The sequence below is a fragment of the Enoplosus armatus genome, chromosome 1 (assembly GCF_043641665.1).
Source record: "Enoplosus armatus isolate fEnoArm2 chromosome 1, fEnoArm2.hap1, whole genome shotgun sequence".
Classification (NCBI taxonomy): Eukaryota; Metazoa; Chordata; class Actinopteri; order Centrarchiformes; family Enoplosidae; genus Enoplosus; species Enoplosus armatus.
The window spans coordinates 1,954,750-2,076,645 of NC_092180.1; the positions used below are offsets into that span (position 1 = coordinate 1,954,750).

At 43.1% G+C, this 121,896-nt stretch overlaps 5 protein-coding genes across 7 annotated transcripts in view; 1 reads left to right on the plus strand and 4 right to left on the minus strand.

The window, feature by feature from the left end:
* LOC139297107 (SH3 and multiple ankyrin repeat domains protein 2-like) overlaps positions 1–36,748 on the plus strand; it is a 110,009-nt gene extending 73,261 nt beyond the window's left edge. The window contains exons 15-24 of the mRNA XM_070919718.1: positions 28–152; positions 18,216–18,351; positions 19,174–19,254; positions 19,360–19,368; positions 21,425–21,448; positions 22,439–22,477; positions 23,089–23,201; positions 23,460–23,565; positions 24,559–27,061; positions 36,223–36,748. Coding sequence (XP_070775819.1) covers positions 28–152; positions 18,216–18,351; positions 19,174–19,254; positions 19,360–19,368; positions 21,425–21,448; positions 22,439–22,477; positions 23,089–23,201; positions 23,460–23,565; positions 24,559–27,061; positions 36,223–36,748 — 3,662 coding nt within the window. The remainder of the gene's footprint in view (positions 1–27; positions 153–18,215; positions 18,352–19,173; positions 19,255–19,359; positions 19,369–21,424; positions 21,449–22,438; positions 22,478–23,088; positions 23,202–23,459; positions 23,566–24,558; positions 27,062–36,222) is intronic.
* Positions 36,749–43,328: 6,580 nt separating this feature from the next.
* On the minus strand, positions 43,329–60,067 carry cttn (cortactin). 3 transcript variants are annotated; one of them, XM_070903037.1, is made up of 16 exons: positions 59,927–60,067; positions 57,818–57,918; positions 57,529–57,602; positions 57,316–57,445; positions 56,084–56,194; positions 55,540–55,594; positions 54,322–54,432; positions 53,327–53,437; positions 50,496–50,606; positions 48,518–48,628; positions 47,019–47,074; positions 46,875–46,944; positions 46,529–46,776; positions 46,033–46,168; positions 45,420–45,488; positions 43,329–44,942 (listed from the first exon to the last, which is right to left on the minus strand). In XM_070903037.1, the coding sequence occupies exons 2-16, from the start codon at positions 57,899–57,901 to the stop codon at positions 44,806–44,808; spliced, it is 1,614 nt and encodes a 537-aa protein (XP_070759138.1). In that variant the 5' UTR covers positions 57,902–57,918; positions 59,927–60,067; the 3' UTR covers positions 43,329–44,805. The 3 variants fall into 3 exon arrangements, with proteins under 3 accessions (XP_070759138.1, XP_070759154.1, XP_070759147.1); XM_070903053.1 differs by lacking the exon at positions 54,322–54,432; XM_070903046.1 differs by lacking the exon at positions 48,518–48,628.
* Positions 60,068–63,031: 2,964 nt separating this feature from the next.
* Positions 63,032–98,296, minus strand: ppfia1 (PTPRF interacting protein alpha 1). Its single transcript, XM_070903024.1, has 30 exons — positions 98,088–98,296; positions 95,565–95,834; positions 84,961–85,062; positions 84,162–84,326; positions 83,917–83,991; positions 82,394–82,495; positions 81,327–81,560; positions 79,767–79,913; positions 78,972–79,106; positions 76,463–76,546; positions 76,214–76,345; positions 75,943–76,005; positions 75,688–75,767; positions 75,453–75,603; positions 74,652–74,875; positions 74,267–74,498; positions 71,349–71,378; positions 69,986–70,134; positions 69,726–69,898; positions 69,496–69,589; positions 67,749–67,830; positions 67,446–67,646; positions 67,029–67,091; positions 66,155–66,181; positions 64,576–64,751; positions 64,298–64,395; positions 64,011–64,186; positions 63,599–63,667; positions 63,317–63,485; positions 63,032–63,096 (listed from the first exon to the last, which is right to left on the minus strand). Exons 2-30 carry the CDS (start codon positions 95,832–95,834, stop codon positions 63,041–63,043), a joined length of 3,759 nt encoding a protein of 1,252 aa, XP_070759125.1. The 5' UTR covers positions 98,088–98,296; the 3' UTR covers positions 63,032–63,040.
* Positions 98,297–100,716: 2,420 nt separating this feature from the next.
* Positions 100,717–107,928, minus strand: LOC139286529 (uncharacterized). The gene is made up of 14 exons (XM_070907356.1): positions 107,784–107,928; positions 106,574–106,779; positions 106,248–106,385; positions 105,920–106,058; positions 105,144–105,831; positions 104,490–104,631; positions 104,244–104,387; positions 104,103–104,165; positions 103,650–103,708; positions 102,799–102,989; positions 102,289–102,689; positions 101,857–101,956; positions 101,352–101,550; positions 100,717–101,247 (listed from the first exon to the last, which is right to left on the minus strand). Exons 1-14 carry the CDS (start codon positions 107,904–107,906, stop codon positions 101,111–101,113), a joined length of 2,730 nt encoding a protein of 909 aa, XP_070763457.1. The 5' UTR covers positions 107,907–107,928; the 3' UTR covers positions 100,717–101,110.
* Positions 107,929–113,625: 5,697 nt separating this feature from the next.
* LOC139284474 (uncharacterized) lies at positions 113,626–121,533 on the minus strand. Its single transcript, XM_070904764.1, has 13 exons — positions 121,391–121,533; positions 120,855–121,045; positions 120,428–120,592; positions 119,665–119,809; positions 118,198–119,362; positions 117,952–118,096; positions 117,543–117,686; positions 117,274–117,332; positions 116,769–116,956; positions 115,724–116,118; positions 115,535–115,631; positions 114,404–114,584; positions 113,626–114,103 (listed from the first exon to the last, which is right to left on the minus strand). The coding sequence occupies exons 3-13, from the start codon at positions 120,559–120,561 to the stop codon at positions 113,973–113,975; spliced, it is 2,784 nt and encodes a 927-aa protein (XP_070760865.1). The 5' UTR covers positions 120,562–120,592; positions 120,855–121,045; positions 121,391–121,533; the 3' UTR covers positions 113,626–113,972.
* Between the last annotated feature and the right edge of the window lie 363 nt (positions 121,534–121,896).

A 121,896-nucleotide genomic window follows, 5' to 3' on the forward strand; every position in this document is an offset into this window, starting at 1 on the left:
CCACCTCCGTCCTTCCTTGCTGTGCAGCGGATACGCCCATTGAGGAGTTTACTCCCACACCTGCCTTCCCCGCGCTGCAGTACCTGGAGTCGGTGGATGAGGGCGGAGTGGCATGGCAGGCGGGGCTCAGGACAGGGGACTTCCTCATCGAGGTAAGAGCTGCTCCGTTTACTTTGTACCTGCATATGCATTATATTGCAGAACCTGGTCCAGCATGGTCAGGCTAATGATGAATCCTGGTTTTAAGAGTCTTGTGCTTATTAACACTTGTAAAACATCTTGGCTTTGGTTTCTACCTTTGCGCTCCTGGTTGCTTGCATGTTGGTAATCTAGGATGCTTTAAGTTTATTCTGAAGTTGCATTGATGTCATTCTGGTGTCAGCTGTGACATAAAATGTACAGTCGCTACTTTGGCATATTAATTCTTCTACAAACATTTGGACCTGTGTTTGAATCCAGATGTGTGCATCAATAAGCGAAGTGTGTGTTGTGTGTGTTATGACTTCCTGCCACTTCTGATTGGGACGCTCACTCGTGGATGGAAGAAAACATTTTGAAGTAAAGCCTGCAGACTGTGGACATTGTCATGGGATGAATAGGGTCCAGTGCCGTTGAGGCTGGTCTGCATGTACTAGCCTAACATGAACAACTGACTCCATAAATCAGCTTTATACATTGCGTGTCAGGTTAGTGCAAGTTTGTCCTTAATGTGGTTGATTAAGCAGTGTGGCATGTTTCAAATTCAGCAGACCATCAAGTGAAGAGGATGTTAACTGTATATAGAAGTGCAGAGCAGGGCTTAGCAGTGAGATTCACCAACGCACTTTTTCATCACTTGCTGTTCATTGAGTGGGCCAATGACTGTTTCACTTGCTTGTTTTGGGTCTTTTACTTGTTAAAATTTACTTAAAATAGTAAAATAGCTGTTTTATCAAACTGTTTACGTTCTTCTTGCCATAGCTCCAGTGCAAGTCCTTGCCCGTGCAGTGCATTGTAACATACCTACACCTAAAGGTATAACAGAAGGAATCTGATATCGTAGTGTAAGTTTGACTTGCTAATTTGGTCTCCCATTAGGTTACAGTCAAAGCCAACACCTCTAATCCCAGTGATTATCATATATCATCATATCAGCCTCTGAAGCTGTGGATAATGAGAACCGGAGTTTTAAAGGAGAAATCTGGCTTCATCTTGCCAGTATTTGCCGACATCAGACTGCTGTATGTGTCGTCATGTGTGTGAGATCATCATAAATTGGATTCATTTTGCATGTTGATTCACCTGTTTAGTGTGTTGGAGCTCATTGCAGCACCAGGAGCTGTCAACAGGAACAGGAGGGCACTGATTATTAGGTTGTAATTCATGACATTTCCACTTGGATTTATAGCAACAAGCGTAAAAAGTTTGATTTTCCAGTAAGGGTCATTTGTCTGGGGCCAAATGGGCCACTATTTACCGTTTCTGTCTGAAGCTGTGGAGGCTATAGGGAGACGTTCTGCCTCAGAGGGGCTTGTTCATAATAGTAAAGCTCATGAGGACTTCGTGGAGGCATAGAAAGTGTCCCAGCTACTTGCCATTGTCATTGTGTTTGCTTGTTGTCCATCTATAAATGGTTACATCTGATTGTTGTCGCGCACAGAAAAGGACCATCTTCTCAATGATAAAGACGGGGGAAGATAAATACAGGTACACCACTGTACACCACATCCTGGCCTGACACCTGCCCACATGAGGACTTTGTGTCCTGGTGCAGTCAGACTGGACTTCATCATCCATTCACTTCTATTGGCAACAAGTATTCGATATAACGCAATATCATTTACAATTCTGTGGCAGCTGCTGTTAGCCCACTAGCCACACTAGCTCTCGCACCATTGTTTTTTTAGGTCAATTGTTTTGTTAGTTATGTTCATTCTCTCTCAATTTGATATTTTTTTGTTTGACACTTGAGATACTTATAAATCTAATCCCCATGCACTCAAAGAGAGATTTTCTGTTTGTCAAAATGTCTACGTAGCCAGCACAAATGAAAATGACACTGTGTTGGGTAAGCAGTTGCAGTATTTGATCTCTTGGGGTTATCTTCCAAATGCCTCCATAGTAAGGATTTGTTTTCATCTAAATGCCTTGAAATAGTCTTCGGTGCTGGTGTGTATTTTGCTAATGTGAGCCGGGCGTCTCACTGAAGTGCTTCAGAATCATTATGCATTTCTCAACTACTGGGAGAAATGTCATGTGCCGAGTACAATTGTAGGGATTTCAGTCGCTGTTGTACCCTCGCATATTACAAATCATATCACAGCTGCTGAGGAAAAAAAGCAGAGTCAGAGGAAAAGCACATTGTCTATTTTGAGCTTGCTCTTTTTTTCCTCTTCTTATGTGACTCCATAACGACTGTGTGTCTGTGAGCAGCTCTGCACTGGGGATGGGTTTATTTTGTGTTTCTGCTAAATGGAGCATCAAATGAGGAGAGCAAACTGTATCTGTGTCTGCAGCTCTCCCTCAGTATGCTCTCAGCTCGCTCGCTCCTTATCTTCTCATTTGTTTTATCTCAAATTTCTGTTGACCCCTTTAATCATCTCATCAGTCTGCTTCCGTCTGAAGCCCAAACTGCAGACGTATCGCAGAAGGAACATGTTTACAAAATGCATCGAAGAGCTTGAAAATGTTTGACACTTTCACAGCTGCACAGCCTCGAGCTACTGCAGTTAGCCATCCACGGCTCATATTCTCTAATGAGCAGAATATCACCGCGCTGACTGATTCCGATCACTGTCGGTTTTATTTTGACCTTATACTGCAGTTTCAGTCAAAATATTTATTCAGAGATCCATTTGGAGTGGTACTGTAACCTTAGGGCATCACTGCTGTGGCTTTGTTTAAGTTGGATTGATCAGTGGCGTCCTAGAGGTACAACAGAGCCTTTCAAAGTATAGTTGAAGCTCTGCGTGGGTACCTCATCACCTTCCTGCTCCTGAGCTCCTCCTATTACAATGCCAGGAAGAGATGCTTGGGTGTTATTTAGGACAGAGGAATTGACACAACACACATTTGCCAAATAGCACATCCTGTCTCAGTCCAGCCTCATTTTGAAGTGGCGCCAATTGCTTACAGCACATTGCACAGCTGTCTCTGTCACCGGGCTCCTAATGGATTGTTCTGTCATCGTTTAGTTTTGGGCTTTGCTGAGGTAATGTCATGTACTGTTGCACTGGGTGCTTTTGTCTGTAAATCTGTTTTAATTTACATATACAAGACATTTTAAAAAGAAGACGTATTTAATAAAGTGCTGGAGAAGTGTTGAAAGTTGCAGGATTGTACACAGAACCTAAAGCTAAAAGCCAGAGTACGGTAAACTATAATGATATTAAATGATAAGGGACGGAAAAGCTATTTTCGAACAAAATGATAAAAGAAAGATGAAAAAATGTTTCTCATTCAAGTTGTCCAACAGTTACCATTGAAACTGAGACCAGAGTCTGTTTAAAATGTGTAGTAAAAGTAGACAGAAATGATGACTTTACTCAGTATCCAAGTTTCAGTATCTAAATGTAAATGTGGCCGCATCACTGTTCCGTTATACAGCGTTATGGGGCGCCAGTTATGCGTGAATAACTGAATTAGGTTGAGCTTTGTTGATGCTGAAGACAATTGAAGGATTGATTTATTGGAAGAATAAGTGAAATATTATTCTTTTAGTTCCCTTTGTTTGATGTTGATCCATAAGAAACCTCTATTTGACTTGTTTTATGTTACGACAGCTTCAAAATGAAAACTTTAAATTTGAGCACGTTGCAGATCTCCATGACAGACTTCGACAAACACAGCAGCTAGAAGTATCATGGATCTGTGTCACAGCAGAGTCCTGGAGGTCTCTGGCCCTCTGATGCATGTGTCAAAGTAGTGTTTGGTATGATCAGTAAAACTCGTCACAGTGAACAAAAGGAAATTATCTCAGGTTGCAAATTGGGTGAAACAGGCGCCAGAAATGAAAACATATAGACGATTCAGATCTGTTACATGTGTCTTCATGAAGCAAACAGCAGCTATAAGTGCTCTAAATGAAGTATATTACTATACAGTACATCTGGTTCATGATACTCAAGTACTCTGCTGCTGTAATAGACAGATATCCTCCGTGAGCCAAGATGATTCCAGAAGAAAAGGGAAGATCACAAACTACTGACTACATGTGTGTTGGTTGGTGCAGTTTTCTATCCTGTCCTGGTAGTAATAATGTAGTGGTGATGCGGTTACCATGGCAGCCTGGTGTCTCTAGTTTGTAATCCCTTTACAGTCCCACCAGATGACCTGCAGTGTTCAGCTGCTGAGCAGATTTCCAATGAGGAGATGTCTCTGACAGGTGAACTCTCCATCTCCTCCAGCACATGTTTGGATCATGGGTTTCCTTTCTTGTTTCCTTCAAAACACACTTTGTTAAGTGGAACATCCTCAAAGATGGTGGATGTTGATTGATTTTCAGATCATGGGTTGAAGGACTAAGAGGCATACAGGACTGGAAAGAAGCCAACAAGTGCATTGTTGTGTATTAACAGTGCAGGCTGATATCTTTTTTCATCATCCTGCCATTTATTGCAAAGTACCTGGCCATCGTTTTGACTTCTGTGTGTGTGTGTGTGTGTGTGTGTGTGCCCTGCTTCCCCTCTACTGTACATTAGCAGAACATATCCATTTGCATGCATGATTTAGGGCTTGGCTAAGCATCAATCTTTCATCGCCTCTTACAGCTTGGCATGAGGATGCACGCATGCATTTTGTGCACTCGTACACAAGCACTCAAATCATTTGCCTAAATGTGTTTAAGTGGGTGCTTGTCGTAGTCCCCATCAATAACCGCTATGCTTCAGCAGTCTGTGCTTCATATCAATACAGCTTGTTGACTTTGAGTAAGTGAGACGAGTCAACGAGGGGAGCCTTCTGCTGCGGCGCGCGTCGACGGAGGAAAAGGACTCGTTGTTGAGATCATAATCACCTGTTTGCTGCGCTTGAAAGGCCAAAAGTCAGGAAGCCACAAGGTCAGGGATGATTTAGATGATACCGACTCATTCCTCTCCTCTCGTAGACGCAGTATAGTCAGTCTCTTTGTCCTCTTGGCCAGTAAAGCTGCAGCAGAGCGCGCGCAGCTCTGCCTCGTGGCCACGGGAGGTGGTCGGCCATCATAATTGCGTGGTGTCCTTTGGAATCGTCTCATCGCTGCTGATTAAGCCGAAGGCTGAGTTCATCATAGGACGCGGTGGCTCGTTTTCTCCCCCTTCCCTGTTCACATTACCCATTGCACAGCCTTCCTGTTGCTCTCGGTGTTCAGGACATTATTGAGGATTTCTGCTCTTAAAATAAGTCCGAAGTCTTGATCCACTGGGCTGTCCTCCGGTATCATTTAAACTGACAGTTTATTTACTACTTAAACTACTCAAACTGCCAAAACCTATTTATTTTGTTTCAGCTCTATATCTGTTAAAAACCAAAATCGTATGATAACGTCCGTTGGGTTGGGGTGGCGATAACGTTTTCCCTTATTGAATCCATGTGGATTAAATTAGCAGCATTTGTAACAAACGTTAACAATACTAACAATTCAAAACCTCAACTGAGATCGGTGCTCTCTGTCGGCTGTGAAGGTATAAACAGATTTGAGTGGTGACCTGTGAACCATGTTGCGTTCCAAAGCGTCGACGCTGAGCAGGAGGAAATTTGGGCGCTTAGTGGAGCTATTAAATACAGTAACAAAGTGAAGTGTATCTCGTCAAGAAGCTGCTCTTATTGTGCACGTCGGAGAGCGAGAGGCATGTTTATGTAGTAATACAGTCGTGCTCACAGGACACAACTTGCATTAAAAGTTAACATCCTGTATGTGTGTTCGTGTGTGTGTGTGTGTGTGTGTGTGTGTGTGTGTGTGTGTGCGTTTGAATGAGTGCAATGTAGGTAGTTGGAGTAAAGCACTTACGCTCTTATATAACACACAACTTTGGCCAAGAGAAGGATGTGTGACCAGTGTAACATGCAAATGCATCTGCCTCCCTGTGCCCCCAGGTGTGTGTGTGTGTGTGTGTGTGTGTGTGTGTGTGTGTGTGTGTGTGTGTGTCCTTCTGTCAGATCCCTGCATCTCTCTGAGGGCTGCAACACAGCACACAACTGTCAGTTGTGCAGTGAACTAGCACAGGCAGTCCTCACCATTTCTTTCTCCAAATGCTCTTAGAGGGGGAGGGGTGGGGGGGGGGGGGGGGGCAGTTGCGTCCTCGCCATGCAGCAGGCAGCTCACTGACTCTGTCTCTAAAAGCTAAAAGAAGAACATCTCATATAAGTCTCATATCCCAACCACTGTGTGCAAGCTTTGATTTCTGGAATAAAAGGCTTTTGTGTTTATGTTGAGGCCCGGCTGTGATGTTGCCCGAGATAACATTATAAGCTATATGATGTAAAACCTGATTTCCAGCAGAAGAGATTATAGTCAGTGTTAAAGCTCAGGGAAATATGAGTCTTAAGGATGCTTTTACATTGTTTTCATAACCCTTGGTGTTTAGAATAATACTCAAGTTTCTTGTGTAATAATTGATTCCTGAAATGTTATGAAAAGCAAAATGTATGTTATGAGCAGACATGTAAAATATTTTTGCAGCTCCTTCTATGCACTCATGTGCATTCAGAGCATTCAAAGCTGAAGCTGGAGTAGAGCGTCTAACTTCTGTATTTTGATTTATTGTCATACAAATCTAACTAACAATGTTTAATTCTGGTGCCTGAAGTGATCCGTATAACGTGAAAGCTACCCGAGCTCGATTCAAAAGCTTTTTCTAGCAGAATTGGGCAAATTTGCCAAAATATATCTTTTTTGTGTGTCATTTTGTCTCTTTCCACTCACTGCCTGTCATCCTGAAGGCAGAGAGCCTTAAAATGCAGTTAAATATAGAAGAGAAAAGCTGCTGTTTGAGACCAGGGACACAAGCAGACTGTCAAACGTCTGGTTTGCCGCTCGCGGTTTGTCGCCGTCTGACCTCATTTTCAGATTTGCATTTCAGGTTGCATCCTATGTTTCTGTGTGGACAGACTCATCTTACTTGAAATTAGAAACTGAATATCTGCTGGTTCAGTGCGAGCGTTCGGTCACGTCTCTGTGCTCCTGATAGGATTACAGCCATTATTGCCCTTGACCCAGTTAAGCTCGACTGGGCAGCCAGTTTGGCGGGTGGCAGCGTGGCTGACCAGAGGGTTAGAAGGCCAACTCCTGCAGGTTGTTGGCTTAGTAAAGAATTAGAGTTTCCCTGACTCTTAGTTCCCCTTTTCACTCCTGCCACATGAAAACATTTAAAGTGTCTCATCCTGTAATCGTTGCAAATACAACTTTCATGATTATCATCACTTTGCGTCCTTTGACCCAACAACTGCTCATGAGCATACTGCATGTTTCCATTATCGGCCATAGATGTCAGTGTTCATTTTTATATAATAAGATGATGTTACACCCATGTCTAAGGGGGAAACAGGTGCGACATGAAAGGACGTTGCTGAAACCTACAGTGTCCTGCTGTTTAGGAACTTATTTAGCCTCTGGGTCCAATTGGCAGAAACTCCTCCAGCATTCAGATAGCAGAACACAGAGCAATTAATACAACTACGACAAGGGTTAATAATAAAACATAATAAGGTTTTCACAATAAGAGCTGTAGTTCTTAGGTTGTAGAAACTTATAAAATAAAGACTTTTGTTTGTGGTGATAAATATTTTAGGTTGTTGGACGCATGTTTAGGTAGAATGTCGGTCAGATGTTTGCTGAACCATCAAAGTCTCATGAAACATTTTGAGAGCGTCCTCACTTCATTCATTTTATTGATTTCCTGTTGGAGAGGATTGTGGGATGTGATGCAGGGAGTGTGAATCAATGGAACAGGCTGCTTCATTTGATCTGTGATGACTTTATTGATTAGAATTTTTTTGTCACCTGTTGGTACAGAATGAAGTCGCCACCGAGGCTCGTCACAGTGCAGATGTTTGACTCGAGGTCACTTGAGGTCAGGCCGCTGATGGTGACCTACCTTCTCATTCGGAAAGATAAAGTAGCTCCATTGTGAGCCACCCAAAGTTTTCTAGTCATCCGGAGAGCTTGCATTGTATCGGCCTGCAGCTATTGCATTTCCTGTTTTCAGAGTTTCGATGAAAACCCACAGGAGGCGGTGTGTAAGTAAACATAATATAATGCTGTGGGAGTGATAAAGCAGACTTCACATAGAGGAAAGATAATAGAGAAGAAAGTGTGCAGAGCTTCCCTCGGCCCAGTGCAGCTTAGACAGGTGTGTAGTTACATGTTACTGTGTGTGTTTCCACAGCATTTGTACATTTGCACGTTTGTGTGTAGTGTGATCCTCCTCACTGTACAGTTTAATGTCCAGGTTTCACAAAAAGACTAAAACAAGTCCATCTGAGAGCTGCTTCTGAAGGGACTGAAGTGGTGGGACATGTTTGAGCTGCCTGATCTGTTTCTGTTACATTTATTCTGACTTTAGCCCCCAGGGATTGTCTCATTTACCTTCTCTGAATAATCTTTAAAGATGATTTAATCACACACTAATTCTACACTTGTGGGCTTTAAGCTGATTGAGCCAGTCCTCCAGCTACAGCTGATGCCTTTTCAACCAATTTAATAGTTACTGCATGTTTCCATTATATTGCTGAGCAAGTTTTAAATCTGCACTAATCAATATTTTATGTATGAACAATCGGTGAAATTACTCTGTATAATTGCCTGCAGTGACAAACCCACAGAGAATTATCCCCAGACTCTGTTGTGCTTTAGTCTAATTGTTCTCATCCACCTCCTTTCCAGCAGCAGGCAGCTGTTTACATCAGAAAAGCCCTGATAAACCCGCTGCACACTACCCAGCACCAAACAGCAGACAAGGTTAGCAGCTAGCTGGTGAAGAACGTTGCTCTTATAGAAACAGAGGTGCTTATGTCTGCTGTTTGTGTGTTCACCATATCAACTTCATAACGTGATAATATGTCAGTGATGTGTTTACACCTTGTTCCTCAAATAGGAATCAGTGTCTGTTTCCATCAGCTGCCTCCATGTGAATATTTCGTCTCATCTTCCACAAGCGATGCTGATAGTGAATTTATCCGTGAGTGCCCTGCTGGGGTTTTGTCAGACTGACTTAAGTCTGACATGACATGTTACATGCCTAAGCCTGGTCAGGTATTGATTTCTGTGGTGGGAACCCCAGGAAGGGAAGTTGCACTGCTGCTTCGGGCCTGGGCTTAAAGTGTGGAAAGAGTGAAGAAAGCCCTCATCATCGTCGTCAGTTCCCCTCAGCTATTTACTCACTACACGTTAACGCTGATCAATACCTCTCAGTGAAAACCAGGAGACTCACACATGCAGCTGTGTGCACACACGCACAGACAGACACGCGCTGAAGTCACATGACATCCAGTCTTAAAATAACGGAGTTTCCTATAAATCATTTATTTATAGGAGCAGCGCACAAAGAGCAGCTCGCGGTGCTCAGGGAGCTGCTCTTTAGTTTTAAAACAACCACGAATTCAAAATACGGCATGAGACGAAAACCTTTTAAGATGGCTGCACAGGGAGAAGGAGGAGGAAATGGGGGGGGGGGGGGGGGGGGGGGGCTTGGCGAAGCAGTCCATTCATTGACAAAAAAGAGAGCTTAGCATCAAATTAAACCCCCATTTAATGATGAATGGTACAGACCCCCCCGCCCCCCAACACTGATAACATTCTCAGCACCACTCCCACCTCCAGCGGTATCACACAGCAACTGTCGCTTAGCAACCAGGAACATGTTGTGCCTTACTGTGTACACAGTGATAATGCAGCTTTTAAGAGTGAAGCTTAGCAGAGACTCAGGAAACAGAGAGTCTGAAGTGTAGTTTGTTGTGTGGGGGGGGGGGGGGGGCTGCAGCCCGATGAATGAGCAGTCTGAAGTCTTGGTTCTGTATTCTGTCTTCGAGTTGTAAGCTGTGTTTTTCTGAAATTTGTTTTGGGGGGCTGTTCGTGCCGTACAACAGTCGAAGGTGGCGATTTAACACGAGTCAAAGAGCACAACACCCAAACTATCTGAACTGCTATCAAGTCGGAGATGTGAGCGGTGATTCAGAGGTCTGGAACCAGGTTAGAGCTGGACCTGTATGGGAAAGTAGACCAGCAGAATCTGTTTTCTATGGGATGTAGTTGATTCCAGATACAAGCTCATTCTAGCTGCAGAGGTGAGACTACAGGAGCTACTAAAGATGCTTCTGTGCTAATTCAACAATATATTGTCAAAAAAAACCAAATTTTTTCCCTTACATCTAGACAGTTTTACTGTACACTGACCCTGCTAAAATAAACGATAAAATAAATAAAGCTGCCGTGCGAAGTGCCAGCTGACCCAGTGTGGGGTTCTGTGTCTGGCTCAAGCACACATGTGGACTGGAGGAACCGGGGATGGAACCCGCTCTGCTTGCTAAGTTACAGCAGGTCATATTTATATAACAAAGGTCCATTCACATCCAGTCTACTGAGGTGGAGGCAGAAGTCTCAAGAGACATAAATGTCCAAACTTTGGCAAAAAAAAAAAAAAAAACAATCTCAGCAGCACTCGGCGTAAGTGAGAAAATACGTCTTTGCAATTTGAGTGAACTGACCGTTTGATTGAACAAGGGGAGCCCAAACAAATCCAGCACAGAGATTTAAGAGCGCAGATGTGCCTGTGGCCCGAAGGCCGGTGTGTCAGGGTGAGGGGGTGTGAGCTCCGGGCGCGAGGCAGACGTGGGTTTGAGCCTGTCGCCGCTTCGTCGACTGTTTGGATCTGTGCCAGTAGGGCAGAGCGGTAGTTAGCGCTGTGAACTATCCATTAGTGTCCTCCTCTGTGCTGCGGGGGGGGCTGATCTCCCTCTGTTTGGCCATTGGCTGACGGCTCTGTCTCGTGACTTCTCCGTGGTGTGTGTGTGTGTGTGTGTGTGTGTGTGTGTGTTCCTGGGACAGTCATACAGTATGGGTGGAGCTGATGTGCTGGTCTGAAGCAGGCCACCACTGAAGGAATTGACTGTGTGTGTGTGTGTGTGTGTGTGTGTGTGTGTGTGTGTGTGTGTGTGCGTGCACTAACATGTGCTCTCATCGTCAGTTTGGTATTCAGCCACATGATTCATCAGAGTCAAGACTCTTCTAAGTAGGACTCTGAGTCATCAGAATAAAACTCTTGCCCCCCCCCCACCTCATCCTTTTTCAATCCTTCACTTGATTCTTCTTTATGTTTTCCTGTGTGTCTCTCACACACACACAGTTTCTGTCTGTATATTTCTGTATTTAATGAGCCTGCTTTGATGTACTCCAGCTTCCTACAAGGAGAAAACACACACACACAGAATTCAGAGAGCCCCCCCCCCCGCCGCCCCCCACCCCAGTCTCAGATGCAGATCAGCTCCATGTTTCAGATGCTGATGAATGCTGCTCCTTTTATGTGTGGGTGAAGGTGTGCAGGCATATACAGGTACATGTATATACACATGCCTCTGTGTGTGTGTGTTTCATCACTTTTGTTTTACTGCACAAAGGAAGGACATTTGTATGTTACTGTAATTTGTTGTTGAATGTCTTTTGTTTTGTCTCTCATTGTTCATTTTGCTTCTTTAGTGAGGCACATCCCTGAAAGCACGGTGTTGGAGATCGGCAGGTCAGAACACGTCACATGTTACGGTTAGAACGAGAGACTTGTTCCATCGGAAGAAAATAAGTTGCCAACTGTTTTGATTGTTCATAAATCGTTTCGGCCCTTTTTCAAGCAAAGATGTAAAACGTTTTCTGGTTCTTAAATGTGAGGATTTGCTGCTTTTCTTTGTTGTTTAAGATGGTAAGAGTCTTTGAAGGCGTCGCTTTGGTCTCTGGGAAACTTTGATGAGCATTTTATACACTAAAAGATGAATCTATTAATCGTGACGATAATTAGCAGATGAATCGATAATGAACATAATCGTTAGTTACGGCTAGCTTTCAGATGATCCCATCCGCTGATACTGACCTTTTTTAAGTGGATTGGGTATCCGTGATGTGACCGATCTACATTCCTTCATCAATGTCATTATAAAATTCAGTGTTTCATCAATCAGCTGTATTCATTAAGTCACAGAGGGCCTCCAACTCACTTCTTAGTGCCACGGCAATCCCCGGCCTCATGTGACCTCACATACAAATCACCCCTCTAAGTTCGAGAGAGAGCATCGGTGCTTTGTTTGTAAAGTTGTTGTATAAATTAAGTTTTAGGCTTTTGAGACAGTTTGGACACATCGATTAAAAATCAATCATCTCAGTTCCCGGAGCTGTGTGACCTGTTTTCATCTGTTTTCTAGAGACTCACATAAATAACGACTATCCAACTATAAGTGTAACAAACTATTTTTACTCTGAGCTGACGAGAACGAGGTAGGTGACGGATCAGAACACACTCATATTGGTCATGTAGTTCAGGGGACCTGTTGGTTTCCTGGATGGAGTGAGGATACGAGCTGCCGTCTGCTGCAGCCTCCTCTCCGTGTGCTTTTATAGCAGGTCTGTGGTAAAGGATGCGGGTCTCTGGTAAAGGATTGGGGTCTGTGGTAAAGGATGCGGGTCTCTGGTAAAGGATACCAGTCTGTGGTAAAGGATGCGGGTCTCTGGTAAAGGATTGGGGTCTCTGGTAAAGGATACGGGTCTCTGGTAAAGGATGCGGGTCTCTGGTAAAGGATACGGGTCTGTGCTAAAGGATGCGGGTCTGTGGTAAAGGATTGGGGTCTCTGGTAAAGGATACGGGTCTGTGGTAAAGGATGCGGGTCTCTGGTAAAGGATACGGGTCTCTGGTAAAGGATGCGGGTCTCTGGTAAAGGATACGGGTCTGTGGTAAAGGATGCGGGTCTGTGGTAAAGGATGCGGGTCTCTGGTAAAGGATACGGGTCTCTGGTAAAGGATGCGGGTCTGTGGTAAAGGATGCGGGTCTGTGGTAAAGGATGCGGGTGTCTGGTAAAGGATGCGGGTCTCTGGTAAAGGATGCGGGTCTCTGGTAAAGGATGCAGCTCTCTGGTAAAGGATTGGGGTCTCTGGTAAAGGATGCGGGTCTGTGGTAAAGGATGCGGGTCTGTGGTAATCCAGCGGGCCATTGCAGGTGGACATAGATTCAGTGTTATACATTTTCTTGCAGCTAAAACTGAAAGATCAATATTCATATATTTTGGAACGCGACCCAAAGGGGTCGGACTCGCTTGTGCCAAGAAGCCATTAAAAGGTCGTTCCCTCCCCAGTCCCCAAACCAGTCTGATAGAAGCTTAGTCAGCTCTGTGAATAATGTAGTTGGAGTTGTGTGTGAGTACTGGAGTCTGTATTAATACTACTGGAGAGAGATCAGCTGACCCTGTTAACCCCTCCCTGCTCTGACAGGCTGGATTAGCAGCGTGTCATTTCAGCGCACGCCTGCATAGGTCAGACTATAATTGATTAATCAGATTAGCGACCGTCAGTGAAGGAATGAGGAGTATTTGCATAAAATGGGATTGGATGGCGTGTTCAGATTCAGATTCAGGGCTGCCTGTGTTCAGCTAAATGGGCCGTATGATGCTTAATGCTGTGGAACTATTGTAATGGTTATGATAATGATAATGGCTTTTGAATAGGCCCTTCTGCTTGATCTGACAGAAGGCCGGCTTTTACATGCATATTGTATGGGAGACTGATTTCCTTACGTGTATTTATGTGTGTGTGTGTGCGTTTGTTTGTGTACTATTGATTAAACTGTTAATGTTCAGCTATAAAGCTGCTGGTTCAAGGCTGTTTTTCTTTTTTGTAGTTGTTGGTTCAGGACCGTTATGGCAGTTTATGGCCTTCAGGCTTCATTTCTCCTCTTACATTATTTTCCTGTCAGACAAACAATCCACTTCTCCCTCACTCATTCATTCAATAAGTCACACACACGTGTAACCCATGTGTGTGTGTGTGTGTGTCAGTGTTCGGCGGCTACGTTCACACCGGCGTCAATGACTGTGGAAACTAATCAATATGACTGATCGTCTGCGTTTAACTGATAGCCGACGCATTGATTTGCCCCTTGGCGCCATTGTAGTGGGAAAATCCAACACATTCCTTTCTCACCCCGAAGAGTTCATTCATGGTCACAGGGATTTGCTGTGGTGCCCTTTGACCCCAGTAGAAGGACCACAGCCTTCTCTACGTGTTCTCAGCTGCGTGTTATCAGATGTCTGTAATTACCTTTTATTGTGGCTTCGTTTCCTACGAGGCGACGACTGTCAAAGAGAGTGACGTACGTCTCACTAGTGTTCACATCCTTTGCTGTACGTGCTGTATGAAAGCAGACCACTCTGAGATGCAGGACGGTCAGCCGGGCAGGAGCCACTGACTTACTGTCGGGGCCGTCCGTCTGCAGGCGGCAATAAAACCACAAGAACTGCTCCCTTGTTGCCAGTCTTCTGTTGTCCTGAGATCCCCACGACAGCCATCGTCTACAGTAGAAGTCCATGAGGGTGAAATCTTTTCTGTCCTTTTTTATTTTAATTTTTGATGGCTGAAATAGACAAATAAAGAAAAAATGTAAAGCCGCTGCAATAAGTTTTAATTAATCAGATAATGAAAAATAAAATACAGACATACAAACTTTCCTGTTGCTTACAGTTTTCAATATATGAATAATCTGAAAGTTTTTATACTTGAATTTAAAGTGGCTCCAACAACCAATGATATCCAAGCAGATGTTGATTAAACCAATCAGATCTGTATCGCTCCCTCGAGGACGGAGCTCTGTTACCTCCACCGGTGTCTACGAGCGCACTTTGCAAGTACGTGGTCCACATAAACCGTGTTTGGGGCTTTAGTTTGGAACAAGTGATAACAGGTGGTCATATATGAGGGGGGGTGTCGTAACCCCTGTCTGCCCAAAGATGGTCTTTGGCACCCGTCGTCACTGAATTCAGATCAGCTGAAGTGAAGTGAAGTGTTGGTGGAGTGACAGCGTGGAGAGGCTCAGCAGCGTCATTATTACAGCTCATACACTGATTTACATTCTCTAACTGCATTTGTTAAATAAAGAAGGTTAAAGGAAAGAAAACAGGCTCACCACAAGGTCCATTTAGTAGCCGATTCTGGTGCTTTTGATCATATCACATGGTCTTCATCAGTACATGGAGTTTGCTCAGTTGTAATCAAATTGTTGATGTTTAAATTTCACCTTTCTGGGCCACTTTTAGGACTTCTCAGCTGGGATTCAGCATTTTCTGTTGGTTTGTTCTAAACACTCACTACAGTCTTTCTGGTGAACGTCCGCTTTCTCCTCGCAGATGAGACAGGAAGCAGTCGCATTAACCTGCCTGCACTCTGCGCAGTCTTTATACTTCAGTATTGCAGCCATGAAAATGATTTCTCTAAAAATAAAATCTAAATGAATAAATTCAGTTTCCTATTGTGATAGCTGTTAAGTGAGTACAGATAGAAAAACACTGAGATGTGAACTCAACCCCTAAAGATGAATACGCTCTCAGGTTTTTGTGATCATGTCCTGATCCTTGTAAAACACATCTCTCGTCCTGGTAAGGCCTCTCCGAAATCAGTCTTACAACAAATCCAGACCGGCTTTTTACCATGATTTTGGCAGAAGAAAATATTCATAAATGTGTGTCTGTGTGTGTGTGTGTGTGTGTGTGTATCCATCCTTCAAGCGTAGTTACATAATAGGGTGGAAAGACAGAGCAGATTACATAAGGCTACCCCTATATGTGAACCAGTGTACTCAGTGTATCAGCAAACCTCAGTGTGTGTGACGGAGCACGACGGAGGGAACGCGAGGTCACGCTGAAACAGCTGTCGGAGCGTTTCTCTCTAATTACCAAAATGTCCGCCCTCATGACGCCGGAGCAGCGTTTGTTAGATTAAAACCCAAAGAGAGAAAATAAAGTCTCTCTCTGTGTCTCTCTCTCTGTCTTCATCACTTCTCATCGTCGTCCTCTACATTTTCTCTCCCTCTTCCCATCCATCATTCCTCTCTGTCGCTCCACCCTTTCATCTGACCCCTCCTCCGCTATGTGTCTGGAAGAAGAGAGGAGGGGCGGAGTAGACCGGAGAGGAGATGAGAGGAGCAGGTCCAGCAGGGCCCGTATTAAATTAGACGACCAGTAATGAGATTAAGAACCATGCGTGTATGTGTGTTTATTTATATAAAAAGAATCTGATATGAGCGTGGGGGTGTGCAGCGTTTTGGGTGGCAGCTACATTCAGATGTAAATATATGATGGTGTTGGTGAACTCCACGCAGAGAAACACACACACACACACACACACACACACACACATCGCCTTTCATTGTAAGCGGATTGTTGCTGCATTTTCAGCAGCAGGATTTTTTTCCGGCCACAAACCAACTTGTTTGATTGTCTTTGAAGACCGACTGTGAGGGCAGCGGCCGCCGCTCCCTCTCCCCCCCCCCCGCCAACATGAATACTGCAATTATGAAGATTGGCAGCAGGACAGGACGAAAGCGCTAACACCCCACCACCACCACCACCTTATTTGCATATCCATGGTCAGGTTTAAAATTGAATTTTTCAGCCTTTTCCTTGAAGTCTGCTTTAGTGCTGCGAGCCATTATCTGCAGGAGGAATCAAAGGAGAAATCAAACTATTAAGACTTTTAAAGTCACAACTTTTCACCTTGAGAGGAAACCTGTGTCCCAGTATGCTGTACCTGGCTTTCCAACCAACGGCCCTAAACACAAACATACGCACTTTATTGACATATAAGACAAAGAAAGCTGGAACTAGATGATGTTTGGCATTTTGAAAAGTGACAATTAATAAACGAATCATTTCACCTCAATACTATACTCCAAAGTTCATAGTGTGAACTCGTGTTGAAGGTGCACCATTATGTCCTAACAGGAAATTGTAGTAAACAAGCACTTTTGGACATCAATCAAACTGCGACTTCAGAAAATCCAGTTTCAATTTGTACCTGATTAAATAAAACTTGAATAAGAAGTTAAAGCCCGGCACATCCCCACAGGTGTTTTCACTTATTTGGGCAGATGAGCCTTGTGTCTCAGGTTAAGGAGGACGGAGCTATGCTGGGTCTCCTTACATGATGTGGCAGAAAGCAGGTGGGACAGGAAGCCACTGTGTCTCCGTTTCACATCGAAATGAAAGGGAAGTCTGTCCTGAATGCACTGTTTGAATGATGATGATAACATGTAACAAAGCTAACAGGAGAGTGAGGAACACACCCACACAGACCTGAAGAGGTCCAACCAGCCAGAGTAAGTGAAGTCACCTGTGTAGGTGTGCAGGGCCTTTAATGTTTTCTTTCCCCCTTCAGTCCCTTGTTCATCACATTAAGGGGCAACAGTGTCCTTTAACACTCTCAAAGATTCTGCGATTTCCATATATATGCTCAAAACATGGTTAGTCTTAGTACATTGTGCATAATTGGGACGCGTCTGGTCAAGTTCTTGCCACATCATTTGTCAGTCACTTTGATGAGCTGTCGACTTGGAAATAGCATCAGTCCCAGCATGAAGCCACCACAGGCTTAAAGTGACAGAGCAACTGCTGCAAAGTCTTGTCTGCTGCACGTTATGTGCAGCTGTTGTTTCGTTTCTTGCTGCTTTCCACCATCGTTGTTTTTATAATGCTGTAAAAGTTACTGTTGCTATATATTTGGTTTAGTTGCCACTGTCTTGCGTAAATGAGACCTCTCAAACACAAACCTGAATATTCTAACAAAGACTTGAAAAGTCTTTTATAATACCTGACATTCTCCAGAGGTTTCAGGATCATTGGGGTGATCACCTACAGCATGGTGGGCTGTCAGACAGTTTGCAACGGTTCTGCTTTGAGTCAGTTTTCAAGTCAATCACCTCCTTAGACCCTCGATTCAGGAGAAGAAACACTCAAAGGATGGACTGACGTGCAATAGATGCTGTGTGTACAGAATAGACCAATATAACAACAAAATTATAGCTCCATTGTAAACATATATGAAGAAATTGAGTCTGGACTTGAAGGACGTACAGTATAAAATGATGAAAAGTTCTCAGATACTTGCCAGTTTTTGCCTCTCGTCCTGCTGACACCAGTTATACAGGCTGAGAAAATAGTTCCCAACTTTCTATACATTTTCTGGAAGTCCTTAAGGTTTGTCAGCCATTAATGACTCTACTGTTGTGTGTTTGCGGCAGGTGAACCAGGAGAATGTGGTGAAGGTGGGCCACAGACAGGTGGTCAACATGATCCGCCAGGGAGGCAACCGGCTCCTGATCAAGGTGGTGACAGTGAGCCGGAATCTGGACCCGGACGACACGGCGCGCAAAAAAGGTACAACAACGCGTAGATTCTACTTTTCAGTGTGCTACACCGAACAACTTAAAGAGAGCGAGATATAATGTCCAGAACTGGAAGATGACATGATGATATTCGGTGTTCAGCATACATGGATTAGAAAATAAAACAGTAATGAGGAGCTTCAGGGGTGGAGCGGCAGGACAGAAATCCCTCTGCTGTATGGATGTAACAGTTGTGCCTCCCGCATTTAAAGACTGCAGTAAAGCAGCATGCTGAACGATGACGTGTTATGTCATAATATCCCTCAGAGGCAGCAAGAAACCCGACTTCCATGTCCACAATGCAAACAACAAAAGTCAGAAGTCAGCTGTGGCTAACAATGTTTGGGGGGGGGGGGGGGGGGGGGGGGGGTTAAGGCAGCAAAGCCGTCACTGCCCATCAACACTAAGAATTAAAGGGAGCCTATGTAACCGGCCACATGTGACGTTTACGCGGCTCCGCTAAATGCCAAAACGTAGTAAGAGAATCATCAAGTCAGCAAAAGTGAGAAACTTCAGTGACCTGAAGTTTGCCAACATCAGCTACGTAACATTAGCCTCCAGTACTGGTCACACCGGACCAAGCAGGGCTGTAGCAGCAAACCTTCTTAGTGTATTCAGATAAGCCAGGGTGGGTCTATCGCTTATCAATCAGCATTTCATTTGTAAAAGGAAAGATTCATAGATTACATCTCACTTTAAAGCTTCCCTCTGCCACACCGGCACTCTCACTCACTGTGTGAACATAAGAGAACATGTAATTCCACTTCATCCCCGAATAAAACTCAATGACGTGTGTGCATTTTGTCTCCATCAGCTCCTCCACCACCAAAGAGAGCCCCCACCACAGCCCTGTCTATGCGCTCCAAGTCGATGACCTCTGAACTGGAGGAACTCGGTAAGAGCTTCCCGGTTTGACTTTTACTCACAATGTCATCAGGAAGTCTGTGTCTAACAGGACCTCTCTCTTTCTTCTCTCATTGATTGGTTAATCTCTCAATAGTGGACAAAGGTAAGCAGTCGACGCTGCACAACCTTCTGCATCCATTTCACTTAACTGCAACATCCATCGGCTGAATGAAGCTTTTGTTCAGGCCAATGCAATTTGAGTTTCCATCATTTGATCATTTTGCTTTAATTTGATTCTTATAAAAAGAAGAAAGCAGCTTTTCCTGCCTCCTCCGTCTCCCGTCCCCCGTCCCCCTTTGCCATTATGCATGAAGGGCTCTTGCTTCTAAAGACCCCGCAGCCATGAGCTGTTGCTGTGGCTACAAGGAGCCAACAAGTCAAAAAGATGGCACTAGTATGATCGTATCATCCCCGCTTCTTTTCTTTTGTTAGTTTTTATATCTGTGTGTGTGTGTGTGTGTGTGGTAAATGCCACTTCTGAGGACCTTTTGCATTAAAAGCGCTGTGACATCCTAATACCTTCTGACAGACAGGACAGTCAGCGATTCTGAGACACATGAGCACACCACCCACATCCTGACGCAGCTGACGTCTCATGATCGATTCAGTTAGCAGCTGACGGCCTTAACAGGAAAACTCTCATTTCCTGCATATAAATGGCTCCTCTTGTCCCCCCCCAAGGTTAAATGTTTGACTTCATAAAAGTGCAATGATTTATTATGATATTATTTATTATGTTGAGGCTGTAATGCGACAACACGTGGTTACCGTGGTAACAGCAGGTGTGGTTTAATAGCACAGCCGACACTCTTCGAGCAGCTGTTTTGTCAAAAATACGACAGAAGTGAAACTGCTGTTATCTGTTTCCAGTGCAGCCGAACGGAGTTGTTTTGATGAAAGATAATAACTACAACCTCCATCTGACTTCATGCTGCTCGTCAGTATCAGTGGTTCTCCACCCGACAGCAGGACACAGTGAAAAGAGCTGGTTAAAAAAATGTTTAAAAAATGGCCGCTGTCTCGTTTTTGTAGACGCATTTTTAATAACCAATCGCAGTCAGCGCTGATCACCATGACAAACAATCACATAGCATTTCCTGTGGCTGCTTCACAATAAAAGCCACCATGTGTTTCAACATTTAAACGTTTTTAATGTGAAGCGGCGGCAGAGATGATGAACAGTAAACAGAGAGGCTGTTATCAGTGAGGTGAAGTTGGATTATGTGCATGTCTTGTCTTCCTGTGGATCCCTCATGCTGACAGCACAGACACAGTCTGAATCCAGTATATTCACTGAATGCTATTTGATTTCATGAAAATCTGAAGGATTATTATTTGTAGCGCAGGTTGTCATTGTCTCAGGTGAGGTGGACCATCTCTTTTATTCATCTGAATTTCCCCTCTGGGCTTTTCTTATCTTATCTTATCTTATAAAACACAGCAACAAACCATGTGTATTAATTGATTTGTCAATTATCGAAAAATAAGAGAGCAATTCTGATAATGGATTAAATGTCTAAGTCACGTATTAAACAAATATTCACTGGTTCCGACTGCTTTTTTAATCTGTTTTGGTTTGTTTCATTATAAATTGCATACATTTGAGTTTTGATCTGCTTATTATATGGATTGAATGATTAATCAAAGAGTAAAATACAGATTAATCAATCATGAAAACATCATTAGTTGCATTGTTTTTAATAGCAGCTTGTGATGTTCTGTACACACTTATCATTAGTAATTGCAGCTCTGTGGCCTGTGTCAGGTGTGGAGCGAGCAGGCAGAGGGATGAGAGTGAATGAATAAATAAATGACAGGAGAGGGAATCTACTTATATTGCAGAAAATTGCTGACAGAATAATACGTCTGGTCAGCATGTTTTATCCAGAGCTGCTTATTTGACACATTTGCATTGAATTCTTTACTTTATACATTTATAGTAGTAATCATGTTGTTTAGTCTGAAGTGTTTTCATATCTGAATGTAAATGATGGGATGCACATAACACATGCAGTAGGATAAATTTTATATACAATTTTATATACTTTTTGCAAGTATTAAATTACAATGCGAGTACTTTTTTGTTGGGAGAATCGTGGGAGAAGGACCGAGTCTCCTGCTTTAAAGACTCAGAAATCTTTTTGTGTCACCCCTTTAAGCCACTCTAAGGAAAAAGAAAGGTGGTAAGTTACTGTGGGCATGTTTAAGTCTGATCCAGTGTTTCCAATAATTGATTCCCCACTCCACCTCTCTGTGATTAACTAACACTGTTGTATTTGATGACTATTTATTTGATTCCCTTGATTTGTTTGACATTTGACTTTCAGTGAAACCAAATGGTGTTGCCCCCGTAGTGTATTTGCATGATTTACAATGTGTTTTTGACTACAACTGTTTTGAGCGTCATTGTGTTCTAGATGTTGTTGGTGCATGATTTAATGTTGTAGTGACGTCGAATGGAAAGTTCACCTGTCCCTCGTCCACAATCACAGATTATTGCAGATTAAAAGGACTGATTAAAAGGAGCAGTTCGCCTCAGAGTGCTTCCTAAACCTTTCATGCAGGCAGACCCACAATCTTCATTTGCAACACGAACAGCAGCAAGAATTTACATTCTGGGAGAATTTCAAGCTTCAAATGCAAAGGAACTTAGCAACAGACCCTTAATGAGGAATTACAGAACACTGGAGTGTGTGTGTGTGTGTGTGTGTGTGTGTGTGTGTGTGTGTGTGTACGAGCAAAAAACAAAACAAAACACTGTTGCTGTAAGTCAATGTTTGTTCATCTTACCTGAAAAGGTTTGCTGTCATGTTTCTTTCCCTCCTGTGTTGCAGGCTTGTGTGTGTGTGTGTGTGTGTGTGTGTGTGTGTGTGTGTGTGTGTGTGTGTGTGTGTGTGTGTGTGTGTGTGTGTGAGGAGGGGGAGGTTTATTCCAGGAATTGTTTCACTCACAAACAGGTTTCCAGGGCAACTGTGTTGCATGTTGTCTGATATGCTGTAGCTGCAATCCAACTGGGAGACTGATCGGAGAGAGAGAGGAAATGTGCATTTTCTCTGTTCTGTGTGTGTTTAGTGTTTTAGCTCTAACTGTAGTTAAGGTCATTGACGCTCCTTTCCTCCCCTTTCCTCCCCTCCCCACCTCTCCCCTTTCCCACTCCTCTCCTCTGTGTGTAGATGCGCAGAAGAAGAGGATTGTTTTCCAAGTCACTCTAAGTAATCACGCCCCCTAATGCATGGAAGCTTTCTACATCCTAGACAGAGCTAGCCAGGGAGGTGATCCAGTAAGAGAGGCTAGATCAGGGCTAGCATGTAGCTTCTCTGAGCAAAACCCTGTAGGTGGACTCTATCTGATGGCATCATCACACACCAGAGGGAAGTTCAGTTCTGCCAAATTTGCCGTTGACATCTTTCCCATGTTGCTGGCTCAAAAACAAATAAGAGTGAGAAAGATAACGGCAAACTTGACAGGCTTCACATTCATTGCTCATTTTACATTTGATGAGGGGACGACCCCGAGAGTTGGATGATGCTGCTGAGTCGGCTGTTTGGAAAGAGCTTGCACGGCTTGCGAGGCTGGACACACCTGAAACATTTCATCAAAGTCCTCCTGTCCTCCTGCCCCCCCCCCCCCAAAAAAAAAAAAAAATTGTTTCAATGTTTTTTGTTTCAGTTTCATTCGCAAGTCAGTGTGGAAACACAGGGAGGGGTCACTGTGAATGATGAGCTTGCGTTTGGCCCATGAGACCCTTACTAAGGCTTTGCAAGTTAAGTCCTGCGCTCGCCATTTTTGTTGCTCATGAATTACGGCTGGCTTTATCTTGCAGACAAAGTTGAGGAGATGACACACGCCCAGAAGACCTCGCCTGTCGATATGAAGATCGCCACAATCAAACCGCGCCCATCCAGTCGCTGTTTGGTTACGGCAGCTGATATGAATGTGAGTGAACAAAACTGAACTCGCTCGATGTTGAAGAACACGTGCAAAGGTGGAACATAGATTTAAAATGAGATTATTAATACCGTATATTATGGTGTTACTTTGTGATTTTTAGTTTTAGTGTGTTTGTTTTACTGCTTATCTTGAATGATAGATAACTGAAACTAAATGTCGTCGGTGTTGGTCTCCACAGCCAACACAGAGCTAATGAAATGTGTGTATTTCTGCGTATGTCATTAACAACATTCTGGTTTGCAGTCCTTGTATCATGACCGCCAGGGAGTAGCAGTGGTGCCACCCACTGTGCCGGGGGCCTTCCTGGGGTTACCGGAGAAGGGCACTCTGAAAAAGCAAAAGTCCATAGGTATGATGTAGATACAGTAAGTGTGAGTGTGGGAGGGCGTGTGAGTGTCAGCTTGAGTTGTGAACTGCGTGTCCAGTACCTTGTGCTTTTAGCTTGTCGTAATATTCTGTTAATGCTCGGAGGACTTGCTCTGTGCTCAAGCAATATTAAAGCTAATTATAGATAAATTGAATGAATGATCCAGTCAGCAAAGTGTGCTTTCAGGCGATAATATTGGAGGTCATTAAGCATATGCTGAAGCCTCATTCTCGCTGCTGAACTGGAGGGACATTATGCAGGCTAATGTTACTCACGGCTTTTTTGATTTGCAATGCCGTCATTATTATATACAAAAAATGAATGCCTTTTTTTCGCAATAATTTTCAATGACGGCACTTTTAGCATGTTCTGGTTTGGTGACGCATGGGAAATGTTGCCCCTGAGCAAACCTGTAACTTTATCAATGAAAGGAAAAATGTTACTGAACTAAACAAGCGTCTTCTGCAAACCTTCCCTGGTTAGATGAATCCCCAAATGCTAGCTACAAGCTGAATAACCTACTGCTCACCTCTAGATACCCAGAAGACTGGTTTTATATCTAAATGTCACTACATTTCTGAACAACAAAATAAGATTGATGTAAGTTTGTAAAGCAAGCCATTTTGACCTCTTTTTGATGTACACAGCTCCCATAACTCCATGGCTTCTCTCTGAATACATTTTATCCTTCAGCCTTTAATATAATATTATAATATTCTTGTCCTTATTTCTGTTTTCAAGATTTCAATTGGTCAAATGAACTCACCAGGAGATTCCCACTTGGCGCAGCAAACATCTTATAGTCAGCTACTTTTTGTCAGGAACCACTGCTTGGATAAATAAAGGTTAAGAAAGAAGCTCACATCAATAAATGAGACATTTGCTGTGGAAAGAGGAGGCCATGCTGGAAATAAGAAATAAGGATGTCTCCCCCAGGTCCTCGCATAATTTTTCTTTCTGCTCCATTTCTCCAAGGTACAACGGAGGATGAGAAACAGGGATTCCTCACACCTCCCCTACTCAAGTTCTCCCGCAGCCTCTCTATGCCCGACACCTCAGAGGACATCCCTCCTCCCCCAGCCATTTCACCCCCTTCGCCACCTGCCTACAACTCAGCTGCCGGCCCTACTCCCAAGAGCTACGGCACCACTCGACCCAGCTTCACCCAGAACAATGCAGTGACGACCATTAGCCGAACCACCGATGTTGGTACGTTAAGGCGTGGTTATTTCCGGCAGAGCTCAGAGCAGTTTGAGAGCACACGCACTCGAGGGCGAACTCCAGTGCCGGAGAACCCCTACTCCGAGGTGGGCAATAAGACACTGTACGTGCCAGCAAAACCAGCTCGAAGGAAGGGCATGCTTGTAAAGCAGCCCAATGTTGAGGACAGTCCTGAGAAAACATGTCACATGCCATCAAGCCCCTCTGGCCCGGTTTCCATGCCTACTACGCCTGTAGAACGAACGTGCTCCTCCATCCCCATCCCCACCATCATCGTTAAGGAGCCCTCCACCAGCAGCAGTGGCAAGAGCAGCCAGGGTAGCAGTATGGAGATCGAGCCCACCACCCCTGAACACCCACCTCTCACGCCCATTGTTGGTGGAAGTGGAGGTTTGCGTCCTGAAGACCCTATGTCTCTAAGCAACCCCTTCGCGGCAGCAATTGCCGGGGCAGTACGGGACCGGGAGAAGAGGCTAGAGGCAAAAAAGCACTCAATTGCCTTCCAGTCAATAGACATAGGGGATGATGACTTCAGTAGTCCCACACCAACCCCTCGCCTTCGGCAGTCAAAGTCCATCGATGAAGGCATGTTCAGTAGCGACGAGCGGCTTCGAAGGATATTGGCTCCCCCTCCCGCAGCACAGCTTGGGCCCCCTGTTGGGGGTGGTAGTGGCAACATGACAGATTTCAACACTCCTGAGCCCACGGTGGTGCGGGAGCCTCTAAACACCAGAACAGGCCAGTGTCCCAACTTGGACAGTCCTGTTAGTCTCCCAGCCACTCCTCCTAAGAGCCACTACAGGGCCAACGGGACCTACCTCCATCCTGTCACCGGCAAGCCCTTGGACCCTAATTCTCCACTAGCTCTGGCCCTGGCAGCTCGCGACCGGGCCATGAAGGAGCAACAAAACCATCCTCAGAATCAGTCACAAAATCCTCCTCAGGTTCAACAAACCCCCAAGCATGAAGCCCAGTCCCTCCCAATTCAGCCAAGCCACAAACCAGACCTCAACCAACCGCTGTTTATTGACACGAAACTACGCTCCGGGATCGAGACGAGTTTCGCTGCAATCTCCACCGCGACCATGGGGCGACCTGGCCGAGGCGGCCTGAGGAGGCAGATGACAGAACAGAAGTATGAGTCTGATGGGGCACGGGAAGAACGGCAGCATCAGGCAGTTGAGGAGAGGAAAAGCGCGCCAGCAGATGTGGCTGACGCATCACAGCCCAAGTCAGCCGGGCTGTTGATGGTCCACACCAGCACAGAAGCAAGCAACAAGGTGAACAACCAAGAGGTGGAGGGGCAGGACAGCAACAGGCCATCTGAGCTGAAGGATCCCAACCAACCCGATCCTCTCAAAGCTCCAACACTGTCCTCCAATCCCCAGCCGCCCTCATCACGGCGGAGGAGCATTCCCTTAGGCGAGTCCATGGATGAACCAGTAAAGCTGCCCTTCCGCATCCCTCCTCCCCCTCTGGCCTCCGTTGACATTGATGAGGATTTTGACTTCACAGAGCCTCTCCCCCCACCACTGGAGTTTGCCAACAGTATTGACATTCCTGACGACCAGGCTAGTGCCATTGCAGAGATGCTTCAGCAACAGAGACGAAATGGGGGACCTCCTCTACCCCCATACCATGCTCACGCTCCACCTTCTGTCACTGATCAACACAAACGGGTGTCAAACAGCATGCCCCCCTCATATCCTCCTCCTCCACCTGACCCAGAGTCAGGAGTGGGTGACTCGGGCATCGAAGAGGTAGACAGCCGCAGTAGCGGGGATCCTCAGCACATGGAAACCACCAGCACCGTTTCCAGCATCTCCACCCTGTCGTCAGAGGGAGGCTTCTGCGACAGCGCTCTGGAGAGCCTCTATGCCACCGCAGACGGGCATGCCTTCCTGGTGGATCGGCCCCCTGTGCCACCCAAACCCAAAGGCAAGTCCGTCATCAACAGAACATCGCTTTATCATGACGCTCTCATTGAAGAGCCCCCAGAGTCCTATGGGTCACCCCCCCAGGCCCCTCCCCCTCCCCCTTCATCCTCTGAACCTCCAAGGACTCCTACTCAAAGGACATCCAAGTTGTGGGGCGATCAGCCCCCTGAGCTGCGCAGCCCCCCATCCACACCAGACTCCAAGAACACCGTTATCACCGAGCTGAGCTCGATTCTGCAGCAAATGAATCGCGATAGGCCAGCCAAGCCAGGAGAAAGCCTCGACTCCCCCACGGGGACCAGGGGGGCCTTTGGAACAAGGTACGTGATAAGTCAATTCTTTTTTTCTCAATTTTTCTTTTTCTAGTTTGGGTTTTAGTATATCTACCACACAGGAAGCTGTCAACAGTTTTCAGAGGGATTGTGAGCTGACCCGCTGCTTAAGTTTATAGACTTAAGATAATAAGATTATAGCTTCTGTACATTTAGCAAGCAACCAAGGGTTCGGAGGTCTTACAGGAGCATTACAACTCAGCTGCTTGTTTTGAATTGTGTGTGTATGTATGAGGCGGCAGGGGTCTGCTTGTATGTCATGTGAAGGGTTTATAGAAGCATCTCAAGGTTCTTCACAGGCTTCATATTGTTGTGGCTCGTACTCTATGTATACATCTTTATTATACTGTATACGTCACAAATCCCAGTAATATGCATGTTGTCAGATATGACAGGTGAGCACACGTTTTGATATAGGTCTCTGTACAGGCATGATGATGTCAAACCTGGCTACCTCACTGTAAGGGCAAGACGTCAGGAAGCTGCACACAGTGACTGCACCTTCCTGTTGTTCGTCAAGAAACGAGCTTTTACTTTATTGAGGTAGCAGTCTGTCGTGTCGTGGAGTCATGATCTGTGGATATCCTACTGTATTAGCTGATAACATGAAGATGTGATAAAAGAGTTACTCTGGGGAGTTAATTCATCATTCAGCTCATCCTCTCGCTTTTTTATGTTTGACATTTATTTACACTGTTTTCTGTCACATTTACTGTTTACGTGGACGGAAGCACAAGGGACCAGCCCGAACAGCCACTGTAGGCTGTTTACTTGTTGGTGGGTGGGATTAAGGGATGGTACATTTGTTGTAGCAAGATCGATTTCCTGCGCTGCCATGGTTAGATTGTTCAGGTTTTGCAGTAACTGGGACAACGTTTTGATGGACCCTGCACCTGAACCAGCTCAGCTCATGGTTTTTTAAACTCACATCTCCCCTGCATGAGAGGGAAATAAAAAGCACCATAAATAATTCACTGCTCACATGCATTTTGTATGAATGGTCCCATCGCTCATCACAGAGGTGTAGAGAGCAGAGGGAAAGAGTTGATTCCTCTGGGCGTCCACGTCTTCTGATCTAATAAACACAATGACGTCCATTTGTGGTAATTACAGTGAGATGCCCAGCAGCTGCTTTGGTCCAGCCTTGCGTACCCTCCTTCACGCTTCACGCCACACACCATCATGTTATCCTAGTTTTCATCCTCTTCAGTTCAAAGTCATGTCTGTTGACCTTTACACTTTGTACTCATCTCATTTTCAGCTCACGCCTCTCCATCTTCACCTCCATTTTCTCCAGTCTCCTGTAGTTCCTTCACCTCTTCTTTCTTCATGCCTTCTGTGTCTCCCACCTTCACAGGTAGGTTCCATCGGCTGCTATCACCCCACACCGGAGCCCTGTCTCCACTTTTATGTGTCCATTTTAAGGTTTATAAAGTTTCATACTGAGAGAAAAAAAGGAAACTACTGTATCTTGTTTGAGTACTTAAGATAATACTAGATGTGATACTGAATTTAAATAGGCAAAGAACCAGCTGCAGAATGAATGATACACAATACGTCATGAATCAGCTTAGTTAATGACGTTTCCCACAGCATCACGTTTAATCTCACAGTGACTATGGTGTGACATTAGGCATCGTGAGTTATCTGGTTGTCTCTTGGTGCTGTTAGTAGCTTTATGATGCTAAGGTATCAGGTGCATGAAGCTGGCAGCCTCTCAAAGTAAACTGTTTATTCCCCCCAAGCCATGCATTTGCAATGATTTCTTGTACTGAGAGGATTGTTTCGCACAGTGAAGTTTCTTATGACTTCTAGAAAGCAGACATTTTATGTACTTTCTGTTCCTCTTTTAAGGTCATGTGAATCATGTCAGATTTATTGCAAATATGAGCTGCAAATTGGGAAAAAAATCTTTTACATCAGCTTCCTAGTGACAGTTACACGAGGGATGTGTTGGATTATCTTTTAGGTCCCAGCTTTTCCCACTTGGCCTCTTGAGTTGCGTAAGAATGTGCCGACAGAGGCAGCAAAATGATATCAACACAACACAGAAGCCAAAATAATTTTATATATATATATTTTATACCCTTAAAACCTTATGTGCTTTGTAAAAAACAATTCAAACGAAGAATAAATATTTAAAAAATGGAGAAATAATAGCATGTGAAGAGGATCATGCCAGAAAGTCCATATAAAATATAAGTCTGTAGTTATGTGATATTTTCCATACTACAAATCTGATTGACTCCGTCTTGGTTTTGCAGGCTGCATGCGAATCCCGGTCATGCATGTGAAGCTCCTAAAAAACACCTGAAGAAGAATAACTTGTAGAGTTTAGCAGTTTAATCACAACACTAACAGTTTAGCTAGCTATATAAACCACTCCCTCACCCACAGAGATTATTCAGTGGTCAAACTGGTTACATGCCAGTACAGTACATTATGCCTGTGCCTTCTACATGATCGTCCAGTGGCTTAAATGAGACAGGGAGACAGATGGCTAATTTCAGTTTAATATCAGTGTCACTTAAAGACCATGTGGAGTTCCACAGACAGCTGACTGACGTAGTTACACTTGGGAGGAGTAAAACTTACATACACATCTTGGAGAGACAGCTGCACACCAACATCTGGCTAGAAAGCATATCTAATTCTTCTTGGATTCATTTACACGTGCCTTTTTCTGATGATCCGATCTGCATGAAGTGACTGAAGTGTAAATGGGGACTGTAGTCCAGAGATATCTGATATCTGAATTCTGCTAGAAGTAGTTAAACAAAGCTCATGTAAAACCCTGATCTGTAACCTAATTTAACAGATTGGTCGGTAGGTGGAGGATTTTTACTTTACTGGCAAGAGTCAGTTGGATGTAACCAGACTGACTGATTCTGTCACTTTGTGATGAGACCACACGTCTCCAGACGAATACCTGAAATTGCAGTTATGGATAATGATTTAAATTCCCAACAACAAAGCTACACCCACAGACTTCCAATAAGGTCCAATTTCATTTCATTTGTGGTTTGAATTGCTGCCTTCTTGAGGCTTTAGGTTGGTGTAGAAATCTCCAACTTGGTTTATTACTTCTGTATTCCTGCCCACATTTAAAGCAAAAGCCTTCACAGTTGTCCTCAGATGTGTATGAACTCAGACACAGCTGACACTCATCTGAAGTGAAAGGAATTTACAGCTCTGTAGTTGCAATTTACTGTTATTCATTTGTCCTACCTACCCAGAGCGACACAAGCTCGTGGCTGCCTTTTTCTATCCGTGTAGTTTGAAGGAGTGTTGACTGGTCTGATTAGCTTAGTTCAGTTCAGTAACTGGTTCACTGTGGGATCAAACAACCAGGTGTCGTCCTGCCCTGATGTGACTGCAGCGTTCAACCCTCCTTCCTAAAGCTGCACCGAACATCCTGCTTAAATCAGTCAGTTGCTTGTAATCTGGTCTTTCTGGTTGATGCTCTGAGGGGTTTGCGAGTGTGTTTCTCGTGTCAGACGGAGTTTAAACCCCGCTCACTTGTGTGCCACCGGGGTCTCCGATTATCTGCCTCCGTGCTCAGAGGGGGTTTTCGTGTCGCACTACTTAGTCTTGCGCAGAGGGTCGGCCGGCTCCGCGGCAGAAGATGAGGTTGTAGGCAGCTGGAGACGTGAAGACAGGGAGCGCCTCGTCGTACGAGGAGGCCTGGGGAGGGTAAAGGTGGTCCTGCCTCTGAGACCCTCAAACAGATGGCAACAGAGATGCACAGAAGATGGCCTAGATTCACACATGCTCGCCCTCTCTTTCTCTCTCTCTCCCTCTATTCTTTGCTCTCTTGCTCTTGTGCACGATCTCCTGCTCTTCCTCTCGCCCCCCCCCCACTTTCTTCCTCAGTATGTTGGAATCAGCCTCAGCACTGGTGGTAATATCAGATTTTCTCCTTTGGACGTTTGTGGGGTTTTTTTCTCTCTTCTGTTTTTTTTATCCTCGTCTCTTAGCCTCCCAGATTAAATGTGCGTTGGTTGTGCCTGTGGACGAAAGGGTTGCCTAGCAACCGGCTGATGAGAGCAGCCTTGAGGCCTGCAGTGATGTCAGTCGGAGTCGGGGGAGGGGTGTGTGTGTTTGTACATGTGTGTGTATTTGTGAGAGAGAATGGAGCAAGAGGATGGCAGGCCTAACCCTCAGCAGAGTTCAACATCATCTCACGCAGGTCACGTGCCGCGCTGCTTTAGTAGGCCACCGTTATGTAACCCGCAGCCCAGTCAGTCCGTGTGTGCGCGCGCATTCAAGCTTCTATAAATACAGGCAGCGTGTGCATGCACGCCGATGAGTGCGACCCTGTGAGCGTGAGCCGGTGTGTGCTAGAAAGAAGCCGGGAGTCATGCGATGTGTGGGCGTGGTGAAGGCGAGGTCTCCCACCACAGATATCAATAGCACTGCATCACTTTCCTCTCCACCTGCTCAGCTGACGGAGAGCGAGTTGTTCCTGCGCTGAGATGAAGGCCAGCGAGGGACACGTGCTAACGTTTCTGGGGTGTGTGTGTGGGGGGGGGGTGCATTGGCAGAATGTGCTCGTACTGTTGGTGTTTGTCCTCGCATGGTCCAGTGCATTTTACGGATGGATATTCACCAAAAAAAGCAAACAAATAAATAAGTAAAAACACAAGAACAACAGGTACAAATGAAATAAGAATAAAAGTACATGTACATGTCAGTACATACAGACCCATCCCATAATCCAGTTTTTACATATATCTTGTGTATCACAAGTATCCCACCAGATTGGTTGGTACCCATTGAAATGTCCAATTTAGAAAATGACTTTAACAGTATTTGGACAAAGGCATCATCATCTTATAGCCCGAGATGTATTATTCTCATCAGTGATTAATGGGTTGGTTAAATTTTGGATAAATCAATTAATCATTTAGTCTTTAAAATGACTGAATATAGTGAAAAATGTCCATCTCAGGTTTCCCAGAGCTCAGGGGGATATCTTCACATTGCCTGTTTGGTCTGACCAACAGTCCAAATCCAAATCCCAAAGATATTCAGTTATATAAAACAAACAAAAGCAGTAAATCCTCAGCAAATGATTGCTTCAGCAGTGAACTTAACACACAGCACAACACGAACTGGAGGAGCGTGGAATGTGTCTGTGGAGTAAATCGACGCTCGCTGAGTCTTTCTTCAGCCTGTAGTTAAAAAGTTCTTACAAGCAGCATATTAACTTTTCATTTCCAAGTGACGTGGCAGCCTCGTGCAGGTGGTCCAGCTCTTTGGTCCAGACTGAGATGAAGTCTGCTTTCATCTAGTGTCACCAGCAGGTCAAACTTTTCCAGCTTCAGGTTCATCGGGTCAAAGGTTCTTTGGTTAATGACCAAATACCTGCAAAACGATTTCCATCAGCTCTGTGTTTTATCCTAATCAGCTACAATGGTGACCATCGTAAATATGAATTACAACACATCGGTGTGTTAGCATTGTCAGTGTGAGCATGTTAGCATTCAGCTTGAAGTGCTGCACAGAGATGCTAACATGGCTTTCAGCTCTCTTTTGTGTGTTTATGATGAACCGAAATTATAAAAACTTTGTTGTCACGTTTCTGTTTCTTCATCCACCGTCATCTGCAAACATTAAACACGTCACTGAGTAGTTATAATAGAATATATTCCTCCCGGGCCCTCGTGGACAGGAGTGATGCTTTGTACAATCTGTGCAAAATAAAGAATATGTGTTAAATCTGTCTGCAATCAACAAAAAAATATATGCACAAATAATCTGGTTTGCTGTCGGCCGCCTGAGAGAAATTCAAAGCCTAGCACCGTCCTCTTTGTTATACGTGACTCTTAGTAGCTGCAAGAAATGGTAATAAGGTCAGAGAAGCTAAACGAGGCACTGTGCTAATTAGTCTAACAGGCAATTACATACTTTTCACATCAATTTAACTCCTGGAACAGAAAGGGTTTAATAGATGATAGAATACCGGGATACCAGTCAGAGAAGTGCTTGACAGACGGCAGGTTAAGTGTTTTTAAGCATCTCTGCTGTTGTTTTGAATCAGAGTCGGAGCGTAGTTTTCCAGTCCAACCTGCCGTTACAAAAAAGGAAAATGTTGCGACCCAGGAGACGAGGTCGAAGGCGGACAGATGGCTTCATGAAGATGTTATGCTCTTCCATGCATTCCCCTCTTTTCTTTTATCTCATGTATGTGTGTGTGTGTGTTCATCACATGTCTAATGTTGTCCTCTGTCCCCGTCTCATCCAAACAACACGACTTCCTGTGGAGAAGCTGGTGTTGAAAAGCGAAGACTGTAAGTTTGTTCACTGAGCGGCGGGGCTGCACTTTCCCGATGGCCCAGTTCCCAGTTTGGCAGAGCGACCCCCTTAGTCCCCTTCACTTCCCCTCGGGCTTTTCCATATGTTACAAGTAGGAAAGAGCGATATCTAGGCTACACGAAGCAATTGGTGGAAAAAGTCAATCTGAGAGTGTGGAGGTCACTTTTGTGCCCTTGGCTCAGTTTCGCTCTCAGAACAGTCGGTCAGTGAAAATTCAACCAGTTTATTAGCAAAAAAGTCCACAGGAAAAAAATAAATCCCTGGGGGGAGCTGAAGGAAGGTGGGATCTTTCTGCATGGATTGGTGTGTGTGTGTGTTGTGGTGGGGGGGGGGGCACTGCTCCAAATATCAGCACATCCATCACATCCTGCCATCTGTGGCAGCAGGTAATGTGAGGGAGATGTGTCTTACTCACAAATACGCACACACACACACACACACACACACACACACACACACACACACACACACACACACACACACATATATACACACACACACACACACACACACACACACACACACACACACACACGTTTTGGCTTGTGGTGGTGGGTCTTGTTTTCAGTTGCAGCTCTTTCTGGTTGAGGCCTGTTCTTGTCTTAATAATTGTCTCATTTGAGCTGTGATGACAACAATAACATGTTATAACATGTTATGTTCTCAGATTATATATTTTCAACACTTCATGTTCATCTACTTTGATGTTCAACATGGAGAGGTCGTTTTCTTACCGTCAACAAATCTCAGGAAAAGATGGTTTTGCCGTGAGATATTTGACAGTTAGAAATATTCACAGTATGATGAAATTCACCGGACTTGTCCTATAAAATGAAGCGGTGTCTGTTTGTGACCTCTAAACCTCCTGAAGAGGTAAAACTATCTTGTATTCCTTAAGACAGTTGTACTGTAGTCTAAAGTACACTAGAGTTACTCTTTCTTTTCCTGTAGAAAAATAAAAAGAACTGCTGTTGTAATGAATACTGCAGACCGGAATCATTTCATAGTATAATAAAGTAACTGTACATATAATTTACTTACTTAAAAAAGTGGATTTATTGTTAAATGACTCTTTGAATAATGCAATAATCTATCCATGCTTCCCAGCTTTTACTCAAACCTTTAAACTGTCGTTCTGATTCTAGGATGCTACATTAATGAAGTAATTAAGTGTCAAGATTTATTCCTTTTTATTATTGTTTTATAATATTTCTTTGCTGGTGATGTAAATTTCTATGAGGGGAAATTGACCCTCGTACAGTAAAGGCTATAAAAAGGTTAGAGTGGCTGACCTCCCCCTCCCCATGCATCCATTAAGAAGCAGTGGGTGGACTGAGCGCTGCAGGCCCCCCCTCTCAGCATGCAGGAGGCTCGGTCTTTGTTGCAGCTGCTGCAGTAATCACTTCACATGAATGTAATAAACCATTAAACCCATTAACCACTGGGAGTTTAGGATTCGGCTTCAGCCTGGAAAACCCTTTACATGTTCAAATGAGACGGTGTCAGAAATACTGTTTAAACCAAACAGCTCCAAGTTCTTCAGGCGGTTCTGCTGATCAGTACTTTCCTTCCAAAGTTTTAGAATAAATTATGAGTGAAGTCTGAGATGTAAACTTCTGACCAACATCACGTCTCTCCCCAAAACAAGACCATTTCCAGTCATTTCATTTCACCAAAGTAGACCAAGCTTCCAATCTAGCATTGAATGTCCAAGTGAGTGTGGGAGGATTCTTTTAATAATCCTGTTTTAATAATTTGATAAATGTTCTATTAATGCAACAAGTGACATAAAACCTTACTAATGTTATTTATTGAGAAGCCTATACTGAAAAAAAAGCAATGAAGTTAGCAAGTTAGCATTCAGAACATTAAAAGAAAATGATTATGTTCAAATTATTATTATGATGAAGGCCAGCTATTTATAAATAAAGTATTTTGTAGCATTTTGTGTGTTAAAACAGATCGTGTCGGCCGCTTTTCCTGCTGTTTCTACATATATAAGCGATATAAACAATCTAACTTTGTCTAGTTTACGTATTTTGGGAGTCTGTAACATGTCCTGTAACATGAACGTGTGAATGAAGCAAATGAATCCAAGAGACACTTCAGTTCACAGACGTCCCAAATATAAGATGACTGCTGAGACGGACCCGACACCCTGACAGTAAATATAAACATTCAGGCTCTGGCCTGGTTTAACTTGCACCTTCTACACCTTCTGCATCAGCTGCTGCAGCTTTGGTGAATAGTTTTGCATATGATGCCACCTACTGTTCATTATGCAGCATTACATTAATCCCTCCAGCAGTGACCTGATAAACATCTGTAGTTACACAGTCTGCCTGACCCTCCACGTTACTGTCTCCGTTTTAAAAGGATCTGAAACGTGTTGAGAATGACTTCCTGCTTTTCAGCTGATGGTTTCACTTCAGTCAAAGTGTTCGGGGGGGGGGGAGTCAGCTGCCACACTGTGACCTTTTTAATGCATCGTGTTCACTTATTGTTTGTCTTCTTTCTGCTTTTTGTATTTCTGATTTTTAATTGAAGACCAATTTAAGATTTAAGAAAACAAGTAGAAACAAAGAAAAGTTTTTAACGTTCCCTTCCACTCCTCGATCAGAGACTGAATACCTGCCGGGTGTTTAAATAGGCCCCCACATAACGTCTATATTCAAGATATGAAATCAGTCATAAACGTTATAAAGCATCCAGTGGAACACAGCGGCCGATGTGGAGCTGGTTTGTGATGATCTTGGGTTGTACATTCTTTTGAAAATCTCACATGTGAACCCTGACTGACCCGCCGTCTCCTCTCTGCCCCCCTCCCTCAGGCCTCCCACCGAAGACTCAGGAATGCGTAACAACGCCGCTGCTGCCCTCACCTCCACCCCTCCCAGCAGCCTCCCATCATCCCAGACGCACCCCTGCAGCCCTCCGGACTCGGCCTCCTCCCTCACCCCCTGCTCCTCGCTGCCGCCCTCCGTGTCGCCCACCCTCACCGACGTCTTCGGCCTGCCCACCCCACCCATGGGCAGCGGTGGCGGTTACAGCCTGAGCTCCTCGTGCGGCGGCAGCGGCAGCTCGCGCTCCCCGTCGCCGCTCACGCTGATGCAGGCGGTGGCGGCCTCGGGCAAGCCCTTCGCCTCCAAACCCATGGAGCTGTGGAGCAAGCACGACGTGGCGGACTGGCTGGAGAGCCTCAACCTGGGGGAGCACAGGGACGCTTTCCTGGACAATGAGATCGAGGGCGCCCACCTGCCCTCGCTGCAAAAGGAGGACCTAATAGACCTGGGCGTGACGAGGGTGGGCCACCGCATGAACATCGAGAGGGCCCTGAAGCTGCTGCAGGACAGATAAGCCCCGAGGAGACGAGGGGGGGCGACGCGTGGAGTCAGAGCCGAGGAGAGGGAGGTGTTACCGACCACTTTTACCAATCTCTTCATCAGACATAATCTCAAGTCCTGGAACTGGGTACAAGTTTTGTCCAAGCTGATGCTGCCTCTTGCTGTTTTTGTCCTCTCTCATCCTCCGTCGCCCTCATCTCAGTGCTCCGGTCTTGTCCGCCCTCTTCCTCCTTCCCACCGCCCCGAGCATCAGGGGGTCACGGGATGTCGGGCGGAACTGCAGGGGGAGAGAGAAGAGAATAGCTGCTATGTCACATCAAGGAGAGAGAAAGCAGAGGAGGCCAGTAGGAAGGACTGACCAGAAAACTAAACCCTCTGGAACAGTGTGTACTCCAACACTGGGAAACAATACTGGAGGTTTATTTCACATACAGACTCGTGCTCACCCAACTGCTTTGGAATACTGAAGACTTTTTCCATACACCCGGTGTGGGTGCATGACAAACCAGCTGAGCTGGTCGTTGCTCCTTTTCTATCTTTGCTAGAGTTTGTTCAGAGAATAATATTTCTTCACTAGAGTCCTACCGGAGTTATATTTCTGGGTGCATCTAAGGTTGTAGAGAAAAATTTGAGATAGACTCCATTTTTTTTGCTTTTCACCTGTTTGTGTCAAAATAAGAACATTAGCTGACATGTTAAAACAAATACTAAACCATATCTCATGTCCATGCACACACGCACACACGCACACACACACGCACACACACACACACACACACTTTATGCACAGTGCCACACACACCGACAAAAGAGAAAACACACTGTCTTCACGGACAAACACACTCTCAGCATGTATACACACACCGATACTGCGATGGCCTTCTTCTCCTGAGAGAGAGCAAAGCGTGGAGAGAGGTGGTCACCAGAGGAGGAGCTCCGCTGTAGCAGGGGCCCCCGGGGCCCCTCGCCAGTCTACACCCGCCCGGTGTCCACCTCATCAAACAAGGAAGACCGAGGCAAGGACACGAGGTACAAGACGGACAGACAATGTTGGACCAGAGAAATTCTCACCTTGAAACGGTTTCACCAGCTTGTCTGTCTGCAAAGGGCGTCCTTGTCCTTCTTGGCTTTTCCTTCTAGTTGTGTGTGTGTGTGTGTGTGTGTGTGTGTGTGTGTGTGTGTGTGTGTGCGTGTGTGTGTGAGCGTGTGCGTGTGTCAATGGTTGACCCAAAATATCATTATGGCCAGTTTAGCTGTTTCCATGGATCCGCTATATAGGCCAGAGTATAGAATAACTAGAGCTGTTCTTTTGTACTTTACTTTTCTTCATTCTGTCGAATCTCCTTCCACTTCAGCGCGAGCAGGTCAACACTACAGTGATGCTAACGTATCCAACACCCTGTGTGTACGTGGTAGAAGTTGAGGTTTTTTAGAGAGACCATTTCAGGATATGTTTAAAGGAATAGTTCAACATTTGGGGAAATGAGCTTATTGGCTTTCTAGCTGCGAGTTAGATGAAAAGATCGATACCATTCTCATGTACACTAAATATGAAGCTGGAGCTGGGAGATTAGCTTAGCATAAAGCCTGGAGGCAGGGGAAACAGCTAGCCTGCCAGCAGCTTTGATGATAGGAGGTGAAGATATTCAAGGTCCCCAGAGGATGAAGCCCAGTGAGCTCCTGACCTCTCCTCTAGCGCCACCCTGAGGTTGACATTTGTAGTTTTGAGTGAAATATCTCGACATCTATTGGATGGATTGCTATGAAATTTGATTCGTGTCCCCCTCAGGATGAAACGTAGTAACTTCTCCTCTCGCACCATCATCAGGTTCAATTTGTCTTTATAACAAAATATCTGTTAAACTAATGACATTCCCGTCAGCCTCAGCTGTACTTTGTGTTTAGTGCTAATTAGCAAATGTTAGCATGCTAAACTAAGATGGTGAGCCAGCTGAATGCCATCAGCATGTTAGCATTGTTATTAGGAGCTTGTTAGCATGCTGATATTAGCCTTCAGCACAAAGCATGGCTGTAGACTCTGTAGACAGAGCCAGCCTAGCTGCTTCCGGTCTTAATGCTAAGCTAAACTAATTGTCTCCTGGCTTTAGCTCCATATTTACATGAGTGGTATCAATTTTCTCATCAAACTCTCAGCAAGAAAATGAATATGTGTATCTCTTGATAGCATTTTATTGAATTTGAATGCAGTGTCAAATCCTTTTGGTGCCCTTTTTTAGCTTTCACCTACTTATAATAACACCAGTTATGAACAACCTAAAGTTGAACAACTAAACTCACAGGTTGATATTTAAAGAGCTAAAACTCAAGTTTTACCAGAGAAATTACATATTTTCTATTTCGCTAAATGACTACCTGAACATTTTGTACATTGTTCTTTGTTAATAAAAGAAGAGCGAGGAGTTTAAAAGACTCCATGAGAGATTAGTTAGCATTAAGCTAACTCAAGCTAAAATCCATCCAGATCCAAAAAGAACCAAACGGCATCCCAAACTTGAAAAGCTGTCTAGAGGTACAACTCTGTGATTTGGAACACAGTCAAAGGGAAAGTACTGTTTTAGACCGAAACAGCCTTCAGTAGTGTGACTTCTGTACGTAAAGAAGGCCGGAGACGCAGCGCTGCATTAACAAAGCTGTTGCAGACGACACTGGCAGCCGCAACAGAATCAGACCATTTGTCTTTGAAGAAAAACAAGATTTTGTCTTGTAATTGTTCGTATCAGCAGGTCAAAGCTCGACGAACCGCTGGCTTTCAGAGCAGATGGAGAATCCGTGGCTTCAGGGTTTAATGTTGAATTACGTGTTCACGTAAGTCCTCATGCCTCGTCCTGCCCTCTAACCACTGTGCAGAAAACAAAAGGAAGCAGAGAATGACCTGACAAAGCCGGCAGATGTTCATCAGCGTGAGCCCTGTATGAGATTAGAAAGGGATAGAAACCATTTCTGATCTGTTGCAGATGAACTTCAGTGTCTGTAGCTCGACTGGACAATGAGCTGCTCCAAGTCCTGTATTGTTAGATGGAGACGGGATTTCAACTTTGTTATAAGGGTCCAATTAAAAACTAAATCAGCATTTATAAAAGCTGGAAATGTGTATGTGTTGGCTAGCAGTGATTACAGGCTGGTCAGAAGTAGAAGTGCAGTATGTGTTGAAATGTGTGTATATAAGAGTGTTTAACAGGATAAAAATGTCTATTTGATTATATGTATAGCTCTATTAAAAGGTTTAGAGTAAAAAAAGAAATTCTATGAAGGTTGATTTATAGTTGCCAGAGCTGACCTGAGGACCAGCGCAGTGGTCTCATCGCCGCCCCATCATCCTGCAGAGGATGCCTTAAATAGCTCACTGTTCCCCTCCTCCACCACCTGCACCACTGTCGGTTGTAGAGCTCTATAAAGAAGAAGAGCTTGTGTTTTATCTCAAAGTAGATTCTTTCAGAGCGCACCTCACGTGTGGTTTGATATGTGCTCGGCAGTAACCCAACGTCTGGAGATGTATATCGTTTTAAGAGCAAGTTCACCCTCATTTGGTTTCATGTCACACTCCGCAGCTTCATGCAGGTGCAGCTTTTCAGGAGACAAATGAAACATACACAAGCTCTGTGTTCTGTGAACATTAGCACGGGACGATGCTACTATAATCCTGTTACTTATTTTAAAACAACAGCGACGTGTCGGAGGGGTCGAAAAGCACAGTATTTTTAAAGATTTGTATAGAGTTCTATGAAATTTTATAGAGGTTATCTGAACAAAACCTGTTCAACACTGACGCGTGGATTGCCAAAAACAGAAATACTATATCGATAAAGGCGCGGACATGATTAGACTTATGGGTTATGTAAGAAGCAATATTTATTCTGAATGAATCTCCTTGGTTGTGTTTTCTTTTCCCATTTTAAAGTTACATATCATGATGCGATCACTTGTCAGTTTTAATGAAGTGTTGCCTAAAGTAGATGCGCTCTCTACTGCCGTAGTAGACTTAAGATATTTTGGCCAATCAAGTGACCACAAAACCCAGGTATCTTCTGAAGACCACCATCTGCCTGACTAGACTCCTCTCATCTTCCGAAATCCCCTGAGTGTGTGTATAAAAAAGAGCAAAATCTGTAAAAACGTATTAAAAAAATAACCGCAGGCCATCTTGGTAGGAAACTATATGAAACCTATATATATGTATACATACATAAATCCACCAAAAAGATTAGCGGTGGCTGTTGATTCCTCTGTGTGGATCAACGGGTCACTAAGCAGTTTTCTCTGTGGAAATGTAGAGCTGAGTAGATGTAGGAATCTTTAATTAAAGAGCATCACCAGGCCATGTTTAGGACAGGCATGGCTCACTGACCCACTTCCACCCCCCTTCAGAACACTGCTCCCACCTTTATCATTGTCCAACATTTGGGTAACTGTTTCTTTTTTTTCTTTCTTTCTTAATTAATTAATTTTTTTTTTTCATTAATAGAGTTTATTCTTTGATTAAGTCTTCATAGAGGCTAAGATGTTTTCAGTAATTTGTGCAAAGACTTGTGTTCATGTTTTCTATGTTGCTGTAATTTTGTGCTACTAAATCATCATAGAGTCAACTAATTACTGAAACGAAAAGAGAGAGAATTTTCCTGTAACTGCACTCTTCCTTCCCCCTGCCCCCTCAAATCCTCAAGACTTCTTGTATGGCAACCAAAATTCACTGTAAGAAATAAATATAATATTGCACTAGTGTCGTATCCCTCTCAGTCTGTACGTTCGCTGGGTGGATCAAAATCAACGTTGTCACAACAACTTGTTTTAAGTGAACAAAGACGAAACCAAGACCACCTGAGTGAAGGCTTCATTCATACTGACTGAATTTGGGGGTTTTAAAGATTTCCATTGTGCTTTTTCTTGGGGTTATGTTGAACATATGGAGTGTGCCACCAGAATAATCACAGACTTTGACTGTTAAATTATATATAATATGTTGTTTATTTATACAGCGTGGTTCACTCTGTTAGTCATTATAATCATTTAATACATATATTTTTAAGATTAACACAATGCATCATAAACCGAAAAGTCAAAAGATGAAAAACATCTTTGAAGTTGCAAATGAATAGTTATACTATTCATTATACGATTTCCTCATTTGTAAAAGATGTCTGCTCGGCCAACTGACCCGGTATAAATAAAGGTTGAATACATAATGAATAAAAAGTGAAAGGAGGATTTAATGAGTTCTTTCTATCATATTCAGTCATGATAGAACATTTACAGTCTCCAGTTAATGATCAGTGCAGTTTAAAGGTGGCTCTCTTTAAATGAAAGATGTGTTAACGGCGTGCCTCTTCAAGTTAAACAAAGTCTCACTGACAGAGAAGCAACAGGAGCTCTGATTGGCTCCTGCAGACACATGACAGCTGGCCAGTCAGTGGACCTCATTTCATTTTGGCGTCTCGCTGCTCGCATGTCTTCAAAGCATTAAAGGAAACAGAATAGTTCATTGTCGAACTTGTATTCTGATTTTACTTTCAGTGCTGTGATGCATCATTTGTAAGTCATTGGAACTATTTTTTCTGTTGAAAGTCGTTCCAATATTTCAACACAGGAGTACCACAAAATATATTCCATTCACCTCCATTTAACTGGAGTCCTGGAGACAGAAATCTCAAAACCTGGACAAGTAAGACGAAAACCATCTGCATGGACACCATTACAGATACACGAGGAAAACAAATGTCATGTTTTTGATATTTTGATGAACCATGAACAACTCCTTTCACCTGTCTGTATTTATCTATCAACACCTCCTACAGAAGAAGCCAACAGTCTGAAGGTGAGGAAGATGTAGACGGAGGAAGACCTCAACATTTCCTGTCTCTCCAGTCTTATCAGGGATATTTTATATCAAAGACGTGAAACAACATCCAGCAAAACAAGCATGTGCTGTCTATCTAATTAAAAGTTTACACCCAGTTCAAGTTTATTTAGGCACAAGCAGGGCGGCTCAGGTGTCAGGTGACACTCTCACCTGTGCGGACGTGTAGCCCCGCCTCACTACTCTGACACAGGTATGTGCAGAGTAGTTTGTCCACCAGGGGGCGCTGACAGCTTCTGTTCCCGCAGTAAGACGTCCTGCTCGGCACGCTTCATTTAGCATTTTAGTCCTGTAGCTGGTCAAAGTGGAGATGATTTAAAGTGCTTTAGGAACTTTAATCTCTAACAATGAATCATATTTGCTAAATTGATCATACTGTTTGTATTCAATGTAAAATCTGAACCTGCAAAGTAACGAGAATCTATAGCTGTACGTTTCATTCTTAAAAGTAGTGGAGTAGAAGTATAAAGCAGCATAATACTCATTTTGTAGTACATGTAGTAAATGTACATGTTTCATGTTGCTGCAGCGCTTATTTTAATTTTCACAAGAAAGAAAGAACAAAAAAAAAGTAAATGTTAATGTCAATTATTGAGCTTCTCTGTTTGGCAAAAGAAAAATCAGCACAACAACAACCTCCTCGTTGTTTCTGGAGAGAAAATGTCAAACAGTCAAATAAATGATGCTGGAGGATATTAAAATAATAACGACCCAGAACAAGTTTATAATTCATAGTTTATTTATTGAAACTAAAAAAAAAGAAAAAAAAAAAAGATCAGGCAGGTAATGATGCGACTCAAGCAAACAGAGGTACAGATAAAAACAATGCATTTAAAAAGGTCACTTTTTTTTTTATTATAAAACCCCGACGGTGAATTCAATGAAAGCCCTCACACACACATTCCTGTTTAAGCTACACGACTGCGATCCACAGACGAGCCGTCTGTTAGAAATAATTAGTGTTTGGAGAATAAACCTGAACAACGTGTCGACGGGCCGTCTGCAGCGTGCGAGGTCATGATGTCGCCACGCCTCACATGTGCATATCAACATATTTTGACACGAAAACAAACCCCGAGCGTTCAGGCAGCAAGACACATTAACACAAGTCTCGTCCACGTCCAAAGACAACCACAGTGACAGGGAACAAAAATATGTTTTCAAATCTAGTATTTCTCAAAGCATCATAAGTCATGATCTCTCTGTACATGATTCTAAGCATCATATCAACAATTAACCAGTACAATGTGTGAAGATGATTCAAATAATACTATGAGCTGTAGTGTTTGTTTAGCTTTAGCTCGTCTCTGACATTACGGCCCCGTTACTCTGTGAACACTTCCAACATCAGTAGAGGAGGAGACCTCATTCTGGATCATTTATAAATCACCCCAACGTATTCGTACAACACGAAGCTTCCTTTTCCTTTTCCAGGAAGTGCAGCTTCTATCTGGAGGGGAACACAGCACGCTTTACGCAGACAGAGCAAGAAGCAAAGGGCTTTATCAGCTTTTTGGTCCACACTCGATGTACTGGACAGTATATGTAGTCATCAATATACATTATAATCCAAAGCGGAGGATCGTTTTCCACTTTTAACTGCTTCTGCTTACATTAAGGTTGAGCTACTACACAGTGAGCACCCTGAGCCTCGTGCACAAGACTCATTTGAGACATTTCAAGCTCATTGCTGTCTTTACTCTGGTCTTTGGTCAGACTACAATTCCTCTCTAATGTGAAGAAGCAACGACACCTGATGTGATCAATGTGAAGCTGAAGTCTTAATTCTGTATCTGGGGGGGGGGGGAAGCTTCAAAATGCAGCTTCTGGCTGCCGAACAGCCACGCTGCAGTTTGTAGCTTTAAGTGTTACAAAGCAGAAGTGCAGAGCAAAGCTTTGTGCCTTTTTAAGCCCAGATAATGCCTTCTATATATTCTATAAGATAAGTCTTCCTCCCTGTCTTCTGCTGCACGGAGAGAAACAAAGCGATCTGAAGATGGAACGGGAAGAGGAGGGATGGAAAAAGGAGCGAAAGAAAGCCGGCTATGAGACGTGAGGATGTCTCGCACAGCGTCGAAGCACTAAGATGAGGTGAGGAGAGAAAAGACCAAAGAGTGGGAGGGACCGGGGAGTTGAACATGTCTCCTTCCTCTTCTCTGCACAAGGACAGGGACACGGGCTCGTCTCGGCGGGCGTCATCATTGCCGGACCTCCACGTAGTTGGCCGGGAAGAGGCCGTAGGCACCTCTGCACACGCCTCGCCACCAGCCCTCGTCGATCATCTCGATGTTGGTGATGATGTCATCGGGGTCGAAGGATATCTCGTCGTCGCCGGCTGAAACGGCAGAAAACAGATCGATGACGAAGGAGCTCTAATTAATCAATCAATCAGGTAATCTATTATTTTGATAATCGATTATCCATTTCAGTCATTTATCAAGCAGAACTCAGTGGTTCATCATCTCAACCGAAGATGTGCTGCCGTTCTTTGTTGTTCCTCTGTGATAATGAACTGATTATCTTTGGGTTGTTCACTGTCGGTTGGTCAAAACTATTTAAAGAAATCTCAGTTTGCAACTTTGCATCTTATAGACGGAAGCATTCATTGATCATGAAAATAATCTTGGGTTGCAGCTCTCCTGAGTTGTGCCGTGTTGACTGTAGGGCTGCAACTGACAATCATTTTCATCACGTCCAACACTGTCTGGCTCTCCGTTAAAAGGTGAACAGTGTTAAAGTTCAACTCTACCCAAAGCAAACGCCTGGATTTACTTTGCCACTGACTCTGGAGATTCTCCCGTCGGTGTCTCACCTGCTTGGTAGTCGTACAGGGCCACCGCCGTCACCCCGAGGTCCTCGCTGTACTCGTATTGCTGGCCGTCTGGAAAAGGGTGATGGTTCGTTAGTCCAAGTAAAGAGACTTCAGACTGACTGCAGGAGATACAGGAGGCCTCTGGCTACATGAAGTCATTTATCTTACAGATCATTGGCTCCTTCAATTCTAAGAGACTTTTTCTCTTATAAAAAGGTGTTTTTCTTAAATGTTGTGTCTCGTATTTTACCTCTTGGAGTATTGATACTGTCAGTGTTGTTGTGATGTTGCCGTTTGTGTTGAAACTGATTGTAGGATCATTGTGGGGGACGTAGTTTGTAGTAACGTTGAACTGTGTTGTGTTATACTGACAGGTGTTTCTATTATTTTGTCCATATCAATATCAATGAGGGTCGGTATGTTTTAATATTTTAAAAACCTCTTACAATAGCAATAACTGTCCAGCTGAAATTATTAATTGACTGACAGAAAAAAATAAAAAATAAAATAAAACTTTGATAAGCGATTCATCCTAACAAGTTATGTATGAAGCATTTGAATCAAATAAAACATTTGACTGTTTGCGTATGAAATCCAGACAACAACACCTCACCTCCTGCTTGAGTCTCCTCGGGGTTCTGGTAGAGATCCTGGTCCTGATCCTGCGGTGCGTCCTGGCTCTGTGGCTCCGCCTCATACAGCTGCTCTCCGTTCTCAGCAGCAGCATCGTGGGACGGTTCCTCCGTCTTCTAACAAGGCAAACATAATCCGTTAAAGTGAGATCTCCTTCTGCAGAGTGCTGCTACATGTTGTAACACGACGTCATTAGTTAGTAGCTTACTTCTACTACAGACAGTAGGACATGAACTCCCACTGTGAAGCTACAAAGGCCACAACATGCACCTTCCTCGACAGGCTCTATTCTACATTAACAAGATGAACCAGCCGTGTTTCAAACAAGGCATCTGTGGAGGCTCCTTTTCATCCATTCTTCACTTGCAATATTCAAAAAGGTCAAAGTCTTGTTTACTTAATATTTGTGCGTCTCACCTGAAAAGTTGCACTTTGCCACAGCACAGAGACAAACTGTAGAAACCACCATGACTCACCTGGTATGTCGGGGCAGCAGCTGGCTGGACTGGTGGAGTCGGGCTGGGGGTGGGACTGGGACTTGCAGCAGGGACAGGAGAGGGGGCCTTGGCGGTCTCTTCGATTTTGCGGCGCGCCTCCTCTTGCTCCTGCTTCTCCTTGGCCTGACGACGTGCTCGCTCCTCCTCGGCCCTCTTTCTGTCCTCCTCCTCCTTCTGCTTGGCGATGTTTTCGAAGCGGGCCTTGATGCTTCCTGTGCTGCTGCCGGCTGCCGAGAGGAAAACACAGAGCGAAGAAGTGACGTGACGAGCTCACGCGCCGCCTGAAGCTCCTACTCAAACACAGCCCACGGTAACGAATGCTCACCGGCCTCCACAGGTTTGGTTTTCTGGTACGATGGGCTCGGCTTCTCCACTTCATCAAAGGTCCCTGCACTCTGTCGACCAGAGGGATAAAGGTGTGAGACGGAGCTCTACACACTTAATACACAAAAACACACAACACACTTACCTTATCCATCCGGTCATTCTGGACTCCAAATTTCCCTCCAAATCCTTTCGAATAATCTGGTAACAAACAGGAGACACGTCAGGGTCAGTTTCTGTTTACATTAATGACTCAACCGCAGTCGGCATCACCAGAACTCGTTTTCCAGAGCAGACCATAAACAACTACGGGACTATTTGGTTTCTCTTAGTCTCTTCAGGGTACTTCACTACGGCATTAGAGCCTTCTCTGGTCTGCTGAAGTTCAGATGAAGCAGACTGCGGTTGGTTTCACAGAAACCGACAAACAGAAGAACTGCTGGGATCAGAGGACGGGCTGATGAGCTCATGCAAACCTGTAGAGAGGAGAAATAAAAACAAACTGAAGGCAGACAGCTGATCTTAATGTAAGCCAGACAGTTGAGCTCAGTCTCTGCAGTGAACATCAGCCATGTGTCTGCACAGCAGGAGGCACTGTGGCCGCACCACTTCATGCACAAAATGAATGCATAAGCAAACAAACAGCGTCATGGCATTGCTAGAGACAGCGGAGGGGGAGGGGGGTGATCGAGGGGGTGGAGGGGCCGAGGTGATATACAGTCGCGGATGGATACTGTGACTACACACCACATTAACCTCATTACTGTAGTAATGTGCTGGTCATGCCACAGGAGCACCTCTACAGTTCTACGTCTAACTTTGGTTTTGTAGGATATTTATATTCAGCTGCGTGCTGACTGACATCACCTGGCCCAAAATGAAGTCTGGTCATTCCAGTTGAGTGCTGGTGATAAAAAAAACAAATAAAACAACAATAGCAGCAAAAAGAAGACTAGGATCAGACATTTGCTTCACCTGAGCAGCACGGACGCGACACCAACAACTGCTTCACAGGAAAATACAAATATTAACTACTGACTTCACGTCACTCAGAGATGGACAGCCATCGTCAGACACAGCATCTTAACTGTGTGGTTAGACTGTAGCTAAAGGAAGCAGAATAAGTCCATGTTCCCACTCTGCCCTGATGACATGTAGACGTTTTATCATATTTATCATGTTGTTATTATATTATGCGTTTATAGTGCTCAGAAAAGATGAAACATTTACAATTCCACTCATCAGCTGATGAACTTTGGTAGAAAATGGAAAATCGTTTCCTTTCACCTCCGTGTGTTTTCGGTAATTTGGGTGAGCAGACTGAGCAAACTGAGCTGATCTACAATGTTCCTGTTAATCGGTTGGTGCTGCAGAGGTGGCGGGGCGTGTAACAGGGAGGGGGTTGAGGGGCCGGGGGTCGTGGAGGTTATCTGACACAAAGGGTGCATCTGTCAGGAAAGAAAGGTGTGTCCGTCACTCAAAAGAAAACAGCCGTTACTGAGGATGAGGAGGTGCGAAGGACAGAGTATCAAGCTCGGAGCAAGTGGTGTTTTTTTTTTTCTGGAGAAGGGTGGGTAAGGATCAGGAGAGGGGGTTTGGGATGGGAGGTGGGGTAGGGTGTTGTGTTCAGGGGAGTATCTGTGCCTTTCTGGGACTCGTGCTTGGCCAGGTTCTCCTTGTGCTCATAGCCCAGGGCACACTGGTCCTGCCTCTCCACCTCTACCCCATACTGCCCTCCAAACCCACGCTTATAGTCTGCAACATAACACACACACACACGGACAGACAAACACACACATATATATATATATCCACACACACATATAAATAGACAAACATAGAGACAATGGCACACTGGGCAGGCCTTTCAGGATTCATAAACTCTCGGTGGCACGAAGGAGACACATCATGGTTTTAAAAGAGGACATTTTGGGGGAAAACCTTTAAAATGTTCGTTCTGCTTCACATGATGTTGGTGAGAAATTCCTGCGATTAAAATCACTGCAGAGCTCTTTCTAAACATGGTCACAGCTCCTCAGCAGGTCGGCTTCCTGGCTCCTCCTGTGTGGACGCTGGTCTGTGCAGACACTCACTTCCTCTCCTCACAACATGAATCCTTCCTTCCTCTGTACCTGGTTTCTATTTCTGGCTCATTTCTTTACCGGCCCCCCCGTCATGCTTGTGACATTTAGTGACTGGCTGCTTTTCTGTGGATGCGTGGTCTTTCAAACGAGGTCGGTCGACACAATGTCAACCACGCTGAAAATGCCAAGTTGTACATATTTTTAGAGCATAAGTGCAGCTATATAAAAAAAAGCTATATAAAAGTGTAAGTACACATCACATGAACTAGAATTTAAACTTTGTATGATTTAGTCATTTATGGCTCATGTTACAGGAAGACATTTTACTTTTTCTGCTTGTATAGTAGGATATTTACATGAAACCTGGCCCATTATGAAGGCTGTTTATAACGCGGAGTGGGCAGGACGAACAGTTTCATTCAAGAAGAGACCAAAAAAGGTACCAAAAAGTGACTAAACATTGCAAAATGTACATATTCTTAGAGATACCTCCCTAAGTGGGGCGAGAAGCTGGTCGTCATAGTGTGTGGAGATACACATTGGAAGTAGTTACTGGTAAAAAAAAGGCTACAGAGAATAAAATATTGCATTTACAGGTGACGTACAAGTAACAGATGTGTTGAACACCAACACATTCTATTCAAAGAAAACAGACTGGCGGCGAATGGAAACTTTGTCTATCTGCTCATCTAAAAAAGAATAAAGGGCTTTTAGTTTTGACCATTTAGATAAGCCAGCAACACTGCATTTATTCTAAGTTACTCTGACTGAGAGCATAAGCTAGAGGCCTGACATGCAAATGTAAATCTGAGCTGTGGTTTCACTTCCTCCATCTGCGGGTGAAAAAACAGGCTCCGATAGAGGAAGTTGTCAACCTTTGAAAGACCACATCCAAAGCCACAATAAAACCACATCAGAGCTGAAGTGGGGGCTGGGGAGGAAGTAAGGTTTTACACACAGTGTGTGCTAAACTCAAAGTTTGGTGAATACTCTCCCCGTTCAAAGTTCTAGCAAAGTCAAACGGAGGGTTTGATGTGCAACAAGAGAAACTTGACACAGCTGAAGAAAGATTTTGAACAAAGGAAATATAAAGAAGCTCTGAGCAGGCGTTCACCTTTCTTCTGTAAAAATGTCCATTTTACATTTGTAGTGAGAAACAGGGAAATTCCTTTTTCATCATCATCATCATCATCCATCATTTATGGATTATTATTTAGACCTTTACGCTTCTTACTAAATCAGACATATTTTCAATGACTCCTTTCGTTTTTATAAACACTGACAAGCTTCAGCTGAAGATGATGAAGGTGATCAGCTGGTGTCGATTCTTCTCTCCGGTTGTGAACATTAAAGCTGAAACCATCGGCTTTGGCATCATTCGTCTGATAAATGGAAGCATTAACAGTATACTTGAACACTAATGATACGATATATGGGTAGGGACATCCCCCTCCATGCCTGTATATGTTTTGGACGAGTCCTGCTCAAACACATTGTGTGTCTCCCAAAACCCACAGAAACCAAATCAGAAGCAGTACCTTTCTGGGACTCGTGGAGCTGTAGTTTCTCCTGGTGGTCCCATCCCAGCGCCGACTTATCCTGTCTGTCCGTCTGCACACCAAACTTTCCCCCAAAGCCCTTCACATAGTCTGCAGGAACACAGACAGACAATAATGTCACTAATGTCTGAAGTCACTGTCACTGTGTCTTTTGCACAGGCTGTTTTAACACTGCTGAATTAAAATGTCTGCCCCTGTTATCAGAGCATGTGACCCAGTTATCACAGCCCGCACCACATATGCAAACACAGCCTGGTGCATTGTGGGGAATGCTCGAGGTCATCTACGCCTTTGACGCCAGCCTGTATCTATAAGCTGCAGTGGGCCAACCAGGCAGCAAAGTCTGCGCAGGTGTGTCTGACAAGACGCTACAGGTAAAGCTGCTCTGCTGTGTTGCAACTGAGAGTCCAGACAAGTCAGGACAGACATGAGACTGTAAGTCAGGACAGACATGAGACTGTAAGTCAGGACAGACATGAGACTGTAAGTCTGTAAGTCAGGACAGACACGAGACTGTAAGTCTGTAAGTCAGGACAGACATGAGACTGTAAGTCAGGACAGACACAAGGCTGTAAGTCTGTAAGTCAGGACAGACATGAGACTGTAAGTCAGGACAGACACGAGACTGTAAGTCTGTAAGTCAGGACAGACATGAGACTGTAAGTCAGGACAGACACAAGGCTGTAAGTCTGTAAGTCAGGACAGACATGAGACTGTAAGTCAGGACAGACACAAGGCTGTAAGTCTGTAAGTCAGGACAGACATGAGACTGTAAGTCAGGACAGACATGAGACTGTAAGTCAGGACAGACACAAGGCTGTAAGTCTGTAAGTCAGGACAGACATGAGACCGTAAGTCAGGACAGACATGAGACTGTAAGTCTGTAAGTCAGGACAGACACGAGACTGTAAGTCAGGACAGACATGAGACTGTAAGTCTGTAAGTCAGGACAGACATGAGACTGTAAGTCTGTAAGTCAGGACAGACACGAGGCTGTAAGTCAGGACAGACATGAGACTGTAAGTCTGTAAGTCAGGACAGACATGAGGCTGCAAGTCAGGACAGACATGAGACTGTAAGTCAGGACAGACACGAGGCTGTAAGTCAGGACAGACATGAGACTGTAAGTCTGTAAGTCAGGACAGACATGAGGCTGCAAGTCAGGACAGACATGAGTCTGTAAGTCAGGACAGACATGAGGCTGCAAGTCAGGACAGACATGAGACTGTAAGTCTGTAAGTCAGGACAGACATGAGGCTGCAAGTCAGGACAGACATGAGACTGTAAGTCAGGACAGACATGAGACTGCAAGTCAGGACAGACACGAGACTGTAAGTCTGTAAGTCAGGACAGACACGAGACTGCGAGTCAGGACAGACATGAGACTGTAAGTCTGTAAGTCAGGACAGACATGAGACTGTAAGTCTGTAAGTCAGGACAGACATGAGGCTGCAAGTCAGGACAGACATGAGACTAAGTCAGGACAGACACGAGGCTGTAAGTCAGGACAGACATGAGACTGTAAGTCTGTAAGTCAGGACAGACATGAGGCTGCAAGTCAGGACAGACATGAGACTGTAAGTCTGTAAGTCAGGACAGACATGAGGCTGCAAGTCAGGACAGACATGAGACTGTAAGTCAGGACAGACACGAGGCTGTAAGTCAGGACAGACATGAGACTGTAAGTCTGTAAGTCAGGACAGACATGAGGCTGCAAGTCAGGACAGACATGAGACTGTAAGTCAGGACAGACATGAGACTGCAAGTCAGGACAGACACGAGACTGTAAGTCTGTAAGTCAGGACAGACATGAGGCTGCAAGTCAGGACAGACATGAGACTGTAAGTCAGGACAGACACGAGGCTGTAAGTCAGGACAGACATGAGACTGTAAGTCTGTAAGTCAGGACAGACATGAGGCTGCAAGTCAGGACAGACATGAGACTGTAAGTCAGGACAGACATGAGACTGCAAGTCAGGACAGACACGAGACTGTAAGTCTGTAAGTCAGGACAGACATGAGACTGCAAGTTAGGACAGACATGAGACTGTAAGTCTGTAAGTCAGGATAGACATGAGACTGTAAGTCAGGACAGACATGAGACTGTAAGTCTGTAAGTCAGGACAGACATGAGGCTGCAAGTCAGGACAGACACGAGGCTGTAAGTCTGTAAGTCAGGACAGACACGAGGCTGCAAGTCAGGACAGACATGAGGCTGTAAGTCTGTAAGTCAGGACAGACACGAGGCTGCAAGTCAGGACAGACACGAGGCTGCAAGTCAGGACAGACACGAGGCTGTAAGTCTGTAAGTCAGGACAGACACAAGGCTGCAAGTCAGGACAGACACGAGGCTGTAAGTCTGTAAGTCAGGACAGACATGAGGCTGCCAGTAGAGATGCTGATGACTTGGAGACAAACAGATGGTAATTTGATGGTTAGGCGGTTGTTGTTCTTCTGCATCTTCATAAACAGACAATAAGAACTGTAGTTGGGAATATTACTACATGGAAACAGAAGGTCAACTGGCCGAAATGGAAACCACTACACATCAAACACATTAACAATACACAGATGGTAATACTGTGATATGTTCTCCTGTTAAATGTACTTGATTCACTTTTACCAATATTACAGAACGTTCTCTGGCAATACATTATCATCACACACTGGCACCAATATTTCAGAGTTTAAAGATATAAAGACATTTTCACACAAACACATAAAACAAGCAAATTCATTGGATAACAGTCCCACTTGAGTTACTGGAGAATGTGATGTGTAGCATGTGCTGTTGTTGTGCTGATACCGACCTTTCTGTGACTCGTGCCTCTCTGTTTTGCCCTGGTACTCAAAGCCCACAGCACTCTTGTCCACCTTGTCGGTCTCAACACCAAACTTGCCGCCAAAGCCCTTGGCATAATCTGCCGGTGTCCGGAGCAGAGGGGGTGGGGGGGGGGAGAAAAGTTAAAGTTAAGACAGGAAGAGGTGGAGCAGGAGGAGTCTTCATTGACTTTGGTGTAAACCAACAATATATTCTCCCGTTGTTTCTCTTGTGTATGTATTTTGAGTCACTACAGTTTATCTAAGGTCTCATGGTGACATGTTGTTTAGTCTCTTTAAGTCAAAGTGTACATTTTACATATGACACATAAACTAAGAGCCCAAAGTAATGTGAGCATATTTCAGAGTGGTATATCTGCCATTTTAACAAGAAAAAGAAGAAGTGAACTGGAAGAAAACCCGATACCTCCACAACAAAGGACATGTTTAAAAGGAAAAAGCATATAAATTAAAATATCCCACTCCCCCAGAAAACCAGCTGGGTCATGCCCAAGCCGCAGACCAGAAGGCGCTGGCAGGTCTGTGCCGATCTGAGATGAAATCTGAGATGAGGAGGGAGCGGGAACGCATTCAAGGAGACAGCATTTCAGAAAGGAAATGGCCACCTACGTCCAAAAAGACCCCCAGAGTTCTTAAAGTAGGCAGATGTATTGTGTGTGCCATATAAACACTATAATAAAAATGTATTATTTGACACTGAGGCAAACAAACATCACATCACACATGCAACTGAGAGCTAAAAGGACCTCACATAAGCAAGCAAAGGCTGAGGAATGAAGGAAGAGGAAGAAATGCAAAATAACATGATTTGTCTGGACCTGCGCAGAGCTGCACTCTGTGTGTGTGTGTGTGTGTGTGTGTGTGTGTGTGTGTGTGTGTGTGTGTGTGTGTCTCCATTAGCCACATTTTCTCCACGTCTCTCCGGGTTAATGGGAATGCCGCACGGCAGGAAATCCAGACACACCTTTCTGGGACTCGTGTTTCTCGGTTTTGGCCTGGTAATCGAAGCCCATTGCGCTCTGGTCGACGCGGTCTGCCTGCACTCCGTATCGCCCCCCAAACCCAGCGGTGTAGTCTACACAGCAAAGCAGGGGGGGGGGTCAAAGGTCAGGGTGAAGCAGCATGGAAGCAGTGGTCACGAAGCAGCCCAATTCCAAATTGGTCATTGACGTTTACTGGCAGTAGCCAGAGCTCAGACAGAATGTAAACACTTGAGATATATTCACTGCTGTCATTATCAAACAATCACATCATGCTGCTTTTAAATGCGGTTTCTTTAAGGAGACACTTAGACCATGTGTTGTCGTGCAGGTGGTGCAAAAAGAAGGATATCTGCGCCGCTGCTGACTGTGACTCTACAGAGGAACATTTGGAATTGGGCAAATGTTCTGCACTTCTGTGCAGGGTATTCTGGAGGGGATGAACGCAACACAAAGGTGATGGCAGTGTGGCGTCTTGAATGCAGCCTTAAAATACTAGAAGCAAGGCGAAGAAGCCAGAGTGGACTCCCAGAGCCACTGGGGTCACTGTTCATCCTGTAACAGCGCAGTGTGTACGTGTTATGAGTGGTATGAGGTTAAAGTGCTGATTTCAGCTTTAATCTGAATGTGTAACACACTCAAATACCTTTACAGCTGAAAGTTGGCTTTGACCTCAAATCCAATGTGCTGGAGCACAGAGCCCAAAAAAAAACAAATAAAAGCCACTTTCATAACGCTTACAAACTGCACTGTAACTTATAATATGCCAGGAAAACAAACACAAAACAACAGCTTAATTAGCCAAGTACACATTTTCCAAACATGGTCCGTCTGTACAGTAGGATCCTGGCAGACCAGAGATCAGGCAGCTTCTGATCAGCACAACAGGAGAGCACATGGTACAGCTGGCCACCAGCCAGATGCTCATCAAACTGTTTGTGCATGGAAAATGTGTCTCCTGCAGGCAATTTAGAAAGCTTACGCTGTTGACAAAACAGGCTAACAGGCTGATAAAAAGGGTAAAAATAGATGGTGAATTTAGAAATGTATTACTAATGTGTCCACCGAATAAGGAAGTTAGTTCCATGTCCCAGACAAGGAGGCGTATTACTGGGATGTATTCAGAGAAGTCTGTCAAACTGAACTACAGGTGATCTGCGGCTGCAGCAGACGTGCAAAAAGACAACAAGTTGAGACATCACCTCTCTGCGAAGCATGTTTCTCCGTCTTCCCGGCATACTCGAAGCCAACAGCTGACTGGAATGAGAGAAGCAACACAATTATTCCACCGACTTCTTACCCCTCTCACCCCCGTATGTGATTGTTTTACCCCATCAGTCATTATCAATTGCAATTAGACTCACAAGTTGAGTTTGAAGTACGCAATACAACAATAACAGAAAAGAATATATCAGTTTTTATATTTGATCCATTTAGAACCAGCTACACTTTCAGCCGAGCGTTCATCAACACTGTGGTGCAAAACAGCAACTTTGGACAGCTTTTTCAGAGGCACTGAAGCAGCGGATTCGATTACTTTGTGGGATACTGTCAATTAACTGTTGCTTCTATCCTGCAAACTAACGAAACCTTAAAATGTGTTGATACTGAACATATTCTGGACCCGTCTCAGCCCAGGGGTGAGTCATTTCCTTTTCACACATCAACAAAAATCACCAAATATCATGTTTTAAATCCAGATGTTGTCAGCATTGTTGATTGGTGGACAGCAGCCACAGGAAATACCTGGTCAACACGGTCAGCTTGCACTCCAAACTTCCCTCCAAAGCCCTTGGAGGTGTCCGTCTGGGAGCAGTGCTTAGACAACATGCTCTGGTAGTCATGACCCACAGCAGACTGTCAAGAAACACAGAAAAGACACAATTATATAAAAAGGGCTATAAGGGAACATCTGAGGGAGGGGTCGTGAAAAGAGCAGCACAGCTGGAAACACAGTTTGAGGTGGTGACATCTGACTCATCACAGATGCACACAATGTGGTGTAAACAGTGCTCGGTCATCACATTCATGCCGCACTGACCGCGGCCCAGAGAGAGAAAGGTGTGGATGGACAGAGCGGCGTGCCAAGAAAGATTATCGAGTGTGAAACGGTCACAACTGACTCAGCCTGTTCACACTAACACACACACACACACAGACAGGGAGGAACATGTGAGAAACTGCTGCAGAGGCTCAAAGGACTCTGAGGTCATTTAGGTTTGTAAAAATGAAAAGCGTATTTTAGTAACACAAACCAGGATCTAGCAAGCTGGTTTCTATTCAGGTTCAGCTGTAGGGGAGGCCTCAACTACAGCAGAGCTAACGTGGACTTCGCTGTGGAACCGCCGTACACAGGCAAGACGTTCAGAATGAAGTGGCAAAAAAACATCATTGTGTAGATTGATCTGTGGTCTGTGTTGGTGGCACAGACTCCACTGTGGTGATGAACTGATACACACATCATTGATCTAGAGATCAAGTTACAGTCAACAATGAGAGCTACAGCCTAATATAACTGGAACCAGAGAGATAAGTGTTTGACCGCATGTACGTTACCGGTCATGACTAAATGATTTCCTGCTGGACGCGAATATCAGAATACAGTGAAATAGTTATTATTACGAGGCTCAGGCTGCACACTTTTAAATCTCACCTTGTGCGAGACAGTTTACAGTAACTGCAGTATTTGAAGACATCTTAAGGATGCCCCTTCTTCAAATGGACTTACAATGATTGTGAGAATTTGGGAAACAGCACTTCAGTCTCACCTCAAGGGCAGATAGGTAGCAGGTGGATCTGCTGATGAAAGCTCCAGAACAGCTACTAAATGGCCCTTGAGGTGAGGTTGTTGTGGTCAGCTTCAATATTACTTTTGCAGCATCATCACTTCTTCAGTGCAATTCAGCGATAAATCTGGAACACAGCTCTTTAAAGCAAAATATGAAAGCAATGAGCACAAGTCCTGTGGTCCCTCTTACCTTGTCCATGCGGTCCTGCTGCACTCCAAACTTTCCTCCGTATCCATGCGAGGCCTTGGGCATGGTGTCCAGCTCCTTCTGCTTCAAGCTGGTGTGCTCCGTCGACACCGTCTCACGCAGCCGGTGGATACTACGCCAGGGAAGGACAGAGTTAGGAGTCACATTTCCACGATGCATTTAATACCAAAAGGTAAAAACGATTCGCTTCCTCACTCTATGTGCTCCTGATGTCCTGAGCCCGAGACCGTCTTGGCCCCCCAGCGCTGCTCCTTCTCTGATACGTCATTCTAGAAAACACAAAAAAAGTTTAATGGCAAATGGAAAGAAAGGATGATGAGGAGAGTGAAGGATGGAGCAGAACTTTCAAGTCAAAGTTTTTATTTATATAGCCCAATATCACGGTTTCCCTCAGGGGGGGTTTATAATCTGTACAGCATGCAGCAGCAGTGGAGTGAGGAGGACTAAAGGGGAAACGGAGGGAGGAAGAAGAGTGCACAGGTACCTCAAAGTCTGGGTCCGTCTCCCAGTCGTCCCCTTCGTCATTTACAGCCACACTGACTGACTGTCCTGCTGCTGCCTTCCACATTTTTAGTGCAACTCACACTGAAAAACAAGACAACTTAACATGAGAAAAACATACTTCATGCCGGCAGAGGAACCAGATTCAAGGACATGTCTTTACAGATAAACTCAGATTTATTTCAAAGCTGAAGAAGGCCGTGGGAAACGCTGGAAAGCTCCGGGAACAGCTTAGACAGCTGACCTTTTGTTTAGACCATTTACTGCAGTTTTGTGTCCCAAAAGGTTGAGATTTCTCAGATCTATCATCATCGCATGTACAGCAGGGAAAATTAGTTGATTAATAAATTAGTCAAATTAATTTTTTGATAAGTGATTAATCATTTTAGTCATTTATCAATCACAAAAGAAGAAGACCACCATTATCTGCTTCCAGCTTCTCTATGTGAGGGTTTACTGTTTATTTCCCATTTCATATCATTGTAAACTGAATATCTTTGGGTCATTTGACTGACATGACTGACTTTTCTGACACCTGGTTAATGGATAAAATAATCAGCAGATTAATCGATACTACTGAAAGAGTTATTGGTCGCTGTCATTGTCCTCCTGTCCATACTGGACGTGAAATGATCCCTTGCTAACAAGACTCCTGTGTAAAAGATGGAGGACAAAATCCACAGTTGTCTTTCCTTACAAACATGAATTCTGAAGTTCAGCCAAAGCTAATATGAGGCTTCAGGCTAAATTAGACTACTGACCCATCATATTAGCTTCAGCAGAACTTCAAGAATGCATGCTAGCAAAGAACAAGGACTGTGGATTTTGTTCTTACATTTAGGGACAATTATTGTCTTCAAATGACAACGGTCCAAAACCCTAAAACATTCAAATTCACAATCACGAGAAATAAGAGAAAAGCAGAAAATCCTCACGATTGAGCAGCTGGAAAAAAAAAAAAGAAGTATCACCTATTAAGATAGTTCATTATCAGTAATGAACGAATGAATCGACTCATCGGTTCAGCTCCACTTACATGTGAGTCACATTACAAAGGGATCACTTCACAGCCTCGATACACTTAAGAACATGCGAGTAATGGGTTAATCTTTCAGGTCATTCTCCATGATGAACTGTCTCTGAATCTTTATTCAGCTTGTATCTGATGATGAGGCGCCACGCTGCAGAGCTAAATGATGTATATAGTGTGTTGGTTTGGCTGGTTCTGGGTGATCTCCAGTGATCTCCAGTGATCTCCAGTGATCTGCCATCTGCCTGGAGCCAAAGCTTTCTGCTCTAATCCTAATTCCTGACTCAGCGCGATGTGGTCAATCAGCATCTGTGTCCAATCAGAGGCGGCAGGAGACGTGGCTCCTTCACCTCAGGAGCCAGACCAGAAGACGTCCTCAGACCAGGAAGCAGACTGGCAAGTCACAACTTTTAGTGTGCTGGTTACATGACAACACAGCCACACCCATCTGCTGCTCACAGCCAAATCCCCAAACGGTCAGTCTTTAACGGCTGAATTTGTCGGGACTGTGGGCTGTTAAACGAAGCCTGGATCGCAGGTAGCAGCTGGTAGAGCGGAGTCATCCCGATGCAGTTACCTTATTTCCGTGAGGGGACATAAGTTAGCTCGTTTGACGTTAACCTAGCTTATAATGTCGGTCAAAGTAGGCCAGGCCACATATAAATAAAGACTGTCCTCTCCGAAGATGTCAGTGTAGCTTCCTCATTAAAACGCAGTTCATTAAACATTCGCGTGTTTTTTCTGCACACCAGCTGAATGGCAGCGCTGACACAATTGTCTGCGTATCGTGTTTCATGTTCTCACCAGCGGACAGGCTCCGGGGACAGGATGTCCACCTCGTTAACGGTAACGTCGACACATGGTGGTTTAACGTTAGCAGACGAGCGGCGGTATAAAAAACAAATGTGCCTCATTTAGCTCCAACATCAGAATAGTGGCGGCTGTGTCTGCCCGGCTGTGGCATTTCCTGTTCCAGCTTTCCAGTTAGCTAGCTGGCTAAAGCTAACATGCCTTACTCAGCGCGAGCTCCTCACAGGTAGACTCTGACGTGTGGATACTCACCGTCCACGGCAAAGGTAGCTCCGGCCAGAGTCTGAAGTCAAGCGTGGAAGTCCCCCTGATGGATGTAGCCCGCTGACACCTCGAGCTCTGCTGGAGAAACGGTATCGTTACTGGGATCTGCTGGCTCGCTCTCCGCGGCTCTTCCGGCTCTCCCAGTATCCCGTTCTCCGCCAGCGCTGACGTCACAGGTGGGCGGGGGGTGGAGGTTTTTTCTGTAAATATTTAAATTTGATGGGAAACTCCTACTTTTCTCCTTTTATACATTATATATATATATATATATATATATATATATATAGTTTTGTGGCCTCGGGTTTTATATCAAAGAGGTTAGCAATTTACAAACAAGGATTTTAGAAATACTATTTAGTTCATTTCTGTGTTTCTTTGGTCAGATGTGGAATATCAGTTTCCAGCTTGATAAAGGTTAGTGGACTGTAAAAACACCAGAGACACTGATGTAATTAAATCATTTCATCACAGCTGATAGACATATTTTAAGATTTCAAGAGCTTTATTCCTCACGTGTAGGATGTGCAGTGGAATAAAAAAAATGGCAATGCCCACAGAGATAGTGGAACAAAAAGCACCCACAATACTCACTAACCTCTTGCATTAATTCATCACTTTGTAGAGAGGAGTTTTCACTTTGATATGAAAAGGGCCGTTTTCTGTTTATCAGTGTCAAAACCCAACATTAAACACCCTTTGATAAAATGTTATAAGATCATAAAAAACTATAGAGGTACTGTAATTTCCCAGGAACTTCCCTAGAAAGAACAATGCAATTTGGCACTACCTAGAAAATGTGGAAAATGTGGTGTTCCTAAAAAGTACGGCTCTGCACTGACTAAAAACTGGACTTTATTTATTTAAAGTGTACAGACTGAACAATGTCTCCATGTTCCCTTTGATTAGTACCAAATTACACAGATCTTTCCAGGAAACGTCTGGGAATTTCTTTCAGAAATTAGGGACCCATCAAATAGAGCGTTTCTGACCCCTCATCACAGCGACGCTGCCCGACACGACAGATGAGACTAGATGCTGCCTATTGCCACATGACTGACATGACAAAATGCAGTCGGACTCAACGAGTAGGCTGTCTGAGAAAACCACCAAGACACCAAAAGTAGGACGGGAACAGGCAAGAGATTCTTGAAAAGACAAGCTTCAGTCTTTTTATCTGCAGTGGAAAATAAGTTTCAGTATTTTATTGAAAGTAAGCAATAAATAATATTGTGATAAAAATAGTTTATAAGTACTCAGACTGTACATCATTGTTACAAGATCAGAAGATTCAATGGGAAGAGCAGGAATAAAACAGCAACATGATTTGCATTGTGCATAAATGACTAAATCACATAGAGAAAAAAAAGCATTTCTACTTAAAGTATCAACTACATGTAGGATGAAAGAAAACTCTTCGGTTCCTTCGCATTTGCCATGAAAACTAATGGTGGAACCTGTGTTGGGAGCGTAGACGGGACAAACTCAGACATGAGGAGCATTGCTACATTCATAGGAGCAAACTGGGGCTTCAGCTCTGAAACTGAGGAAACACAATGCGGATGAGTAATAATAAATAAGAACAGACGACCGAGAGGAGTTAACAAACAATAAGGCTCGATATGAAATCTTCTTACAAAGTGTTTTTAAAAAAGGGTTGTGGGTGGATCGCACCGCCTTGAGGGTTATCTAGTCACAGCGGGGATCGACTGAGGCCTCAGTGAAGTTGGTCCATCGAAGGAGTTGCCACACTTTCGACTCATCCGTACGTTTCAAGTCCTCCTGTACAAGTGAGCCTGCCTGTGTGCGTTTCTCCAGAGGTGAGGGAGGTTAGTTTTTAATAAAGGGGCGAGCTGGGTGTAGGCTGTGGTAGGGTGGGGATAAGTGGAGAAGTTTTCGCATGCAAGGTCAACTAGAGAGAACCTCGAATTCTGTTTTCACTTGCATCCGAAAGAAGCCCTCTGTTTGTTTTTGTTTGTTTGTTTTTCGCTACCGTTATATGGCTTTAATTCTTGAATTCAAGAGTTTCATTTTGGTTTCGCAGATATGGAAAATAAAGAAGAGAAAAGGAAAATATACTGTGTGTTTCACATGATATCTGTTGTCACCATCACCTGGCTTGCCAGCAGTTATTTTAACGGCGATGGATGACTCACAGTGTTGAGCAGTTTGTGAAACAGTCCGACAACTCCAGCAATTTGTCTGATATTCACACATCCATTGACCTAAGAGCTGCATTTACACAAAATCACAGGTAATAAGCTACAAAAATTACAACAGTTAAAAACGGCAAAGGATATGAATTAAGTTATATCACATATCAAAGTCACTTAAGCATAAATTCAATGATTAGAATTCAAATCAAAAGAGAGGAAAACAAAAAAACATACATCTGGTCAATAGAATCAGGATTATAAAAAAGATTAGATAAAATGTCTGTTGGTAGAAATATACAAACTCCAGACAATTGAAACATTCAGTTACATACATCTGAGAGCTGAGCTTAATACGGGCACAGTGGAGAAAGGTTTCTTTTTTTTAAAAAGTGGGTTGATTAAAGGGATAGAGGCAAAAAGGATTACATAGTAATTCTAAAATCAATTAAAATGTCCCATTGGTTTACATAAATATAATAACAAATGTAGATAAATCTTGAAAGTTTCCTCTAGGGATACTGAGATTGGTGAGTAAGGTCTTTCTCTCTGATGACAACAGAAAACAAAACATCATTTTAGTGTCCTTGCGAGTCATTTCAGTTCATCATCCTGGTCTTGAATGCAGGGAACTCCCCTTCATCTTCTGACCAGCGGTTACCTATAGAAATAATGAGGATAAACTGAGAAGGGGAAGAGAGAGATGAACGGACACGAGAGGAGAAGCAGGACAGAAGCCAGGGATGTGTGTGTGGGGGTGGGGGGGTGGGGGGGGGGGGGGGGGCGACAAAGGGAAAGAGAGGAGAGGCGTACAACGTGCGTTATTAGAGCCGAGAACTGCAGGACAAGAAAGCTGCTTTCTGCTTGGAAAAAGAGAGCAGCCAGACTCTACACGTGCTGCTCTTGTTTCAAAGTTCAGTACAGTTGATGCGTGTGATCTTACCGTTGTGTGTTAACAAGAGTAGGTCCTGACTGTGGCCGTGTCCAGCCTCTGTATAGACTGACTTCCTGCGTTTCCGTGTTGGCAAAATCACATGCAAAGACATGCCATTAGTCACAGCATAATAAACAAACGGCAAAGCAGCAAAGCCATTCAAGAAGAATTAAGAGTACGCAAGGAATCTGGGCTGATTCAGCGGACCTCAGAGAAGATCTACCTGAGGAAGTAGCAGCAATGACAGAGCATATTACACACACACACTCTTCTGGCACTCTCTCCTCTGCTTACCGTCCATCGGGCTCCTCTTTGGCTGCGTGGAGGGAGATGCCGGGCTGCTACTGGTCACTCGGAAGTTGGCGGGCAGGGTGTCTGACGCACCCAAGGACATCCCCCTCATGTCTTTGGGCCTGAACTTCTTTCTCCATGAGGGAGCTCGGCGGAAGTTCTTATCGTCATCCTAGAGGAGAGGTGGTGGAGAAAGAGGAGAGATCACACCTCTTGTGTAAAAGACACACATATTATTTCACCCTCAGTTTGTGCTGCTGTGTTGGACAGAGTTGTGTTTGTCACCTCTTCCATTCTCCTTTCTGTGCCAGTGGCCAGCAGACTGTTGTATTCACGCTCAAGAGTTGCTCTGGCCTAGAAAAGAGAGACAAGAGGAGGAAAAGCACACATTTAACTGTAAATAAATACTAGAGACTAATCCCCCTTTTCATGAGATAACCATAGCACCCTCTGACTTTCAATGGCCACATCACATCATTTAGCTTCAATGGTAACACTAATCTAACTACACTGACATCTCTTAGGACATTCTGTCTCACCTGCTGAGGCTGCCATCACGTCGTCTCTTTTTAATTGGTCTCTAGTCCATTTACATGTCTCAGGCGTACCAATATGACCTTTCTGACCTTTCACACATGACCTTGTGCTTGTGCATGATGTAAAAAAGTTGGTGAAGCAGCTGACAAGCCGTGTGTACCTGCGTGTTCTGCGTGGGGATCTGCAGCAGCAGGGCCAGGGTGTTGTGATCGAAGGTTTCGTCCAGGGCGAGCAGCGCTCCATGGACTCCGCTCTCATAAAGGTTGCCACTGTACTCTTTCAGCCCGATGGCCTGAACCCAGCTGATCACACGCTCGTTACTCCACACCAGCACTTCTGAAATGACACAACGGTGACAGAAAGCCAGCGTGAGTGTAATTCAGAGATGGCGTATAACTTTGTGTAATATAGTGTCATTTAAATAACTCCGGGGGGGGGGGTTGTTACCTTGAAGCTCCAGCTGAGACTCTTCCCTTCTCCTCTCCAGCTCCTTCCTGTCATAGTTGAGCCTCCTCAGACTCATCACTCCACACTGAAAACTGTTCCTGTTGCACGGACACAAGGACAGTTTGTTATAGAGGAACAAGCTATATCAAGCTTTGGTTACACAGACAATACTCATTATGTGGGACAAATTCATTGATGTTGGTCTCTTTAGGGCAATCATTGGGGATAATAAAAAGATAAAATAACATCAGTGTTATCCTTTAATTGTCGTGTTTTACCTGTGGAAGCTATCCACCATTTTGAGCTGTCCCCTAAGGTCCTTCTTGGTGAGGTGGTCGAGCATGCGGGCGTCCACCAGGGACTCCATGAAGTAGGAACGGTACTGCGGTAAACCCAGGCTGGGCAGCCACTCGTTACCAATCCACTCGTGGTTCATGTCTCCGTACGCCAACGTCTACGGTGGAGAAGAGAAGGCTTAACGAGGATTTGTGAGGGTGTGTTGGAAAGAGTTGTTAAAATGTAAGAAACAAATTACTACTCAAGGATATTGAAAATTATACTTTATGTATTTCGTTTTCATACAGGAGCTTGCAACATCTGTTTAGTCCTCAATACAGTTAAGTTGCTCACTGATTCATTGTGGCTAGTAAAAATGCGACGACACATTGCAAAGATTATTCAGTATTCTATAATGTAGACAGTTCTAGCATCTATTGTTATTTTAATGTGTTATGTTAATATACAATAAACATTACGGTAAATACAAAGTATTCTGTCTGCTACAAGTGATTCATTAGAATAATCTATTTCTAATTAAATAATAATTTCAAGTAAACATCAAAACCATTCCTCAGTTTACTTTTATCTATTCTTTACTTATATAATGAGAATCTTTTATTCATCCAGAATCATTTTAGGTTCCTTAAAAACTTGGAAGTACATCATCACGACACAACTGAATCAAATACCATATATCATATATAATATTCATATACTGAGGGGTGAGTGTGTTCGAGTGAGCCTACAGTGTTTATTGACTTTATGTTTATATAACATTTAATCAGTTTACTGTGATATCAATCTTTTCTACATGGCTGTTGGTTAACTCTTCTAACGCTATCTGGGTTTTTTTTTTTTACAAGGGAAACCTAACTTACTGCACAGCAGCCACAAGTGACAAGACAACCACTGGATGAAACCACTGGATGAAACCACTGGATGAAACCACTGGATGAAACCACTGAATTCCCTTGAAAAGGTCAAGCAACAATGAGCCAAACTAAGGTGTGAACGGTACACCAAAATACATTATTATGTTGAATAAAAAGCAAACAGAATAATGATTTAAAAATTACACATGCGCTGTGTTTTAATAAATAAATAATATTTAATAAATAACACTTTGCTGTGCGCTCTGGCAGTTATTTTGTGAAAACACTTTGCAGACGGTGTGGAGCAGAGGACCTTCTGCCTCCCTGTCTACAGTGCATGGTATTGCCAGGGGAGATCAGGAGATTCATTCATTTTATCTTATAGTTCATTTTCTTGGTGTTACACGATTACGGAAAGGCATTCATTATTATTAACCTCTTTTCTGTACTTCACTCTGACTCAGAGGTTCTGAAACTTATTCTGTCACGCCCCCCTTCAGAAGCCCAAAAAAGTAAATGCCCCCCCTCCTCCCTAACAAAAGTGCTCTACAGTGATCCGGAGATAAATACAAAGGGATAACAGTGACATGTCCTCTATGAGATACTTCAAAAGAATGAACACTGACTAAAAGACGGTGTTATAGTAACATGAATAGTAACATTCAGAAGGCGAGCATTGGTGGGTTTCTGGGGAATGTGTGCAAACCTGGGCCCAGCTACCCTCGTCATCCTCCTGGTGTTAGCAAGGTTAGAGTGAGCATGGTGAGAAGAACAGAAAGGCGAGGGGTTAGTGAGGCGGCAGTGCTGGGTTAGAGCAGCTTCATGTGGAAAATTTCATTCAAAGTAAAATAACAACAAGCCAGACAAATTAAGGCATATTAAGGCATCAAGCAGGAAATAAAAACAGTGACAAAACGATAATAAATTGTAGGAGTGGGCAACATGGATAAAATCCTCTACTATGGATTACTACTGTTGTGTAATTTTATTTTTCAATATATCTGGTAATATACAAATATTTCTAAAAACAACTGAGAAACTGTATAGGTTAAAAAATATTATCAATTATCTCTGACAGCAGACAAATATATGGTGTCTCGCTGTATATATCGTCATATCGATAACACACTGCACTGTTCCAGAAACAGCTATATTAAAAATGAACAATTAAAGGTGACAGTGGTGCCATTTTAGATACGTCGTTCTGGCTGCTTCAAACACCACTTATTCAAAATGAAAAATGTAGAAACTAAATTTAGCAGCAACTCTACAGCACTAAAACACACATTCACACAAACACACACAGTGAGTAAAGTCTAAATGAAGAGACAAGAAAACTACTGAAACCAACAAGGTGGAAAGAAAACCTGCAGAAAGAATAAGGCTTGTTTCAAGTTGCCTGGTGAGACTCCATGAAGTCAGATTAACACTGGACTGATCGACCACACTGAAGTGTGAAATATTAATATATCCGTGCAATGAGTAAGATCTGGCTGTCCTGAAGGCAACTTGCAACGAGCCTCAACAGTAACCACAGAAGCAAGAAGCCACCAGTGCCCAGCCAATCAGGGTAGACTAACCGTGGGAGGTGTGGCTGCCAAACTTTCCATTTCTTCATGTGTGACCCAAACGTTTCCTGTAGTCTGATCATTTGACACCCCCCAATCACAAGTGAGAGAAGTGTGCAAAGAGGAAAGAGTGATGAAGGACAGAAAGAGAGCGGAATGGAGAGAAGAAAAGTTTGTTCATTTATCGTTATCACCGTTAGCAAAAGAATTGAAATCAAAACTCGTTTGATCCCATCATTAGTACATGTTAATTATAGAAGCAGTTAAAATGTTAATACAATAAAAGTGTCATGCTCAATCAGATGACAAGAGTGTGTAGACAGAGAGCTAAAAGGCATCCTCAAGTGTCACCTTCATACAAATAATATTGAGACAAACGGCTACGTGTGAGTGTGTTTTTGTCAACGCATTAACCCAACAGACAAGTACCGTTCTTGAGGTTGGCGGGGCAGAAGGGCTGGTGAGAGACATGATTTCCTGGATGGCCAGGCGAAGTTTCAGCCGATGCAGCGGGTTGCTTATACCAATCTCCCGTTGGATCTCTGTGTCTGATAGCGCCGACATAATGGCTCCGCTCTTCACATTGGCACGGCATGCCGCCACGTACCAGGCCGGCATGCCCACCCACAGCTGACCAGAAGGGGACAGATGAGAGACAGTGCCATTAGTTAAGCTGGATAAATGCTACTAGAACTGTTACTGGTTTTCAGATCAATTGTGTCTGCGTCGTACCTCAAGCCAAACCACAACAGTTGGTCCGTCCCACTGGGCGAATGGCAGGCCCTGCCTGCGAGCCTCCTCCAGTAATTCATGCCTGAGACACAAAATATATATTAAAGCCGACACGCAATACGAGTTCACTTGCCCAAAAACCCACACACATACATAGCCACACACCCAAATCCACAATCCAGTCTTAACCTCCCAATGCTCACCAAATTCACCTTTGGAACATGGACACAAACCCAAGACATCAACTGACATGCATACTCAAAACAGAGAGCAGGAGTTTGAGAGAAAACAAAGAAACTGAAACCCAGGAAGACTCACACATGCTCATCTGGAAAAACCTTCAAGAGAATATCATTATTTAAAAGTATTAACAAAACACTGGCCTATACAGACCAGAAGCTTTGCCAGCGTTTGTCAAAACCTCCTCAGTCTTCTTCCAGGTTTAACCAGATGGGTCTTTTGTTAGGCCTCTGGGAGTCACAGCCAGGGCTTCAGGATTGAGGGACTTTATTAGACGGTAGAGTTTTCTCCCAGAACCAGTGCTTTGAGAGTCCACTTAGAAAATGACTTTAGTATGAATGCATTCCTCTACAACTGTAAGGGGCATGCATAGAGGGACGTATTTAGGGCAGGAAAACCTTTGCAATGGCTTTCTAAATTCTGTACATCCATTTCATGCACATTCTCAGTTTGTAATGAAGGAACAATGCCATTTAGCAGAGAATCCCTGGAGGTTTTTGGGGATGTTGGAAGGCAGCTTCTGATTCAGGTTATCTGAAAGTTGTTTCAATTCAATAATAGCTTGACAGAAAGTCTTCACTGATGCTATAAAATGAAGAAAACAGTTGCACTTGGCCACTAGAGGGGGCTGTGCGCCACATATCACTGCTAGAGAACAAGCCTGTCCTCTGTCTGGCAGATCTGCCGTTATAAAAAGATTAACAGATAAATCCAAAGGTCTGTTCTTAATTAACATTAACAATTACATTTACAGCAACACAGTGATTGTGCTGAAGTGCATCATATGATTTTTACAACGTCATGGAGGAGAAAACGAAAAAAAAAAAGCCAATTATATGGTCAAATTCTTCCATTAACCATCTTTCCTGTAGTTGTAGTGCATAACTTCATGCTCCAATAGGAAAACTTGGAGGAAAATGCGTCACTCACTAAAAATCAGCACACACACATTCCTGTTAGTTAAGCTCCTCTGTGGAAAGCAGGGTAAAGAGCAGCATGGAAAAGCCATCAGACATTCGGAGGGACAGTTGTTTGGGGTCCTCAGAGTTATTGTTGAGGTCAACATGAAGCCAAGTGTGGAAAGAAGATAAGGCAGAGCAAAAGCAATGTGAACCAACTTACCCTGTCTTTGGACTAAACATGGAATGAGAAGGGGATGATAAAAAAGAAGAGGGAGGTTGACAAAACAATTAAGAGAAAGAATGAACTGATGCAAATTTAAGAGCTACATGGAAGCAAAACAACATTTATGGTGTTTGCAATATGTTTGCACAAAGCTAGGAATGACGGGAAAAACATAAAACAGTTGTGGGAGATGACTGCAATGGAAATGACTGGGTGTGGAATGGGAGGAAGATGAGCTGATAGGAGTGAGCGTCTGAGCCAGCCCTGGACTGCAGCAGGAGCACCGAGCCCACAATAACACAAATTATTTACTTTTAAATTTCTCAGTCTACATAAATTGTGGAGACAGCAGAGGGTGGGGGGCCGTTAGGATGACACTTACTTCTTCTGCAGCTTCCTGTTCTTCTCTGCGGGGCCTCCCAGGGTGCCCATTCCTAAGCCATCCTTAGGAGAGCTCTCTGCCTCCGGAGTGCCAGCTAGGAACATACACAAATACCCTGCTCAGAGACCTGACAGGACCGGGAACACAGCAATACTGGTAGCGTGGCATTGCATTACATTTACATAAACATGCGCTGTAGTGGAATAAAAGCCCTGTGCCCAGTGTCTGACCTTGGCTGGGGGAGTCCTTGCCGGGAATGCTGGGTCGGCCCTTCTCCTTCTTCCCAAAGAGGCGTCCAATGGAAGACTTGATACTTTTCTTCTTGGCTGCTTTGTTGAGGGAGTCCTGGCTGCTGTTACTACTGCTGGGGTTACTACCCTGGCCGTCCTGCAGGCCAGCCAGACTATGGGACCAGAGGGTGAGTGATTAGATGGAGAGAGAATAGAGATGAATGGTGGACAGGGAGAAAGATCACAGACACAGGTCTTACCCTCGAATGTCTCTAATGTCCTCATGGCTTGCAGCATGCCCTGCCTCCCTGTTTAAGCGCATGGAGCGTGGAGTGGTGGGGGGTGACGTCTCACAGTGGATAGTGGCCTTGTCATCCTGAGCAGACTGTGGTGGGAGAGACACATGTTCCTGAGATGCATCACTCCAGATTTTACAGACCAAAACAATGAGAACACCATTTACTCTGCAAACACACACAGCTGTTAAGTAGTAAGCTGGTTCATTAATGTCACCAGCTACACTCCAAGTGGTCTGTGACCAGCCCCAACTTCCTGTATGTCAATAGGAGACAGTTCACTGTAAATAATAAACTAAGAGGACTATAAAGTGCAGCTGTACTATCGCTTATACAGACACAAACGCTGTCCCTCAAAACGAGTTAACTCTGCAGAATATCTGCACGCACCAAAAGAAAGTGCTGAACTTTGTAGTAAAACAAAAGCAGTAACGACGACTTCATTTTAGAGGCAAAAATAGAAGAATCTGACCTGACCAGGAAGACATCTGAACATGTCTAAGCATTGATAGCGAAGGCTGTTGAACTTTTTCCAAATCAGTAATGTGACTAATCACAACAGCAAGTTCTGCTAACACTGAATTGATTCTGGTTTCTCATCCTGTTTGGGACTATCTTAAATCACAGATGCAACAGGTGACCAACACCAAAACACCAACCTTGTGCCAAAGCTTCAAGGCATACTGTCAGTATTGCTTGCTGCAAGAAATTGAGGCTGTTTCACCCAATAAGCTGTTCGACCTTACGATAACAGCTCACCTTTTGTTACACCTACAGTATTTTGACACTTTCTGCTGTCATTAAAATTGATTTGATTGGGATCCTGTTTTTAGACGCCTTTTTAATGAATAATTTAGGGATGCAAACAGCGAGTATTTTCATTACTAATGTATCTGACGATTATTTTCTTCTATCAAAAAAATGCACATCACAATTTCAAATGCTTGTTTTGTCTGACCAACAGTGCAAAACCCAAAGATTTTCAATTGAGATATACTGAGATATAATACAAAGAAAAGCAAATGTTCACATTTAAGAAGCTGGAACCAACAAATTTAGCCTTAAGGATTTATCCACTAATCACTTCAGCTCTAGAATAACAAAACCGAACCACTGTGGTGGAAAAGATGAAGCCCTTCAAAAACATGTTTGTATGTTTAGGAATGTGATTTTGTGTATGCAGGAGCGTCAGCTTGTACTGGATGGTACATTGCGGGATGGAATTGAGAAAGTAAAGTTTCTCGTGGGGGCTAGGGTTTGGAGATGAGGGAGTGAGGATAATAGACAGGTAGCCGACAGAGCCCAGTAAAGCAGGTCTCTAGTTTACCTTCCTGCGGTGCTTGCGCAGGTCACTAGGCTGAAGCATGGCAAAAAAGGAGAGAGAAGAAAAGCAGTTAGTGAGACGCACAACAGACCAGCGGTGGAACCAAGCCATGCGACACACAAGAGCAGGAAATCACAACAAGATATACATTTACCGATGTATACTGGCACACACACACACACACACACACACACACACACACACAACAGTGGAGACAAAAAGAAAGAGTCAATTTAACAGTGCAGTGAAGACGTGCAGTTCTTGGGAAAGTAAAGTCTGCAGGAGCACCACGGCACCCGAGCAGGAGACACTGCAAAACAACCACGCTGAAGGTTGGGTCAGGATGGTAGGATGGGTGCAGCCCAGCTCAAGGAAACTGATAAAGGCATCAGAGGGAGAAGTGCAGGCTTTTACACCAGCACTAATCTTTCATTGGAATAAAAGCCTTGATGAAATCTATTTGAAAAATTGACCACGTAGGTGACCAAGCAGCTCACAGGTCAGTTCTCATTAACGTCAGAAACCACAGGTGACAATGCTACGAGTGAGTTAGCTTCAACGTTATCGGAGTGGTTTTGCTTTGTGTGATATTATACACTTGGCAAAGGGCAGTGTAACACCTGAATTTATGAACTCGAGCTGTTCTAGTCATATTTTCCACTGCGCACCTAAAAAGGGGGAGGACTTTTCCCCCACTGCATTCCTCACAGGGCTGGCATTAGCAGAGCAAATAAACCACCAGCGTGCCACATTTCTATGGGAGTTTCTCTTGCCCCCAGGAGGAAAATACCTAATCACTCATTTCCCTTCCTCAACTGACACACTGAGGTCAGGGCAAGGAAGAGATTAGTGAGCTATAAAAGGGAAACAGGAAGAGGAAATTGAGGGGGTGAGCAGAAAATCAATTTAATCACCTAAAATGTTCCTTTTCTTCTAGTGTTTTCTTATTCAGGAATTGGGACATTTTGACTAGTTTCACTGATGTAGACTGACAGATGTGATAGTTTACCAAAGCAAAATTAAAAACAGAAATATGTTAAAGCTGACATGGCCAACAGTCCTTTCTCAGCCATTATCTGCCGAGATAATGTTTCACAGCCCTAGTTCAATAAACTTCATGAACTGTGAACAGAATAGTTCCACAACAGTCCAGTTAGACAATAACTGCTCTGCAATCAAACCAAAGCATGAATCCCTTTTATCCGTAACTTCAGCAAATACGACACATAAACAGAAATGTGGGTACAAACAAAAACATTTCAGTTAATTCTTGAAATCGCAAGATAAGAAATTCATGAAAGGCCTGACTGATGAGTAATACCAGCTCCAGTGTTAACGGGAAAACCAATGGCATTATAGTTCCCCAGGACCAAAATTTCCACCCAAGCTCACTATTGTGTTTTGAAACACAACTGTGTTTAAAAGGAGTGTGTCTGCAGGGGAGGGGCTGAAAAGAATGCAAGCCTTGGAGCAAGACCTACAATAACAGAAGAGAACCATACAGTCATTTTAATTGGTTAACAGGCTCAGTTATGTGTTCCTACTGAAACAAGGCTCTGCAAGTTGAAGTAAATGTTGTGAATACAGCAGAGCACGGTGCCTGTACAGAGACAATATTAAGCAGACCTGAGGCCAAAACCAAACCAAAGGGATTCACAAAGAAAGGCAGCCATGTGTGCAGACTAGAGCACCAGAGGTACACAGGTGAGCATGAGGGGTGTGTGCTCTCTAGTTTCTAAACCAAAACAACAATGCTTTTGTTCTGCTAGTATTAGCCATAAAAGGGAATTCTGGTCCCCAGTTGAGGTGTGTCCCTTTGAACTCATTGTCCAAATACTCACATGTATCTAGAATATTGATACAAGACCAAGATTGGTCTGAGCGTCCACTGACAGTCACCTGTAGTTTTGTTCTTGGGGTATTACTCCACTTTCTCACAGCATTAATCAGCTGATGAAAAGCGTTGTTGAAGGTTTAAGTCTTTCGTCTTGCTACATCCTGAAAAACAACAAACTGTCCTGTGAAGCACTTAACTATTTTCACTACGTGGTCTATCCCAGATTAACCTGCAGCTCTTTTAAACATCTACTAGCCAGGTATATGTGCGAAAAGTGCCTGACCCCACTTCACAATGTTGTCAACGTGCTAGAGAAACTCCCTCTGAGGCTTAATTCTTATTAATCTATGAACAGTTTTACTGCTGATGGTCAGCACCAGTCTTTAAGGCAAACAGTCTGCTTGTTGTTATTCATAACATCAAGCTCTTTCTGCACGACGGAGCAAAGTGATGACTTTAACACACAACAGGGAAAAAAGTTTTTAAGTGTCCTTTGTGTATTTGGAGATGTCAAAAGGAACAGAACGGAGAGGAAGTGGCAGACTGCACCCATCTGGGGAGAAAAGAAAGGGAGCTGTGGAGAGCTCTACAGGTACCTGAAAGTATGGTGCATAGCTATAGGCTTGAGGGGGAGGACTGAAGCCAGTTGCACCATAGGGCAGGTAAGTTACTGTCTGCTGGGAGAGGGAGCTCTGGATGATGTAGGGGTCATAGCAATATTGCTACGTGCAGGGGGCAGTTACATATACACATGGTTACATACTCTCATACATACACACAAAATATTAGTGCACTAGTCACACTGATGAGAGGAGACAGCAAAAATACACTAAACCAACGAACAGTGTTGAAGCATTTATGGAAGAACATTTAGTCTTAGACCTAAATTACAAGAAGACAACAAATAAAACATAAAAAGGGAACTATAATTCGGTCTTATCAGACTGATGTAATGACTGCTACTAATACTAGTGTTTCCTGAGGTGAAACTAAATGAGACATTTCAAAATAGGAGTTAAATGTGCTTTTCAGTGCAGTTGCATGATCCTGGTTGGGAAACATATCAAAGTAAAGGAAGTGTTACCAAGGTCATGACACCCATGCGGTCCAGTTCTCTGTTGGGGCTGCGGGGAATGCGTCTGGGGGTGGAGTGGCCAGAGCCTGGGGGTGAGCCGCCCAACGAGGAGCCCGCACACAGTGACGGAGGAATGGAGCTCATTGAGCGGAAACGTCCTCCCAGGCTATCGCCGCTGCCCACCCGGCATTCAATCTCCTCTGCCCGGATGGCTGTGCTCTCCTTCTCCTCTTGGATCATTCTGCAACAATAAAGGAAGGAGAAGGAGATGGTGACGTTAAATGACTGCTCTACAGTCCTTGACACGAATGATTGAATGACACTGTGGAAAAGATAAGGTTACATGAGGCCAGGTTTTGGAATGCTTGTTCTGGTAGCTATGAGCTGCTGGTACCTAATTTCATTGTTGATAGCGTCCAGCTGCTCCTGCAGCATTAAGGCGAGGGTCTGTGCGTCAGCCTGGCCACCAGGGGACAGCAGGTCCACCGAGCTGAAAATGGTCTCTCGATCCTCCTCCAGGTCTGAAGCATCCATGTCACTCTCAAAGGCCTGGGCCACATTTGCCAGCACGTTAGCCTGCTGCATGCGCTCCCACTCCTGCTCGTTCAAAGTCTGCACCTGGATTAATCCATACAGGTATAAAACAGGGAATGGAGAGAAAACGGAGGGAGAGATAAAGATACCAAGAGTATTCAGACAGGAAAGGCAGATATTGAGAGCAGGAAAAGGACATCGTAGGGAGAAAAGGATGAGACAGAGAAAGCAGGCAGGAGGGATATGAGAGAATGAGAGGCAACAGAGAGATAAAGAAGTTAGCTGGATACTTGAGTATTTGTCATTAATGCACCACACAGACACAAGTAACTGTCACTGTTATCGCCACCACACTGACTTACATGTCGCTGATGTCCAGAGTGGAAGCAAACAGAAGGAAATGGAGAAGAAGAACATCATCAGAAAGAACTTAAACATTAGACTGAAACAGGTAGAAGAAGGAAAAAGGCACACAATACAAATAACACGTGTTACAAGGAAGACAACACGAAACATATTTATAAACACTGTTAACTCTATGTTAAAGTGTCAACCTAAATCATGGGGGTGAATTCATAAAGGACACGTAAAGTTCTCAAATTTCAGTACTGAACGTTAACAATTAATAAACAAGTCAACAGCAGAAGAGCTGGGAGCTCACCTTGGATGGCTCGTCCCGGAGTGCAGCCATCCGTCCTTTCTGAGGCCGTCTCAGCACAAGAGCGCTGCCATAATGGTCTGAGTTACTGTCCATCATTGAGGAAGCTGACACTGGATACCTGAAGTCTGGAGTGCTGCCCAGCTGAGACCGCCTGGAAAAACACATTAAAGAAAAACAATCAGAAAGACTCCGGTTAGAGGCTGAAGCTGTGCACTCTACCGGTTAACTGACTTACCCATGTAGTAAGGAGTTGCTCCTGCTCCTACCCTGCTCGCTCTCTGCCCTCATTGTCTCAATCTGGATCAGGAGCTGCTCCTATAATAGAGGATATTTATAGACATAGTGATCATTTGGTGGAGATACAAAGTCTGTAGCCCTAAAGGAAAAGGAGTATCTAAAATAATAAAAACACATTATGAGGAGCCAAATTTCCCCCAAAAAACACAGATACAGGGGAAGGAATCACATTATACTTTAAATGATCCTGCACCTTCTCATGGTGAGACTCCTCAATCAACTTCTTGGTGTGCTCAAGTTCTCTTATCAGGGCATTCTGAAAAGAGAAAGGAATAAACTGACTGAGCTACTAACCATGCACCACGACATATGATGTCATTACAAACTAATCAGGGGGGCACACATAGTGGAGGAACAACAACTGTTGTGGCAAAGAATACAATGTCCTCAGCTGCATCTTTGCTAGTCTCACTGACTTTCCAACTGTAAATCATCACAGCACCACTGATTTCTGCATTATTCACCTTATCCTCCAGGGCAGACATCCTCTCTTTGAGGTGAAGCTGGAGTCTCTCGTTGGACTCTGAAAGGAGTTTGTCCACTGTCTCAGACAGACGCTTGTTGTGCTCCTCATTCATCTTCTCTCGCTGCCGTGCCTTCACAAACAGAAAAAACATTTTAAAAAGTGTACACGTATCAAGAACGTCTCAATAGCAGTAAAACTGCAAGGAGTAGGCCTATTGTAGTGACAGCAGATTTCCCCTCTTCCTCACCCTGAGCAGTTCCTGGTTCTTCTCCTCCAGCTGGGCCTCCAGCTGCCTCAGTCTCTCCTCCACATTGCCATGGCGCTCCTCTGCCTAAAAATGGAGGACATTAAAAAACACTTAATATTTTCTGTACTAAGATATCCAAGTGTCTCAGTATATTCAATCCTCTCAGAGCTAATGATCTCTAGTGCTAAGCTTTGATCTCCCCCTGGAGTTTGTCATCCATCCTGGAGAAGGACCTCGCTGAGGAAAGGCCTAAGCTTGGGCCCTGTTTGAGGTTTTGGGTGCAGAAGTCCTTCAAAAGGATGGGTGTCTCCAACGTCAACAGCCTGGGAAGCAAGCATCTATCGACTTGCAGCCAGAGGTCGAGTATCATGCACCAGCTGCATTAAGAGAGGTCAGCAAAGCAGCACAACCCACAGAAAGACTAAAACAAATACAGCAGCAGATTCTTCCCATAATGCAAATCGACCATAAAAGAATCATCATTGCTCTACCAAGGACAACAGGCATGTGTATGTGAATAATGATGACTGGCTAATGAAACAAAGTTCAATATTTCATCTACAATTAGGCATGTTGAAAAATATAACCTGCTATATATATCTATTATAATATAATAGCAGATATTATGTAAGAGCCAATAGGCTGGTAAACATTTTTCTATGACACAGCCTGTTCCAGTTTTCAGTTGCTCTAATGGGCAGGGTCTCCACAAGTCTTTGAGCAAATCAGCTGGCACTTCCTGTTTGTGTTAGACACCAAACATTAGGACATCTTGTTTGATAAAAAAAAAGGAGAGGTACCAGCATGAAGTTCTGATCAACACAGCTCACTAGCACATAAAGCACAAACACACAAGCATACAGAGAAGGCCAAGTCAGGGCCAGATTTTAGGCTCTTACTCTTCTGACACTGCACTTAACCAGGCTCTTGTCATGTAAAGGATAAATTATAACTGAGGTTAGAGACACTGTTGGCAGTGTTGTTTTGTGGAATTCTTTACTATTCAATTTATTCATTTATTTTCTTCAGTAGTTCTGGAAATGTTAATACTGCCGTTAGTTTCTACTGGCCTGGTTAAGTTCAGTAACAGAACAGAGTTTTCCAGTATCCAGGAGGGCGGGTTTAGCTCTGTGAATAAAGCTGATCTACCTTCTTCTGAGTCTTAGTGCCTTTAGAGCCACACAGAACACACTAGGGGTTTGACAAGGAGGTGGTACAGGCAGCATGAAGACCACACAAAAACAGAGCATGACAGAAAGAAATGAGAAAGAGGAGAGAACAGGGTATAATGTGAACTTCAGCACAAAGTGGTTGCAGGAAGAAAATGGAGAGATGCTGTAGATTCAACAACAACAGGTAGGCAAACAGATGATATATTGTGTTAGAGGAGATATGATACAATGAGGGATGTTACATTCGACTTCAGAAGATAGACCGAGTGACTGATGATGGGATAATTGTGCTATAAGCGTCTCAAAGTATGAGCGGGTGGAGAAAAGAATGGGTGATTTATGTTGATGTTGTAATATTGCCCCCACGCAGTTCCAAGGCATTTCTTTCCATTTCTAACCACGTCTGTCTACCTGCCATGTTCTATATAACTATAACTATATAACTATGTGGCTTAAGCTCCAGCCAAAGAGGAAATGAGTCAGGATCATTGAAAATACATGGAGGAAATGGTTTAGGTGGGGTACGAGAGTGACGAGTTTAGGAGTGTGGAAAAATACATCTGAACAGGTAAGTTCAGACATAAGGGAACGTATTAAATAGTAAGGAATGTCACACAGTTTTTATTTCATTTCTTTTTTTGTCTTTGCAGGTCCACGTCCTGTGCAGGATTGAATGTTTCTTTTGTTTTTGTGTAAATATAGAAAGTTGTCTTCTGTGTATGTTATTCTACAACAATAAATTCAAATACAATTACATCAAACTAATAGACAAAAATAACATGTAAAAGAAATGGAGGGAGAAACTGCAGAGCAGACAGAAGAGGCGCCTGCTTCCTGATCATCTCAACACAAAAGACTCAGATGAGAATAAGAACAAATGCTAACTTAAATTTCAGAGATGTACTGTGAGCCAGTTCCAATACTAATAAGGTGCTAAATTGCTCGTGCAGGTTCAGCAGCAGCATGTTGTCCAAGACAAAGACTCAAACTATAAATGGACAAAAACATGAGCCAAATCTCTAAAAATAGGCCCCTGTGGATATTTGGAGTAACATAAACAATGGCTTCCTCAGCAGCTTCCGCAGAGAGCTCCTGGTGGTTGCGATGTAAAGGAACTAATCCAACAGTCCTGGTTACATTATGTGTGCTGGTGCCCACTGTATGTCAAAGTTAGAAGTGATGCAATTTTTAGTTCATATTCCTTTACAGTTTGTTTTTTCAGTGTCCACCATTTTCCCCACAACAGGCCTACGATAACTAAATAACATTTTGATACCATTAACATAAAGCTAAAGGTGGGTTGACAGGTGCTCTGGGAAGTGGACAGGTGCTGGTACCTTTGTGAGGGCAGCTACCCTCTGAGCTAGCTCTGCTTCCACCTCAGGCAGAGTCTCTGCCTTGCGGATGGTCTGCTGCAGCTTCTGCTCAGCCAGCTCCAGCTTCTCTTGGAGTTGTCGGTTTCTGTCCTCAGTCTACAACAAACAAACCAAAAGCAAACAGTCAAACATTAGCAAGCATGCTGAAGACTTGTCTGTGCTAGATCCTGGCCTCGGGGTTTGCTTTCAGTTCCACAAGGTGAAGAGAGTGGCAAGAAATAAGACTGTAGGTCAAGGAAAGAGAGCGAGGGAGACAAAGGGAGACAGGGAGAAGGGATGGGTGAGGGGGGCAGGAAGTGAGGAAGAGAGCATTCATAATGACACAAAGGCAAACAAAACCCATAAGAAAAGCAGAGAGAGACATCTCCATCTCAGTGAGTACATGTAAAGAAACAAGCCAGTGTCTTTGAGGCTTCCCATTCAGTGCCTGCTGCGCCAGACAGTGTGTGAATACAGCAGGAATTCATTAGCAGCGGTTTGAAAACTGCAGGCGATTCCTGCAGGCAGACAACTCTGAGATGCATACACCAAAATCAACACATGCCTTATCTACTTCAAGTCAGATCATAATGTGCAAATGTGTGTGGATGTTAGGAGGGTGATGAGATAATGGAGCTTAAATGATGCAGCAAGCTTAATGTTTAAGATGTGACTCCATACATTCAAGTAAATTCACGGACAAAGTGATGCAGGCTTCAGTAAATGAATCGGTGATCACACTCAGTGATAGTGTTAGTCAAAGAGCATGAGGCCTACCTGTCTGAAGAGGGACTCCTTGTTGGCCACTTCATTCTCCAACTTGTCGTTAAGGTCGTGGACGGAGGTAGCCTCCCGCTGAGCTGCCAGGTAGCGCTTCTCCAGGGTGGTGATCCTCTCCTCCATGTCCTCCTTCTGAGCCATTGACTACACACACATACATTTGCATTAGTGTCTTCAGTCTTTGTGGCCTTGACCATGACCTACTGTCCTCTGACCTTTGCATCTTCAGATGGAAGAGAGGGGCTCATAATAATTACTGCTGGAAATGATGTGGTGATGTGGGTAATACTGTGAACTGCAGAGTACATATACACCATTATACACAGCACTGTATGCATTTAAGTATTGTAGCCATTATCGACTAAACAAGAATGCCCCGACCATGAAACCATAAACCTCATTATGTGTGAAACACATATGTTAAAAAAATACATTTTCTACTATCTCCTACACTTTTATTGGTTTGTAACTGTGCTTATGTTTTGTTTAATCCTCTTCATCCCCTGTGGGACATAAGGCCACAGTGAGTTACAGTTTGTAATTATACCATTCTTCTCACATATCTTCTTACATCTTATATTAAGAGGGCAGAGACCATAATATATGTATGTTATACGCATGCTGTATGTTAGACATACACATTCTAAACGCACTTGCAATGAATTATTTCAGTACGATTTCATAGTTTCATTTCTAAAACTAGGCTGACTTATTTTTGCTGGATGGAGTGTTTATACATTTCCATCAATTCCCACGTCGATAACATTTAATAACTAACATCACTTCACCTCTATGACAACAGCATCTCATCGGGCAACTCTGTACAGGTGATTAAAACAGATTTACACTTATCTGACTTGACTCAATGGGAAGGAAAATGGAAATACAAGGAATGTATTTAAAGTCTGTGTAGAGGAAATGCAGAGTTTTGTTTCTAAACAAATTATATGTGTCAGAAAATAATTGCTGAAAACATGTAAAAAGACTGAACTATGTAGTACTGAATTGTGGAGTTAAACCGTTGTTTTTCACCATTTGTGTGTCAGGATGTTTTGGGTGGGCTTGAAATCATGGCTGGATGACGCACTGGAGCCATACTGAGCGTGACCCCTCCCCTAACACTATATAAAAACCAGAGCTTTGTGCTACTGGGTTAGCTCACTGAATGAGAGTCTGTTGCTGAGCAGCGGCCCTCGCTCGTTCTTTGGCTCAGTGGGTGCGTGCTTTGTAAACTTCAGATATTGTCAACCATTTGAGTTGTCAGTTCTATATTATGAACAATCATACAGTAAAGTTATCTAAAGCGCCTTCAGCGGACACGCCCCCCAGCGTTTCAGAGCAGAGAATACTGTTTATCCTTCTCACGATTTTGAAACCTAATTTTATATACTGAATTTTTTAATCATTCAAATTTGGCTGGGTGATTAATAATACCTTTTAATCCGGTGTGACTAACTCATAACATATTTATTATTGCTTTACACGCACATTAAAAGGTGCTCCTTGGCTCACACTTCACTTCACCGTAGGATTTCAAATAGACCTCGTCCTCCCTACCTCTCTCAGGTCTCTCTGTAGCCGCGTGTTCATGTCTTCGGACTTGATGAGGTCCTTTCGGGCCGTGTCCAGGTCCTCTTCCAGCTCATTGATGCGTGAGACCATAGCAGCCATGCGCTCCTTCATCTGGCCCAGATCAGCTGTCTGACGTTCCACCACCTCCTGGAGCTCGCCGACCTTCCCGAACACAGGCCCCGACTCCTCCTCCTGACTCAGCGAGCCATCTGAAGACCGCTGTGGGTGAATTAACACCACTGTTTTAGCAAATGCACACAGGATGTACAGAACACACAGGTAGGACTCACTTCACTTAAATAATAGTACAAATTCGCCATTGAACGGATTGACCTTTAAACATCTCCTGAAGAAGATGAGGCAACATGAAAACACTGAAGGAAAATGGAATAAATCGTGAGGCAGCAAACCAGAGTCCAACAGTTACAGAACTTACAAAGAATACATACAAGACATAAAAGTTACTACGAAATGATTCCAAGACTACAAAAGTATATTAGATGTGGTTAAGTTATGTCATCACCTATCAGTGACTAATAAGCTGAGACATAATGCAGAACAAGCTGTCAGCAGTAACCTGGACTGTTTCCAGCCTGCCCACCTCTTCCAGTACTTGCATGTATGCAGATGACATAGCATAGCACAGCTAATCATTGCATGCCAGGACAGAAATGTTTAAATAGAAAGATCACTAATGCATGCATTATTACCGTGTTGAAATTAGGCTTATTCTTATGTGTTTAAATCATTTGTAATAGCGTTTATCAGACTTAATGACAAGATGTCTACTGTAGATGTTTATGATAAAATATGTTGAGAACCATTCTGACACTAAAAAGACTTGCGTGAGATGACCCCCCCTCCTGCCCCTCAAGACTGTTCACGTTACAACATTAACAATACAATTTAACAATGAATTATACTGTATATATCCTGGATTTCTTTAATTTGTTAAGATGCCACACACTTGACACACACAAGCTGCAGTGGCCTTGTGCCCCGCTGGGCTGTCACACACATGCCATTTTGCGTGTGCTGTGGAGTAACCTCACCTTGCCATTAGTGCTTGGTGTGTTTTCAGAGTTGTGGTTGACCTCGCTGGTTCCATCTGCCAGTCCTCTCTTCTGGCTGTTCTGCTCCCTGAGGTAAGCCAACTAGAAAAAACAACACTTTGTTAACACCTTTTCGAGTCATTCATTTGCTGGTGACCATCTAAACAATTATCTGGTTAACCACTTACCCAAGAGCAATAAACTAGTTTGCTTCCTTTTGTCATTTGTGATATTATTTTGTAATGCAAGTACTTTGTGTGTGTGTGTGTGTGTGTGTGTGTGTGTGTGTGTGAGAGAGAGACAGACACACAAAGAAGTGCAGCTTGTAGCTCAAAACACTGTGTCCAGAGCCTTGAGTTCAAACCACAACTATTCTGGTTGCAAACTCATGGATCCGCTGCACAGGCCAATACACTCTATACATGCCAAATGGCTGAACAGTAGGAAAACAAACCAGCAAAAAGCTGCCTTGCCTTAGGAAGTAAAGTTACTAATAAAAGCAGAGTGGCAAGTGCTTGATTTTATGTGTGCTGGTGTGCATGTGTGTGTGGTCCCAGGCTGATTCCCAGGAACAAAAGATGACTGGATGACTGTAGCATGAAGCAGAGAGGAAATCTAGGACACTTCCCCAACCTCCTCTGGGCCTTTTGTCAATCTTAATCCCATTCAATACACAGAGGACTGAAGACTCCCCCCCCCCCCCCCCCCCCTTTGCATGCATGTGCACATGTGTGTACTTAAGAGTCGTGAATCTCTATTTCTTAGATTCAGTGTGAATACTCAATGGATGTAAAATGACTGCAATAGAATCAGGAGCACTTCCATTTTAAAAGGCTGTCAATTTTTTAGGGCATGCTTTCCCTTTATTGGATAGTGACAGTGAAGATTTACAGGAAATACGGCTCAGTCAAAGCCACATGTCAAACCTCCTCTCCATTTAGTTTGTGTTGGCACAAAAAAAATCACAAGGAGCACCTCATTTATTCCTACATCATGTTGGTTCACTACATTTCACTAACATGGTGTGATAACCAACCTTCAGTTTAGATTTCAGTGAAGATCAACAACCTAAATAAACTTCTGAACTACTCTTTTAAATACTAAACTCTTCCAATAAACCCCATCAAAAAGAATTAAAGGATCAAGCACAAATAGTGCTCAAGTAACTTCTGTAGTTGAAACAACTTTTGACTGACAGCAGTGACACACAATGGTGGGAACCATCTGTTTACTGTATGTTTTCTGTAGGTGAATTTGTGTTCACTTTGGTGTTTATGGTGTTAATTGAAGCCTTGATGTATCACTCACCAGGTGCACATATGCTTACATGAAAAAGTGTAAGCATGGTAAGTGATTTGAAATGTTTACCCTGTAAATATCACTACATCACGTTAATGCAGTACAAAAGGGCTAGTTTATAGATATGACCTACAACTGAGAAAGGTTGTATTGGCATTGTGTTGGAGGTTGGAGTTAAGTGAATTTCTCCTCAGTTATTTTCAGTATAAGTTATGTTTGCGTACTTCTTTGTGCGAGATGGTGAGCTGTTCCTCCAATGCGCTGCATCTTTCCAAGGCAACGCGGAGTCGCTCCCTCACCTAGAAAACATGTGAAACACATATAAACAAACGTGTTCAACTTCACAAATCTTTTCCTCTCCCATTTCTTTGCCTTGCAATGTCAAACACATGTAATGCACATATTAACATGTACACATACGTGCACACACCTACTTCATTCACTCCTTTCAAACAGACACACAGTGTACCTTCTCGTCGAGGGCTTTGTGGTGTTCGAAAAGTGACTTAAGGGCTTTGAGGACCTCCACTTCACTTGAGACTCCTGCCGGAGACTGAGCCTGTCTCTTCACCACAGTCATCCGCAGACTACGCTCGTGGCGAGACACCAGGCACTCCAAGTGCTCCAACAGGAGCTGAGCACAAAAAAGTTAGCAGGTTAGAAACCCATCAGGCTAAAACTTGCTATAAAGTAAACAAATGTGCACAAGCATTGAGCATCAACCTTGTTGCATAGAGACCTATCCCCCCCTATCATACAACATGTAATTTTCCCATTTTTAATTTAAGTTTTCTACACCTTTTACTCTGCTACTCATCTGCTAAATCCACACTGCATGACAGACTGATGCTTATCTCTGCCCAGTACTGGTAGGTTTCTGATATTAAAAGCAAAACATAGTTCTATGCAAAGAGTATGCGAGAGTAAACAAGTCATAGTCAGACAGTACTGACTAATAACACACTTGCTGTAATCAAATTTGTTGTCAGTGGTTGAAATATGTTGATGCTTGAGCAATTTGCAACGCCCATAACTTGTGACAATGGTTTGGATTATAAGACAGAAACTGATTTGCCAGCGTCATGACAACAATTTATACGCAGAAACACAGGAATCTGATTTCCAGATGAGCACGCAGGCCGACTGAACTTTCTTGTTTGTATGTGTAACACTGGTTTGTAGTGTGTGTGTGTGTGTGTGTGTGTGTGTGTGTGTGTGTGTGTGTGTGTGTGTGTATGTGTGTGCACGCAGAGGCACATTATACTAACCCGTGTGTTGTTTCTCTCAGCCTTCAGCTCTGCAATCTCCTCCTCCTTCTCCAGAAGCTGCTCCCGGCACACGTTCACTTCCTTTGTTAGTGCAGCAAACTCCTAGAATAGAAAGGCATAAATACAGTAACATGTAACTGCTACTTACTAATCTCAGTTTTTTCCCAAGGGGCTGTGCTTGCGAAAGATAATGAAAAGAACTGTGGGTAATGTGGAGGCAGCTTGCATGTTTAAAGTTTATAACTTCGATCACGTGTGAAATGACTTCTAAATACACGGCAGCAATCTAACACGTGATCCTAAAAGGTACTGTCAGGCAGCACGCAGTTATCACAGGTGCTCTGTTTTTTGAATGGCTAGCAGCACGGCACAACTCCACCGCCACGGCTTTAGACCTTTATCTGATCCTGGTAACAACTATATACTACAGGTTGCTGCTATCCACCTACTCTAATCTCATCTTCAAATAGATCGGGTTGGGGATAAAACGGAGGATATTTTCAGCAATATGACATGATAAATATAGCGAGATTAACTAACTAATATCATTAACATTGTTGACTGGTCCAGACTGGATCATCTGACTCCAAGACCCGTTTTTCTTTGACATATTTGTTCACTGCTGGTGTAAAGACACCAGTAAAAGTCATGTTTACATTTAAAACAATGGAAGCGAGATGACAACTACTTGCTGTTTAAAAGTACCTTAACTTCTTTGCACTTTTCTTTTAGCAGTGGATTCTCTCTTACTTTCTATGTAACACAGAGTTGGTCATGAGGACACCAATATCCATTTATCAGATTGTAGGAAACATACAGCAACATGGTTTGATGTTAAAATGGAAGGAGAGAAAAGAAAGACTTCCATCAAACACCTCCAAGTCGGTGAGAAATATACAATATACTGCCCCTCTCTAAACAGACTTGTTCTAATAAACCTCACATCTTTCTCAGGTTCTCTTCAAACAAATGCAGTTGTGCACTCACACACATACACTTGCTTTTGGGGATTACATGCATGGTTGGACCTAAAGAATGTGCCATCCTGATTTTTTGCCCTGCAAAAACTAGCACAGGCACCCTGAGTGGCGAGGCCTTCTTGCTACGTTTCAGAGGGTGGGAGATGTGTGTGTGTGTGTGTGTGTGCAGGGGCTGGGGGGAGGAGGGGAGCTGGAACTGATCGTTCTTTTCAGTCACTACCACAACTATTCTCTGTTCCCTTCACTCCAGCCTCTGAGCTTTTCCAGCGACTGACACAGATTCTGCTTCACTAAAGGAGTGAGTGGGAGTTTGCTATTGGTTACGACCAAGGTCTCCACTCTCTGCTAGCCAATGGGAGACCATAAGAGGCAGGCCCAGGGGTAATTACAGAGTGGCTTACTTCCTACATTCCAGAGCAGACGCTGAGGTTGAGTTGTACAGCAACCTTAAGATTTCTCTATGTCTCTATCGGCCATTTATGACGCTCTTCTTTTCCCCTAACGTTCATTAACTCATCATTTACACAGAAATCGTGTTGAGTAAAAACAAAAAGGAGCGTTTGGTACTTGCTTGTAGACTTGTAGAGTGGAAGTGCAGTTTAATGATTTCAGTCAAGGAAATTCCAGCCATAGAGAAGCACCCCTAAGAGGCTTGCTTGATATCAAACCCAGTAAGCTGATGCAGAGAAATCAGTTATTGAAAGTTATCGACAATTAAAAGTATCTACTTGTTCTGCAGACTTGTATTTATTGTTCTAAATAACTGCATTAATTATAGTATGTTTGTAATAACTTCAGCAGCAGAAAAAAAGAAAATCGGGACCTTCTTCAGTGTGGTACATGGTTAAAAACATAATGTTGAAATCCGACCCAGACTGGACCATCAAAACCAACCCACAGATACTCCCACCCATTGCCTAACATGCATGTGCCCATCCACTTCAAAACTGGGCACAAAACAAAGCACTGTAATATTAGACACCATCTTCTTTTTGGAATATTGAAAATGAAGGTGGCACATTCATACATGGGATAACAAATGCATAATGCATACACGAACATGATAATGTAGATAAGTAGGGAGCAACTCAATACAATAGCCCGAAAATAAACACTATCCTTATTACATTATCTTCATAGGCCCTCAATCATGTCGGCCACAATTTAAGCAGTTGAGAAGAGTGTAGACATCATGCTTCAAATTTGAGTGCTCTTTTTGTTCAATGCATTTAACAGTTTAATCCCCAGATATATACACATTCAATTTAAATATGCAGATTGGATGCAGCAGAGTCATAATCTTGTATACATGCGAATGCAACCACGGGCATTCAAGCCTGATCCCATGTCTCCCTGCAGCGGGGCAAACTGGTGTATGGCTCAGTAAGTGTAGATGAGCGACATGCTGGTTAGAAGTGGACTGAGCTGCTCTGTAAGCCTTACAACAGGGGAGGGGATTAAGGGGGGTACATGAATATGTGTGCCAACCTATTAAAGGAACAGCATACCAAAACACAGGAGCACACAAAAGCTTGTCAGGGATAACTGTACTCTGCACCGTCATTTTCCACATTCGGTTTCACGGAGACGAATATCCCAGCACCTTCGTGGCACCAAGAGACTAAATTATGTATTATAAAATAATTAAGGAACCTGCCTGATTGGGAGTGAGTGAAGAAAAATGTGCACAGCAATGGCATAAATGTTTCAACACAGCAATTATATTTTTCCTCTACTGAAAAAAGAATGTTTCATATATTATAACATATCACATCATATGGCATGGCATGCTCATTTTGAACAGATTTTTTTTGAATGTTTTTCAAAAGGAGTTATTTTATTTTAACTGATTTTCACCTTTCTTTTTGAAGAAACTGCCTCATAGTATGTCTGCAAAGAATACGCACAAATTTTAGTCATGCAGTCCCAAAGAAATCCAAGGATATTAATACAATGCTCCTACCATAATACACCTGTAACATGCAGTGTAGCATGAATTCTGATATGTCCAAGGAGAAGGCAATATGGGCAAAAGATATCTCATGTTTTCTGAAACTTTGACAATGCCTTTTATTTGACAAGGCGAGAGAGAGGAACAGACTTCAGAGGGAAGGAGGTCGGGAAACGTTGGGGGTCCCCTCCGTTATGTCAATAGTGAGGACACAAAGGTAAAACAAATGACAGCATACTTGCTGAAGATAACCTTTCATTTTGTGGGCATATTAACATTCATCATCATTGCGTACCATGACCTCTCTACCATCCACACTGGTCACTGCTGCTACTGAAGAACTGAAGCTGTCCTAAACTACAAGGGGGTGGTCTATTTAATTATCCTTCATAACACTAATTTAATCAACATTGTGTTTTAGACTCATCTTGCTTTAAAGTAAAGGTACACTTTATGGATTCTCAAAATGTGGCAACATATCAGAGCATGGCAACTGATTAATAGGCTTGTGAATAAGCTCTTTTTCTTTCCAAGAACATACCATCGTCAGACTGTGCTGTATTTGGGACTGAGATCGGAACCAATAGGCCTACCTCCTGCATAATGACTTTAGCCGTTCTTAAAAGCTTATAGCGTGTGCTGAAATCTGACACTGTGCAGAGGGCATCTGTTCTCCTAGAGGAGGACTCACCGTCAAAAACTAATTAGACACCACAATGGCTCCTATTCAGAGCTGCTTCGCCTGCTGGCCAAACACATACAGACAGAAAAAGTCAATCTAAAAAAACGGAAGAATGCTAGTTTACGCCACCTTTCCACCTTAACTCCCTTCTATTAAGACTAGATCGTCACTGGATTCTTGTATCACTATGGAATTGTATTAGAGGTAATTTGAGTTCCTGTGAATGCACCATTATGCATATTCGGTAGAGGCAACGTCTCAGTCACTACTTCAGTGGTTTGCTAATTACTACTAAGTGTAACAAAAGAAGAGAATCATAAACTGGCCATTTTGTGACGGTTGCAAAGACAGATTACATAATGACAGGCCACAGTAGCAACCCTACACCTCCAGGCAGGATATGGAGGTATTTTGGTTGGGTATCATTTACATTACCAGCGATTCTCAATTCAATTCTGACTGATAACTAATCCAGAAACAAAACTGTTGAAAGCAAAAATGACCTGTATTCTTAGCCGATTTAGACTGAATTTAAGAGTCATTAAAAACAATTTAGTTTTAGATTCTTAAGTGTTTTCACCTACTGCATCTTGACCAAACACATTTCAGAATCAGAATCAGAAATACTTCATTGATCCCCGGGTGGGAATTATGAGCCCTCTTAAACCTCTGTTACTTGCTGCTTTGCAATCATTGTTAGGCTTTTCTTGTGAAGTAGAGGCTCCTGTAGCCCTAGTCACTGGGCTAAGGATGTTCATAAAGACCTGAACATTTCTCAGCACTTTCACACTGCAGCCACAGGGAGCTGATGAGATGTAGAAGCCCTCACTGCAGTTTGAACGACCATCATAAAGTGACACATGCGCTGCAGGTGTGGGTACAAGGTAGTGCAGTAGGTCCAGCTTTTTCAAATGGGATAAATGAAATCGATTGATCAATTTTCAACCGTTTCCAAGTCTGACGAGGTTGACAATAACCACGCCTATGGAAGTCTATGTTACATTGTGCACATATCTGACTAAATCCCATCAATACGAGTCAGAGGAAAACAGCCTCACTTAAAAGACGAGTAAAAGAGTCCTTATCTTAGTAGCTTCAGACCACAGGCAGGTGCTGTCTTTCACTGTGAAATACACAAAGCGGGCATGGCTAAAGGCACTGCAAAGGGATGTGGACACTAAAAAGGTTAAGGCGGTTTTCAGTTGCATTGGCAATGAGAAAAGAATCACCTGCCCGGCCTTGACAGCGTCTTCTTCTGTGGGCTAGCAGAGAAAGAGTAACTTCCCATCTTAACAGAGAACCAGCTGGGTCTTAATCTTGAAATACAGGGGACGCACTGAATAACAGCACAGTGTAAGGCTCATTATTAATTTGGGAAGTATACAGTATAGCCTTGGAATAGTTAACACTAGGAGCTTTCTGCTGAATTAAATGTATCCACACTATTTTTGTGTGACAAATGACGTTTGTTGAACAGTGTGAGTGAAGCTCCAGAGACTGTGATAAACTGGTGCCTTGTGTCAGCTACTGTACGATACCTGGTTTGCCAAAGACAATATCATTAAGACTGTATACTGATCTAGATGTATTAAGCGGTGACAGTAGTCCTGGACACAGTGATGACCTTAAAATAATCAGTTCCTCAAATATAACATCATGCATTCCTGCAGGCAACTACTGTACAGATTTAAAGGAAGTGGGTAAAGCTTGCAGGAAGTTGACAGCAGAAAGCAGTTGGCTGTTGGGCCGAACTAAACAGAGGAGCATGTCCTTCACTCGCTCGTCTTGTGTCTGTTTCCTTTTAAGTTTCTAATTCAGCTCACATTTGGTAAAAAGGCAACACTTGCACTCTGTCCCTTTCATGTCACAGTGTGGAACAAGTCAGTCTTTGTCTCTCTGTTTTACCACTGAGCACTCTCAATTCATGCCATTGTGCCACTGACCAGAATATAGAATTTGGTTAGTGCAGTCAATTGGTCCCTTCAAAATAAGGAGCAAAATATCACAAACAACTGCCAAGTTACACCCATGATTTTTGCCACACAAACTCACCACAATTTTACCTACTACACCAAATTTACCAAACCACATGCTAAATACTGAGGTCCCTACCTTTATTTTCTTCCTCTTTTGATTCTTACTGCATGTAACAAAAACAGGAAACTTTCAGCGATACAAGGTTAAGTTTTGTTTATTAAGCTAATTTAATGCTGAAGGCCCAAAATCTTCAGTACTTCCTGACCTGACTTTGATTTAAAATGAAAAAGCACTGCGTTGGCCAATCAACTACATTCCAGCACACAATCCTGATGGTGTTATTATCCTGTGTGCCTCAAGATTGTGGAGATAAAATAATTGAAACCAGGATGATAAGCCCTCAAATTGATGGATCTCTTACATCGCATAACTTTCATTTGGCAGATGCTTTTGTTCAAATCAAATTACAATAAGTACATTCAAACCTCATAAGAACAATAGCTAATTTGCTGGCATTGGGTGTCAAAGGGTAGATTATCAGCCTGTGACACATGATGGTCAGTTGGGAGTTCATTCCACCACTGTGAGACCAGAACAGAGCAGAGCCTTGGCTGAGATGAGAAGCTACAGGGTCCTCAGAGTGACAGACAGCCGGGGATCCATTACTCAAACTAGTCTCCCTGGATTGTATTTCATCGTCTCACCGGTACCTGAAGCAACAGCCCCATGCGTTTTTTTAAAGGCAGTACTGTTTATGGTCTGATCTTCCGGTAAGACCCTTTTAGCACTACACATTAACCTTTAGATCAGTAGTCTCTAGGACATGACATGCCTAGTTTACAGTGTCAGGCCCACAGTAAGCTGCTGTACATCAAGCAGCAGGCAGCAGTGCAAAACGTCTATACAGAAAGACAGTTAAACTATGCAGTCACTGACACAAGATGTCCCGCCGTCTCACACATCACCTTATCAAATATCTAACAGTAACCAATGATATCAACTAGGGGAGTGGGGTATCAGTAGAGCTGTCCATTTTCCATTTAATTCACATGTGGGATAAAACAAGACTGTTCAGATAAAGACGTACATGCATACTTTACTTGTAGCCCTCACCAGGTGTCACACCAAAACAACAAATCACCATCACCATGTGGAAACGCCATCGACACATGGCCATCACAAATGCTCAATGACACCCCTGGACAGAAAAGGCGTGTTAATCCATATGCTCAGACACTTCCTTCATTTCACTCACACTGAATTTGACTACTTAACTGACACATTTTGGTGTGTTTGATGGGGAGTTAGGAGTTGCCTCGAGTATTGCTAGAAAATGTATGTGGAAAACATGTGAATGAAGTAACGCCAAGCGTGTAACTACTACCACTTCTTTCTCTTTTGCCTGAATAATCTTCACAGCAGTTGTAGAAAACAGCTGGAAAGTCACTGCCGGCAGACACAAACACACACACCCAGCGAGGCCCACTTCAAGCAAAACTATTACAAGCCTTGGCTGACACAGAAGTACAGAAATTGACTTTGCCGCAACATGTGGGCCCTAAAATTGGTGCACACATTAAAACTGAAGTCAATGAACTATCCACAGGATGACATTTGATTGTGGGAGCGTCAGACCAATTTGGCCTGCACACAAACGCATACTACAAAAAGAATAAAATAATAAAAAACAGAACGAATAGGCAGCATCCAACAGGGCACTGCTGAAGTTTGAAAAGGCTGTTGACGTGTGAGCAAGCTGCTCTGGAATGTTTGTGCATTCCAGTCGAAGGGTACTCTCACCAGGAGGGAGGGAACAAGAGAGAAAATTGTACCTCCCCTGTACCTACCTACTCTGGCCTGAAGACCTAGACTCTCTCCAACGCAATAGTCCAAGAAGGCTCCAATTTCACTCCACTTAAGGTTACTAGGAATGTATCTCGAGGTCATCAGGCTGATAGTAAATTGCTGTTCCCGCTTTGTTTTGTGTTGTTCTTGATTTCCCTTTGGCATATACATGTTTCATTTAAAATGAATCCTACTTGAAAAGGGTTGTTGCCACCGTCATTTCTTCCACTGTTAAAGGAAGTCTACAAATTGAGAGTCCCCGGCCAAGTTAGAGTCTAGTTTAAAATGTGGATGCTTTCATTAGTCTTTCGTCCGTAAGGGATGAAAACAAGAGGGCAAAGACAACTAGAGCTAAAGTTACAGCTACTCCAGCAATAGACAGGCAAAACATGCAATACAAGGTTTCAAATTTTCAAAGGTGACAGTTCTGACAGTATATCGTCCTCTGTGTACTCCTTACATCTTATCAACACATTCATACATTATACAATATTAATGGTTACATAATGTAATTAATCAATTAGTGGAATTATGTGAAAACACCCATAAATGAGTTTAGGATTGGAGATTTACAAGCAAACTGCACCGAAAACAAAAGGATGATACATAGTGTATTAACACCAGATTACAGCATATAAAGTGCTTCTACTTTTTTTAACAGCTGGATTTTTCTTGCCTTCCAGATACAAATCCCAGGAGGCTTGGCAGATAGCCAGATGATCAGCTGACAACACCACATCAGCATAAGCAGCAGCATGCATGCACACGTACAGACACACATGGATGCACACACGAACTCAGGTGCTTCAATCTGACCGAAGGCCTCAGATACATGATGAACAAAAGGAAGACAAGATGAATATACAGAGTGGAAGCTGAAATACAGACAGAAGTAGATTTATGGTAATTGATTACCTATTACGCTGACTTCAAATCCCAACAAAGTGATAACAAGCACCTCTATAGGCAGTTTGCTAAAAAAAACAAAACTTATATTGGGATTAAAAACTTTTCAATTATGCTAGTCAATGATTTTGATCATTCTGATCCGATATAAGTACACCTGCATCCCTCAAAGCTTAAAAGAATGAAACAAAAAACAAGTTATAAAAGCCAAAACGTGGATGTTTGTGAGATGGCCCTCTGTCGACAGGATTACAGCCTTAATATCTTTAGCTTTTTAGCCTGAATAAATCCTTGATTCATTGTCTATAGCTTACGACAACTGATTTGCCAAGTTCAGTAAATTGCTTTTTTTTGTACTTTTCATGTATTTTGACAGATTAAATGAATCAATCTGTTCTTGGGATCAACAAACTGGCAACCTTAGTGTTAATTGTATGTATGCACATTTGAGAAACAATGAATAATTGTGACACTGTGCAGCGTATGCAAAGTGCCATCCACCTGCCATCAAGCAATGCTGCCATTAAATCAACATCCATAAACACAATAGCTTTTGTGAATGTTAGTGAACGCTTTACATATTTATTTCTACATTAAATGTCAACTGAATGGATCAGAGTCCTAACAGTGTCTGAATGTTTTGATGTTAGATGTACAACACAGAGCTGCAAGAAAGGCATCCCACAAGTGTGTTAAACATCAGTTCTTACCGTCTGAAAAGTTAGAGCAGTGGTTCACAACCTGGGGGGTCCTGACCCCCATCAAGAGGGTACGAGTAAATTTAAGGGTTAGAAGTTTATATCTTTGTTTATTTATTATAAAGCCAGGCTTCAACTATTAAATCGTATGTGTGATAGTGAAATTAAAAGATAAAATCATAATATGGACATAGAATTCTGTTCTTAAAATACGGGAAATAAGGAAAAACCGTCTGATACATTGCAATATCCACAGGAAATAGTCTATTCAGAATTTTATACAAATTGCTGGTTTTAAACAAACTTCCTGCAGGTATTAAGTTCACTATTTAGGTTTAAGTAGGTTACTTTTCCCCCTTTTTATGTGGGTGGGTTGGGGGTTGTCGGTGTATATACAGTGGTAAAATAGGGGTCCCTTAAGAAAAAGGTTGGGAACCACAGAGAGAACACTGTATAATCTGCTCTGCTTTCTATATGCAGTGGTCCCTCACAATCTACAGACCTGATCTGTCATCTGTCTTATTCTGAGCTGAGATCGCTCACAGTCTGCACGCCCTTAACCCTAACAATTACTTATCTAATAAAATGTGAGACAAACCCTGAAAATAAACAGCGTGGCAACTTTATATATTGGATGCATATTCAGCCAAAACTACAACAATGCTCAACTCATTACTAGCCTCTTATGCATAATTAAAAACTGGAAACCTGATCCCTTTGTCTTAAATATAAAGACCACAGAGGGCAGAAACATGAGTCATTAATATAACAGAGACCTGCAAACAAAGTTGAGATCACGATTCCCTCGACATTATGCAAATAGTACAAACAGAAGCACAGCTATGACAACCTCATTAGTGTTATTTTTATTACCCGTTTTGCAAAATACATTGCAATAGTGTCACCTTACATGTGTTTTTACTCCTCATCATTGTTAAAACAAAAATACTTTCTCATATGTTGTGTTGTCAGATGTAGTATTCTTCATCTTCTTGACTCATTTTAAGTTTACACTGAGAATGATTGTGATCGGTCATTTTGTTATTTATTAGACGAGACTCGTGAAAAATGAGCACTGCTTGTTTCAATTCAACCGTAAAATGCCTTATAGCATACCATGGTAGCCCTAATTTGCATTTGTGCACACCCCATTGAACCTTGCAATCAGTCGGCCATAGAACTCCCAAAACCATACCAGGCTCTGATATTACTTTCTCTACTGTGGGAGCCAAAGATCTGTAAGAGATGTCTTCCAAACGTGAGACTGACACATTTGGCTGACCGCACAGCAAGGCATGCAGGCCATGCAGGAAGGTATATTTCTATTTAAATACGTGGTGACATTTTTACATTACAAATGTTAATGATGAATAAAATGCCAGCACAGACAGTAAAAGTGGGTCTTGACCGCATCAAGGTGAGACTTGACAGGTATTTTAGTTTTGTAGGACAGCTAAGTGCGAGGCAGCTGATGAATCTCTATCTTCTCACAGTATACACCATCATATCATCCAACTCTAAAGCTGGGTTTTCTGTGAAAAATGCAAAAGGTCTCTGTCACTTACCTGTGGCAAAGCAGTGTTAAGTTGTCTCTGCAGTGAGTCCCTTTCATGGCTAACTTCGTGCAGTTTGCCCTGAGTCAGGCCCAGATTCTCCTGAGTCTCCCTCAGAGTGTCAAGAAGACGATCCCTCTCCTCCAGCATGGACACCATCAGCGACTCAAAGTGACCCTCGGAGTCCGACTGCAGTGGGGAGCCAGAGCCCCGACGACCGCTGCCGCCTCCCCCGCCGGGCCCTTCAGCCTCACTGATGGTGGGCATCACCTCGCACATCATCTACAACCATGGTTTGGACAGGACAGAGTAGGGCCGAAGGAGACAGCAGGAGAACAAAGAGTTTGGAGTTAGACGGAAGAAGAGAATTATGAACAATTATAAACAGCCGTGGTGAACTGCAACACTTCAGTATAGAGACATCCAAATTGTACAGATAAGTGGAATCAATGACATTAACAATGGCTCAGTTCCATTAAGTGTCCCAGCAAGCCATTCCAGTTAACCAGCAAGCACAAGAGGAGTGCCCTGGAAATCTAAATGGAATGCAGTTGTTATAAATGTTATTGACTACATCTGCGTTTTTCTGCTGTGAAAAAGGTCTTTTGCAATGGACTAATCCTCTCTCCTACACAAGGTACTGTCAGGGTCAGTTCATCCAATGCTTCCCTGGCAATAATATATACAGCAAAAACAGTGACAATGTTGAAAACATTCACAGTGAAGTCAAAGGATTATCCTGCATAACCCAGATCTTCTTTCTGAAGGATGCTTTAACATTAAAATTTTCCAATGTAGTTTGCTGCAAAAGGGTCAAATCTCACACCCAAAAGACCCATCGTCACGGACATCTCCTGCAATTCATACACAATAAACCAAAGCATTTCCCATAAATCCCTTCCTATATAAAGGTCAGACCACAAATTAAATTCCCTCTAAAATATTACTCCTGTCCATGGAGGGTTCAGTTTGTATTAGTTGGGATTGCCTAATGTCTGCCATAACCAGAATTTGGATATTTTCATTAATTCTCCTCCTTAAAAGCCATACCAACGTACACCAGAAAGTGTAAAAATAATGACTGTAACCAAATGATTTTGTGGGATCAAAGTTACACATTCTTGCCCCAAAGCTATTAATACATTTAAATATACAGCTCAACCAGCAGTACAAAACATTGGGGCTTAATTCTAAATTCAAGTGGTTTTAAATCAGGCTTTGGAATTGGCTAAATAGTGTTTATGGTCATTTAATCTGCATACTTTGCAGACACCAACACATTGGCCATTACAACTGTATATTAACTAAACTGAACGGAAAACAGTCAAATCAGCTGAACCTGCTTACCGATTGTTACTAATGGTTGACGACTACTAGAATATACTTGCCCAGAGTAAACAGTCACGTTAACCAACATTGGTACTGTTCAGAAAAGAACAGAGAGCCTTAAATCAATCACAGGCAACTAAGAAAGCTGTGTTGTCTGCTTGTTGAGTAATGTTGCTTCTAACAACAGCTGGGCAGGAAGGTCTGGGGAATTAGAGCCACTCTCCACACCAAGGAGCTTAGGTCCTGTAGACAGGCTGCTAGACAAAAAGCCAAGAATCATGTGAGCTGGATTTAACATACCTACAAGGACCAACAATTTACAAATAAGAACAGGTCGAGGAGGAACTTCATCTTATTCTTTGCATCGCCTGAGATGCCAAAAGCCATTTGAAAAACCACTGTGTTCGGTTCAGGGCACCAACACTCAAGTGTATCCTCCAACACCTGTGTTCAAGAGCTGGACCATACCTGTTACATGTGAATTAACCAGACAAAATTCCATTTGTCATCCTTAATTATTACAATTACAAATTGCATGTTTCAGGTGATAAAACCTATTTCTCTTGGAGAGAGACAAACTTAACCTAATTTATCAGAAGCAAAATACAAAACCAACGCTCCATATCCAGGTCAAGCCACTCAGGCTCAACAATGTTTATGAGGGGGAGGGTCACTCAGCATCCATGAGAGGGAGTGACAGATGGTGGGTCCAGTGTAACTTAGCACAAACATCCCATTCGTCAAAGAGTAAAGATGACAAACCACGATCTGGAGGCAGGACAGGACACTTAAACAGATAGGACCTCTTTCACCACTTATTAAAGGAGACATTTTGGAGTATTTCTTTACCTGAGACAGAGGTGATACAGGGATAAACTCAAATCAGGAATGACAGCAGACTGAGGGCATCACCACTTGTAACTCATTTAAGATGAAGAATAATTATGACTGCATTTGCAAGTATCAAACTAATCAAATATTAACTATAAATAAGTTTGACTTTGTCAATTACGGCTCTCATTATGGAGAATAAAGTATGATCATGGAGCAGCTTAAGCCAAAATCTGCATCTACATGTACAAATCAGTGTCATCCACTATGATGCAGTCACACACAACACATGTGAGAATATTGTCTGTCACTTCTAACACAAAAGTTTCACTTCTGCTTTAAATTGGTTCGTGTTCACGTCCGTCAGTATCTCACCTTTGAAGAATAACGTTATTCCAGATGCCTTTATAATCCACGTTATTTTATGATGCCGGGTAAACGTCAACAAAGTCCAGATATTCCACTTGTATGTTACAACCTTGTCAAGCTTCACAAATATCCAGAGTCACTCATTTAATTTCCACTGAGAGGCCGGGATGCATTAAGGCTGTGAAAAAGGGTCTTCTCGGTGGAAAAAAAGGGATATTTCCTAAAGGCCTCAAAGCTAAACCCACATAAAGTGAGCAGGGGGCAGTATTCCAAGTTTGGCCGGCTAACTCAATGTTAGCAAGCTAGCATTAAGTAAGCTGGTGATTCGATGATTGCATATCTGGATTTGGAAGTAAAGTGTCTTTCTTTGCCCATCAAAACAAATGGCCATAAAGTTCAGCACGCCGAAAATAACATTTCATAACAGGCAGACATGTGATGATACAGTTAGGTGACGTGGAAACAGTGGTAGCCTTGCTAGCGTTAGCTAATTTGAAGCAGAGTTCTTTGGCTTGAAGTCAGTTTAAAGTCGACCGCTAGCCAACGTTAGCCACTAGCCAGCTAGGTAGCTAACGCTTGCTAGTCTGATTCACTAACTTAGCTAAGATAACGTCAGCTAGTTATCTAAAGATAAGCCCTATTTCGTATAAAAGTAGACAACATGATACAATCTCGCATAACTATCTATCTTACATTATCAAAAATACTAAAAGGAGTTTTAAAAAGCCCGAAGTAAGTCTACAAAGCTATACTGAAATGATTAATCTATCAAGTAAACGTTAGCGCATCAGCTAACGTTAGCTTCCCGTCGATTCGGTGGAGTCGCGTCACCACATCACTGCTCGACTCGAAAACTTCCAGCTAACGTTGAACGTTAGCGACGTTTTGGTCCGTCTGGGAAATCCAAACTGTAGAAGTTAAACTTATATTCCCCTGGTTTCTGTCCGAGTTTCAGGTGTTCTCTCGGTATTTCCCCCAAAAGGTCCGCGGGTCCGGTCCTTCCCTGTCGCCACTGCCTGCCAGTCTCGGCAGTCGGGACAGCCAATGGTGGGCTCTGTGTCGCTAGCACTTTTCATTAGCCTGGTAGTCCACGGGAAGAGAGCGCTTCCCAGGTTGGCAACAGGAGGAAGGGGGAAGCAGCAGCACTTTCGGTTCCTGCAGGGATCCGAGTCTTCACTCAGGTACATCCACACAGCAAAAACTACAAACTGAAAGCACCATTTTTACATCCAACATTACTTTTCTTTAGGTAGTGGCCACATGAGTCTGAATGATGAATGTCACAGAGGTCGACTACATCCACTGCCAGCATACTGTCAAATGGAATAATCAATTATGTAGGTATATAACCTAATGTAGTCTGTCGTATACCAACAATTACAACATATAAATCAGCATGTACATATAACACGAAACCTACTAAACATGTTGTCATTGTTGTTTAATTTCATAGTGCATTTTGTGTAATTATTGCACTGTATATATCCTCCTACACTAAGTTCCTCCCATCAAAACACACAGTTTAATGACTGAAAACAAAATTTCCCTTTGGATTACCGTTGAAATAACTAAAGAAAATCCGTCTTAATTCAGCCCTACAAATCATTAAATTACACCAAACAAACTATGCGTGAGTAGGGATTGATGGGTCAAGGGGCTTTGATTTTTTTCATACATTCAGTTTAGCATTAAAAATAATTTAACCATTTAACTGTGTGACCTACATTCTGCTGTGGCAGATACGATTGCTGATAATTGATGTCACAGTAAAGAGAATAATTGCGCCATCTTGTGGTGTATCAACGCTGATTCCAGGATTTGGGGATATTTAAATTTCACGTTTCAGCCAACAACAAATTACATAAATACACATTTCTTGACAGTGTGGAGAAGACATTGAACAATGCAGACCCTTAAACTGGAAAATAAATAAAATCTGTAAGTGACCTGTTGGTCATGTGATGGAATCTATGCAAGTGTAAAAATAGTATAAAAATAATTTAAACACTTCTTATGGGGGTGTACTTAAACTTATGAACCCCTGATACTGACTGCAGTTATAATGTTTTTTTGAAAAGTCATCTAAGACAATCTGCATCTCTAAAACGCTGTCTTTTAATATGATGTTCTTTCTCAAAGGTAGCACCCCAATAATTAATAATTAATTAATCAATTATTCAAGTCATTTAAATCCACCAAACATTTCTGGTTCCAGCCTCTCCCTGTTTTATAGCATAGTGAATTGAATGTCTGTGGGGTTTTGACTGTCGATCAGACAAAACAAGCAATCTGAAGACGTCACTTCACAATTTTCTCACATTTAGTAGACCACACGATTGACTGAGAAAATAAGCATCACATTAATTGATAATGAAAATGATAATTTTCAGACGGCAATACTACAATTGTGACAATTTAGTTGTACACCTTTTACAGTTTACAAGCTTCCATGACACACAGATTATTGCAGTTGTGATCATTCTGTTGGTTATGAAACGTCAGCAGCAGCAAAGTATTCAAGATAGTGTTTTTTTTACTTACTAGAAACATAAAACTATAGAAAATGTATATTGGGAGAAGTGTGTGTCTGTGTGTGTGTGTGTGTGAGGAAGAGAATTAAAGTAGCAAACATATGTGTAAGAGAATATATGTTTTTATTGATCCATTAAGCAAGTTTGATTGGATAGAACTACAAACATCAATCAAGACATGAAGACGCTTGTTTTAAATCATACTCTAATACACACAGTAATAGCAGAAGCAGTTGTAAAGCTACATGGGATCCTACAACCGTAAACACCACAAGTGAACAATCACCCGGCAGCTAAAACTTCCTTATTTTCCTCCCTGAATTATTTCCTCTTTCATCTTATATAGATATAGACATTTCTGAAGATGTTAATATAAAACTCATTCATTTAAATGTGCACGTCATTAGATACATGAACATGCAATATGTGATCACAAAAATAATCACATATATTCAAATGTAATCAATACGGAATTGATATTCTGCTCACGCTGCTGTCTTAATTTTCAAACACAGGCAGAGGTTGGTATTTGACGCTTGACATTTTGGCTTTGAACATGGCCACTGCACTGATCATGCCAACGGCTGCAAGAAGACATCCAGCGATGAACACCAGGTTCAGATTCAGGCTCGTCACTGGAGAAAAGAGAAGCACAATTTGAATTAGATCTTGTCCGAAGTCTAACTGGGACTCAAACAAGGCAAGTGTGCTGTTGAGAAAACACTCCCTGTTTTTATACCTGAGCTTCTGGTGCTCTCTGCTGACCTCCTTAAGCGCAGGGGACCCTGGGAAACAAGGTGCTTTCCAGTCTCTGTGACAGCCTCTCTCTTTCGGTGGTGACGGTGACCGATTGGCCACGTGGAGTTCATGCATCCCTTCGAGCACCTGGTGTTGGGTTCCCCGGCTTCACACATCAGGACTGAACAGCTGATGTACACCTGAATACATCAGAACACGGTGTCATTATATCAGCAGACATACCGTTGTCTCTTCTAGCTGTATTGAGATCCCACATAAAAGATCAAACCTCCGCTCCACTTTGCTTCTACATGGCTTTTGTATAAAGATGTGTTGTTTCACATGATGAATTTGAGGCCTGATGAAGGTCTATGACAGTTAGTGTTGACTGTCTGCAGGAATTCAACCTGTCTGCACCACCAAGTGTGCATTAGGTAACAAAAAGGAAATCACAGAGACATTTACAGTCACTTGCTCCAGTCTAACCACATAGTCCCATTTTTCACCTGGTCGTGCAAGCCGATGAACTTGAAGGCCTCCATGCTGAACTTGAATTGATTCTCGTGGGCGGGGGAATAGACTTGAACGGTCGAGTCCACTTTACACCTATGAAATAAAAACACGAGAAATGTTTCCTCTGTAACTCTGTGCCTTACAATGGACGCCATCATAGAGGCAGAGGTATTATTCTATCTATTCTACGTGGTCTCTAAGGTCAGACGTGAAAGACAGGATTTTAATTTTATTAGAAGTGAGGCTTATCTCAGCAAACATTGGGTGACAGACAGACAGACAGACAGACAGACAGACAACCATTCACTCTCCTTCACACCTGTGGGCAATGTAGTTACAAGCCTCTCAAATACAAGCAAACAACAAATCTTTACAAACACTTTGTTGTGTCCCCTGTTGCCACTAGGGGGTGTACTCATGCATACCCATTTTCAATGATGGAGTAGGTTGGCCTGTAGTTCGGGTTGTCATATGGTGCAGCTCTGCAGGACTCCACAAACAGCTCGGTGTTGTTGACTGAAGAGGTGGCCTCTATCTGCATGTAAATCCTGCTCCCTATGTCATACTCCAGAGGGTATGAATTTGGATCAATCATTGTTTGGAATCGGTTGTTGGGATAGAACTCAAACTGGTAAGTGAACTTGCCGAAGCCTTTCTCCCACACTGTGACGTTCTTCCTGTGTGCTGTGAAGCCCAGTGTCATGTTTCCCCGTTTGGGGTACTGGCAGTAGAACTGCACTTCCAGCAGGTGTTTCCTGGTGATCAGGTCTGCTTTGTTGTCCACCGTGGTGATTTCATTCTTGAAAATGAGGTTGTCATCATCCTCCTGCAGAGTACAAGGTTATGTATTCAGTCCTCGTACTGCTAATGAAAAGAAAACACCAGTAACTGAGAGAGGAGCACGGCGGCTAATGAAACAAATGGCCCTGCGTTACCTCGATCTGAGTGCCACAGGCGTTGAGGGGGACGACAGCGATGACGTGAGTGCTGTTGGAGTGCGTCTGGAGGCTGCAGGCCATGTTGGTGGGGTCATTGAGCCGCAAATGATCCTCATGGAGTCCAGAGAGTAAAGACTTCTCAACCTCTACCATCATTGAGGACTGATTGCAGATCACATTGGCTTTAACTAGAGCAAGAGATTAAAACAAAATACACGTTACGCTGAAAACCGCATATTTTCTGCATGAAATGACCTGAATATGTTGCTTCATGCAGTAGTATAGTAGTTTATACACATACTGTTTATAATATTTGATTTATATTGATATATGTTGTATGCCTAGGTGTTTATTATATGTATATATATCAGAATCAGAAATACTTTATTGATCCCCAGGGGGAGATTCCACTTCGACTGTAACAGGCTGCATGTATGCACGGTCAGCGCATGCACACTTTATACAGGTGTGTGTGTATATATATATATATGCACCAACAAAGACAGTGAAGAAGAGACTGCTAGCTAGTAAACATGGATGTAAACAATGCAGCATTGTTTTATTAGGAAGGAAATGCACTCAGCTCACTTTAGTATGTTTACAAGGAAACTCCACAGGGCCCCTTTAAGTTGTGTTTACACCAAAAAGAATGAACTTTCTTTCCAAATGTGCTTTAGCTCTGCAGGGATTCAGGTTTCAGTTAGTATGAATAAAGAACCTTGGTGGTTTGGTAGCAAGGTGTAGCCAATATGTGGCGCTGAGCGTGCAATATATTTGGTGAAAACACACACCATTACAGCTTCAGTTACGCTACAAAATGTTGACATTAAAGTAGCGTTGAGCCTCACCTTGCTCCTTCCCGATGTCCACCAGAACACACCTCATGTCGGACTGATAGATGCCGGACCTGAAAAGCACCAGTCAACACTGATTGGACACTTTAACTGAGGAGAGCAGTGAAGCATCATACCATCCTGCATTCACTCCTCTCACTTGTGCTCTCTCATGATGTCCTGCTGCCATTGTCTGGGGCATCAAGTGACACATCAGCTGTTTGTCAGCTGATCACTTCTACCCAATAGCTCAGCGGCATTCCTTCATCTTGCTGCTGTTTTTTTAAATATGATTCTCTGTCTGTCTGTTACATAACTTTAACCAGATTTTCTTGATGGGTCCTTCATTTGTTCATAGCTTTCTTAATTTTCATCTCTCAGGCTCAGTTACAGCATGAGCAGTGAACTCTGCCTTGTTAAATGTATTTTCCTAAACATCAACACTGAAGACAGATGGATGTTACTTACTGTGAGGACGGGGTGGGGTGGTGATGGTAGTGCTGTGTGGACTGACCAATGGTAACAGCAGATCTGCAAAATGTATTAAGAGTTAAATCGTGGTTTTACACACACTCATTCTGTCGTAAAGGAAATGAACCCATGGCTCACCCTGTCACTGCTTCAACAGCAAAGCAGATGGGGTAATGATCTCCCAGGTCATCTGCAGCTGGCTTCCACCTAATGACAAACTCGTCATGTGTGGTCCTGTGCTTGCTGACGTTCAGTGGCCCGCTGATGATCATATCATGTATTCTGTAGCAAAGCAAAAAATATCTCCTCGTTGCTGCTGATGTTACCTTGCTGAAATGATGAGAATGATTTGCTGCCACAGCGATCACGTTGGTTGTCACTTACCTTGCGTATGTAGCTCGTGCTTTGACTCTGATCTCCACCTCTTTGTTGACCTCTGCTTGGATGCGTGCTCCATTGTCAGGTGTTGGGTGCACAAACTTCGGCAGGTAGAGACCCTCCTGACATGAAGGAGCAGCTGGGTCCACTGGAGTTAAACAATACATTTAAATTCCAAAGTGCAGTAAGTAATCAATACCTATGAGAAAACTGCCACGGTGCCGCTGTCTATGGATCAAAACTTAAAAGCTTTTTAAAGGGGTTGACTAAACTCAGGCCACTAAATAAGTAAGAAATAAACAAATCGTTATTTCCCAACCACAACTTCATTCAAACCAGTGTCATTGTCCAGTGAAGACCAAGCATCTCCAAATGTACGGATTAAATATTTTTCAGATAAACTAAAGTAAGTGTTCCTTCATAGGTTGAGGAAATGTTCCCACTTCTTAGGCTAAATTATCTTTTTTAACTCCCACTGGATTATATGAAAAATGTATCGTCATAAAGATGAAAAGTTGATGTTTTGTAGAGACATGGTTTTCATGGTGGGAAATATTACATTAAGGAGTCGCAACACGCATGAACGTTTCAACCCAGTGTGATTAAGTGTGGATTGGCTCATTGAAAATATGGTCAGAGAACAAGTAAAACCTGACTTACCAAGTAAAGAGAACTGCAAAGGTAGTTTACTGAGAGGAGGAGTGGTGGCGCGCAGGTGTCTCGTGGTGTACAGTGGGAGGGTAGGTGCTTGAGTGGTTGTGGTTGGTGCTGTGGTTGTGCTATGCCACCACGATGGGGTTGTGGTATGCCACCACCATGTGGTTGTGGTTGGTACTGCAGTTGTGGTTGTGGTTGGTTCTGTGGTTGTGCTATGCCACCACCATGGGGTTGTGGTATGCCACCACCATGTGGTTGTGGTTGGTACTGCAGTTGTGGTTGCTGCTGTGGTTGTGGTTGGTACTGCAGTTGTGGTTGTGGTTGGTGCTGTGGTTGTGCTATGCCACCACCATGGGGTTGTGCTATGCCACCACCATGGGGATGTGGTTGGTACTGCAGTTGTGGTTGGTGCTGTGGTTGTGCTATGCCACCACGATGGGGTTGTGTAATGCCACCACGATGGGGTTGTGGTATGCCACCACCATGGGGATGTGGTTTGTGCTGCGGTAGTCGGTGGAGGCCAGGTGGTTGCTTGTTTCTTTCTCCTCGCAGTCAGTGGAGCTCTGCGGGATCGGGATCCGTCACTGTAGGTCAGAGTGATGCTCCCCTGCGGGAAGTCCTCCACCACCATCTCAAATCCATAAACTCTGGAGTCGGCATACGAGTTTTGATAGTGTAACGTGCAAGAGGCCTAATGATGTGAACAGTTAGTAGTTAAATGAGGCAAAGCATCAACCCAGTATTTTACTGTGTATTAGGAAATAGATTTTTCAACTAACCTGATCTAAGTGGAAGCCTGAAGGCTGGCTGCACGAGCCGCACTCTGTACCTATGGCATTTCCATATCTGCATCGAACTTTGTCACCATCAGGATCAAAGGACATCAGCTTGTATGTCCGTGGGCAGTTCTGAGGAACTCTTGAATAGACATATGAACACGAGTCAGTAACAATCCTCTGCCAAGGATCCTTTACACGAAAAGGTCAAATCGGCACAATTACAAACATGCATGTTCAGGATGGCTGAAGCAGGACATTGTCCACACGTTCTTCAACAAAATGATAAGAGGTTAGCATGAGTGTTTCGTGCTAACTGCAGGGCACGTACCGTAGGAAAGGTAGAATGGCAACGTCTGGTGATTTGTTTGGTTTTCCAGTGTCAGATCTTGTTCCCAAATCCACGTAAGTCAGGAGTCTCCAGCTACTGACCGAGTTACGCGTACGGATCCAACAACAGCTCGCTGCCCTGGTGTGTGAGGAAACAACACTCGTCTAGCAACTGCTACTTTTATGAAAAGCTGGTACAATTGTGTGCAACTGGATGACTTTACGTAGGATTGATGAATAAGATGATGCTTCACAAACTTTACTCAAATAATACATAATCCATAAGACAACAATATCAATGTGACGAAAGTAAAACAAAAAGCTCACCTCATTTGAAAAGGTTTGTCACTCGGGACATTTCTTGTGCTGACTGTTTCAGTTTCACACCACTGGTTGTTACGTTGTGGTGTATTGGTGCTCCGGTCAAGTACGCCTCTCTGACTACTGCCACTTCTGCCACAGTTGCCGCCGTTACAATACCAGTTGTGGGAGGACTGACACCCATCGAAGGTTGCCCTGTTGCGAAGGACCACCTGTGGAGGAAGATCAAATTAAGTAATTGTGCAGTTAGAGATGGTTGCTCTACTGAAGCTGAGGACATTTTTGTAAATTACATTTCAGTATATATTGTAAACACCCCAGTTCATGTCACTGAAGGCTGTTTATCTGTCTTGATCATTTGATCAACAACAACAAATGTGGCTAAAGGCCATGTCTTAGTCATAAAATGCTTAGGTTCTTTAAAATCATGAAATCAATAATATGTCAGTGGAGTCACTCCTCGATCTTGAGATGAATAAGGTTCAGACAACGAGAAGGAAGCCATAATGATAACAATAATAATGGTACAAGCACAGCCTCAATTAAATTACAGTCAAAAGATCATCAAAGTCACCCAGAGCCGTCTATAATGTCAGATATCCTGTAACTAGGTTTTACAACATCAAGTCATTTAGGGTTTACCTTAACCTAACTAACGTGTCTTGATTGTGAGGAACAACTAAGCTTTTTGGAGTGAAAATGCATAATTTAAACTCTCAGTGGACACCCTGGATGCTGCCGACAGCAGGAGTGAAAGCAGGAATCAAAAATGAAGCAATCCATATTATTTTACATCCATCCCACATTCAGTTCTTTCTCTCACATGTAAAGAAACTTGGATGTACAGTTGCTGTACATGTTGCACCAAATAAGCCCCAAGTGAAACAAGTTTTTTTAGGTTTTTAGGTTCCTAAGACATGCAACATGCAAGCAACATCAGCATCAGAGGGAGCTTTGCTATTTCAGAAAGGAAGATCTTTAGCAAAAAAGCCTTGCAATAATAATAAATTGTAATGCATTTTATGTTTTTTCCATGCTTTATAAAATAAAAGGGTAAAAAAACAAAAATCTGCAGCTGAAATGAATATTCTATCAGAATAATCAAACCCATATACAGTAACAACAGCAATAATAATGATAAAGTGATAAGATAAGCAACATATTCACACATTATCTATATCGCATGTTGGATATCATTAAAAGTTGTATCTCTCACCCTCAGTGTCCCATTAGGGTTTCTTCCTTTGTAGGTGAACGTCATGGCTCCCCCATATCGATGTGAAGCAGACGCCAGCGAGACCAGGAGCAGCTGCAGCAGGAGCACCAGTGTGGAAGCCATGATGTCCCAAACTCACCTCTGTCTCCAGGTTCTCTGCCACTCGCATCCACCTGCAGCATCTTTATATATACTCCTTCTGGCCGGCTGGACAAGCTGGTGACAGTCCTGCCAACTTTAATGGTATGTACGCTATGTTTCAGAACAATGGGCCAGCTGCAGAACTGGTTTCAGTTAAAAGAATACCATGAACCACAATAGCAAAACATAATGTGTGTGACAAAGAATTTTTGGCAGCATGGAGACGGACTGTTCTCGTTGCAAATGGTAGGAAATCAAAACCTAAGCACAATCACTGCAGTGTATAGGAACCTTTTCATTGTGTAGCACTCTGAAGATGGTTGCAATGACAATGTGACCGTAACAACTGAATGTCAACAAATGTCAAAAGGTTTGATTTTCTGTCTTAGAAAATGCTCAAATTTGTTTGATTTTGCTTCCTTTTCGCAGTTTGATTGTTCACTGAATTTCAAGTATCAGTTTAATAAATGTTTACTAGACTTTTTGTCCTTCAAATGAGAAACTTTAGTGAATAAAACCTCTCTGACCTGCTCTATTTGTCAAGCAACTGTATCAACAACATCAGTCAAATGGTATTCATAACAATTATACGCCTTCTTCTTATTCCTACCAGTCTTTCCACGTCTCTCTTCACAGTTCAGTGATATTGTGCAATCAGGGCGGGGGTATTTAGCTTTTTGTTTCTGTTTTTCTCTGAGCAGCATGGAGGTGCTTTAAATGCTGAGCTCTCTGCATTGAGCTGAAAGGTTTGTGAATGTTCGAAAGTTTATATTATATCTGCAGCTCCTTCATTGTGTTGGATTCAGTGCCATGTGCCCTTTTACTTACTCTTAAACCTCGATTAGATGACATCAGACTGAATTAAAGGCAGAATTAAAACAGTAAAATAAAAGTCTAAAATAGATTAAACAGGACAGTAAAACATACAGTGCAGCTACAGTGCAGGAATATGAATAAACAGCTGCACATTTAATAAAATGCAAAAACTAAAGAACTGAGTTTGAGCAGATCTCAAGTTTTCTGAGAGTTTGTTTCAGATAAAAACTGAACGCTGCTTCTCCGTGTTTAGCTCGGACTCTGGGGACAGTATGCAGACCTGATTCAAGACCGCCAGAGAGGTCTGGACGGTTCACGATGGAGCAGCAGATCAGGAATAAACCAATCAGTGGTTAATAAACCAACAGTAGTATTTTAAAATCAATTCTTTGACACTCAGGAAGCCAGAGCAGAGATGTGAGAACTGGACTGATGGGATCCACTTCCCTGGTTTCAAGCAGCTCCTCTGCGTTAAGTGGAGGCACAGTATTCACTGTAGCATATTTTTGGATCTGCATAAAACTTTAATCTGAGCAGCAAGTGCCTTTCAGTTGACTGTACAATGAATAGATCGGACAGATTTGAGCATCTTTATGACAGCGATCTATATCTTTCCTGCAGGGGGGCTGCTGAAGTCCCTAAATGTACTTTCAAGACAAACAAACAAGTTCAACATCAACCAGCGTCTTGATGAACTTTTCTTATGAGACCGTGCTTGTAGGATTTACGCCACCTTCTTCCTTTAGCTTTTTTTAGTTGATTAATTACAGGGATTTGCCGTCACGTGGGGAGTCTTCAGATGTCAAATGGAAGGTTTCAGGTAACAAACCTGTGCCAAATCTACGTAAGTAAAGTAAATGCAGATATAACACAGAGTCCAATAGGCTTATCAGAGATCAAGTGTCCTTTTGTATGCACTGAAAGCTGCCAGGAACCTGAATATGCGCTAATATCTGCATATAAGTAGGCTGAGGCCAGGTAATGTCCCAGTGCACCTGAATATTCACGTCTAGTGATCAGTAATGTCTTATCTTTACAGATGTGCTGATCATTCAAAAAGAAGAGGGTAGATAAAATCTAACTCTGCAGATGGTGATATTTACTGATGGCTAATTCAGCTGATTTCTGAAAATGAAAAAGAAATCTGTCTGATAAAACCACTGTATGCTGAGGCAGTGACCTCCTGACATGATTAATCCAACAAAGATGGGGCGGCGTCAGTCAGACGCCACACACTTCCAGTGGGTCCTAAGTGATGATTGAGAGGGATTATTTTTGCGTGAGTCTATACATTGTTTTTTAGGAAACTCCGGCTCATTCTGCCTTTTAAGTGAGTGTGTGTTCAGACAAACAAGCACGTTTTGTTACCTGAAACGTTTCATTTAAGATTCAAAGATCACCGGACTGCAAATGGATGTAATGAATCAATTTAAAAAGGCCGATAAAGAATGTGGAGTCAGTGGAAACTTATTGTGGTCTTGTGGTCCTTTGACAAGGCAAGGCAGCTTTGTGTAGCACCTTCAGTAAAAAGGAAAATAAAATCAATTTAAAGAGAATAAAATGAAGTAAACAAAAAGATGCTCCAGATTCAATAAAGGAAACGCAGAAGAGAAACCAGTCAATCAAGGGAAGAGGAGGTCGGCAGAGTTTACGTTTAGATATGAAAGTACAACATAGTACAAGAACAGTGGCAGAGCCCTGAAGCAAGATTTGTCCATTTTCGAATGAATATTTTATATTTGAATTTCCATTCCTGAACACACGCTGCTGTAATCCAAATCAATCTGGTCATAAGAAACGAACGCAGGAACATTTTCAAAAATGTAGATTTTTGATGAAGAAAATATTGACGTCTGTTCTGTTTGGTTCCTGCTTTCAGTCTGCAGGATTGTTTTCCAAATGTCAAGTATCAATATGAGTCCGTATTGATGATTCCAAATAAAAGAATTTCACATCAAACACCAAAACTGTCATGTTTTGTTTCCTTTATCAACAGCAGCGTTTTTCCTTTCTTACAACCACACCAGTCAAATGGTATTCATGAGACTGATATGTCTTCCTCTTGATAACAGCATAACAATAACAGGCTTTTCTACATATCTCGACACACTACAATGCCACTGTGTTATCAAGGACAGATTCATTACTTTTTGTTTCTTTTTTTCTCTTTGTTTGTATTTGGAGCAGCACTGTACATTTAAGACAAGGCAAGTTTAATGTACGTATCACCTGTCAACGACAAGGCAATTCAAAGTGCTTCGACATAAAAGACGAAATATAAGAAACACAAGCAAGGCAGTATAAAAGCACACGTACAAATGGGATTTAAAACAGTAAAATAAAAGTCTAAAATAGATTAAACAGGACAGTAAAACATACAGTGCAGCTACAGTGCAGGAATATGAATAAACAGCTGCACATTTAATAAAATGCAAAAACTAAAGAACTGAGTTTGAGCAGATCTCAAGTTTTCTGAGAGTTTGTTTCAGATAAAAACTGAACGCTGCTTCTCCGTGTTTAGCTCGGACTCTGGGGACAGTATGCAGACCTGATTCCAGACCGCCAGAGAGGTCTGGACGGTTCACGATGGAGCAGCAGATCAGGAATAAACCAATCAGTGGTTAATAAACCAACAGTAGTATTTTAAAATCAATTCTTTGACACTCAGGAAGCCAGAGCAGAGATGTGAGAACTGGACTGACGGGATCCACTTCCCTGGTTTCAAGCAGCTCCTCTGTGTTAAGTGGAGGCACAGTATTCACTGTAGCATATTTTTGGATCTGCATAAAACTTTAATCTGAGCAGCAAGTGCCTTTCAGTTGACTGTACAATGAATAGATCGGACAGATTTGAGCATCTTTATGACAGCGATCTATATCTTTCCTGCAGGGGGGCTGCTGAAGTCCCTAAATGTACTTTCAAGACAAACAAACAAGTTCAACATCAACCAGCGTCTTGATGAACTTTTCTTATGAGACCGTGCTTGTAGGATTTACACCACCTTCTTCCTTTAGCTTTTTTTAGTTGATTAATTACAGGGATTTGCCGTCACGTGGGGAGTCTTCAGATGTCAAATGGAAGGTTTCAGGTAACAAACCTGTGCCAAATCTACGTAAGTAAAGTAAATGCAGATATAACACAGAGTCCAATAGGCTTATCAGAGATCAAGTGTCCTTTTGTATGCACTGAAAGCTGCCAGGAACCTGAACATGCGCTAATATCTGCATATAAGTAGGCTGAGGCCAGGTAATGTCCCAGTGCACCTGAATATTCACGTCTAGTGATCAGTAATGTCTTATCTTTACAGATGTGCTGATCATTCAAAAAGAAGAGGGTAGATAAAATCTAACTCTGCAGATGGTGATATTTACTGATGGCTAATTCAGCTGATTTCTGAAAATGAAAAAGAAATCTGTCTGATAAAACCACTGTATGCTGAGGCAGTGACCTCCTGACATGATTAATCCCACAAAGATGGGGCGGCGTCAGTCAGATGGGTGTGTGAATTTGTGAGAGGAATGCTGAAGAATACTTTAAGTTTCATTATGAATATTAAGGAATATTATATGGGATCCTCCTCCTGTCCACGAGTCAAAGTGTCCTCGAGGGAGACACTAATCTTATTTAGGTGCTATATGATGCATGTTATCTAATGGTTCACAGTTAGTGTCCAACTTATTGTTTATTACTTATAGATGGAATTGACTGTTTTCAACAGTGAAATGTCATATCTCATTGAGACTGTATTCACTGATTAATTAGTTAATTAGTTAATAATCACGCTGAGATGTGAACGTGATCTTACCAGCTGTCACACACACATAGACCTTTCTCATGTACGTCTTTATCATGCGCAACATAAAAACCATTCAACGTTAAACTTTAAACCTGCAGTAGCAGATTTTTTGTTTGCCACTTGGGGGCAGCAAAAACAAGTTGTGTCCACAACGCTGACATATCGTCACCTTTAAAGTTGATATGATGAACTTGTTAGCAAACAATTGCTTGAAGAAAAGCTAATTTTATTAAATATATTTATTTCATCCAAGCCCCACCTCGCAGCAGTTCCCTTTTCTTTAACAATAAGGGAACCTTCTCCTCGCTGTGGTGGAAGCCCACTACCGTTCCCGGTGGTCGATGTGGGAGCACGTGGGAGAAACAGCGCTGTGGACTGATTTCTACGTGAAGGACTCGGGCCTGAGCCTCTCTTCAGCTCCGTGTTCAGCTCCCCGACAGCACAAACAGTGTTTGACACTAGCGAACGTTAGCTTACATACGTTTCAGCTAAAAGTAGGATTGTACTGTCAGCAAAATACAGAACTGATCTGCGAGTCAACGTTCACTTTTTAGGATGTAGAGAAGGCTTAATGCACATAAACGCACCCCAGAGGTTAGGCGGTGTAGAAATCCAGGAAATTTGTTATAAATTACAATTATTTTCTCTCCTCCGATTATGTATCTTTCCAAGTTTGCTCCCCTATTTTAAAACATAAGCGGGCGCCTGTGTAGCTAGCTGGCTAGTGATTACGGGTACCAACGAAATAATAATAACAGATGTGTTTGCTTAATGTTTATACAATATTCAAGGAGTCAGCACAGTTGGCTTCAGCCACAGCTTAAAAATAACAAATCCAGTGATGTAGTTGACTGGAAGCCTCGCCTAATGTTCGCTCTTTAAGTACAAATTGAGGTCATGATAGATTGTGCCGCCTTCTTTTCACCTGTAGCTTTGGAGTACTGTAAATACATTGTTCAGCCCACTAATCGTATAATGACTGTGGGCAGTTGCCTCTCTTCATTCATTGCCAAGAAGTAAGTGACTCATTAAAAGCCAGATCAAGTTTATAACAACACTGAACTCTGAATGACTCAGACAAGACCGGAGTAAAGACAATCAGCTTTTATTCTTCACGTTTGACTGATGCCTGAATATAAACTGCACAGATGAGATGAGTGATTGTAGGCAGGTACTGATGCACAAACAGCTCACAACAAACTGTGTTAATAAAGGCAGAAAACAACACGTTTCCCTTCGACCGCTACGAGTAATACATGTAAGTAAATATTCATCACACCCAACATCTTTAATTCACCCTTCATGCTGCCTCAATCTATTAAAGTTACTTCTAACCACAACGATTCAAACCACCGATACGCTAAAAAATACACAAAAAACATTGTAGCTGAGAATCTTTCTCATCATCCGAGTGGATCAAGATGTCTTCTCTGTCCTCAGTCTGTGTCAGAGGTTGGCAGGGGTTGGTATTTAGCTTTGGACCTCCTCGATCGGTAGACCACCACCACCACTGCCAGGAGGCAGCCGACAGTGAAGACGAGGTTCATGCCCAGATTCAGGCTCGGTCCTGCTGCTGAAAGGGAAAAAACATGATCTATAGTATCGTCCCTGGTCACTGATGATTAATCTACATAATCACAGTGTAGCTGTGGCACAGGTGTTTCTATTATCTTGTCCATCCTCTTTACATCAACAATTGGAAGCTAAATCCCCGAAACACGCCTCTTCATAACGCTCAGTTCAACTGCATCACAAACTACTTCCTCCACGATGGTCAACACTTTAACCTTCATGAAGGAGGATTTATTACTGCATTCTTTTTACCGAGGTGTACTTATTGAACTGGCAAGTGTATGTGCGCACTCACCCTGGCTGTCAGACGTTTTAACCAGGTGCAAAGGTCCCTGGGAAATGGAGTGGCTGGAGCTCTGAGCCACAGCTTCTCTTTTGCCGCGATGTTTCTCTGACTTGGACCTGATGCATCCCTGAGAGCACCTGGTGTTAGGAACGCCAGACTCACACAGGATGACTGAGCAAGTGATGTACACCTGCAGACACATGGAGGTAAAGTCACAGTTTGTTGCTTTGGTACAAACATATGTTCTTGTAAAACTGCTTACAAATACATTTCTACTTTATTTATTTGGCTACTATTGGACAGTTTTGATTATATAATCAACGTTGGCTCCATACTTGTTGCTAAGTGAATGATAAGGCATAAATAATTAGAGATCTTTTGTGGCACCATCCATTTACTAACCTTGCAACTGCTTAATTCTACCACTGGGAGTCACTAAAATAAGATATTTGAAATCCCATACATAAGGTATATTTCCCTTTTAAACATTGGCGGGACAATATGAATCAATGAGGGATGGGGGATTTCCCATTTAGGATCAATGATTTTTGACCTTTCAGGTAGTGAAGAAAAAAAATACATTTGTGTTTTAACCCATAAGAGCCCAGACCAGATTTCCCCTTAGAGGACAATTATGGGGAATACACCACAGACCAAGTGGACCACATTGAAGACATTTCTGATGGGCTTTTTTTTATACTACCCCTTAATGTCAAAGATCTGCGATGGTACATATATAAGTTACGTTGGGCGTTTATGGTAAATGTACTTGTTTTATTGTTTTATATTAATTTGTTCAAGAAATATGGTCAAAGCAGGTTGACTGTATACAGGAGACACTATGAAAGCATTAGAATCGTTAAATGTGTTTTAACTTTCCTTCAGTATCAAAATACAGGCTTTTTGAAATGAGTTGCTTCCTTCACTTGTGTTTACATGTCACACCACCATTTTGAAAAGGTCCCGACCTGCCACAGTCACATGACTGTGGCATGACCACCGCACCAGGATGTTACGTACATGTCTCTTAGGGACTTAATGAGTTAAGATCAAGCTGTATGAGGACGATTCTGGGGCCTTTGAAGTGTGTGTTACACTGGCGTCACAATGGGTTCTTACGGGTTAAAAAAGGAACCTTACCTCCTCATGAGCGCCAATGAACTCAAAAGCCTCCATTCCAAATCTGAAATGAGACTTGGAGCTGGGGTAGATCTGCACTGTGTTGTCCCTCGCACACCTGACAATAGGTACAATGGTTTATAATAAGAAATAGAGGCATTTCTCATTATAATCAACTACCACACAAAAGCCTTTTCACTGTGTACCTACCCATTTTCGATGATGGTGTAGCTGATGCGAGAGGTGGGGTTGTCATAGGGGGTTGCCCTGCAGGACTCCACAAACAGCTCTGTGTTAGGGACGGAGGTGGTTGCCTCGATCTGCATGAACATCATCTGTTTGAGGTACACCTCCACCGGATAAGTGCTGCTATCAATTTGTTTTCTGAACCGCTGGCTCTCGAAGAATTCAAACTGGAAGGTGAAAGCACCGAAGCCTTTCTCTGTGAAGGCGTATGGGTTTTTGTGCCTGAATCCCAGCGTCAGGTTGGTTCGCTTGGGATAGACGCATGAAAAGGCGATCTCGACGTCATGCTGCCTGGAAATGACTTCATTCGGGTCAGCAGATGTGATCTCGTTCTTGAAGATGATGTTATCGTCATCCTCCTAAAGATGAAAGAGAATTACATTTGGAAATGAAGCAATAGTTGTTGCCAGCCCAAATAAACTAGTACAAGTCAATAGTGTCAAATTAGATTAAAGAAATATATTTTTCAGGTAACTAAAACATGTTGACTAGTTGAACAGGATTAGAAACAAGTGCTGAATGAAGCACTAATCTTTGTTACAATCAAAAGCAGGTAGTTGAAGTTGGTGCTCTCAGCTATGGTCCATTTACGGTCCACGACGTGTTTGAGTCACAGACTGGAGCTGATAGTTCGCTCCAGCCAGAAGCACTTGTTGAACTTTGGATTGGGTCTGTTTTGGCTACCAGGCAGACATGTTGGCTATCAGGGCTCACTTGTAAAAACAGACATCTGACAAGCCAAAAAACCAAAGCAGCTAGTTGTGTTAACTGAGAAAGAACTTTTTGATATTGTATTTATTTATTTTTTCTTACTAGAAAAATTATTTTAGATGATTATTAATTCTTCAAGACTGAATTGCCATTTCGTTTCACGTTAGCCAATTTTCTGTTTGGGTTATTTTGTTTTATGTGTCCCTCTCTAGGCTGCCACGGCTCCCCATGCTGTCAGCTTATATTGAATCAGTGGAAATAACACATCGTACACCGTGATACAGTTTACATGCTGTACCTCTACGAGCGTGCCACATGTGTTCAGCGACATGACGGCCACCAGGTGGGTTGAGTTGGAGCGTCTTGTCAGGTTGCAGGAAGGATTCTTGAAGTCGTTCAGATGCAAGTTGTCCTCGTTGCGTCTGATGAGGTAGGACTTCTCCACTTCCACCGTTATCGTTGTTTCGTTGCACGTCACAGTGGTCTCTAAACATAGTGTGAGACATGTAACATTGATTTGTTTCATTGTGATGATGTGATCAGGGTAGAGGACAACTTATTACACTTAATATCAAGAATAATAAAACACACAAGCTGAAAATTCTGCTTTTGCTGCCGTGTGAAATTTAACTTTTCTTGATTACATTATAACACTTAAATTCGTTTGCTTGTAGAGGACAACACTTGTGTATGCAGCAATATATGAACGTGAATCTGCATTATTCACTTATTCAACATATTCATGGTCTTACATTACTTATGAATAAAAACTATATCCTAGGGTTAAAATGTAGTCAACTAACCGTGGTGTCCAACATCAGCAATCACACAGCGTAGCTCTGACTGATAGATTCGGCCATATCTGGAATATAACATAAGACAGGAGAGAATAGATCGTTTAAATTATATAAACTGTTTGGCCAGGGAATATCTGATGTAGAAATACACAAAGATGGAAGAAGACATGTAATAAAAGCGTTGATTTGAATCTTGTTTTTAAAATTTTCAAGTGTAGTTTTCTCATTTAACTTGAGCCCATGTAGTCCAACCAAGTGATCCATTCAAAACGCACCTGTCTCTCGCCTCAGAAACAAAGCAAATAGGAAAATGATCATTCAATTCATTATCAGTTGGTGTCCATTTTATGATATATTCTTCTGTGGAGATTTTCTGCTTTGAAATGCCCTTTGGTCCAGTTACAATCAGGCCATGAATCCTACAAGAGAAACAATGTTTTCATAACTTTGCAATGGGGAACGTTATTCCTAAACAGCATAATAAGTCAGGTACAGTGAATGTCACGAATATACTATGGAAATGTTTGGACAAATTAATAGTTTGTGAGTGGCTCTGAAGTAAGTTAGTAATTACTGCAAAATAAGACCCTACAGGATGATTTAAAACCTTGTTAAAAGTGTAATATTGGTGCACATTAAAACACAAATTATAATATGATTGATACGAACATAACATTTCCTTACGTGGTGTACTGGGCTTTGGATCTGACTTTGATCTCGAGGGTGTGGTTGACAAATGCAGGAAGATTTACTCCATTAATCGGAGATGGTGACAAGAAAATGGGAAAGTAATCACCATCAAGGCATGAAGGGGCATAGAAGGAGTCCACTGAAAATCAGATGAGAGGACAGACAGACTTTGATGAAGAGAAACTGATGAAATGTTAATATTCAAATCAGTGTTTGGCAAAAAAACAAACTTTACCATACCATAAACAGAAAACTGCAAAGGAAGCTGGCTTATAGGAGCAATCGTTGTTCGGTAAGGCGTTGTGGTGGTGGTTGCTGCAGCAGTGGTGGTTGCTGCAGCTGTGGTGGCTGCAGTGGTGGTGGGTGCAGCTGTGGTGGCTGCAGCAGTGGTGGGTGCAGCTGTGGTGGCTGCAGCTGTGGTGGTTGCTGCAGTGGTGGTTGCTGCAGCTGTGGTGGGTGCAGCTGTGGTGGGTGCAGCTGTGGTGGCTGCAGCAGTGGTGGGTGCAGCTGTGGTGGGTGCAGCAGTGGTGGGTGCAGCTGTCGTGGCTGCAGCAGTGGTGGGTGCAGCTGTGGTGGGTGCAGCTGTGGTGGCTGCAGCAGGTGTGGTTGCTGCAGCTGTGGTGGGTGCAGCTGTGGTGGCTGCAGCAGTGGTGGTGGCTGCAGCGGTGGTGGGTGCAGCTGTGGTGGCTGCAGCTGTGGTGGTTGCTGCAGTGGTGGTTGCTGCAGCTGTGGTGGCTGCAGCAGTGGTGGGTGCAGCTGTGGTGGGTGCAGCAGTGGTGGGTGCAGCTGTGGTGGGTGCAGCTGTGGTGGCTGCAGCAGTGGTGGGTGCAGCAGTGGTGGGTGCAGCTGTGGTGGCTGCAGCAGTGGTGGGTGCAGCTGTCGTGGCTGCAGCAGTGGTGGGTGCAGCTGTGGTGGGTGCAGCTGTGGTGGTTGCTGCAGGTGTGGTGGCTGCAGCAGTGGTGGGTGCAGCTGTGGTGGGTGCAGCTGTGGTGGCTGCAGCAGTGGTGGGTGCAGCTGTGGTGGCTGCAGCAGTGGTGGGTGCAGCAGTGGTGGGTGCAGCTGTGGTGGGTGCAGCTGTGGTGGTTGCTGCAGCTGTGGTGGGTGCAGCTGTGGTGGTTGCTGCAGCTGTGGTGGGTGCAGCTGTGGTTGCTGCAGGTGTGGTGGCTGCAGCTGTGGTGGTTGCTGCAGGTGTGGTGGCTGCAGCTGTGGTGGTTGCTGCAGGTGTGGTGGTCGGTAGGAATGAGAATTGACGTTTACGCCTTCCCACTGAAAAGGGGCGCTTTGATGTGTATGACCCGTCAGAGTAGGACAGAGTAATGTGTTTGTTGGGAAAGTCCTCCACCACAAGCTCAATTGGATGGTATCCATTCGAAGTGCTGTATGTATACTGCAGGGAGCAGGAATTCTGACAAAAAGGAGAGATACTTTCACCACACAATATACATCACAACGGCTACAGTTCATGAGTTGTATATTGGCATCCTTGGTTTTACTCCCATTTTATGTCAATGTTCTCTAAAATGTACTTTTAAATCACAATCAGGTTTTAAATTTGAGAAAGCACAGGTTTTATATTGGAAGTTCGTACCCTATTTTCTGAATTGCCTAAAGTTTAAGTAAAATAATAATGTGATATAGCTTTCTATTGAAAATCAAAACATGAGTTCTCTTATACTGAATTATCTATATTATATACAGATCCCTTACCTGATCTAAAGAGAAGCCTCGGGGCAGACCACACAGCCCACACTCTCTATATCTCTTAGCGCCTGTTGGCACCCTGCATCTGACGTGGTCACCATCAGGGTCAAACGCCGTCATGTTGAATGATCGCGGGCAGTTCCTGGGTACTCTGTAACATGTCAATCAACCGAGTCAGGACCGGTCTGTGTCCGATAGACTACACCTTTGCAGAATACATTAAAACATAGAACATTAGACATGACATTAGACACCACTACTTTGGTCCAACTGAAATATCTCAACAACTGTTTGATTGATTGCCATGAACTTTTGTGCAGATATTCATATCCTCTGACTTTTGATTGTAAGTGAAATGTCTCCGCTACTATTGGATGGATTGCCATGAAATTTGGTACACAGTTATGTCCTCCAGGACGAACTGAATTAACTTTGGTGAGCCCTTTGACGTCTCCTCTAGCGTCATCATCAGGTCAGATTTTAATAACTTAATAACACTTTGGTTTCTGATTGAATGGCTTGCAACAAAAATGACATTCCGATCTGGCTTAGCTGCACTTGGTGCTAATTAGGGAATGTTACCATGCTAGCATGCTAAACTAAGTAAGCATTACACCTGTATATTCTGGCTGACACCAAAGTCATTTAACCTCTTAACTAGTTAAAGACGCTGCATGCATTTTTGATCAAAAGATAAACAGCGTATTGATCAGTGTGATGCATCAAACCAACAACCATTAAAAAGTAAAGAGGGGATGTTGGTCATTACCTGAGAATAGGCAGCATGGTAGTGATGGGAGATCTGTTAGATTCACCAGTATCAGATCGGGTTCCCAGGTCCACATGTGCCATCATTTTCCAGCTACCCAGTGTGCTTCTAATGTTTGATATCCAGTAGCCCATCCCGAAGGTAGGTTTGATATACTTTGGGTAGCTGTTTGAAGAAATAACTGAATATGAGGACAACGTAGCAAATATTTTCAACATTATCTAGTAATCATTATCACAAGCGCATTATCTAGCGCAGTGGGAGGTAACAAAGTGCCATAATCAGATGGAAGCTCTGAACTATACCCAGATTTTCTCAGTAACATTGCAAATATAGCATGTGTTAACAGTACAGCATGTAACAACAAATGTTTTATGTTAACTGAGGTGCATTTTGCTCAAGAAATCTTAAGTAAGTAATATCTCACCGGATTTCAAAGGGTAGATTGCCGTTGAGTTTTCTTTTTGTCACCCTCTCATATTGGCACCACCTCAGACCATAGGAATCCCAGGCAATACGTGCACTGGTAGACTGGGCCAGGGACCCACAGTGACCAGAGACACATGAGTAGTGATTCACATAGCACGTGTATGTGGCTTGCTTGTCTCGAATATCTACCTGCAAAGAATTATGCAACAATTATCAATTGACCCACAGTTTGTTGAACTTTCAAGCCAGCAACATTATGAAGGAGTGGGTTGGATATCTCATTTTGCAAACATTTGGAACAAACTTTGAATGTACCGTCCTCTAGTAGTGATCAGAATATCATCATTCATTATATGAGGTTGAAGAGAAAAGCTACCTCAAGCCAAGTTTCACTGATGACAACAGAACGTTACATGCCATTTCTATTAAACGGGGTTATTTGTAGGATTTTTAGGATGTAGTACTTTTTCTCTGACAACGGAAATAACAGATACCCTCTGATGAGATTCGCTTGATACCCAAAGTTTAACTTACCTCATAAGTCCCATCTGAAATCCGTCCTTTTGGGGTGAAGGTCAATGATCCGCCAAAGTACCTGTACGTGTTACCGTACCTGGTTCGCCATGCAGATGCAGCTGAGACTATGAGCAGCAGATGCGGCAGCAGCAGCGGGAGAGAAGCCATCCTCCTGGATATGACATCTGCAACAGGATCTGCATCTTAAATATTCTGCTACAAGGAAATGAAGACAAAACAAAAATGTTTCATCATGGACCTCGTTTACTGATAGTGTAAACCATGACGCAGAACCAGTTTTATCTTGCTGTGTGCGTTCTAATTCCTCACCTGTCCTCAACACAACAGCCTGTGTCTATTTGTTCTTAAAACCCAACTTTTGATCGAACAGTGATCTAAACTTTAAAAAGCATTCGTTTAAATTTTAATTATTATGTGCAGGTGACCGACCTGGTGTTAAGGACCACCTGAAAACCTCAAAATCACATTCTGGGTGTCTCAAAAATCAGATTCAAGCTAATTAT

Bases quoted from the DNA above. Each gene is read 5' to 3' on its own strand.
- cttn (XM_070903037.1), bottom strand. From the start codon at position 57,901: ATGTGGAAGGCAGCAGCAGGACAGTCAGTCAGTGTGGCTGTAAATGAC. The intron at 50,607-53,326 runs GTCGGTATCAGC...GTGTTCCTGCAG, and splicing joins GAGGCACGAGTCACAGAAAG to ACTATGTGAAGGGCTTTGGG. The intron at 46,945-47,018 runs GTAAGTGTGTTG...TCTGGTCGACAG, and splicing joins AGAATGACCGGATGGATAAG to AGTGCAGGGACCTTTGATGA.
- ppfia1 (XM_070903024.1), bottom strand. From the start codon at position 95,834: ATGATGTGCGAGGTGATGCCCACCATCAGTGAGGCTGAAGGGCCCGGC. The intron at 85,063-95,564 runs GTAAGTGACAGA...TTTCTATTCTAG, and splicing joins TTAACACTGCTTTGCCACAG to GAGTTTGCTGCACTAACAAA. The intron at 67,092-67,445 runs GTACTTGTCTGT...TCAAATGATCAG, and splicing joins CCCCGCCAACCTCAAGAACG to ACTACAGGAAACGTTTGGGT.
- LOC139286529 (XM_070907356.1), bottom strand. From the start codon at position 107,906: ATGGCTTCCACACTGGTGCTCCTGCTGCAGCTGCTCCTGGTCTCGCTG. The intron at 106,386-106,573 runs GTGAGCTTTTTG...CTCACACACCAG, and splicing joins GACAAACCTTTTCAAATGAG to GGCAGCGAGCTGTTGTTGGA. The intron at 101,248-101,351 runs GTATAAAAACAG...TCTTTTCTCCAG, and splicing joins AGAGAGCACCAGAAGCTCAG to TGACGAGCCTGAATCTGAAC.
- LOC139284474 (XM_070904764.1), bottom strand. From the start codon at position 120,561: ATGGGCTACTGGATATCAAACATTAGAAGCACACTGGGTAGCTGGAAA. The intron at 116,119-116,768 runs GTACAGCATGTA...TTTCATCTTTAG, and splicing joins CATGTGGCACGCTCGTAGAG to GAGGATGACGATAACATCAT. The intron at 114,585-115,534 runs GTAAGGTTCCTT...ATGTGTCTGCAG, and splicing joins TCATTGGCGCTCATGAGGAG to GTGTACATCACTTGCTCAGT.